At 40.2% G+C, this 134,013-nt stretch overlaps 2 protein-coding genes across 20 annotated transcripts; both read left to right on the top strand.

The window, feature by feature from the left end:
- RAB27A (RAB27A, member RAS oncogene family) lies at positions 7,205-80,866 on the top strand. 19 transcript variants are annotated; one of them, XM_013992965.2, is made up of 8 exons: positions 7,242-7,272; positions 25,853-25,970; positions 49,148-49,329; positions 53,420-53,594; positions 61,461-61,546; positions 63,490-63,593; positions 69,199-69,322; positions 78,015-80,866. In XM_013992965.2, the coding sequence occupies exons 4-8, from the start codon at positions 53,442-53,444 to the stop codon at positions 78,211-78,213; spliced, it is 666 nt and encodes a 221-aa protein (XP_013848419.1). In that variant the 5' UTR covers positions 7,242-7,272; positions 25,853-25,970; positions 49,148-49,329; positions 53,420-53,441; the 3' UTR covers positions 78,214-80,866. The 19 variants fall into 19 exon arrangements, with proteins under 19 accessions (XP_013848420.1, XP_013848419.1, XP_020939572.1 ...); XM_021083913.1 differs by having other exon boundaries at positions 49,186-49,329; XM_013992963.2 differs by lacking the exon at positions 7,242-7,272 and adding an exon at positions 7,361-7,501.
- Positions 86,724-103,550, top strand: RSL24D1 (ribosomal L24 domain containing 1). Its single transcript, XM_003480359.4, has 6 exons — positions 86,724-86,859; positions 92,864-92,977; positions 94,988-95,060; positions 98,182-98,245; positions 100,559-100,644; positions 101,868-103,550. Exons 1-6 carry the CDS (start codon positions 86,779-86,781, stop codon positions 101,939-101,941), a joined length of 492 nt encoding a protein of 163 aa, XP_003480407.1. The 5' UTR covers positions 86,724-86,778; the 3' UTR covers positions 101,942-103,550.

Raw genomic sequence — 134,013 nt, forward strand, 5'->3', positions numbered from 1 at the left:
GATGAGAAAGTCAGTCTCCTTGTCTCATGGGCCCACCTCTCCAGCCCACGGTAAGGGTAAATCCTCCAAGGGATTGCAGCTTCCATGCTGAATATTCTCTACTCCTTCTTGGTGGTGGCAGCTGGGTTGCACAGAATGTGCTGGGGTGCTAACCAACAGGGGCAGAGACACTGCCTTCTCGCCCACCTGTTGATGCCATGGGGCCTGTGCTCAACCCTGATGCCTCCTATACTCATGCCCAGGCTCCTGCCCAAGTAGAACGTGGGCCTCCCCCAGCCAAGGCGAACAAGGCACCTCCTCGGAGCCAGGTGGTGAATGCAAGGCCTGGCAGGGCTCAGGGGACCAGGGGGTTAGGAGTGGGTGGTGGCAGGAGTCAGAGCCATGTGTAAGTAGAGACTTTAAGCCTCCAGCGTGCTCCATTGTGCCATTGGATTTCACTTAAAAAACACAAATTTGAAGATAAAATTAAGAGTTTTAAGACGCGACCACAGAGCACAAAAATTCTGAGTGCAGGGCCCTGTATGCTATTCTAATTGCATGTTCAACAAGCCAACCCTAACAGTCACTGTTTTTATATACAGACTGTCCCAGATCTGGCCATTTGGAGCCCCTTCAAGATGGCTTCTGTATCCCTTTTTGAAAAATGTTTATGTCAAATATGAAAAGTAAGATTTAAGTATTTTCCAAAAATAATTCTCTAGTTTAACAAGTATAAAACAAGACTCCTAAGTTTACAACTGGATAGAAAATGCTTAAGAATATACTTTGACATCCACTGTGGACATTTTTGAGAGCTAAGTCCTGTTTTTTGTTGTTGTTATTTGTGTGTTTGTTTTAATACATTTTATTGGAGTATAGGTGACCCATGGTGCTGGGCTGGTTTCAGGTGTGCAGCAAAGTAGAAAGCTAAGTCTTGTTAATGTAACTTATAAACAAATAATATTTGCAGTCCCAGTTAAAATAAGCATGTTCTTAGCTGAGGAACTATCCTCCCCCAGATGGATCCTGTGCCCTTTTGACATGTCCCTGTCATTGTCTGAGCACTCCTTTACTTTCTGGCTCATCCTTTTCTGTCTTAGACCAAGCTTTGAATCCAGGAATTTTGGTTCTTTTTTAAAAATTTAAAAGAAAAAAATTCACACGGAGTTCTCTTCATAGCTCAGTGGTTAACGAATCCGACTAGAAACTGTGAGGTTTTGGGTTCGATTCCTGGCCTCTCTCAGTGGGTTGAGGATCCTGAGCTGCTGTGAGCTGTAGTGTAGGTCCAAGATGCAGCTTGGATCCCCGGTTGCTGTAGCTGTGGTGTAGGCCGGAGGCTACTGCTCCTATAAGACCCCTAGCCTGGGAACTTCCATATGCTGTAGGAGCGGCCTTAAAAAGACAAAAAGACCAAAAAAAGAAAAAAAAATCACGTAAAAAATTAGCCATTAACCATTTTAAATCATACAATTCTGTGGCATTTAGTACATTCACAGTGTTGTGTAACTATCACTTCTATTGAGTTCTAGAACATTTTCATCACCCCAAAAGGGTGATGATGTACAATAAACAGTCATTCTCTATTCTCTCTATTCTGCCTTCCCTCATCCCTGGCAACCAGTCTGCTTTCTGTCTCTATTTACCTTTTCTGGATGTTTGACATAAATTGATCATACAGTATGTGTCCTGTGACTGGCTTCTTTCACTGAATATAATTTCAGGGTTCATCCATGTTGTAGCATATATCAGTGCCTCACTCCTTTTTATGGCCAAATAATATTCCATTGTATGGATATACCACAATTTCTTTATCCATTCACCCACTGATGGATGTTTAGGTTGTTCCCACCATTTGGAACCTTTTGAAATAGTGCTATTATGAATATTTACAATACAAAGCAAGTATTTGTTTGAATACCTCTTTTCCATTCTTTTGGCATATTTCTAGGAATAAACTTGTTGGGACACATAGCAATTCTTTGTTTATCTTTTTGAAGAACTGCCAAACTGTTCTCCCAAGTGATTGCATCACTTTATATTCCCAGGAATAATGTGTAAGGATTCCATTTTCTCTACATTCCTGCTAACACTTGTTATTTGTCCTTTTTTCCTGTTTAAAAGAATAGCCTACCTAGTAGGTGTGAAGTGGTATCTCATGATTTTGTTTTCTTTCTTTCTTTCTTTTTTTTTTTTTGCCTTTTCTAGGGCTGTATCTGTGGCATATGGAACTTCCCAGGCTAGGGGTTTAATCAGAGCTGTAGCAGCTTGCCTACACACAGCCACAGCAACACCAGATCCTTAACCCATTGAGCAAGGCCAGGGATCAAACCTGCATCCTCATGGATGTTAGATTCATTTCTACTGAGCCACAATGGGAACTCCCTGATACTATATTCTTATCAGATATATGGTTTGCAAATATTTCCTCCCATTCTATGGATTGTGTTTTCACTCTCTTGATAGTATCCTTTGATGCACAAACATTTAAAATTTTGATTTAATCTAATAAACCATTGCCAAACCCCAAATCATGAAGATTTATGCCTGTGATTTCTTCTATAAGTTTTATTGTTTTAGTTCTTATGATTTACATCTTTGATCTATTTTTTTAAGGGCCACACCTGCAGCATATGGAAATTCCTGGGCTAGGGGTTCAGAGCTGCAGCTGCTGGCTTATGCCACAGCCACAGCGACCAGATCTGAGCTACATTTGTGACCTATGCTACAACTTGCAGCAATGCCAGATCCTTAACCCACTGAACAAGGCCAGAGATCTAACCCTCATCCTCATAGACACTATGTCGGGTTCTTAACCCACTGAGCCACAATGGGAACTCATCAGCACATTTTTTAGACTACTTCATTTCCTCTCACCCCTTTGAGTATCCTTCGTAATAGCTCCAGTTCATGTCTTCTGTTCTTCAGCACAACTTAGTCAATTGTATACTAAAGAGTTTCACTTGGGGAGTTCCCATAATGGCTCAGCAGGTTAAGAACCTGACTAGTATCTATGAGGATGTGGGTTCAATCCCTGGCCTCACTAAGTGGGTTAAGGATCCAGCGCTGCTGCAAGATCCCATCATGAGCAGGATCCTGCAAGTTGCAGGTGCGGCCGGCAGCTGCAGCTCCACTTCATTCCCTAGCCTGGAAACTTCCACATGCTGCAGGTGTGGCTGGGGGGGAAAAAGTTTCATTTGGATAATCTGCTACTGCTGGTACGTCAAACTTGAAATGTCTTAAACTTATTTATCATGGCCAATTTCACTCTCCCTCCCTGTTACTTTTTCCTTTGGCTCAGTGGCTCCTAGTTGCCCAAACCAGAAACCTGGGTGCCAGTGTGGATTCCTCCTGCTCCCTCACCCCCTACAACCAAGTTTTCTTGACTGATTTTCCTGAATATCTCAGATCTGTCCGTTCATCTTCATCCTTATGGCCACTGCCTCAAACCAGATCCCTATTATCCTCACTTGGATTTTGGCATGTTAATTGGCTTTCCCAACCTATTCTTAGCCTTATAGCCATTGGGAAAATGGGTTCTAAGTTCTAGTCCTGGCTGTGCCACTTATTAGCTGTATGCTCTTGGTCAGTTAGCTTAATCTCTTTAGGACTCAGTTTCCTCATCTATAATACAGGGACAGGAATAGTGCTTTTTTCCTAGGGCAATTGTGAGAAGTAGACAAGGTGACATATGTAAAGTTCTTAGCATATTGGCAGATTCATAGTAAATGGTTAATCAATGTTAGCTGTTATTTTAATAATCATTCCAGGGTTCTTCATAATCCAGCCTCTGCTTATTTCTCCAGTTTCTTTGATCGCTTCCTTCCACTCAGGTTTTCAGCTTTTCTGACCTTTCAGTTGCTCCAATATCTCTTTCTCTCTTTTGCCTCCAGGCCATTCCTCCGCTCTCTTTTCCTAGAATTCTCTTCTCTCTCTCACCCTCTGCCCTTATTCATCATTCTTTATTTCTATATCACTTTCTCTGAAAAATCCTGACTTGGTGTGGTTTGTCTGTGTTCCAATTACACTCTTTAACTTCCCTTTTCAAAGGTCTTGGCTTGCTGCGCTGGAGTTAACTTGGTCTCTCTGAGGGCAGGATCCTAGAAGCCAGGAGCCAGTTTTCCTTCTTCACTATTGGATCTTCAGTACTTGACACAGTGCTGGACTCATTGGATGAAATGAATGAACGGGTGATGAGTGGGCCACAGCACTGCAGTCTGTTTCCTGATCTCCTACCTGGTAAACACTGGGGCAGCCCCACCTGGCTGTTGGAGGGGGAGTTTTCTTTATATCCTATCAGTCATTAGCAGTTGCTGCATTGTTGGCCTCCCAGATCTTAGTTCATGAGAGACTCTGAAGACTTCTTCCACACATGAACATGGGGGCTACTTGTCCTATCTTAACCTCCAACAGTCTGATGGCCCTTTAACTTAATTTAATTTAATTTTATTTTATTTTTTGTCTTTTTAGGGCCACACCTGCGGCATACGGAGGTTCGTGGGCTAAGGGTCCTATCAGAGCTGTAGCTGCCGGCCTATGCCACAGCCACATCCTATATGTGAGTTTTTAAATAGTCTGATAAGCTAATTGTACTGTAATGCAAACTATGAGTAGTTAGAGGCTGAAAAGATAATGGAGTAAGGCAGGTAGGTCTGAAACAGCTGGAATTTGTGGTGCAAGTAGAGGTAGAATAAATGAGACAGAACAGATGGTAAGTGGAGCAGGACTAGGGCTTCCAATCATTGTGTTTTGCTCAGAAGTGGAATTATTGGAGTTCCCATTGTGGCTTAGCTGGTTAAGGGCCGGAATTGTCTCTGTGAGTTTGGATCCTTGTCGGGAGCCATAAGGCTGCTCCAGTAAAGAAAGCAAAGCCACAGTCGGCACCTGCATGAGGCTTGTCTGGTTAGCAGAGCTACAGACAAGCTGAAGAAAGAAGAAGGATTGCAGAGCAATCCCTTGAAAGACATCGGCTCCAGGAAAATAAAAATGATATCCCCTAAAATATATGTTAATCTATTTTTCTGTGTTTATCCTTCTTTTTCTATCTCCTATTCACAGCTTTCTTACAGTTAAAGATTTGCCCTGGGTATGTAAAACACTTGAACCAAAACAGAGTGAAGTTATTTAAACAATGTAATGGAAAAAGCCTTTGTTTTGGAGTAACAATTTATGGCACCTATTTTGTGAGAGTATACAGGGGAAACTTATGATTTCAGTCCCTTTACTTAAAAAGAAGTTCGGGGCTGGGAAAAATGTGGTTTTGCCTACAAATTGCTATTTTCTATAATAGATATATTTTTTATCAAATAACAGTGTCACCTGTAACTTATATCCCTTGTGGGGGCATTTGTTAATTTTTGGGTATAATACTCCTTTCTATTGAAATTGGTGGTTTGGAACTTACGAAAATCAGCACAATAGGTTAAATGCTTAGCTTGCTGGCGCCAAATAAATTGTGGTTTTAAGAATGTCATGAGCCCAAGGCTTTCATGCGTTTTGTTAACTACATACACCTTTAGTTAAAGAATGTTAGGTATCATAGTTTATTACTTATTAAAGCTTTGTTCTTAATATAGAATAGAATAGCTACTGTTGTTGACCTTTTAAGAAAAATACAGTGTGAAACTTTGTTTGTAATCTTGAAGGAAAATCTGAAGTTGAAAGGAACATGTTTTAACTAACCTTTTTTTTTGTATCTCAGGTGGAGGGAACAAAAAGGGCTTTAAATCAAATGTTAATGTCAAATCTTACACGAAACCTGATTGTGATAGGGTATAAAAACTGATGCTTTTCATTTAATAAATTGGGTCATCGGCAGCATGCAGCTGAGGAGTTGGCTCCAATTCTTTCCGTGCCGTTTGTAGCCCATCCTCTCCTTCGGCACTCCCTGGCTGCTGGGGCTGGACCTCGGCAGATCCTCACAGAGGTTTGACCCCTGATCCCTCCTTCAGGTGGGTTAAGAATCTGGCGTTGAATCTGGGGTTGCCCTGGCTGTGGCATAGGCCTCAATTGCAGCTGCCATTCAACCCCTAGCCTGGGAACTTCCATATGCGGCAGGTATGGCAGTTAAAACAAGAAAAAAAAAGTTTTTCTTTTTTTGTTGCTTTTTAGGGCTGTGCCTGCAGCATATGGAGACTCCCAGGCTAGGGGTCCAATCAGAGCTACAGCTGCGGACCTACACCACAGCCACAGCAACTCAGGATTCAAGCCGATCCTGCGACCTACACTACAGCTCATGGCAACACCAGATCCCTAACCCACTGAGCGAGGCCACGGATTGAACCACAACCTCATGGTTCCTAGTAGGATTCATTTCCGCTGAGGCCACGACAGGAACTCCATATATGTATAAATTTTTAAGAAGTGGAATTATTTGGTTCGGAAGTGCTTTGCTTGAGAGCCTGCAGGCGCAGGCCCAAAAGCTACTGTTCAGACCCCCGAGGTCACTGGAGGAGGAATTTGGCTATCTGTAAGTGGGAACCTGGCTTGAACCTGCTTCTCAGCCACAAGTCCAAGTGGCCCACAAAAAATCTTGGGCGCTGAGGGACAAAAGCCGCTGGGGGGCAGCAAAGACTCGCAGATTCACTCCTACCAGGGCTATTTCGAGCCTTGTATTATTGTTATTTCCTTTTTTTTTTTTTGAATTGCTTTAATCTTGGAAATTTAATTTAGAGCGATTTTATAATCTAAACGAGCATAGACCCCGTTTGTCACTTCCTCCCAGAAATATATTTTTTCCTGCCAAAGTTTTACTACCTACCTCTCATTCCCCCCCACCCCCTGGTCATTTTCAAGAAAACCAGACCTTTCCCTCACGCCGAGAAGGCCATACCCCGGCCACCAAGTGAGGAGCTGGGCTGAACATTGGCAGAGCCGGATGCCCAGCGCGAATCTGGCCGCCGGGAAGCCGGACCCAGGGTGCACCTCCAGCAGGAGCGCCCCTATCCCATCCCGGGCCGGCCTCTGGACTTCAGGAACCCCCAGCGAGGTCAACTTTGCTACAGGGTGGAGACGCCAATCTGATGCCCTGGAAAACACCTTTAGAAACTGGCTTTTAGGAGAGATTTGGGGAGAGACATGAAACTATGCCTTTTAGGAGAGATTTGGGGAGAGACATCAAACTATGCCTTGCAGTGCACCAATCCCCGAGCAGTTTGTAAATGTCACCCCTTGCGTCTCAAAACTGAAACAATCCCCTAAGGTTTTATACCTTCCAGGAAAGGGCAGTGGACACCCGGCTGGGGCCAAATCAGGCGACAGGGGCCTTTGCGCAGCTCACTCGAGGACTCTCGGCAGGTGCGGCGGGGCTGGGGTCGGCGCGCGGGGAGGACTCCCGCAAAGCGCCCTTGCCCAGTTGGGCGGGCCGGGTGCTCCCCGAGGTGACAGGAGGAAGTGGGAGGTGGAGGGTGGAGAGGAGGTCCCGCCCCCACCTCGCTCTCCTTTACGGGAAGTGATGTGGGGCCAGACGGAAAAAACCCGCCAAGGACCCAAAAAAGATCGGCAGCGGGTGGACACGGCGTGCAGGGTAAAGAGAGGCGTGGGGTCCGCGGGCGGAGCAGGTGAGGAGGTGGCTGCTGGTGGGGAAGGCGCGCTCAGGCCCTGGTGCCCCGCAGTTTACAGTCACTCCGCAGGGCTCGGCGAGGTAGCCGGCAAGCGAAGGGTCGGACCCTGGTATGGGAGTGGAGGCTGCGGCTTCTTCTCTCCGAGGCCCTGGGCTGCCGAGCCCACCGCAAAGACTGCTTTGCATTTCCCAGGTCCTCAGCACAGACCCCACGATGATAATCGCAGGGGGTGGGGGTCAGCTTGGGCGAGGTGCTGATTAGGTGGAGCCTCGGGTTGGGACAGGGCTGAGGTCACCCCTGGGCACTATCCAGGTGCGAGTGTCCCATGGAGGGTGGGTGGGAGTGGGAGGAAGGAAACTTCTCTGGCAGGAGAAGGTCCCAGCCTTCCTGCGCTACTGCCCGCATCCCTTCTTTCCTGTCTCCCGCCGTTGTCAATTTAATGATTTAACTCTTCACCTTTGTTGGTTAGGGTCTGGACAGCAAAGTGCCCAGGTGGGAAAGGGTTCTCCTTTTTCCCGTGAGTCAAATGGAAAACCCTACCTGGCAGCCCCGCCCTCGGGTCCTGACTTGTGGTAGGGCTGATGGGATGACAGGTTTCGGTAACTATTGCCAAGGCTTTGTCTCTGGCCCAATAGATCACCAATTAAGCAAAATCGGGCCTGAGGTGAAGGAAATCTTGTGAGCCCTTGACTTTGCCTTTCCAGCATTTTGGCTCCTGCTGGCCCACCAGGCCACGTGGCCTCAAAATCTTATGCCCACAGAAGTTGGGGGTGGTGGGGTGGTCTTCCTTCTTGCTTCTGTGGGCTAACAGATGTTTTTTCCTACTGGACGGATTCTCACTTTTTGATTAGCTCATCAGGCAGATGTTGAGAGGGGAGGAGTAGTGTTATGCCACAAAAAATTTCTGTAATTATTGCTGATCAATTTGTTGGTGCTCCACTGTTCTTCCTGATCCATTTATATTTATTTATTTATTTATGCCTTCTTAAAAACTTGCTTTAGGGGGAAAATACATTCTGGAAAACAATTTCTGCAGACACTTACAAATGAAGAAAGATTAATGTAATGCTGAAAAAATTTGACTGATGTCTTTCTTTGCTGTATTTTGCTAATTTTCATTCCAACTTTCTTCCTTTATTCTTTCTTCCTTTCTCTTTCCTTAATTTCTATGGTCTACCTTGATATTTAATTTTCACGAAGTATAATTGATGTTTTTTTCCTTTGCTTGCTGTGCTTTTGTGCCAAATCTAAGAAGTCTCTAAATCTAAAGTCACGAAGATTCATGCCTTACATTTTCTGGTTTTAGCTCTTACATTTCAATTTGACTCATTTTAAATTAACTTTTGTGCATGATGTGAAGTAAGGATCTAACTCAATACTTTTGAGTATTGGACATCCAGTTCTCCCAGCACCATTTGTTGAAAAGATTAATTTTTCCCCTTTGAAAGGTATTGATGATGATGATGATGGTGTTGAAAATAAATTGACTATAAATGTGAGGGTTTATTTCTAGACTCTCAATTATATTCGACTGATCTGTATTTCTTTCCTTATGCTAATATCGTAGTCTATTAGCTACGTACATAATAATTTTTGTGAGTCCTCCCACTTTGTTTTTCTTTTTCAAAATTTTTCTAACTATTCTGGGTCCCTTGAATTTCCATATGAAATTTAGGATCAGCTTCTCAATTCTGTTGCCTTTGTTTTAGAACAGATGTAAGGGTCTTGAAGTGACCAAAAGTCTTTAGGAATCAGCATGGAACTTAGGAACTTGATTTTTCTCTTACAACCCTCCTCTCCGTTAGTCTATCTTGTCTCAGTTAATGGGAGCTCCATTCTTCCAGATGCTCAGGCTAAACACCCAGAGGTCCCCCCGGTTCTCTTCTTTCTCTCATACCCCATGTCTAGTCCCTCAGCAAATCTCATTCGTTCTACTTTGAGACTATATCTAGGACAAGAACCACTTCTCACCATTGCTTCCATCGTGTTCCTATCATTTCTGTCATCTGGATGACTCAAAAAGCCACTCACAGGGCCACTTTGCTTCCACTCTCGCCACTTTACACTTTATCTCCATGCAGCAGCCAGAGTCAATTATGTCACTCCTCTGCTCAAAACTCTCCAGTGGCTTTTTATCTCAGAAAGAAACTGTAGTTCCTACTGTGGCCTGCAAACCTCTTATATGGTGTGTGGCTTCATTTTCTATCACTCTCCTCTTTTCTTACTTCTGTTTCAGCCATATCTCAGGACCTTTACACTTGCTGATTACTCTGCCTGGAGTGTTCTTCCTTCGAATGTCTGCACAGCTTACTCATTTCATTCAAATCAAAAGTCATTTCTTGGCGCTCCCACTGTGGCACAGTGGGTTAAGAACCTGACTGCAGCAACTTGAGTCACTGCAGAGGCATAGGTACGATTCCTGGCCTGGGAACTTCCGTATGCCATGGGTATGGCTGTAAAAAATCAAATTAGGGGAGAGAGTGGGAGGGATCGGGAGCTTGGGGTTATTGGATACAACTTGGAATGGATTTACAAGGAGATCCTGCTGAGTAGCATCGAGAACTATGTCTAGATACCTATATTGCAACAGAACAAAGTGTGGGAAAAAAAATGTATACATGTAAGAGTAACTTGATCCCCATGCTGTACAGCGGGAAAAAAATTAAATTTTTGAAAAAGTCTTTTTTTTGGGGGGTGGGGCTGCACCTGTGGCATAGGTTCCCAGGCTAAGGATTGAACCCACACCACAGTTTCAGCCTACACCACAGTGGCGACAACAACAGATCCTTAACCTACTGTGCCACACGGGAACTTTCAAAAGTCATTTCTTTAGAGATGCCTTCTTGTACCATCCCATAGCATCCCTCACCACACCCCCCACCATGAGTATCTATAGCCCTTACTGTCATCCCACACACCCACACCCACATGCACCCATATGTCTCCTACTGGTAGGATGCAAATTCCATGAAGGTCAGGAATTTGTCTTTTTAAAATTTTTTTCCCTTTATTTTTTTTAATTATAGTTGATTTACAGTGTTGTGCTAATTTCTGCTGTACAGCAAAGTGACCCAGATATATAAATATCTGTATTCCCTTTTTTATATTATCTTCTATCATGGTCTATCCCAAGAGTCTGGGTATAGTTACCTGTGCTATACAGTAGGACCTCATTGCTTAGCCATTCTAAACGTATCAGTTCACATCTACTAACCCTAAACTCCCTGTCTGTCCCTCTTCTCCCTCCTCCCCCTTGGCAACCACAAATCTGTTCTTCATGTCTGTGAGTCTTTTTCTGTTTTGTAATGCATTTGTGCCATGTATTAGATTCCAGATATAAGCGATATCATATGGTATTTGTGTTTCTCTTTTTGACTTACTTCACTTAGTATGAGAATCTCTAGTTGCATTGGAATTTGTCTTCTTTGCCATGGTGTGCATAGCACTCAGAATGGTTTCTGGGGAGTTCCCGTTGTGGTGCAGTGGTTAACGAATCCGACTAGGAACCATGAGGTTGTGGGTTCGATCCCTGGCCTTGCTCAGTGGGTTAATGATCCGGCGTTGCCATGAGCTGTGGCGAAGTTTGCAGACGCGGCTCGGATCCCGCGTTGCTGTGGCTCTGGCGTAGGCTGGAGGCTACAGCTCCGATTAGACCCCTAGCCTGGAACCTCCATGTGCCGAGGGAGCGGCCCAAGAAATGGCAAAAAGACGGAAAAAAAAAAAAAAAGAAAAAAAAAGAATGGTTTCTGGCACATATTAAGCCCAGAAAAAGCATGCTGAATGAATGGAAGGGGAATGAGAGTTGGAGAAATGGGGATCCCTCTGCTATTTCTTTCTCTTCTTCTCACTTTTTCTGAGAGGCAGTGTCCATAACTTCACTAGCAATACCTAAGGCTCTCCTCTGCTATCCTTCTACTTCCCTCAAGATAATGGCCTTCCTGTACTTGGAAAGGGAAGGGTCATACAAGCAGAAAGTTGAGGACTTTGGGTCGCTCCCACGGTGTTAGTGGGGAGCCCTCTCCTCCATGGCCTAAGCTGCCTAGGTGGGGCTTTCAGCACCGGTGTGCAGTGATTCAGTTTCTTTTGCTGATCTGGGGAGAGAGTGAAATCCCAGAAAATGGCATTACATTTCTTGATGAGTATTTTGCAGCAGAGTGAATTTCATCTTTCTCCAGCTTCTAACTGAAATTGCCAATTTTGAGACTCATTTTGTCCTCTCATTACAAAACTACTGTAGACTGTCAGCAGATTATGTGTATGTGGCATTATTTCCATGACTAGATTGCAATATCCTGGAGGCAGGGCATGGCTTCAGCTCCTTTGTGAGTTCTCTAATACAAGCTGTCACAGACGAAAGAAGTGTTCAATAAACTCTTGCTGAATGTACTCATAAGTTAATGAATATACTTGGATTTATTTTCATCATTGGAAACTTCTAGTCCATATTTAGTTTGTCTTCACCAGTAGTTGTATTTTGTTTTAGTCCACCTCATCCTGCTACTGCTGATAGAACAGTATTGGCTACAGTTGAAAGGGGTTTCCTGTGGCTCTTTCTCAGTGAGAATCAAATTAACTGGCTTAGAGAGAATGGTAATCAGTCTTCTGTGTTCTTTTAAAAACATGGAACTAGCCTTCCATGTTTATTTAAACTTATCTTGGAATGACCCCTACCTATATCTTCACTACACACTGTGAAAAAAGATTGTTTTACATGTATGTGGAATATATATGTATACAATATATGTATGTATTTCCCTCTAATAAATTTTGATAGGTTTTATAACCATCTGAAAAACAAACAGAGCTTTCATGCTTAAAATATGAACTTTTAGTTAACTAGGTGGCGGGCCAAGGGGGCAGGGTTGCGGGTTCAGGAATCCCTTTCACAATGTATTGTGTATCAAATCACCATGATGTACACTTTAAATATTTTACAATTTTGTATGTCAGTTATACTCAAGGCTGAAATTAAAGTAAATAAACTATGAGTTCCTTTGGGGCAAGATTGTCTTGCCATTGTTAGAACAATGTTGTCTTCTGAAGAGAGTTTTTCCCTTTCACTGCCTTCACTTTTTATGCCATGTGCTGGTTTTTCTTGGACCATATTTTTTTTTATATAGGCAAGAAATAGATTTATTAGGATAGGACACTTGTGAGAGATGCAAGTGGACAGGCAAGGAAGCTCTGCCCCAGTATCTTGTGGGCTACAGTTTTATCATCCAAGGGGAGTCTCTTGGACCATTTTTATTCCTCTGCCTCTTGGTCAGGAAGTTCCAGTTTATGGTCTGGTTTCCCCTAAGCTGATTACTTTGGGAGCAGACATGAGCGCTGAGCTGAAGGAAGAGATAAAGGGATTGTAATTAGCTTTAGGACTGTAGGGTGAGAGTTGTGGAGCCGGGAGCATCTAGTTTGTTTTGGCCTCTTGTCTGGCCGTGCAGTACATCTTATTCATTTTCTTGTATGATTAAAGCCTACTAACATTCATATTTTATTTACTGTTAAATAAAATTTGATGTCCCACTTAGTCAAATATCGAAAGTTATTCTTCCTTTCTTGTTTTTGCTTTGTTTTTTTTTCCTCCCCTCTGGCACGTTACCCATGAGAAGGGCTCCCATTTAGTGCCTTAGCCACACTTGAACCACCCACATGTATGAAATCAGACTTTTGATTCCTGAAACTGAAATTTTAATGTGGGGTCAGAGGTAGGGTGCTGGATTTAGCAAATTTTTAAAAAAAATTGCATTTTGGATGAACAACAGATAATATTTTACTGTATGTTCCATATAATATTGGAAACATACTTACACCAAAAAATTATTTGTTGTGTTTTGTGAAAGGCAAAATTAACTGGTGTCTTGCATTTAATCTGGTAACCCTGGTCTCGTAAACCCATGTTTGTGCATAGGCGATGATATCATGCATTGATCATGATATCAATGCAGTGTCCAAAGAAGTGCTGAACTATGGCTCATTTTGGTGACTGAGTGTGTGTCCATCTTCAGCAAGGAAAGGGCTTGTAAACTCAAGGAGTATTAGGACTAGAAGGACGTGGGAGAAGATTCAGTTTTACTCTAGTGTTTTATAAAAGAAAATTTTATCCAGAGATGTTAAGACATTTTCGAAGATCACACAATTAGTAGCAGAGCCAGAACCAGAACTCTGCTGCATGGTGTCTTCCATTAAGGGATTGTGTGTAAGTTGCTTATGTTTTCGTGCCGACTTCTCATCACTTCTGTTGCCACCCTCTCACGATCACTCCATTATCTTGCTGTGTGTCCTTCCAGTCCCCTCCATCCAGCATGTGGTAGGTAGAGCCATTCTCATGGACACCCTTGACTTTTGAAAAAAAACCCAGGATGGTTGAAAGCTGCTATTGGTTGGATTCCCTGTGGTGATGTCAGAAAGCTTATCTTTCAATGTGTCTCTTTTTTCAATGTGCTTTTATTCCTTTTAAGATCTGGTTAATATTTTTGTCACCTTTGGATTTTTATTGTGAGATCCTTTGATTAAGGTAGACTTATTGAGAGTAATTCCACAACCACCAATTATCATCTCATTGAAAGTCACTTGCTTTGTGTGGCTTAGTCCTTTGACACTCCTTATCCTGTTGTATTTTTTCAGAACAAATGCGGAAGATACATGGTAAGGATAATATAGGTATGGGTGACTTCCTCTTTAAAGATGTGTCCTTTTAAAACACTGGGTTATTTTTCTATTATTTTAAAGTGATTTGTACTTATTTAAGAAAGCAGCCTTGAAAACAAACATGTTCCCTCTGACTGCCACTGGAACACCATATTTCAGAGGCACTAATCCTGTTTTTTTCATAGCTTTGTTGATTAATTCATATAAAGCCTTACCAGCTGCCAGATCAAAGCATAATAATAGAATCGGTTGCCAAGAGACTGAAAAATCTGTTCGTTCTTATTAACTGCTGCTCCTCTATCCTGCCCTGAGCCCACCACATGGGCGGCTGGTCAAGTCTTATCTGGGTATGACTGGTTCCTCATCTCCTGTATACTTATATCATTTGAAACCAAGACAGGGTCTCAGTCAGCTAATGAAAGCTTTTAGTAAGGTATTTTTCTTCTTGCTATACTAGCTCTGATCTGGGAAGGAAAGGGATATAGAGAAATAGGTCTTGACTTAAATGTTCATTGGAGAGACCTGAGAATTTGAAAATATAATCCACAGTTGGATTATATTTTCAGGATATATCACAGTCAGGATTTCTGTGTTTCCTGCAATGTGCGATTTATTTTCATAATAAATCTCACTGATGCAAGGGAGCAGCCCCAAGTGTGAATAGAAAGGTCTAGCAGCCCTTGAAAAGATAAGGTGCTGTCCTTTGAGTCAGATACCAGAGACCAAATGTGGTCCAACAGACGGCTGGCTGTTCCAGGCTAGGCTTCCCTGGTCAGGGCCAAGGTCAGCTCTCCATCACCTCCCACCCCCTGCCTGGGCACAGAAGGCTGTGAAGTGAGTGGTGGACTTTCCTCAGGGGTGACTCATCGCTGTGTTCCAGAGCTCCTGCTTCTATGTGGGGGAACCAACACCACCAGGAATTAGTGGGTCAGTTTTTCATTTCTGACATTGCCGATAATTAACTAAGTGATGTTACACTAGTGGCTCTCACTTGGGCTAATTCCGACACCTTCCTCCCCAGGGGACCTTGGGCAATGTCTGCAGACATGTTTGCTTGTCACGATGGGGGAGTTACTACTGGCATTTAGGGGTGGAGACCAGGGACACTGCTGAACGTCCCACAGGGCACAGGAGAGCCCCACATGACAAAGGATTATCCTGCCCCAAATGTCAGTGGGGCCAGGGCTGGAAAACCCTGTGTCAGACAACTCGTTCAACCTCTCTGGCCTGCAGTGTCCTAGGTTCCACATCCTCTCCAGCATGTAAAGTTAAGGAAGCCGAACTCCACCACTGTGTCTTTCTAACCTCTCCCTCACCCCACGTCTCTGTCATTAAATGTGGAGTCAGGCCCAGGCATCTCTATGTGTATTATATTCTAATCCCTCGGGGATTCTGACGGCACCTGGGACGAGAGCCCCTGCCCTCAGGGATCACACATGGTGAGGTCCTCACCATGGTGCCAGGGGGGCCATTGGGGGGGAGCGGACCATGTGGGGACAGACTGCTAGGAGGACGCGAGAGGCAGGTGGCAGGGCCGGGCTGTTGTGTGATTCAGCACAGGAGGAAGGCTGCCAGGAAGGCCTCAGAGAGCGCTGTGACTGAAGGCTTGGCCACTGAATTCCTCAAAGACTGTGCCCTCAGGCCCTGGGTCCCTGAGAGCCTGTGAGCTCTCAGCAGACTAGGAGCGTCTACAGAGATGCCCAGCTGGCCACCACCTTGTGCCAGAGGTGCCCCAGCCCCCGAGTTTCCTGAGGAAATAGTAAGACTAGACAGTTTCTTCATTAACGCTCCATTTCCTGCTTAACTAAAGCCTCTCTGGGAGATTAAAAGTCAACAACAAAAACCCCCAACCCTGAGTCAGCAGCTCACTCTGCCACCCAGATAAGGAAACCTCACTTGCTACATTTAGAGCATCGTGTAAGTTAAGGGCTTGTAGGCACCTTCGAGCCCAGGAAGCCCCGCGTCCCTCCACCTCAGAGGTTCAGAGCTTTGCCCAAGGTCACATGGCAGGTTGATGGCAAAGAGGGTTCTAGAAGACAGGTCTGCCGGCTCCCAGTGGTCCTCTTTCTATGCCCTGGGCTAATGATTCTTCATTAGAATGAACAGTGTCTCCTTTTGAACTCTTCTGAAATCTGACAGGAGGTGAAACACGTATGTTATGATGTTCACTATGTGAAAGCAGTCCAGAATTATCTGGTGCATACCATGGCTGCTGCCAGCAGCCAGTTAAAGACTACCATCATTTCTCACCTAGACTGCTGCTTTTCTGGCCCCATTCTTGGACCCTCCCCCACAACATTCCTTACACAAAGCCAGTGATCTTTTAAAAATGTAAATCAGATCATTCTTTTGTTTCAAATTCCTCAGTCAGTGCAAGATCCAAATGTTCTCCCCATGGTCTGTAAGAGCCTCCATGATCCAAGCCATGTTGGCCTCCTTGAGCTCAGCCCTTCCCTGTGTCACCATCTTTCCCCCTCATTTCCTTCCTTTCTGTTCCTTAAAACTGCCCAGCTCTTTCCTTCCTCAGAGCCTTTGCACTTGCCTATCATTCTTTTCTCTAGATCTCACCTGGCTGCAGAGTGACCCCTGAGGGCTCTGCTGAAAGGAGTGTCTGTCACTCTCTACCCTATTATATCACATTATTGCCCTCACAGCATTTATTACTCTTAGAAATTATTTTATCTTTATGTTCATGTACTTGTTATCTGTCTCCTGCTAAATTATTCTCCCTTTGAGAGCAGGGACTTTGCTTTGTGCACTCTGTATGCATAGCACCTAGAATCATGCCTGGCATATGGTAGATGCTAAGGGAGGAAGTAACTGGAAGTTGGTGTTAGAGAAGATTACTTGAAAGATTCAGTCCTGTGTAATTCTTGTTTTTTGCCTACATTGGACTTGACCTATTTGTTTATTTACTTACTTACTTAATATTTACAGCTGCACCTGCAGCATATGGAAGATCCTGGGCTAAGGGTCAAATTAGAGCTGCAGCTGCAGGCCTACGTCACAGCCACAGCAACACTGGATCCGAGCCATATCTGTGATCTACACCACAGCTTGCAGAAACAACAGATCTTTAACCTACTGAGAGAAGCCAGGGCTCGAATCTGCATCCTCACAGGCACTGTATCAGGTTCTTAACCCACTGAGCCACAGTGGGAACTCTGTACTTTATTTTTTAAGCTGAAACTAGAATGCCAGTTTGATACGTAGAAATGTGTCTGCAATGAAAGTATTAAACAGATGAGATTATTGTCTTTGAAGATGAATGTACTTACTTCCTCTGGTAAAAACTCCATGGGAAGCAAATATAAAAGAACAAGGCTACTTGGTAAGCACAGATTCAGGCACAGGGACCTAGAAATCAAAAAGACCCAAGAGCTTTTGTTCTGGAAGAGACCTGAAAGATTGCTGAGGGAGTGGCTCCTCAAAACTGTTTACCCGTGAACATCATAGAAGGAGCTTTCTTTTTTCTTTTTCTTTTTGGCCATGGTCATAGCATGTCCAGGTTCCCTAGCCAGGGATTGAACCCAAGCCACAGCAGTGACAACACCAAATCCTTAATCACTAAGCCACCGGGGAACTCCAAGAAGGCTATTATTTAAAACAGTCACATAAAACCACATGATTTCTAGTTCCCTTTGGAGGCCATAGTTTGTTAGGTGTGGCGCCAGGGCTGGGGAACCCATGTTTTATCTAAAATGGTGCTGCAGTAAGTGATAGTACAGGGCTAGGTTTGGAAACCGGTGACAGAGCCCCTCTCTGTTCCCAGGTGAACACACTGAGCTCAAAGAGATCACTTGTGTCTCACTCAGAGATACCCACCTGGGGAGTAGGGAGATGGCGCTCAAGTCTCCCAGCCTTCTCTCTGTGCCAGTCAAAAATATGTAGTGAGAGGAGTTCCCATTGTGGCTCAGCAGGTTAGGGACCCAACACTGTCTCTGAGAGGACGAAGATTCGATCCCTGGCCTTGCTCAGTGGGTTAAGGATCCAGCATTTCCACAAGCTGCAGTGTAGGTCACAGACGGGGCTCGGATCCTGCGTTGCTGTGGCTGTGGTGTAGGCTCGGATCAGAGTTGCAGTTCTGATTTGACCCCTAGCCTGGAAACTTCCACATGCCGCAGGTGTGGCTCTAAAAAGAAAAAAAGTGTAGTGAGGAAGATTCTCAGGGACAGATGTGGAGCAGCCTTGGAAGCTGTGGGTTGATTACTTTTTTCTTTACTGACATGTAACTAACCAATCTGGTGTCAAACAGGAAATGCATTTAACATAGTTTTCGTTTTTTATTATAAAGTGTCAGATCAATTTGCTTTTAGTACCGGGCTGCAGAGTGATGATCCAGGTGTGGTTCTGGGACCCACGACACCACCCAGAAACTTGTTAGAAATGGATTCTGAGCCCCAGCCCAGAACTGCTGATTCTGGAACTCTGGCCGTGGTCCAACAATTTGTAGGTTAAAGCCACCGTGATAATTCTGACACATGATAAAGCTTGAGAATCACTGTGCACAGGTACTTTTTACAACTTGACCATGGGTTAAAGCTGCCAACCTCGGTTTTTTTAGCTAGTGACTCATTAGCATGAAGGCCTCAGCTTTAGCTTGCTATCTGCTTTCCTTGGTGACATTTATTCAAAATAGGGTTTTTTTTTTTTTTTTTTGCTATAAATTTTTATTATAATGCCACACAGGAAAGGGGTGGGGGTGGGGCTGGATTAATTCTTATTGAACACCTGCTGCATGTGAGGTTATTACCTATTATCTCATGTAATTCTCAAAACCTTCCTCCTAGGTAGTATTTTTTTATTCTAAATTTACAGATTTGGAATCTGAGGCTGATGGAGGTTAAAGTGGTCTTTCCTCGAGGTTATTTATCCAGCTGTGGTTGTGCATCTTGCTATCTCTTATCTCCCTAGAGCAGTGGTTCTCAAACCTTGTTATGCATAATCAGGAATCCTCTGGAAGCTTGTTATGAATGCACTTTCCCTGGCTGTCCTCTCAGAGATCCTCAGCCAGGGGTCTGCGTGGAAGCCAGGATGATGGATTTTCATCAGATGCTCCAGGTGATTCTGTGGCCAGTGGGCATCAGACCAGATTTGGAGAAGTTCTCTCATGCTTCAGGGGTTGGATCAGATGCCTCTCAAGGCTTCTCTGAGGTTCTGTGGTTCTCCAGTGTTTTATGCTCACAGGCCTCAGGCACTGGGTGGGGATGTTGGCAGAAGAAATGAGAGGAGGAGATTGGGAGACTGCACAGAGAGTCCTTGAGAGCCTGGCTCTCTCTGTTGCCTCTTAGTGTCCCCAGGCCATGTTTTGGCTTTGAGTAACTTGTGGGTTTTTGTTGTTGTTGTTGTTGTTTTTGTCTTTTTAAAGCCGAACCTGCAGCATATGGAGGATCCCGGGCCAGGGGTTGAATCGGAGCTACAGCTGCCGGTCTACACCACAGCCACAGCAACGCCAGATCCAAGCTGAGTCTGTCCCACACCTTAGCTCACGGCAATACCAGATCCTTTACCCAAGAGCAAGGCCAGGGATCGAAACTTGGTCCTTGTGGATACTAGTCAGATTCGTCTCTGCTGAGCCACAAAGGGAACTCCTGGCTTCGAGTGACTTGTTATCCTTCCAGTTATCTCCCTCAGATTGTATTCCTTTTCTTAGAGCAGGTGGACCCTTGTGTTGGTGGGCTGCCCCGGTGTGAGCAGTTTCCTCCAGGCTGTAATTAATATCTACTGAATGCTGAGTTGCTTCAGCATTTGAGATCAGAAATGGCGTTTCATCTGTTTGATGATAAGATCCCTTATTTTTCAGGCATAGCGTGGACATATTTAGTGAGTGAATTGTTAATCCATTAGATGATGATTTGGTGCCATTATGAGGGAAAGGAGTAAAATGTAAATTAGAAAAGAATTTCAGGAAGTCCCCATTGTGGTTTGGTGGAAACCCAACTAGCATCCATGAGGACTTGGTTTGATTCCTGGCCCTGCCAGTGGCTTAAAGGATCTGGTGTTGCCATGAGCTGTGGTGTGGGTCACACACGTGACTTGGGTCTGGCGTTGTTGTGGCTGTGGCATAGGTTGGCAATTGTAGTTCCAATTCAACCCCTGGCCTGGGAACTTCCACATGCAGTGGGTTTGGCCCTAAAAAGGAAAATAAATAAATAAATAGAATTTCAGGTATGATGCCTGATGTCCTTCGTGAGTTGGAATGTTGGTTTCTGTTCAGAAGTTTAGAAGCAGCTACTACTATAAGTACTGGGGTTCCTGTGGTAAAAAAGTCACATGTATGCAAAGACAGTGGAAACCTTTCAGGCCTTGGCCCAGTGGAGAAGCCAGCATTGCTGAAATATTGGAAATCTTTAATAAGTCTTAGTCCCTGAAATGGTCTGGGACAAAGGTGGAAGGAAATTCACAAAAGCAGACATTTCAGCTTCCTGGGATCCACTGTATCTAAGGCAAACTATTTTTTCCAATAAGAAAATAACCAAGGAACAGGTAAGGTTTCTGAGGACAATTTGTTTTGCCACTGAGGTTAGAGCTGGCAATGACAATAGATACCTGAGTACTGTAGTTAGAGCCACCACTTGTTGAGTGCTTATTAAATGCCAGGAATTATATGAACATTCTCTCGTTTAGTCCTCAATAGACTTTTTTTTTTTTTTTTTTTTTTTTGTCCTTTTGCCATTTCTTGGGCCGCTCCCGCGGCATATGGAGGTTCCCAAGCTAGGGGTCTAATCAGAGCTGTAGCCTCCAGCCTACGCCAGAGCCACAGCAACGCGGGATCCGAGCCGCGTCTGCAAACTTCGCCACAGCTCATGGCAACGCCGGATCATTAACCCACTGAGCAAGGCCAGGGATCGAACCCACAACCTCATGGTTCCTAGTCGGATTCGTTAACCACTGTGCCACGACGGGAACTCCAACTTTTAAAGTAAATATTATCTATTTTTCAGATGATGAAGCAGGCTCAGAAAGATTAAATGATTTGACCAGTGCCAGGACTGGGGTTTCCTGGAATGCAGGGTTTTCAGTGCTAAAACCCAGTCCTGGGTAAACTGGGATGGTTGGTTACCCTGAGTGTCACCCAGCTCACTGACGTACAGTCTATAGTTAGGAAGTAAACCCAAAGGGCTCTGAATTGTCAGATAGATGGTTCATATATGGAAACTTGCCAATTTGCCCCACAGAAAGACCCTCAGAACATTTCTTGGTGCTCATTTTTCTCCATTTTATACATAATTCTAATCTTGGTTATTGGTTTCCAGGTGCCTTGTCATAGCTGCACATTGACTCTAGAAGGGTGCACTGGGGAGTTCCCTGGTAGCCTGCTGGTTGAGGATCAAGCATTGTCACTGCTGTGGCTTGGGTTCCATCCCATCCCAGCCTGCGAACTTCCATATGCCATGAGTGTGGCCGAAATAAAAGCACACTGATTGCTGTAGTGAGGGATGGCTTGCTGACTGATAGGAGGTGAGGGCAGGGAGAATGAAATACAAACTAATATAAGACAAAATCAATGGTGTCAGAAGGCATTTATTACAGGGCATATGTACCTTAATAAGAATAGCTATTATCGAATATTTACCATGTGCCAAATACCGTTTTTTTTTTTTTTTCCTAGGGCTGCACCCGAGGCATATGGAGCTTCCCAGGCTAGGGGTCAAATCAGAGCTATAGCCGCAGGCCCACACCAGAGCCACAGCAACTCAGGATTTGAGCCATATCTGCAAGCTACACCGCAGCTCACAGCAACACCAGAACCTTAACCCACTAAGCAAGGCCAGGGATCGAAACTTCAACCTCATGGTCCCTAGTTGGATTCATTAACCACTGAGCCATGACGGGAATTCCACCAAATACTGTTTTAAGCGCTTTATAGGTATTACATGATTCAATTTCTACAAAATAATCCTATTTATCCCTGTTACTCAGATGAGGAAACTGAGGCACGGAGAGGTTAAGGAACTTGCTGAAGGTCACATTGCCAGTGAGTGCTAAAACTGAGATTCAGAGCTGGGCAGCTTGACTCCAGTCCCAGATCTTCAGCAGCTGTTTTCAGTGTATGTCCTGGATCCTGAGGATGTAACATAAGATAGTGCTTATTTTGTTTATTGTGATGGCCTAAATCATCCAAAAAAAAAAAAACAAAACAAAAAACAAAAAAAGAAAGAAACATTTTAAAGCATGGGCATTATGTTTCCCTTTGTATTAATTAGTTGTTAAAATTTTATCAGGTTCTACGTGGCCATCGATCTACAAGGACTGTTAGAGGTCACCAGAGTCCCCGCACCCCAGCTCATTTCCTGCTCCCCAGAGTCAACTGCTTTCAATTGTTGCAGTGAGCTGACTCTTGATGTGGTTATATCCTGTCTCTCAATGACGTACCTAGAGTTCTCTGGTCGATTTTTCAGTATTTTACTATGGAAAAAGAGAGTTTTAGCTTGCTTTTTCACCTACCCCTACCACACGTGTGTACTGTTTCCATTTCCTCCTTCTCCCAGCAGGTACATCATAGTGTTAGCTGGCTTAGCATGTCCTGGGCTCCTCTTTATCTTTTTAGCCTTCCCTCCTGAGTTGGGCAGATTCTCCAGAGAACCACCAACTGAGCCACCTTCTGTGGAGAATGCCCACCTTCTGGAAGCCCAGCGTATGGCTGGGGAGTGGAGGTGTCTTCATATCTACTGTGCAACTTCTTAGTATACCCACCACCACCACCTCCTTTGAAATTGGTGTGGCTCCGAGACCCTCTGAGAGTTTGATCCTCAGAGTTTTACTCTCTCTAGAGAATAAACCAGTGACTTCTGCTGGAGCTGGAGGAGTCCCAAGGCTGGCAAGGGGGAGGATTGGAGTGTAAACTGACTTCCCCCATTTTTAGCCCCACTTTACCCCCCCCCCCCCCCCCGCCCGCCGCAGAGGTGTTTGGGACTCCCACTGTCTGAGCCTTTCTGGAGATTCTGGGATAAGTTTTTCCTTGGCTTTCGCTACTGGCAGTTAAGGAGTCAGCTCTCCCAGTTCTGCTAATCAATTACCTCTCAGTCATCTACTTTCTAGCTTCCAACATTTTGTTGCTATTGTTTCCATTCATTTTCTCTTTGTTTTTGTAAGTTTAGGTCTATAAGAAATAAAATTCTTGGGAGTTCCCATTGTGGCTCAGTGGGTTATGAACCAGACTAGTATCCATGAGGACATGGGTTCAATCCCTGTCCTTACTCAGTGAGTTAAGGATCCAGTGTTGCCGTGAGCTGTGGTGTAGGTCGCAGATGTGGTTTGTGGATCCTGGGTCGCTGTGGCTCTGGCATAGGCCAGAAGCTCTAGCTCTGATTCAACCCCTAGCCTGGGAACTTCCATTAGCCTCAGTTGTGGCCCTAAAAAGCAAAAAGAAAAAAAAAAAAAAAAGGGAAATAAAATTCTTTTCATTTTATATTGGTGAGATTTGGGGAGGTAGTAAACTCCCACGTATTTAGGATGCCATCTTTCTCCTGAAGCCTGAAAGATATTTGAGAAAGCTTTCAATGCAAAGGGATCAAAAAAAGGTTGTGTTGCTCTGAGGGGAAAGCTGCTAGTTCTAGGGAAATTGGGGTTGTCTAAGTTTTACTGGGTTACTCTTAGTTTCAGGGCCAGGAGTATCATTGTTACCTGGCTCTCACCTGTGTGCTCATTAGAAATGCAGAATCCCGGGCCCCACCCCAGCCTCATGAATTAATTAGAATTAGCATTTTGACAGAATCCATGGGGGATTCCTTTGCACGTGGAAGGTTGAGAAGTGCTAATCTGAAACTTTCCTCAATTTATGTAATTTAGAATAAGATAACTATAGTGAATTTTAATCTGGAATTTAAATATTTTGGTACATTCCCTTGCTAAATTATTCTTCAGATTCTAGAAATTGCTGTGAGGTAATGAAGAGGAGCATATTTTTTAACTTTTTTGGGGGCCTTTTTAGGGTTGTACCTGTGGTGAATGGAAGTTCCCAGGATAGGGGTCGAATTGGAGCTGCAGCTGCTGCTACACCACAGCCACAGCAATGCCAGATCCAAGCCGCATCTGAGACCTTCACCACAACTCACGTCAATGCTGGATCCTTAACCCACTGAGCAAGGCCAGCGGTCGAACCTGAGTCCTCATGGATATTGGTCAGGTTCTTAACCCACTGAGCCACAAGGGGACTCCATGATGGGATTTTGTAGGTTGTAGGTGGTGTCTTCAGTCACCCTTGGAGCAGTCAAAGTGAGAGAGTGACTTCCCCTGGAGGTAAAGCATACAGTGGTATGTATTAGGCCCAGCCTGTATCCCAGTTGCAGGCAGGTGTTCAGCTAGTGATCTGTGGAATGCGTGAGTCCAATAAGACATGGTTCCTGTCTTCAAGATGTTTAGCAACCACCAAGAAGTAAATTGGATAATAATCACACAGGGTAGACCCATTGTAGAAAACAGCACAGAAGGGGTCCACTGCGGCATTACTGGCAGAAGAGGGAGCCGAGGGCTAAGTCTCTTGGTGAACAGAGCTTGGTGGTTGGAGAGCAGGGGCGCTCAGTTGAGGGTATCAGAATCACCTGGCAGCCTGATAAAACACAGACTGCTGCCCCCATCCTTAGTATTTCTGATTCTGTAAGCCTGGGGTGGGCCCAAGAACGTGCATTTTTAACAATTTCCCAGGTGATGCTGCTGCTGCTGCTTTCCCATCTTGAAAACCACTGGTTTAGAGAAATGCAAGTAGTTCTGGTGGCTGGAGGCGGGCGGGCAGGAGGCAGGCAAGAGTCAGTGATACTGAAGGCAGAGGCCTGAGGAGTGCGGATTTTATTGCGGAGGTTGTGGGGAGCCCTTGACTGGTTTTACAGAGCGTGATGACCACCCATGTACCTTTTGGAAAGATTGCTGTGGGTGTGGCGTGGAGGATGGCGGGGTCAGGTTGGGGACCAGAAAACGTAGCCGTCCAGATGAGAAATGATAGAAAACTCGGAATAAAGGCAAGAGGAGGCAGGATTGCCTGACTTTGGTGGCTAATGGAAGTGGGAGGGGAGGGTCGCTGACGTCAGCGGTCTGGCTGGGTGTGTCGGGGGACTGTGTGGCTCTAGCGGTAGGAAGAGGAGGAGTGGGTCTGAAGAGAAGAACGTGGGAGGTGAGTGGAGGACAGGACATGGTGAATTTAAGATGCCAGCAAGATACGTGAGTTTTGGTAGTGGGTCTGGAGGCCAGAGAGAGAGTTCTGGAAAATCATCAGGCCCCATGGCTTCTACCACTTCCACTGATCTCCTGTACTGTTGGTTTGGATCAGGTCTTATATTGGTAAAGAAACAACATTAGTATAACCTAAAGGATCTTGAGAATGCAGGACTTTTAAAGGTGTTTTTCTCCAGAGAACAAATGCTCTACTTTTTTGATTGGTGGGGAAAAGAAGTAGTTGAAGTATATGTCTTTTCACCCCAGAAGAGGTTAATACAGCCACCTTCGTCTGCGAGGCCAGGAGAATTGGGTTTTAGTAAGCTTGAAAAGGGCAAAATCACTTGACTGGTTTGCAGGCCATATGACCAACAGCTGAGGCTAATTAGCTGGATTGTGGCTTTTTACAGAGATGCCTGATTTTGAGAGTCGATGGAGGGAATTGCTTTTCAAAAGACGCTTTTGAAAAACTTTTGCAAGTCGGGGATTCTGACCTTAACTTTTCTCTTTGTATTAAGACAAAAATAACTTTGTAGAAGAGGACATGTGACTGCATGCTGTCTAATTGTTGAAGCATTGGGATCGCCAGTCTCTAAAGTTTCAGGAAAATCAATCAGCAATTTATACTTTGTCAAGGTATGATTTTGCTTTTTTGCAGGGGGAGGGGGGGGTAAGAGGTTTCGAGTCCTGCTGTGCCACTTCACAGGTACTTAAAATATGTGCAATTTCACATAAAATACCACTGAGCATATAAAATTCTTTTAAACCAAAGACTTCAAGACATCTGCTACATTTCTTGGGTTTAGTTTAAAAAGTGCATTTTCAGTTACCAGAGAGTGACTATGAATACTGCCTTTTCTTTCTTTTCTGTACTTGAACAGAGTAATAGAGGCTTTTATGCTCAGATAATATGTGAAATAAGAAAGCCGATTATAGTGGCATTGAATTGCTCTTAGAGTCTTGCTCATCCTCTGAGCATTTTATTCACAAACATTCAAGCTAATTGGGATTTTGTTTTTATTATTGTTAATAGTTCTAAAGGAGGTTTATGTACATATGGGTTTTAGGAGAAGGTGCATTTCTTCTGTCAATTAAATTTGCCTTCAAGTGACTGATTTTGTTAAGTTTGGAACTGGCATTGTGATTCTGTAAGGCAAGGTCCGTCTGTTTGAGAGATCCTTGGTGAGAGTTGCAGGAATGAAAGATCTGGGTGATGCGTATGATGGGGCATTTTATTATACAATTCTCTCTACGTTCAGATATGTAGTAGTTTGCTAGGACTGCCATAAAATACAGTCTCACAGATTGTGTAGCTTAAATAACAGACATTTCTTGTCTCACTTCTGGAGACTGACATCCAGGTGTTGGCAAGTTGCCTTCTTCTGGGGGCTATGCAAGAAGGATCAGGTCCCGGCCACTCTCCTTGGCCTCTCGATGGCTGTCTTCTTCCTGTGTCTCTTCTTGTTATCTTCCCTCTCTGTGGGTCTGTATTCAGATTTCTTTTTCTTTTTTTCTCCTTTTTTGCTTTTTAGGGCTGCACCTGCAGCATATGGAGGTTCCCAGACGAGGGGTCCAATCAGAGCTACAGCTGCTGGCCTACACCACAGCCACAGCCACACAGGATCTGAGCTGTGTCTGTAACCTGCATCTCAGCTCACGGCAACACCGGATCCTTAACCCACTGAGCGAGGCCAGGGATCAAACTTGCAACCTCATGGTTCCTAGTTGGATTTGTTTCCACTGCGCCACAACGGGAACTCCCCAAATTTCTTCTTTTAAGGATACCAGTCATGCTGGATTAGGGCCCACCCCAATGACATCTGTTTATTTGATTACCTCTCTAAAGGCCCTATCTCCACATCAGGTCAAATTCTGAAGCACTGGGAGTTAGAACTTTAGCTTATGAACTTGGGGGGGAACACAGTTCAACTCATAAGAGATAGATTTGAAAGATTTCATTACATCACATTTTAACGATTTGTCTCCAAGTGCAAGCAATAAATATTTGTTAAACCAAGTACCCGCTGTTTTGGGTATGGAGCATGTGAAGGTGAATAAGACACTGTCCCTGCCCACTAACATAGGTTTAATCATATATATGGATATGACATTGTGAGTGTTTATGTATTCATTTATCTCTGCCATTGAGTGGTGACCACTTTCATTGTTGGGTGTCCCTGGAGACACAACCAGCATCTTGGCTCTTGGGCAGCCTGATCTTTGAGAGGCACCTGGAAAAGCTTCATGGCTCCTGAACACCTTTAGTATTCCTGGCTAGGAGAGTGGAAGGACTGTAACATTCATCTAGACTGACCTCCTCATTTCACAGATGACGAAACTGAGGCTTTAAAGGGCTAAGCTCATTTGGTTGATTAGCGTCAGAGCTAAAGCAATGTCCTAACTTCCACGCCAGAGTGCTGCCCAGTACATCATTTTGTTTTCTTGGCCACAAGTCGATACTTTTACCTAAGAGTGAACCCAAAGTCTCATTATCAGAAAGCACTGTGGGAAAGAGCTCGATGAAAAGCTGACATTCTCTGTTGAGATTCTTGAATGGTTAGTACCAAAAAAAAAAAAAAAAAAAAAAAAAATTCCGGGGGGAATAGTGTTTATTCACGAGGGCCTGTCATCCACAGACTGTTGTCTTTAGTGCACCCCAGAGGAGTTTATTCCTACTCAGTTGTGCTCTCTGTCTCTCACCACTTTCTCTTTGTTCTTTCCAGACACACTGCTCAGTGACCTAGCAGCCATTAGAATACAAATGACATATTTTTCTTCTTTCTTGCTGCCGCAGCTGCCCACAAGACAGGAACTGTGGCAGAAAGAGACTGCTTGCTGATGAAACGTTGCCGCCAACAGGATGGCACCATGGCAACCAGGACCTGTGCACGTTAGCAGGGCTGGGAGGCCAGGGCTGCCTCTGCCACTGTTTAAGCTTCTGTCCTTTCCACTCCCTCCATACCTGGGTGCTCCTAGAGGGCATGCTCACTACTTGCCTCTGTTTCTCTTTTCACTTTTTAGGATTAAAGCTGCCTGAGAAATTTGCATACGTTATGCTCTTATTCCCTTCCTCTTCCCTCTGAACTTGGCTGATTTATAGCTTGAGCCAGGGTGCTGCATATGTGATAGTTAATAAGTCATGGAATGTGTCCATGAAAAACAAAAGCTGATTCTTTGCAGAAGCCATCCTTCTTTAGGGCTGTTTTTGCAAGAGGCCGCCTTTCTGCTTTCTTTACACAGTGTTGCTGTGGCGTGGCTGGGGCCCTGCCCTCTTGGCAGAGCAGAGGCTCAGTGCCTGTGGGTTGGAGGGTAGGGAGGTGATGAATGAGATGAAGATGCTGCTTGAGAGATGAGCTTGCATTGTTGCTGCTTCTCTGGAGGCAGGAGCCACTTTGTTCAAACACATGCAAATCATCCAAGAGCTGAGAGCGTTGGTTTTGTGTGTGTTTTCTTGTTTTCTAAGTTTCATCTCTTATTAGGCCTCTCTTCTCCCTCATGTAATCTGTAAAGGGATCCTTTAGCTCAAAGTGCTGGACTTATCACTCTGCAAATATTGAAAGTCAAGACAGCTTTAAGCTCACACCTGTGCTGTGACTGACCCAGGCTAAGGACTATCTTCTGAAAAATCTCCTTCCAAATTGTTCTTGAATCTTTCTTGCTGATTCTTAACATTTTGGCTCTCTCTTCACTCTAAGTGGCCATCTTATCTCTCCTGTGGTATCAGAAAACCAACTATGTTGATGATTCTAAAACCCATACTGTTAACCCTTATTTTTCTTTTGAGCCCTAATTCTGTTTCCCAAATGCCAGTTAATGTCTCCTAAATGCCTTTGGTTGTCCCTCAGACATGAGGGGCATTTAATTTATTCATGTCCCATAGAGTATAACATCGTAGTTGAAAGTGTGTCTGGGTTTACTTTTGACTTTGCCTTTTATTGGCCTGGAGATCTTAACCTTTCTGTGCATCAGTTTTCTCATCTATAAATGAGAGTGTTCATTAGGACGTTGTGAGGCTCTCCTGAGTTAATATTTTCAGGGGCTTAGAAAAGTACTCAGTGAGTGTTAGTTATAATCATCTCAAACCAGCTTTTGCTCTCTTACTGAATGAGAATACTTTCTATTCAGTTACCAAATTAAAAGTTTTGGTTATCTTTAACTCCTCTACCAGTCAGTTAAGAAGTTGAACTGATTTTTTTTTTTTTGTCTTTTGTCCTTTTAGGGCCACACCTGTGGCATATGGAGGTTCCCAGTTTAGGGGTCTCATCGGAGCTGTTGCTGCCTGCCTATGGGAGAGTCACAGCAACACCAGATCCGAGCTGCATTGGTGACCTACACCACAGCTCATGGCAACCCCGGATCCTTAACCTACTGAGTGAGGCCAGGGATTGAACCTGCAACCTCTTGGTTCCTAGTTGGATTCGTTTCCACTGTGCCACGATGGGGAACGCCTGAACTGATTTTTTGCCTCCTAGATAGATCTTGAATTAATCCCTTCCTCTCCATCCCCACTGTCATCAACACATCAATGTCACTCGCCATCTCCATGGGGCTGCTAGAAAGATCCTTCTAAGGCACAGACCTTGTGTTCCTCTCCTTTATAAAAGCTAGCCGTGGCTCTCCATTGCCTAGAGGGTAACACGCAGACTTCCTTGTGCCATGTAAGAGTCCTTTCAGGCTGAGGTCCACACTCTCGCCGACCTTTTCAGCCTGTCTGGACACTTCCTCTCGCATTTCCTTGCACCCCTTTAGTGGCATCTATCTGCTGAGGTCCTCTGAAAGCATCATAACCTTTTCCCCCTGCAACCTTGGCGAGTGCACATGCCCTTCCTGACTCCCACCTCCAAGTCAGTCATCCCAGCTCCTGCTCCCTCCTCGTGTCTCTAAGCCTGGTCTGTGTTTGGTACTTTGAATGTCAGACAGCCCTTACCTAATTCCATCAAAACTCGGTCACACCTTTTGGATGGGTGTCAATGATTTTTTTTTTTTTTCCTTTGTCTTTTTGCCTTTTCTAGGGCTGCACCCATGGCATATGGAGGTCCCAGGCTAGGGGCCTAATCGGAGCTGTAGCTGCCAGCCTACGCCAGAGCCATAGCAACTTGGGATCCGAGCCGCGTCTGCAACCTACACCCCAGCTCACGGCAATGCCTTAACCCTGGATCCTTAACCCACTGAGCAAGGCCAGGGATTGGACCCGCAACCTCATGGATCCTAGTTGGATTCGTTAACCATTGAGCCATGCCGGGAACTCTCGATGATCATTTTGTTGAGAGTTTTGTTATCTTTAAAGGTTAATGCTTATTTGACATGTGAGGCAAAGTCCTTTACCACACGGTCTGTAAACTGTACTGTTTTTGTTCATTCACATCTATCACTTGTCCCTCTCTATGCCTGTGGAAATCCTTGGCTCAGATGCCCCTCCGAGAGGTGGTCTAATGGGCTCCCAACACCTCTGGTCCTCTCTGTCCCAGGCCACCCAGCATTGTGTGCATTTTTCTTTCTTTCTTTTTTTTTTCTTTCCATTTTTGGCTGCCCCACAGCATGTGGAGCTCCTGAGCCAGGGATCAGATCTGAGCCGTAGTCTTGACTAAAGCTATAGCAATGCTGGATCCTTTACCCACTGTGCTGGGCTGGGGATTGAACCTGCATCCTAGTGCTCCCAAGATGCTGCCAATCCCATTGTGCCACAGTAGGAGCTCCTGTGTGCATATTTCTGTAACAGTTCTTATTCCACAGCATTTGTATTGTTTGTTTCCATGTAGAGCACTTCTATCAGACTATTGCTCTTCTGGAGCTGCATTCCAGGTGCTTAACACAGTGATGAAAGCATAAGGCCTGTTCTCAGTGCTGACTCGGGAGGTGCGTCATGTTTGAACTGATGTGCTTGCTCATCAGGTGCCATCTGAATCTCAGTCACTTCTGCAAGGCTCTCCCTCCTCAGTGTATTTGGGTGTTGCCGGTATATATTTGAATCACTGGTGTAGGACAGTCCACTGGTCAAATTTTGCTTCAATTATAAATGTCTTTTTGGAGTTACCTTATGGCTCAGCAACTTAAAGATCTGATGTTATAACTGCTGTGGCGTGGGTTCGATCCCAGGCCTGGGAACTTTTGCATGCTGTGGGCGCAGCCAAAAATGAATAAATTATAAATGCCTTTTGGATTGATATTTAGATATCATTTCACATTTAGTTTCAGTCATATCTAAGGACACTTGGTGCATGTAATTTCTTGGGAAGTACTTCTGTATCTCTCACAGGCATTCCCCACATCATTCTATGCTTTATAATTATTGTAATTTTACATTTGTCTCTTGAGCCAAGTTTTCCCTCTAAAGCAACTTAAAAGTGCTGTTAAAAAATAGATTTCCATCTAGTCTAGTTTTTCTAGTTCTGAAAAGTGTTTAATAACTAAGTGGTTAAGTGGATTTCTCATTTTGGCTCATCAGTAAAAACCTGACTAGTATCCATGACAACATGAGTTCTGTCCCTGGCCATGCTCAGTGGGTTATGGTTCTGGGTTGCGATGAGCTGTGATATAGGTTACAGTCTCGGCTCGAATCCTGAGTTGCTGTGGCTATGGCGTGGCTGGGATTGAACCCAAGTCCTCATGGATCCTAGTCAGGTTCGTTTCACTGAGCCACACCAGGAACTCCAGAATTTAATTTTTTATTCATTCAAATATTTATTAGTGACTCTGAGAACTATCGCCTCCTCTCCTGCAAGGATGGACATGAAAGAAACAGAATGATTTTGAAAGAGAGGTCTTAGATAGAGAGTATAAATGAAGAAGAGAAAAAAGTAGAAGAAGGGAAAAATAAAGATCAAAGGTAGAATAATTGTAAGACTTGTAAATGAATAGATTAAGGGAGATCATATAATTTTTCCAATATATTTAGAAATAAAATTTAATAAAATTGACAGGTATTCATAATACTCATTCTGAGTGGAGTAGGAAGAGATAGAGAACTTCCTTAACCTGGTAAAAATGTCTACCCAAAACCTATAGCAAATGTTATCCTTAATAGTGAAATGTTAGAATCAAGACAATACTGAAAGTTCCCTGTGGCTCAGTGGGTTAAGGATCCCTTGGCCCTGTTGTGGCTTGTGTTGCTGCTGTGGTGCAGGTTCAATCTCTGGCATGGGAACTTCCAGAAGTTCCTGATGCAGCCGGAAAAAAAAAAAAAAAAAAAAGACAGGACTGTTTATTTGATACTTCTGGAGGACCTAACAATACAGTAGGGCAAGGAATATAAATACAAGATATAAATGTTAGAAAGGGAAAAAAATGTAATTATTTTCAGCTGTGTATAACAAATCATTAAAATTAGTGTGGCTAATTTAATAGAATTTAATAATTTAATAGACTCTAATAATTAGATAAAATTAAATAATTTAAAAGAATTTAATAGAAGGCATATACAGTACATATATTTAAAATATATTGCTTAGAATAGTAATATAAATGTAAGTGTATAAACTATCAGTAAGTCTAAAAATATGCAAGGTCTTTATGAAGAGAATTAACTTCAACATTTTTAAAGGCATTAAAGACATAAATAATGCAGACATTATAGGTTTTTGAGGAACTTAGCTGGGAGTGTGAAAGGTCAAGAATTTCTACAGTGAGGACAGGACTTGTCCTCCCAGATATTCATAAATATAAAGATGTGTTATAAAGTCATAGTAATTAATGCCTTATGACACTGGCCTGGGGTAATGAAAATGAAGAAAGGAACAGAAGAGAGAGCCTAGAAACAGATGTGCCCATTCATGGGGAATCACTAGGGAAAGGATACTTTTTCTCAATATATGGTACTATGATAATTAGGTGCCCTTCAGGAAAAATTAATGAAAGCAGATCTCTACATACACCCTAAAAAACTCCCCTGGACTGAAGACTTAATGTGAAAGGTAGGATCTTTTGAAATATAATGTAAAAGAATATCTTCATCACTTTCTATAAATAAGGATTTCTTTGACATGATATAAAGATAACTAACCATAAAAGGAAAGTTTGATAGATTTGACTCGTTGAAGATTAAGCCATTAAAAAGTGAAAAGATGAGCCACAAACAGGAAGAAGACATTTCAACATCTGTAACTGACAAAGAATGCATATCCGGAGCACATGAAGCACTCCCGTGTGTCCATGAGGAAAAGACAAGCCAATAGGAAAGTAGGGAGAGGACACAACTGTGCTTTTCTACAAGAAAACATTAAATGGCCAACAAATTTAAATTAGGAAAAAGAAAAAAGAAACTGAATGGTTCAGTCAGAAAAATGTTCGTGTAGATTCCAAGATGTTACCACTTTGAGAAGTCTGACAACAGACACCAAATGTGGGTGAAGATTTGAATGTAACTGTGTTGGACAAGAGATTGGCATTGTCTTGTATTGCTGAACATGTGCATACCTATGCCACGAGTTTCACTCATTGGTATATACTCCAGAGCAGAGCTTCTCCAGTATGTTCTGAATTGGTTTAGATGTGTCGAGATATTGAACCCTTCTTTTCTCAGGGTGGCTGGACAGGGCCTGGCATTGCTGGAAGCCCCAGCTCTGTTGCCTTGGGTCATGAGCAGTTGACCCAGTGTGTCAGACAAGTAGCATGAAAAGTATGGTAAGACATTTCCTGGAGAAGCCCTGGAGATGCACATGTGCATATTTATAGAAGTATTATTTTATTTTAAATGAAGACAAACACAAAGGGGACATGGTTTAGTTAAGCTAGTTCTCTTCTGAAAACCCACAGGCATTAAGTAATGAGAGAAGGATTTTGGCTTATCGTTTCTTAAAAGTGGTGATTATGTCAAGCCAAGTGAGAGAGGCAGAGAGAGGCTGAAAGGAGATGATATATTCCTGGCCAGGATGTATTTTTATTAACATGTAGTCAGATGGGTGGTGTAAGATGATGTTTTGAATCTGAGGTCTAAGTTTTGAATCTGAGTTGGTGCCCTAATAAACAGTGTGGAGGCAGATAGAGATTCAGTTGTTTTGCCCGACATTTCTTTCACTTATTGCCAGATAAAGTGTCTTACAAAAGAGGAATAATGTCTTCAAATGAACTTTCATCAGAACAGCAGGGCTGCCCATCATGTCCCACGTAGTTGAGTTTGAGAACACCCTGCTGTGACCCTTCGTCTTGTGTACAAACCCTCTCCTGTGGTTTGTACAGTCATAGCCTTCTTTCAGGGCCTTTCACTGTTGACCTCTCAGCCTCTGGCCCAAGGACAGAGATAATCATGGGCACATAGGGAATGGGGGTAGTTTTTAAGCACTTCTCTGTGACGTGCCTGAGTTGATCCCTAACATTCAGCCTGTCCCAATCCAATCTCATCATCTTTCCCCTCCGAAACTCTGATACTCACCCCCCACAACTCTATGCCCTCTCCCAACTTTCTCCCTTTCCCTCCTCCAAACATCCTATTTCCAAAACCACCATTTTTCTATCTTTATACTCAGCTTCATTGTTTGGAGTATTTATTTTCTCTTTGCTGCTTCCACTCATGAACCACTGCATTCTAACTAATATCCCTTGGGTCTTTTCCATCTCATTCTCATGTCTAGGCTCTCATCTTTGAGGAGTGAGAAGTAAATACAAGGGACAGCTGCCACCATGATTCCATGTCAACCTCTCATGGCTAAACTCTGGACTTTGAACCTAGGAGCACAGAGCACCCAGTGCTTGTGTAGGGAAGAAACCAGAGGTCAACCTCTTATTTCTTATTTGAGAAAGCAAGGCCTGGAGAGGGTTGGTATCCATGCTGGATCCCACACAGATGGTAGCAGAGCTGGGAGTGGTACCTGGCATTCTGATGGCTTAGTCATCCAGCCCTCTTCAACTTGCCACTTTACCTTATGAGCACAGCTTGAATTTATTTAAATCCTTTCTGGCTGGGAAGGTGTTCAGCTTAGGCCCTGGTTCCCGTCAGAGGCCTTGGTCAAATAGTGCCCTATTTCTGACCTCTGAGGGTCTTTAATCCTCCCAACAGTCTTGCTGGATAAATACTCCCATATTGAGGAAACAGGCTAGGAGACGTTATGTGACTTGCCATAGATCATACAGCTAGGAAATAAATAGCAGAGTTCATGTTTTCTGACTTCAAGCCCATTTTCACTTTTGATGTTCTGTGCTGGGTGATGTTTTGCTTCCTGTTTCTCTTGTCTTATTTGCCCTTTGTTGAAAATGAGTTCATTTTGTTTCTTTATCCTGATGACCAGCTTCATGAGGGGGAGTGGCTGGATCACAGATTTCTTTTATTCCTTTTGCAGTTGCCAGTTCAGAGAACTGGGCACAAAGAAATTGCTTGTCAAACACCATTGAGTTGAACGCAAATGTGATTTACAAAACAACAACAACAAAAAAAACAAAACAGAGAGAGAGAGAGAGAGAGAGAGAGAGAGTGAACGAGCAGCTATCAGTGGAGCTCCAGGACAGTTTTTTGAGTCATTCCTGAATGAGATCAGCAGAGAATAGAGGGAAAGAGAGGAAGGAAGGGGCTGTGAGAGAAAGCCAGAGGGTAGACACAGTTAGCCATTGAATGACAGCTGGCTTATTGTCAGTCCAGTGATGAGGGCTGGTGGGGAAGTGGTACACAAGAAAACAGTCCAGAAATGAACACAGGTTGACTAGGGAAATGAGGAGTGGGAGGGGTCCTCAGAAGTGGCGTAATACCCGAACAACTTAACCAAAGAAAGTGCTCATACATACTGAGAAAATGCTGGTTAGAGGAATATCCATAGCATGATGTGGCTCATGAGGACTGGTTTCTAGGGTAGGTAGAGAAGCATTTGCCTTAGTTTGTGATCATTCTATTAACTACTGAGGCAGTGAGAAAAGGGACGTGAGTAGGTGAGGATGTTGCCGTTGGAACAACTTCCCTTCCCCTTTCTCTACTGCTGCCTTCATAGGGTCTCAGTCTGAGCCCTGATGGTCAGAACTGAAGGGAACTCAAGTGATTGCACACATCCTCCATGCACAGAGCTGTGTTGTGATGGCCCACCCTGTGGCTTTTCTGGCATTGTCTCGTTTCACATATTTTTGTGCATTTATCCCTATACATTAGTGAGGTGCTTTAGAAATTCCAGTACTGGAGTTCCCGTCGTGGCGCAGTGGTTAATGAATCCAACTAGGAACCACGAGGTTGTGGGTTCGATCCCTGGCCTTGCTCAGTGGGTTAAGGATCCAGCATTGCCGTGAGCTGTGGTGTAGGTCGCAGATGTGGTTTGGATCCCGCGTTGCTGTTGCTCTGGTGTAGGCCAGTGGCGACAGCTCCAATTAGACCTCTAGCCTTGGAACCTCCACATGCCACGGGAGCGGCCCAAGAAATAGCAAAAAGACAAAAGAGAAAAAAAAGAAAAAGAAATTCCAGTACTTTGATAACTACACTCTATGTCCAATTCTGCCTTTTTCTAAAAGGGTCAAAAAAAGCCACTGACAGATTACATGCCCTGGATTTTGGTTTGGAAATTCACACTGCATCTCCTGAGTTAATACACATTTTGCATCTGAACCAAATGTGAAACTTTTTGCACTAGAATTCATGTGGAAAATGTCCCATTTCCTAACAGAAGCATGTGCATGTTCTTTTGTGAGCTGTCTCCTACAGAGAGTATAACATCAAGAGGTTTTAGATTAGGAGTTATAGACCTTTAATTTGTTGCTTCTTAGGTCAGAAATACTCAGTTATGCTTTATAAGAGCTAAAGCTCTATGTATCTCAACTACTTGAAATACATATACCAGTAGTTAAGGGATATTATTTCAAGTTAAACATTGTAATTTCTGTAAAGAATTATTTTCTTTATTGTGTCCTATCTAAAATGTTCTCTACTGAAGTTCCCCTCATGGCTCAGTGGAAATGAATCTGACTAGCATTCAAGAGGACGACAATCCGAGGCCAGGGATTGAATCCAATCAGTTTGAATCCCTGGCCTCGCTCAGTGGGTTAAAGATCTGGCTTTTCTGTGAGCCGTGGTCACAGTTGCAACTTGGATCCTGTGTTGCTGTGGCTGTGGTGGAGGCTGGTGGCTACAGGTCTGATTCGACCCCTAGCCTGGGAACATCCATGTGCCGCAGTTGCAGCCCTAAAAAGACAATAAAATAAAATAAAATAAAATAAAAATAAAGCTTTAAAAAATGTTCTCTATCTAAAAATGTAAATATGGAAGAGCTTTTCTTGGACATATGAATTTTTAAGGTGATAGATATCCCCTTTCTAGGAAAATTTATTAATGTCATTGTCAGAAATTTAGGTTTGTTTTCAACATTTGATAGCTATATAGCAATCATTTTTATGTGATGTGCAAATAGATACAGGAAAGTTCTAAATTAAAAAGGATACCATTGGAGTCTCCACTCTGTTACAGCAAGTTAAGGATCCAGCATTTTCTTTGTGGCAGTGTGGGTTTGATCCACGGCCCAGCACAGTGGATTAAAGATCTGGTGTTGTAGCTGCAGCATATGTTGCAGCTGCAGCTCAGATTCTGTCCCTGGCCTGAGGGCTTCCATATGCTGTGGATGCATCCAAAAGATAAAATAAATAAAATAAAATAGAGATACCAGTGATAACATTTTTTTAATGAAAGATAACTCCTGAGGTCAAAACATTTAATTTAAAATAAAGTATAATATTACATGTTCCTTCATTTCCTCCAAACCCTCAAACAAAACTGGAAAGTTGTTATTTATCAATTTATTATTAATGCTTGAATACTTACATCTTCATAGTGTTCCTGTCATGTGTTTTATATGCCTCTTTTCTATAAATTTCTTTACCCTCTTATTTTGTTCTTTTGCTGATTCATAGTTTCCTTGCTAACGCAGGATATATTTGTGTGTGTGTGTGTTAGTAAATCTGTTTGAAGTTTCTTTTTCTTCTTCTTCTTCTTTTTTTTTTTTTTTCTTCATCTTTTTAGGGCTACATCTATGGCATATGGAGGTTCCCAGACTAGGGGTTGAACTGGAGCTGCAGCTGCTGGCCTACACCACAGCCACAGCAATGTGGGATCTGAGCTGTGTCTGCGACCTAAGCCATAGCTCATGGCAGTGCCAGATCCTTAACCACTAAGTGAGGCCAGGGATCGAACCCATGACCTCATGGATACTAGATGGGTTCATTTACTGCTGAGCCACGACCGGAACTCCTACGCTGAGGTTTCTTTATTCACTTCTTTTTTAACAAGGCCCTATAGATTTTTTCAGAGTGACTGTCTTTCTTACTGACTCTGGTCCCCATGTTCTTAGATCCCTGCCTTCAAATATCTTTCTCAGGGATACATTCAGAAAATAGAAGCTGTTCCCATTGATGTATTTTTCCCAGGCTTGACTGATGACAGAGACAGATATGGCTTTGGGATCTAAGTTCTAACCTGGATGCTTGACTTTTCCATCTGTCAAGGGCAGAAGGTGGAAACTTAGTGAAAGAACCTGGTTGGATCCTTTGGGAAATTGCATGGGCTAGGCAGGGGTGAGCAATTAGATGGAATAAAGTGCCCTGACTTAGAAGGTAAGAATCTCTCTGGTGTTTGAGAAAGTAACAGCTACCTGGGTCTTTTCTAGGTGTTCTTCCTGCTGGCTCTGATGACCTAAGTGGTCTTCCCAGTCTGTATGGCTAGGTGTCCTCCAAATGCCTCACATCCATAAGCCATCTCTCCCCTTTTTGATCTGCACCTTACTTTGTTGATGTTTGACTTTGATGTGACTTTGACTACCTGTCTGGGACCTCCATTTGTATTTAGCCTTTCTGGCCTGAATTTGGTTCTGTGCCACCTTCACATGAGGCTGTCTTGCTTTGGTGGGGAAAACTGAGAGTTCCTTTTTCATCTTCCCCATGCCTTTTCCTCCCTACTTGGAACTTTTTAATGGTTCTAAATAGCAGTGCTTTTTTTTTGGCTTCTGCAAAGCATATGGTGCTCCGAGGCCAGGGATCAGATCTGAGCCACAGTTGTGATCTGAACTGCAGTTGTAACCTAAGCCGCAGCTGCAGCAACTCTGGATGCTTAACCCACTGTGCTAGGCCAGGGATTGAACCTGCACCCAAGTGCTTCCAAGACGCTGCCGATCCTGTTGCGCCACAGTGGGAACTCTTATAGCAGTGCTTTTAATGTGAAATATTCCTCATGACATAGCCATTGTTGGAGCAAGTTCTATGAAAAAAATACCATCCTGGAAGTTTCTTCTGAATTTATAGAAGTCAAGTTAGTGGAGAGAATTTTAAGTTTTTATCCCATAAGTATTTAAAAAAAGTATGCCTCCATGCTATAATTTAGTACAAATTGACTTCTAATGTAGCTCAAAGTAATATATTCTCAATTATTTTAAGTTTGTTGTATCAACATTTCATTGTGTTCTTCAAAGTGTATTTTGACTTTTGAGGGTTCTACCCAAACGTAAGTTGTTGAGTCCATCAAGACTAATTTGGTTGTATTTTATGATGCCCTTTAGGGAAAGATCACCATTGTAGCTGGTACATCCTCCCAACTGTTCCCTTTTTCAAAAACACTGGTTTTCTGTCCCAAGGCAGATGGTTCACTTCTGGCCAGTTTGATTTAGTTTTTCCCAGGACTATTAAGCCTTAAATCCATAGTTCTTCTTTCCCTTTGATCTACCCAATAATCATTGTCTTCAAGTCTCTTTCCCATAGGCTTATTCTCTGAAGTTCCAGTTGGCCCTTATTGGAATTTTCACCAGAGTCATCCAATGCATTCCAGATTTTCACTCCCACGTAGGAAGAGTCCTAAGGTGATTGTAAGTGGAGGATATTTTAGAGATGGTATCTTTAGGAGATGCTGAGTAAAAAGCCTAGCAGACCTTATACATGAGTTGTCAGTCTGAGGTGTGTAGGCTGACAGGATGTGTTGAGTACAAAGCTGAAGGCAAATGAGATCATTCAGAGCCATTCGAGGTTGAGCTTTCCACACTGATTTTCTACATGCATACAATAGCGCTCTTGTTAGGTCCTTGCTGGGTCCACAGGCCTTGGAGGTGGAGTCTTTATTTCTTTTCCCAGACTCTACTTTCACCTGTTTGATATCTTAGCGCACCATGCAAGATTTTATTTGAAGAAACTTAATGAAGAAAATCTGCAACCAGCTGGATCAGAGCAGTTTTTTGAGGGAGTAAAAGATTTGCTGCAGAAATATCACATAGGTTTTCTGAGACCCTATGCAAGAGTGTCCAGCTGGCTATGAAGATGTGGATCTGCTGTGGAAAAGTAACCCAAATCTAGAATAGCTCTAAGTCTGATAAGAAGCTCCCCAAACATAAAATCATCTCTACTGTGATGTATAATAAAATGCTAGGATGCAACATTCTGTGTCCATTATTTATGGCTCAGTTGACTGTCCTAATAGGATGAAAGCCAACATGGGCTGAATAGATGTGCCTGAGCCTTGCTGTCATTTATTCAATATGGCTCACATATGCTTCCTTAAATATTTTCACATGAGTGGACACATGAATCCATTCCAAGTAAGAATTTATTTATTTATTTATCTAATTTATTTTTTTTTAAATTAAAAAAATTATTATTTTTTGCTTTTTAGAGCCGCACCCACAGCATGTGGAGGTTCCCAGGCTGGATGGCTGCAAGTACCTAGGTCCTTTTTTGCATAAGTAAACCCAAGGCTCAGCCTGGTCTATAAATAGCTGTTGATAGAAATGCAAACAGTCCATGCTAAGACTGCAACCACCTAGGTGGAACAAGGCAAACCTTCTTGGGAATCAGTAAGAAGTATATCTGATTAGACCTCGGCTTTTAGGTGAGTTTCTTTTCTTTCCTTTTGATTTAGCTATTAAAGAATATGATACTTAGGGAGCACTTAAGCATGTGTTGTAAATACATTAATGGAGAGAGTGGACGTGATCAGAAAGATCTATAGCTGGCTGTTTAGAGTTTAAGACACCAAACAAGAGAGGTTAAGAATCCCAGTATTGTTTCATGGTGCTAAGACATCAGGACATAGTTTGATTTTCTGAGCCTGTTTTACCATTTTTAAAAGAACCATTTGGTGGAATATTTATAGATACTAGTGTTTTTTAACTCATGAGCAACTTGTGTCAGTATGCTGCCTTTTCATCAATATGTGGTAAAACCCCAGACTGGCACAGCAGAGAAGTCCTTGGGTTTCTGAAATGGCTCTCCTCCCAGACTTAGCTGGGGAAACTTCTTTCCTTATTGGAAAAGCAGAAGTCCCATAGGATCTTATGGAGGAGGGTTCAATGCCCTGAAATTGATGAAGCAGCTCACTTTTCGAGGGAAAGCCCATCTTCATTGACTGGGGTTGTTAGTGTAAAGTCAGTTTTTGCACACACAAACTGGATTTTGGAGAGAGTGCCTGAGGGACAATAAGACCAGAAAAGGAAAAAAGAGTAGAGAGGCCGTGACTCAGGGTAATGGTTAGAAGTGGGGCTGCTAGAACTGTGATATTGTAGGGTGGATAGGAGAGTATGGAAAAGAAAACCAGCTGTGAAGAGGTGGAATCCTGTGTGCTTTAGCAAGCCAGCCTGTACCTGAGAAGCATATCCCTGGGGGCCAGGAGAACAGCTGTGCTCTGAGGTGGTCAGTGAGGGTGAGGCTGTGGGGTCGGCAGGACGAGGGAAGTGAAGCCGTGTCTGGTGCATCTTAGTTTCCTTTGTCAGTATCTGTGTGACTGATGCTTCATCTTAGCCTTTGGAGTGGGATGTGGTGTGGGATGGGAGCCCTCACCATTCACAGTACCTACGTGTGCAGGATACAGTGCCGTAAGATACAGTCACCTTTGTGACTGGGAAAGGGAAAGGGTTACAGCACACTGTGAAAATCACCCTTGCAAAGCAACAGTGAAAAGAATATCCTGGTATGCAAAAGTTTAGGTCTGGAAAGGCAGGGTGGTATTATATTCTGGACACAGTTTCTCTGTGGGGTGAGGAAATAGAGTACTCCTTCCAGTTTTTTAAAAAGGCAATGATAACAGAGGTCCTCTCTTCCCCAGTTATTGCCAGCTCAGGGATATTTTATCTAACTGTTTTTTATTATTTGGACAGTCATCCTCAACAGGTCTTTTTATTTTATTTTATTATTATTATTTTTTTTGCTTTTTAGGGCCTTACCTGTGGCATGTGGAGGTTCCCAGACTAGGGGTCTAATTGGAACTACAGCTGCCGGCCTACACTGCAACCACAGCAACACAAGATCCCAGGCACGTCTTCGACCTACACCATAGCTCACGGGGCAACGCTGGATCCTTAACCCACTGAGCGAGGCCAGGGATCGAACTGCATGGTTCCTAGTCAGATTCATTTCTGCTGTGCCATGACAGGAACTCCTAAAATTTTTTAAAGTAGAGTTGACCTACCATGCTGACAATGTTGGTCCAATTTCTGCTGTACGGTAAAGTGACACAGTCATGCATATACATACATTCCCTTTCTTATATTATCTCCCATCATGTTCTATCCCAAGAACATATAGTTCCCTGTGCTGTACAGTAGGACCTGATTGCTCATCCATTCTAAATATAATAGTTTGCAGATATCTACTAACCCCAAACTCCCCTTCCATCCCATTCCTTCCCCCTTGGCAACCACAGATCTGTTCTCTATGTCTGTGAGTCTGTTTCTGTTTTGTAGATAGGTACATTTGTGCCATATTTTAGATTCCACATATAAGTGATACCATTTGTCTTTCTCCTTCTGACTTAACTGCACTTAGTATGAGAATCTCTAGTTGTATCCAGCAGGTCTTAATTCTTTTAATTCATAATTTTTTTTTCTCCATCCTAAAGATTTTCTTGGAATGAAAGAAGCATGATCGCTCCTTCACAAAATGAAGTGGTTCCTTTCTTGATTTGGTGTGTTTCCTCTGGCAGATCAACATCTATCCTGTGTCTCAGCACATGTAAAACTTTGAGGCTGGTGAGATGCAAGCGGGAAGCCAGGCTGAGTTGGTCACAAGCCTTAACAACCCTCTCATGTTCTTGGAGCACCAGCCTGGGCAGAACCCCTGACTCCATTTCTAGGTCATAAGTGGAAATGTATTATGTGACTTGCAACCTTGGAAATGCACTTGTCAATATCGAGTACTTTGAGTGCTGATTAGTTATCCTTCTGGTCCTGGCTGCAGTAGCAGCATGATCACTTCTGATATTTCCACCTTTGAGTCTTTGGGCCCCAGAGTTTGACATTGCAATGACATAGCTCATAGCGCTTCTTCTATCTCTTCAGAACTTAATAGCAGGATTCTTTCTATTAATCAGTTGGCCTTGCAGATACATTACCTTCTGGGTAGCCTAGGTCAATCCTTCTTTTCCATTTTCAAAGATTATTTGTCTCCATTCTCTGAGAGTTTTATATCTCTTAAGGTATAGTGGAAAAAGCACAGTCTTAAAGTCATAAGATCAGTGTTCAAGCCTTAATCTGTGGTATTCATAAAAACAGATTATGACTCTTCATTGACCTCCTGCATGTATTGTGCTACTCACTACATAGGTACATGGGGAGGGGGTCCAATAGCTATGTTTCACTGTCATCCATGTGCTCACTAAAGGCAACCACTGCGTGGAGTAGACTTCACAGGTTTTGGACTTCTGTTGACTTCTTAGAACTTCCCCTGCTTTGTGGTGTCATAAGAAGGACATTTAACCATGGGGTGGACATTCCATGGCAGGGACATATGGTTCTGGCCATTATGGGGCACTTTCAGATTATTGGAGATATCGCTCAGCTAACCAAACAGCCACTCCTATCGCCACTGTATTGCCTATATTTTACAAATGACATATTCTGTAGTATGCCTTTATGCCTGTTACCCTATGTCTATAAAGCAAGATGAACTTGTCATAAACTGTAATATGGCACTCAATGTTTACTTTCCATAAATTTCTGTAAACATCAATATTCTTTTTAAAATTTTATTGGAATATGGTTGACTTAAAAAGTTGTGTTAATTTCAGGTGAATAGCAGAGTAAATCAGTTATACATATACATATACATATATCCATTCCTTTTTGGATTATTTTCCCATATAGGTTATTACACAGTACTGAGTAAATTTTCCTTATATAAACATTCATATTCTGATCCTAAAAGGGGTGTGGGCAACAAATAATGTCTTTTGAGTCAATGATCTCCCCAACTTAAAAAAAAAAAAAAGCCAATATCTCATTTGAGTCATTGACAATGGTCTTCCGGAAGGACATTTTCTACTTTTAAGACTCTTTCCAGTGGCCCCTTCTTCCTTAATGTGGGTTGCTTGTCTTATTTGTTTACTGGCTTCTGTTAGTTACCTACGGAGGCGATGGCAACATTTTAGAAATAGTAGGTCAACTCCTGGATTGAGACTGCTTCTTTTTCCTTTATTCTGGGCTTTCTCTTTGATACCACAAAGAAATGGCAAATGTCTGAAGGGTGTTTTTAAAATGATCTATTTGGGTGTCTTGGCAGTATTTGGAAATATACATTTCATTCAACAATTTTCATAGATCATTTTATTTTTTTTCCTGTGAATATCACCTATGCTGGAATATCACCATCTACTAGAAGTTAGTCTTGGTGCTTTGTTTAAATGGGGAAAATGGAGATTCCTATGTAACAGGCACATTTATAAATATTAAGCCAAATGATCTATAAATTTAGATTCTCTCATGCACCTCTCTTCTCACTGTTAAGCATGGATCTATGACATTACTATGGAACACTGTATTGATCAGAACACATTTATGAACCATAAATTATAGGTGAATATTTAATGCAGTTGTAATCTAGTATTCTGAATTTGGATAGAATCAAGCCCATCTTTCAAGAAGACAAAGAAGAAGTAGATTCCATTTTCCCAAATCTGACTAGGAACCCTGAGGTTGCGGGTTCAATCCCTGGCCTCACTCAGCAGGTTAAGGATCCGGCATTGCTGTGATCTATGGTGTAGATTGCAGACTTGGCTTGGATCCTGTGCTGCTGTGATTGTGGTGTAGGTCGGCAGCTACAGCTTGGATTTGACCCCTAGCCCGGGAACCTCCATATGCTGCAGTTGTAGCCCTAAAAAGAGAAAAAAACAAAAAACAAAAAAACCCAAAAAAACAAAAAACAAAAAAACCAAAAAAAAGATTCCAATTTCCTTTATTTTTCAAAGCCATTGGATTTCTACTTATGTCTTTTTCTCTGCCTAAAGTCTTTGAACAAAGAAGATAAGCTTTGTTTATTCATCTGTTCCACTCTCAACCCATTCAGAAGGGCAGAAACCTATCTATTCACACTAGACCAGAAATTTAGAAGAGGAAGCTCACATCTACAGAGGGCAGAGGCTGTTTCATCTTGTCTGTGGAAATGGGGAGCTCCACTACTGCACAGTACACATTGTGCTTTTGCAGTGAAAGTAAATATGTTTCGTTTCAGAATATTGGTATCACAGTGCTCTAAGACAGTTGTAGCCAGGGCTCAGTTGGGAAACACAAGTTACCCCTACTCATATCTTGTTACTTTAAAAAATGCTGTGATGATGAATACTCTTAAGCTGCCAAAAATCACCCAGTTAATTGGAATACCAAGGTAGCTTTTGTGATAGAGACCTGATAGGTGATTATACTGAAATTGAATTTCTTTCCCTATTTTTTCTAAAGGTTCAGGTACTGGTTCCAATAAGAATAGGTTATTAAATTACATGCCTTACCTAGTAAGAACTGAAGAGGTTATACTTCAGTTGCTAGAGAAAAGTTTCAGTTATTGGACACTTAACACAAACCAAGCAATGTGCTAAAACTTTCTGTGGATTATGTCACTTAATCCTTAAAGTAACCCAATGAGGTTAAGAATGTTATCTCTGCTCTGTAGTTGAAAGAATGGAAGCTTAAGGTTGAAGAACTTGGACCATGTTACACCAGGAAGAGTCCAGAATTTGAGTCCAAGCCTACTTGCCATCATATTGAGAAAATATCACTTTCTTTACAGCATGTCTTGTACCAATATTAAATTCCCCTTAACAATGATAAAATAAAATCATGCATATCTATTACCATTTGTGGCACATGGTGCTTGTACAGGTAATATTACCCCTCCCCCTTTTTTTTACTCTCTGTACTAAATATGATTGATAGAGGGAAAACCTGGCTTTTAAGAACTGGCTGGGAGTTCCCATTGTGGCTCAATGGAAACAAATCCCACTAGGAACCATGACATTGTGGGTTCAATCCCTGGCCTCACTCAGTGGGTTAAGGATTCTGAGTTGCCATGAGCTGTGGTGTAGGTTGCAGATGCGGCCCGGATCTGGTGTTGCTGTGGCTGTGGCGTAGGCTGGCAGCTACAGCTCCAATTCAAACCCTAGCCTGGGAACCTCTATGTGCCTTGGGTGCACCCCCCAAAAAACTGGCTGGCTTATCTGGAGTACTTCATTTATTTATATATTTATTTATTTTAATTTTTTTGTCTTTTAGGGCTGCACCCGTGGCATATGGAGGTTCCCAGGCTAGGGGTTGAATTGGAGCTGTAGCCGCCGGCCTACGCCAGAGCCACAGCAACTCTGGATCTGAGCTGCGTCTGTGACCTACACCACAGCTCATGGCAATGCCAGATCCTTAAGCCACTGAGTGAGGCCAGGGATTGAACCCGCAACCCCATGGTTCCTAGTCGGATTTGTTAACCACTGAGCCACGAAGGGAACTCCCCTATCCGGCCGGAGTACTTTTAGAATGATTCTGCCTAGTAACAGGGAATCCCAAGTTTAGCATCTAGGACTGACTTTAATAGGAAGCTTCATGGAGAATTTGGGCTATGGTCTGTGTGTGGGGGTGGGGAAGTAGATTCCTTTCTTTACCCTTTGCTCTTAATCAAAAACTACTTTCTTCTATCTTATTCCCTGGAAAGCAATTAAAATATATTTTATTTTTTAAATAAGGAAGAAGACCATTGACTTTCACCAGGCAGTTATCACCACATAGTACATGTTGAGGAAATGGGTGTTCCTTGCTTTCTATTGTTAATCTGATGAGAGTGAGGGTGGAGAGCACTTTGAAAAAATATTTGTGTAAGGAGGAGAGGAGTGAGCTGAATAAGAAGGTCTTTTGCCTGTCCCAAATTGAGGGCATTCTTGACTTTTTAGAGGGCTTTTCCTGGAGATATTCAGATGCTACTTCCTCCAGGAGGCATGGTATTTAAAGAAGTGACCTTAGGTTTAAGTGCTTTCCATGATTCTTATATTTATCTTATTTTTAGTTTAGGGATTCAGTTCTTTCTTATATTTCTAGGAAAAAAAGGAATATTACCTGGGTATTAACCCTTCAGAGCTAGACTATTGGGTGATGATGATAATAGCAGTTAATATTACATAGGACTTATTGTGTGCCGTGCACCGTTCTAAATTTTATATGTATATACTCAGTCCTCACAATGGCCCTCAGAGATAGGTCTATTCTTGTGCTGCATCCAATCTGAAATGTATTCATGGTGCATTCTTGATTTTTCTAGAAGATGCTAATGAAAAGGTTTCACAAAACTATATTTCCAGTGCCACTTTATTTAATAACAATTATAAAAAATGTCATGGGTTGTAAGACTGTGAAATATAAGATGTGCTCCTCTTACAAAGAAGTTAAGAAAGCACATACACAATAGTATTAATAAAATAAGATATCCTTCCCATTGTTAAGATGGGGAACCCATGGGGTTCCCATCATGGCTCAGTGGTTAATGAACCCAACTCTCATCCATGAAGACAGGGTTCAATTCCTGACCTCACTCAGTGGGTTAAGGATCCGGTGATGCCATGAGCTGTGGTGTAGGTTGCAGACATGGCTCGGATCCTGTGTTGCTGTGGCTGTGGTGTAAGCCTGCAGCTTTGGCTGTGATTGGACCCCTAGCCTGGGAACCTCCATGTACTGAGGGTACAGCCCTAAAAAGACCAAAAAAAAATAGGGGGGGGTGGTAATGTGAGGCAAAAGATTTACATTTCTAAAGCAACAAGACTGAATTCACATCCTAGTGATTTGGTTCTAGAGTCCCTGCTCTTAACCTCCACTTTTTTTTCTGTCTCTCAAAAATATGTTGGAATTGACCCATGTTAACATGTGGATAGACTGCCCAGGACCTGCTACTCATCCTCTCACTGTAGCATCCACGATAGAAGTGTACTGAGAGTCTTCTGTGGGAGGGGTGTGTGTGATGTATGCACCACCTGCCTTTAGGGCTGCGATGAGGATTGCTGCCCTCATGCATGTAGAGTGCTTGACATATGGGCATCTGGCCTATTTTTAGCAAAAAACAATGCAATTGGCTTGCTTCCCCAATGAACTGGCTTCCCAAGCACCAATAGATTGGAGTCCTTGCTGGAAATTGTGTGCACAGAATGTAGTATGAGTGCCCCACATTCTGCAGTGTGTATTTTCACTGTTTCTCTTTCTACTCTAAAATCTCAACATAAATATAATTTATGTTACTTCCATAATTTGGGAATGGAGTATTTTTTCCCCATAAAGAACAGGCCCCAGAAACACCATTCAGGACTAGGGTAACTAAAATAAGAAAGAAAAATAATTTCTAATAGGAAGATGTTCTATATTAAGACTTAGCAGCAGCTGAAACTTAACATTATGTTGTCTTTACCTCATGGTGGTAAATGGCATCGAGACAACCACATAGGGGACTACAGGATTGGAATTGTTGTTTGCTATGGACTTAGAATTATCCCCTTTGAAAGATGAAGTGATTTCATTAAATCTAGATTTTGACTAACTGACATCAGGCTCAGATAAGAAGTGTCACAATCAATACCCTGCCTAAACCCTGAAAAAAATCTCTATTAATAATTTGGAGACCTGCCCCACTCCCTGAATCCTTTTACTTTGCAGATTCTTTGCTCTTGAGAATTCTGATCTCTGTTAACCAGGACCAGCCTGGGCATTGTGACCAATTTAGGACAAACTCTCCATCGCCCCTCATTTTGCTGAAGGTTTTCTCCAACTGAAATCTCTATTTTATTGCTGGATCGTGGATTAATGTTTTGCTGCCAGTCCCAGAGATAAGACAGGAGGTGAGTTCTCAATCAATGAAGCCTGTGTCACTCCCCATATCTTTTCCTATTGCTTATCATATTCTCCTTGCCAGTATCCTTTTTCCCAACCTGCTTACCGTACTCCATGTACAAGCTGCTCAAGTGTAGAAAGAAACTAGACTGTGGTGAAATAAATTCTTGAGTACAGACTGTCTACAGTTGATGTAATTATAAGTAAAACTTTAGACTTGTTGATTTGGCCTAAGTTTAAAGCCCCAAACCATTGCTTTTTCTGCTTCTGATTATCATTTTACATTTTTAGTCTTGAAGTATTTGAACAGCTTATCAGTCAACTTGGACTGATAAAAACTTGGAACCAGTTTTTTCCTTGAGCTAGTTACAAGCAGTTTGATAAAATTAGAGCAAGTATGACCTAGCTGGAGATCTAATTGGTTAGCACTAGCTCAATTCAGTAAAATATACTTTGAACCAATCAAGCTTGTGAGCCAGTCAGAACCTGCTTGTCCAGGTCAGAGCTTATTTGAGCTAGCTAAAACCAGTCTGAAACAATTTGAGCTCTTAAAACCAGACTCAAGTGATTTTGGTTAGATACATGTGGTTTTAGCCAGAGTGGCTTTAGATCAATAAAAAGTGGTTTTGTAGGTAGAATGTCTTTTAACATCACTCTGACTCTGAACCAATATGAACCACTGAAATTCTTTTGAACAGGTATGAATTTGTTAGAATGAATTGGAGTATTTTATACAGTCTAAACCTGTTTTTATGTTTGTTTTTGCTGGGATTTTTTGGCCACACCTGTAGCATCTGGGGCCAGAGATCAGACCTGCACCCCAGTAGCAACCCAAGCTGCTGCAGTGACAATGCTGGATCCTTAACCTGCTGTGCCACAGGAAAACTCCCCTAAATCTGTTTTAAAGCTGGTCATAACTCTTTTGAAATTGACATACCTATTTAAAATTAATTAAATATGGTTTGAACTAGCCAAAAAAAGGTCAGAATTAGCTTGAAGGTGATCTTTTTGACTCAGAAAACCCTTCTTAGCCAGTCTGCAATCTTTTGTGCCAAAAATACAAGTGTTGAACTGCCCAGAGGCAATTTCAGAAATCTTTTTAGGTCTTCAGAGCCAGTCTGATCTGTCCAGAATGGGGAGAAGAGAGTGAGCCACAATTTACTGAGTATCCAGTATACGCTAAGCATTGTGCTGGGCACTGTGCAAAGTGTTATTTCATTCAATCCTTAGAACAGTGATGTCGTGTATATTATCTTCTTTTTCATGGAATGGAAACCTGAAAGTCCAAGACCCAAGGACTTCTGAGTAGCTGCTATGTGGAACACTAGATCATTCTGGCTCTGTGTGACTTCAGAGGTCACATGTTTCCCGTTAGATAACCTTGTATGATATCATACCTGGTCACTTTTAAGTCCAAAATGCCTTTGCAAAAATTTTAGTAACATTCACAAAGCTTGGGGTAGTCTAGACATTGGAGTTGAAGTTAGGAGACCTATGTTCTAAGCTGTGCAAGTGAGTTAAACTCATTGGTTCTGTTCAGTGCTTTAGCAAACTTAACACAGACAGTGAAAGGTCTGAGCCTATATTTTTGGATCAACAAGTCAGATAACTGTCTAAAGTTACAGTCTGAAGAGTGCAAACTATGATTAATATTGATGGTGGTATCTGTACCTTCAGTTGTGGTATTTCATTTGTTAACACTTCTTTTTGGTGGTTTGCTTTGGGAACAAACTGTTAAATGTTGCTGTCACCATGAATAGAAAACAAAACTCATGAAGATCATTTGATCATTTGTAGACTTACATATATGATTCTTCCCCCCGATCACTAAATACGTTAAATTTTGGTGCAGTAGAAGTAGGTTCATCTGTCTTTGAATTCCATTCAAGTGGGTTTAGAGAATTCTAGAAGAGTGATGTCATTGGTGACAGTATTTTCTCCTGTACCTGAAATGATACAAAAGCATAGTTATAGAAATGACTAACTTTTTTGAAATTAAAGTAAAGAGGAAATAAGGTAGCACAATGTCTTCTTGCATCATTCTCCTTGCAGAATTCGGAGTTGCTTTCTGCTTCCTCATTTATTTGGAGGGGGACCTCCCAAATGGTTAAGTATTATCTGGACCTGGTTTTCAATTCTTAGCTCTTATTTATGAATAACTTGGAGCCAAGTGAGATGCTCTGATAAGACGTGCTCAAGCTTTTAGTTGTACCCAAACGGACATTTTCTTGAGAGGCATTCTGTTACATATCCTTAATACTGGCAACCTGCACCTGTGAAGGTAGAAGGTATAACATAGGAAGGCCATCATCTGTAAAGTGTCATGCTTTATAGTGTGCAAATAGAATTCTGAATGTTTGTAGAGGCTCTGCCCTTATCAACAAAATAGCCATATTTGCATGGGAGCTCACAGATCTGCACTAAGGCACTCTGAGGAAATACACTGTAGCAGCTCTTGGGGACTAGAATTCAGGATTTTTGAGCACAAAGTGAGTCACCAAATTGAGGATGGGGTGGGGGAGGCAACCTTGAAAATCAGAGAACATCCTTGCCTGAATTTTTATTAATTTTATGGATCTATAGAAATACTCCTATAGGAAGCACTGAGAATTGTGGTAAAGTTTGTGTCTAGGGGCTGGCTGTGTGAAAAGGGGACCATGTGAGGAAAGTCAGCAGCATCTAATGTAGGGCGTATGGCATGTGTCTTGATGGGTGAATATGTAGGTTTTCATGGGCAGTAGAGTTCAGAGATAATGAAGTAGCTGATGTTTTTCCGATTTTCAGGCTTTATTGGGATTAGAGGATTAAAAAGAAGTAAACCTTCCTGGAGACAGACTCTGATAGATGAAAGAGCCCTTTATTGTGGATCTCAGTCCTCGAGTGAGCAGTGATATTCCAGAAAAATATGATTAAAAAATAATGTATAAGGAAGCTGCAGACAGCTTACTTGTGAATTTAACTTTTTTTTTTTTTTTTTTTTTTTTTTGTCTTTTTGCCTTTTCTAGGGTTGCTCCCGTGGCATATGGAGGTTCCCAGGCTAGGGGTCCAATCGGAGCTGTAGCCACCAGCCTACACCAGAGCCATAGCAATGCTGTATCCGAGCCTCGTCTGCAACCTACACCACAGCTCATGGCAACACTGGATCATCGACCCACTGAGCAAGGCCAGGGATCGAACCTGCAACCTCATGGTTCCTAGTCGGATTCGTTAACCACTGCGCCACGACGGGAACGCCAACATTTTCTTTTTTTAAATTTTATTTTTATTAGAGTATAGCTGAGTTAAAGAGTTGTGTCAACTTCTGCTATACAGCATAGTGACCCAGTCATACACACACACACACACACACACACACACACACACATTTTTTCCTTCATATTATTTTCCATCATGTTCTATCCCATATTATTTCCATCATGTTCTATTTTCCCCATGTTCTATCTATATCTTGTATATAGTCCCATGTGCTGTAGAGTAGGACCTCATTGCTTATCCATTCTAAATGTAATAGTTTGCATCTACCAACCCCAAACTTCCCATCCATCCCACTTCCCCTTCCCCCCAGCATTATCTTTGAAGAAACTGTAATGACATTTGAAAATGCGTAGGATAAATGAAACTTCATCGTGTCCTAGTAAAAAGAGAAAAACGAAGGATGCAGCACGAGGAGGCTTTGAAAAAGGAGGGGCAGTTAGAACCACTTGCACACTAAAAATTATTATTACTCCTGTACATTCTCCTCCACCTTTCTTTCTTTGCTTTGTTAATTTTTATTCTACATGATCTGTCTGTAAGACTTAGTGACCATTGTGTTCTTGATTTTCATTCTCACTTGGAATTTTTGTCTTAAGGGTACCATAATGTGCACGTTAAATTTAAACTGAACTCTTATTATTGCAGCATCATCTCATCTAGCAAATGAGTCTTTCCTTGGAGCAGTGAATTGTGTCTAATCCTCTCTTCACAGAACACTTAGGCATATAAGTGTTATGCAGTAGTACTTGTTGAACTGGATATTACAGGAAGTCAGTTTATTCATGGGGATTCTCATATATTCTGATGAGTTTGGGAAAATTTGCATTTGTTTGTATTTTTCAGGTGAACCACTCAGTTCTTCATTATGTCTGATGGAGACTATGATTACCTCATCAAGTTTTTAGCTTTGGGAGACTCTGGAGTAGGGAAGACCAGTGTACTTTACCAGTACACAGATGGTAAATTTAACTCCAAATTTATCACGACAGTTGGCATTGATTTCAGGGAAAAGAGAGTGGTAAGTTCTTTACCCTTCTATATAGAAATACAGTCTCTGAGTCAACATTTGTTTGTCTGTTTAGTTTACTTTGTAGGAATTAGGAGGACAAAGGTTGGAATTTAAAATTAAAGGGTGCATATGAAAGTGTTTTGTGTTCAGTTTGGGCAATGTGATCAGAGCCTGTGCTGAAGGACCCTTCATATAAAACTTAGCAGATAAAATAAAAATGAAGATTCTTTAAAAGTTTCCCCTGATACCCTTTTGACTTGGATCTTCCTTCCACAAAGTTGTTTGTCTACTTTTGTTATGAAGTTAGAATCTACTCTGCTGCTCATACTCCTGCTTTCTGTGCTGTTTCTTCCCTTTTTGATATATATATATATATATATATATATATATATATATGTGTATATATATATATATATATATTTTTTTTTTTTTTTGGCTGTGTCAGAGGCATGTGGAAATTCCCAGGTTAGGGATCAAACCGGCACCATAGCAGGGATTTAAGCTGCTGCAGTGACAACATCGGGTCTTTAACCTGCTGCACCATAAGGAAAATAATTTGATATCATTTTTAATGGCTTTCTCTTAATTAAGGCCTTAGCAATTCCATGGGATACACTAACTGGCAGAACTCATTGCTTATGCCAGGAGTGTGAGTTTGGAGTAGGAGTGGAGACGTCAGTAATGCCTGTGATCTTGGAGGTAACCAAGGGAACAGAAAGGCTCTGCAGGATAAGAAAATGTTCTGCAGGACTTTTTAAATTAAAAAATTTAAAAAAAATTTTTTTATTTTTTAGGGCTGTACCTGTGGCATAGTGAAGTTCCCAGGCTAGGGGTCGAATCAGAGCTGTAGCTGCCACCATCACCACAGCCAGAGCAACTCGGAATCTGAGCCACATCTGCGACCTGCATCATAGCAACAATGGATCCTTAACCCACTGAGCAAATCCAGGGATTGAACTTGCATCCTCCTGGATACTAGTTGGGTGCCTAACCAGCTACATCATAATGGGAACTTCTGCCTTTTATTTTTTATTTTTTATTTGAGGATTGCAAGACAAGTTATTCTGGTGGTAGGTAGAAGGCAAAAGGTCATTGGGTCCAGGAACTAATTTTCTTGCTGAAAAAAATCAGCTGTTGTAATGAAGCAGGTCAACAGCTAGTCAGGCGATGAAGACCTTCATAGAAGCATATTCTCTCTAGGAAAGACGCAGTGTCTCTGACTTCTAGGACAGAGTAATTCATTCCCTCCTATCCACCCTAGGCCTTTTCATTCACTACCAGAGAGTCTTTTTTTCCCATTTTTATTAATTTTTAATTGAGGTATTAGTTGATGTACAATATTGTATAACCTTCAGGTATGCAATATAGTAATTCACAATTTTAAAGGTTATAGTCCATTTATAGTTATTATAAAATACTGGCTACAATCCTTTGTTGTACAGTATATCCTTGTATCTTATTTATTTATACATAGTAGTTTGTGCCTCTTAATTCCCTATTCCTATCTTGCACCCCCTTCCCTCTCTCCACCTGTAACGGCTTGTTTGTTCTCTATATCTATGAGTCTGTTTCTTGTTATATTCATTGTTTCTTTTTGTTATATTATTTGTTATATGTTTCTATTTTGTTATATGTTTTGTTTTATTTTTTAGATTCTACACAGAGAATCTTGTACAGACTCAGACCCACTGAGTAGGAATAGAAACAATGAAATTTTATTTTATTTTATTTTGCTTTTTTAGGGCCACACCCATGGCATATGGAAGTTGCTAGGCTAGGAGTCGAATCAGAGCTACAGCTGCCAGCCTACACCACGGCCATGCAGGATCTGTGCCATGTTTGCAACCTACACCACAGCTCACAGCAACGCCAGATCCTTAACCCACTGAGCAAGGGCAGGGACCGAACCCACAACCTCATGGTTCCTAGTCGGATTCGTTAACCACTGCACCACGACGGGAACTCCAGGGTCAGTTAATTTTTGCAGAGAAGCCAGCTGAAATTCTGGATTATTACAAATTACATTAAATCTGCTGATCAATTTGGGTATTGATACTGATCTGTGGAAACTTAATGATATTGAGTCTTCCGATTTGTGAACATGGGTTTTTTCCATTTATTTAGGGCTTTGATTTCTTTCAACCACATTTTGTAGCTTTTAGAATGTAAGTTTTATACTTTTTTGTTAAATTTATTCTTAACTATCTTAATCTTTTTATGCTATTGTAAATTGTTTTCTTAATTTTATTTTTGAGTTGTTCCTTTCCAGTGTCTAGAAATACGATTCATTTAGTAAATTGAGCTTGTATACTAGAACTTTGCTGAACTTGTTTATTCTAATAATCTGTGTGTGTGTGTGTGTGTGTGTGTGTGTGTGTGTGTGTGTGTGTGTGTGTCTATAGGGGTGTATGAATGTGTGTGTCTCTGTGTGTATTTACTCCTTATGATTTTCTGTATACAAGATCCTGGGATCTTTTGTTTTATTTCTTCCTTTCTAACTTGGATAAGTTTTGTTTTTTGCTTTTGTTGTTGTTGTTGTTTTCTTGCCTAATTGCCCTGATGAGAACCTCCAGTGAAGTGTTGAACAGAAGTGATGAGAGAGGGCATCCTTGTCTTGCCTTTGATTTTAGGGAGAAAGCATTCAGTCATCATTAAGTATAATATAAACTGTGTATTTTTCATAGATGCTATTTTCAGGTCGAGGATGTTCCCTTCTGTGCCTAATATGTTGAGCATTTTCATCAGAAGAGTGTTGAACTTTTTCAAATGCTTTTTGTGCCATCTATTGAGATGGCCATATTGGTTAAATGTCTATTTAGATTTCCTGTTTCTTCCTGAGTTAGTTTCAATTGTTTGGAATTTCTCCATTTCTTCTAGGCTGTGTAATTTTTTGGCATATACTTATTCATACTATATCTTTATAATCATTTTATGTATGTAAGATTGCTAGTGTTATTCTTCCTCTCATTTCTGATTTTAAGAATTTGAGTCTTCTATGTTTAACGTTAGTCAGTCTAACTAAAGGTTTATCAATTTTGTTGATCTTTTATTTCCACTCTAATCTTTTTATTTCTTTCTGCTTGCTTTGATTTAGTTTACTCTTGTTTTTCCAGTTTTTTAATTTTGGAAGTTAAATTATTGATTCGAGATATTTTGTGTATATGTGTTCTTTTTTTTTTTTTTTTTTTGTCTTTTGTCTTTATAGGGCTGCACCCATAGCATATGCGTGTTCCTAGGCTAGAGGTCTAATTGGAGGTGTTGCTGACAGCCTATGCCACAGCTGCAGCAATGCCAGATCCAAGCTGCATCTGAAACCTACACCACAGTTCACAGCAATGCAAGATCCTTAATCCACTGAGCGAGGCCAGGGATAGAACCCACAGCCTCACTGTTCCTGGTCAAATTCATTTCCATTGCCCCACACAGGAACTCCTGTTTTTTTTTTTTTTTTTTTTTAATATAGTTGTTTATTGCTATAAATTTTCCTCTGAGAACTGCTTTAGCTTCAGTTGATTATTATTATTTTTTTATATGTTGTGTTTTTCATTCACCTAAAAGTATTTTCTAGTTTCCCTTGTGTTTCTTTGACCCATTGGTTATTTAAGATTGTATTGTTTAATTTCCACATATTCATGAATTTTCCAAATTTCTTTCTGTTAATGATTTGTAATTTTACCCCATTATGGTTAGAGAACATACTTTGTATGATTTCAGTCTTTTAAATTTATTGAGGCTTGTCTGATGACTTAACATATAGTCTTTGAGATTGTTTCATGTGGACCTAAGACAAATGTACATTCTGAAGTTGTTGGGTGAACTCTTCTATAGATGTCTATTAGGTCTAGTTGGTAGATGTCTGTTAGGTCTAATTGGCTTACAGAGTTCTGCAGATCATCTGTTTCCTTGTTTTCCTTCCTGCTTGTTTTATCAATTTTAAAAGGTAGAGTATTGAAGTCTTTAATATTACTATCAATTGTTTATTTCTCTCTTTTTATTCCTATGTATTCTTAACAGATTGGCCCCTCTTATCATTATAAAATATCCTTCTTTGTCTCTAATAACACTTTTTGTCTTCAAATCTATTTTGTCTTATATTAGGAGAGCTACTCTAGCTGTCTTTTGCTTACTGTTTGCATGGTATATATATTTTTTTCATCCTTTTCCTTACAAACTTTTTGTGTCTTTGAATCTAAAGTGTGCCTTTGGTTGTAGATGTGGCTCAGATCCCAAGTTGCTGTGGCTGTGGTATAGTCCAGCAGCTGCAGCTCCGATTTGACCCCTAGCCTGGGAACTAACATATGCTGTGGATGTGGCCCTAAAAAAAAAAATAATGTGTGCCTTTTTAGATAGCATATAGTTGAATCGTATTGCTATTTATTTATTTATTTATTTTTGTGTTTTATCTTTTTAGGGCTGCTCCCATGGCATATGGAGGTTCCCAGGTTAGGGGTCCAGTCAGAGTTGTAGCTGCTGGCCTATAGCACAGCCACAGCAACATGGAATCTGTGCCAAGTCTGCAGACTATCCTACCACTCACGGCAATGCTGTATCCTAACCCACTGAGCAAAGCCAGGGATCAAACCCACTTCCTCATGGATGCTAGTCAGGTTCATTAACCACTGAGCCACAATGGGAACTCCTGAATCATATTTTTAAATATATCCTGCCAATCGCTACCTTTCACTTGGAGTCTTTAATCTATCTGCATTCAATAGAATTACCAATAATTTAAGATTTATGTCTACCATTTTTCTACTTGTTTTATGCATGTCTTTTCTCTTTTTTGTTCCTCTATTTCTTTGTGATTTTTTGTGTTATTTAATATTTTCTAGTATATCATTTAAATTCCCTTGTCATTTTTTTTACTATGTCTTTAAAAATTAGTTTCTTAGTCATCCCCTGGGAATTATAATTGTCATTTTAATTTTTAACAATTTGTTTGGATTAACACCAACTTAATTTCAGTGCTGTACTCTGTTCTTACGTGGCTCCATTTCCTACCCTTCACTTTGCACTGTTACTGTCATACATGGCAGAATGCCATACATGGTATCTTTATATGTTATGTGCCCATCAACACAGGCTTATAATTATTACTTTATGCAGTTATATCTTAATAAGATGGAATAAAAGTGTTACAAAAAAGCATTTATACTTTTATATTGACCTATGTAATTACCTTTATTGGTGCTCTTTATTTCCTTGTGTGGATTTGAATTACTGCCTTCTGTCCTTTCATCTCACTCTGAACACTGTCTTTATTATTTCTTGCAGGGCAGTTCTGCTAGCAATGAATTTTCTGTTTTTGCTTATCTGAGGATGTTTTCATTTATCTTTTAATATTAAAGGATATCTTTGCTGGCTATTGGATCCTTGGTTGGTAATCCTTTTTCTTTTCAGCTCTTTGATTGTGTCATCCCATTGCCTTTTTGACTATTTTTTTGATGATAAATCATCTCTTAGTCTTATTGGTATCCCTTGAATGTGATGAATCACTTTTCTCTTGCTGTTTTTAAATCCTATCTTTTGATTTAATGGTGATATGTCTATTAATATTTATAAGTTTATTCTTCTTAGGATTCATTGAGTTTCTTGAATGTATAGGTGATTTTTTAAAATCAGATTTGGAAAGTTTTTGGTTATTATTTCTTCAAATATTTTTTCTCCCTCTTTCTATTTCTCTCTCTTTATTTTTTCCATGTGATTGCCAGAATGCATATGTTGGTATGTTTAATGGTGTTCTGTAGGTCTCTGTGACTCTCTTCCTTTTTATTCATTCTTCTTTTTCTTCTCTGCCTTAGATTAGATGATCTCAATTGACCTTTTCAAATTCAGTGATTTTTTTTCTTCTGCTAGTTCAAGTCTGCTTTTAAGCCCTTCTAGTGAATATTGTGAATATTATAATTTTCAACTCCCAAATTTCTATTATAATATCTCTTTTTTAACATTCTGTTTTCAGTGAGGCAATAGTCTCATACTTTCCTTTAATTATGTAGACATAATTTCCTTTAGTTCTTTAAACATATATAATAGATAATTTAAAGTCTTTGTCTAGTAAGTTCAACATAGGGCATCCTTAGCAATGGTTTTTTTTTGGTTGTTTTTCCCTCTGTTTGTGGGCCATAATTTCTGTTTCTTTGTGTGTTTTATAAATTTTGTTGAAAACTGGACCCTTCAAATGATACAAGGTAGTAACTATGAAAATCAGATTTCTTCCTCCACTTAAGGGTTTTTATTGTTTTTGCTGTTCATTTTTGTTATTGCTATTTGTTTAGTGACATTCTTGGGTTAATTTTGTAAAGTCTTTTTTTTATGTGTAAAGTAATAAAGTTTCTTCAATGGTCACCTAATAAGAGGACAGAGAGTTTCCTTTTTCATTTTTTAAAGTTTTATTTAAATATAGTTGATTTACAATATTGTGATAATTTCTACTGCACAACAAAGTGATTCAGTTATATGTGTACACAAATTCATTCTTTTTCAGATTCTTTTCCCATAAAGATTATCACAGAATATTGAATAGAGTTCCCTGTGTTATACAGAAGTTCCCCATTGGCTAGTCATTCCATATACTACAATATCCATATGCCAATCCCAAATCCCAGTCCATCTCTCACCATGACTACCTGTTCCTTTTGGTAACCCTAAGTTTGTTTTCAAGGGGGGTTCTTAAATTCATGAGCCAGTTAAGTGTCTCAGCTTTTTCTGAGTCTGTGTGTGTGTGTGTGTGTGTGTGTGTGTGTGTGTATGTGTGTTGGTATTTGCTTAATGTTTCTGCAGGTAGTTAACATGTCTGCCTTAGCCTTTAATTCCTTCTTGAGAAAAGCCTCAAGGTTAGTCAGAGATGAGAGATTAGGGGATTTTAAGTTCTGTCCTTAGCATCTGTACAGCCTTGTACATGAGCTTGGTCTAGTAGATTCCAAAGAATATTTTGGAACTTTTCAACCCTCTCTATGGACATCTCCTATTTCCTATTTTTTTCTTCTTTTTTTGGTTAGACTTTGTTAGGTCCAACTGGTATTGCTGCCTTTGATAACTCTGATGTTAAATAATTGATGCTGATTGTTTTCAACAAATGGCCTAAAAATAGGGCTATTTTCTTAGAGCACACTCTGAGTCAGATGAAGTAAAGACAAGATTTGGAGATGGAGCTTTACAGGCAAATTTTAGACAGTTCTCTTGGGGTGAGACTTTTGGGGAACTCCAAATATGTTACACCTCTACTACCTACAGTGATTGCTACATTAATGGTTTCCATAGTTACTACAGTTGTGCATCTGTTGGTTTTCAAGGCTGCTGTTGAGCTGAGTAAGGGATAGGAGAATCAGACTATTTAAGATAGCACAAAGCTTACTGTTTTTACTGGTTTTCAGTTGGTTTTCTTAAATAGATGCTCCTTGGAATTTTGCAGACCTTTGTTAATTTTAAGAGTTTGGAAAAAGTGGATTTTGACAATTTTTGCCAGTTTTTTAATCGCTTTGATGGAGAGAGATTTTTAGAGGTCCTTCCTATAAAATAGCTGTAAGAGTGCTTTTTAAAGGTGGTGTGGGGAGAAGTCATAGAAAGCTAATATTTCCTGAAACTGGTGACACGAGGGAAACTTGAGGAAAGGTGAGCTGATTATTATTTTTAAATATAAATTATGTCTTATTTATATATTTTGTATTTATAAAGATATCCAATGTGAATACATCTTTTAATAAATATTGTTGTGTTGCCTAAAGATAACTATTTGAAATGAAATATAAATAAGGTTGTGTTCCAGGTGGGATTTTCTTTAGAAGTTTAGATGATTAGGGGAGTTGTATTGAATAGGAAAGTGAGAAGAACTTACTGATCTCAGTTCTCTTTTTATTTTTCATTTTGCCATTTTAGGTGTACAGAGCCAACGGGCCAGATGGGGCCATTGGCAGAGGCCAGAGAATCCACCTGCAGTTATGGGACACAGCAGGTCAGGAGAGGTATGAGACCTTCAGTTATGTGCTCCTTACTGGAGGAAAGGGGAAAAACAGCTTTGCTCTTCACATAGTATCCTGAGCCAGATAAGGCCAGGTGATCTGTTGGTATGCACCTGGATAAGAAATGCTGCCAAATTAGCAGGAAACTTATCAGTCTCAGATGATAATGGTGGCTTCATTTCATACGAGGTCAAAGGAAAAATTAATCCTTTTCAAAATGGACCGTTTTGCTTATGAAGTTTTTTTTTTTCCTCCCCTTTTTCAGACTGGTATACTTTTCTCCATTTACTTTTGCTGTTTACTTAGCCACAAAGAAATCTGTAGCGTTGCATACATTATTCCCACCTGCTTGTTGACACTTAGTAGAAAATATAGTTGAAATTAATTTATATGATCAGAGGTTGCCTGATAAAAATGTCACATGAAATTTCATATCAAGTTGCTTTTCATTTAGCTACAGCCCTGTTACTTCTCATAGTTTCCTTGAAAGATTTTTTTTTAAACTGTTTATAATGGAAAATCTACGTATATAGAAAAAGTAGAGAGAATAGTACAATGAACTAACATGCTTGTTTCCCAATTTCAACAGTGACCAAATTCTGGCCCATCTTATTTCATGTATATCTCTCAATTTTTCTGACCCTCACTCAATTATTTTGAAAAAAATTCCAAATATCAAATTATTTTATTCATAACTGTTTTGGTATGTATGTCTGAGAACTTTTTGTAAAAACATGGATGAGAAATATTATAGAAAACTTAAACTAGTGAATCAGATGACAAATTCTTATCAGTCTTTCTTCCCTGGAGCCCATGCCTGTCAGTTGCAGGCTTTGTATAGAGGAAAAAATAGAAAACCAACTACTGAGAGATAGAGGGGCGGCAGTAGGATAAAGTCTTGGTGCAGGGAGTACCAGGAAAGGGCAGAGACTGTGGCAATACTGCCCCCACTCTAAAGCCAAAGAAATGGTTCTCAGAGATAAGAGCTTTCTGTAGAGACTGAAATTAAAAAAGGTCATGAAACACATTGTGATGTCAGGTCAAGTCAAGCTTTCATAGGACGAGGAAAACATACACAGCAAACACCGTTGCTTTTGGCCTATTTAACTCATAATTGTACATTAAATTCTTGGCTGAAAGTAAGGGGTCATGAGCTAGTACTTGGCATCCCTGTCCACCAGACTGGATTTTCAAATCACATGGCCTCTTAACATACACTTTTTCTTTTTTTTAGGGCCATACACATGGCATATGGAAGTTCCCAGAGCTGGAGGTTGAATAGAACTGGAGCTGCTGGGCTATGCCACAGCAATGCCATATCCAAGCTGCATCTGCAATCTACACCACAGCTGTTGCAATGCCAGATCCTTAACCCCCTGAGTGAGGCCAGGGATCAAACCCATATCCTCACTGATACTAATTGGGTTCTTAACCCTTTGAGCCATAGCGGGAACTCTAGCACATATACTTTTATCCGTGATAAATAACTGTCTTATTCACATGTGGCCTATACCACCATCCAATTTGCTGAAAAATTAAAAAAAAAATTTACCCAGATTGATTTTAGTTTAAAAGAAATTCCAAGTAAAACTTTTGGTAATTGTTGATATTTTATAGTCTAAATATTTTCAAATATTCTTTCTTGCTCTAGATACCTACCTACTAGCTTTTGTAAGATATCTAGTATCATCGATTATGTACATAATTTTACACTGTTGGAAGTAGCTATTCATATAATAGCATGATTCAGTAAATCTTGTATAGCAAAGATTTATGTATATATAATGCTCATGTAGAGTGTGAAGTTACTAGTAATAGTGGCATGTTATTAAACATCTAATTTGTTAATAATGAACTACTGTGAGGGGCTGAGGGCACTGCTGGTAGCTTTGTATTTCAAGAGTGGGGCAATAGTTTAGGTGACCAATCTACTTTAATATTTCTAGGTTTCGCAGCTTGACAACCGCATTCTTCAGAGATGCTATGGGGTTTCTTCTGCTTTTTGATCTGACCAATGAGCAAAGCTTCCTCAATGTCAGAAACTGGATAAGTAAGTTTTATTGTTTTCCTGCTTCTTGCTTCCCACTCCCTGCAATAAAATTCATCTTATATTCTACCTCTGTTGTAAGGCGTTTTGGAGAATCTCCTAGTGCTGTTTAAAATGCTGTTTAAAGGAGTAATACTTTTAGTTTAGAGGCAAAGACAATTGAAATATTCTACTCTCCCTAGTAATGCTTTCATTTGCTGAGTGTATCCTGTGCTGTAGATACAAGGAATACTTTCTGTGTAATTTCTTCATCAGTCTTTTCTACAGAGGGGACTCTTATCCCCACTTTATTTTATTTTATGGCCGCACCCTGGGCTAGGGATTGCATCTGAGTCGCAGCTCTGACATACACAACAGCTGCGTCAACGCTGGATCTTTAACCCACTCCATTGGGCCAGGGACCGAACCCACGCCACCACAGAGACAACACCAGATCCTTCACCCGATGCCCCACAAAGGGAACTCCATCCCCATTTTAGAGATAAGAAGATAGAAGTCTAGAAAAGTGCTATCAAGTCTTGCACCATCCCAGGCTTTAAAACATATATGCATTGATCCTTGTGAAAGCTTCAGGGATCTTAACCCCTGGCTCCATGGCTCTTTTGTTTTTAGAAGCCCTTATTCTACTTGCAGGGCCAGAGCATTTTCCAGGAGGATCCCATCATAGAAACCTCTAGAAGTTCATTGGCTAAAGTGGTTCCCAACACAGCATATATGAACCTTCATTCTGCCTCTTTGGAGACAGCCTAGACTCTTAACATAACTGGTTAATAGCCATTTAAAATCCTGCTACTTGACCAAATGTGGCATTTTCCTCTGTTGTAAACATACATTTTCCTCTGTTGGGTGTATTAGTGTAGCCTTAGAGAATCTATTGGGGAGGGCTGTGATACTAAATTCTTAAAATCCCAACCTTTAAAACAAAAACATTTATTTCAAAACATAAAAAAAAATTTCTTGGAATTTTGGTATTATGAAAGGGTAATGGGCTGTGGCTTTGATAATAGAAAACCTTATTTTTAAAAATGAGTTTTTAGGAGTTCCCATTGTGGTGCAGCGGAAATGAATCTGACTAGGAACCATGAGGTTGCGGGTTCGATCCCTTGTAAAGTTCGATCCCTCAATGGGTTAAGGATCTGGCACTTCAATGAGCTGTGGTGTAGGTTGCAGACGTGGCTCAGATCCTGCGTTGCTGTGGCTGTGGTGTAGGCTAGCAGCTGTAGCTCTGATTCAACCCCTAGACTGGGAACCTCCATATGCTGCAGGTGTGGCCCCAAAAAGCAAATAAATAAATAAATAAATAAATCATGAGTTTTTAGGGAGTTCCTGTTGTGGCCCAGCGAGTTACAAACCCATTTAGTATCCATGAGGATGCCAGTTCAATCCCTGGCCTAGCTCAGTGGGATCTGGCATTGCTCTGAGTTGTGGTGTAGGTTGCAGATGCAGCTTGGATCCCATGTTGCTATGGCTGTGGTGTAGGCTGGCAGCTTCAGCTCCAGTTCAACTCCTAGCCTGGGAACTTCCGCATGCTGCAGCTGTGATCCTAAAAAGCAAAAAAAAAAAAAAAAAAAAAAAAAAAGTTTTAAAATAACTAATTTCTTAGTGCATTGTGGTTTTCAAAGCATTTTTCACATAGTTTGTGATCCTCTTGACCACCCTATGAGGAGGAGCTGGTATGTCCTTATTTTAGGATGAATATGCTGAGCCTTACGGAATAATAGACTTCTCCAAGGACATGGAGCTATTGGCTTTCAATTCAGTGGCCTTTTATGTTCTTTCTCAACTAAGTTGATCACTTGGAGTTGAAGACCTATTTAACCCTTTAAATATAGGTTCCCCAGTGCAATCATGTTTACTGGGCTTCACTTTGTTAAATGCCTAGCTGAGGTGCACATCTCATTATTTCCCTTACAGTGGCTATTTCAAGTCTCTCGCCCTTATTTCTGGCTCATCATTTCCTTTGCATCATTGGAACAGATTCTGTGGCTTTCTTAAGTTAATCACTTTATAAGGACTATTGTTAGAGATGGGATCATAGAATCTTAGCACTGAAAAATCATCAACCCACCTATTTTTCAGTGGTAGAAACTGAAACTCTGAGTCATTAGGTAAATCTTGTCTATCTATGCTTCATAGCTAGTTAAATAAAGAAGGACGTCATGTGAAATTATGCACACGTATGTATTTTAACAAGTTTTCCTGGAGTTCCTATCATGGCACAGCAGAAAAGAATGTGAGTAGCATCCATGAGGTTGTGGCTTCGATCCCTGGCCTCGCTCAGTGGGTTAAGGATCCGGTGTTGCCATGAACTGTGGTGTAGGTCGCAGATGTGGCTCGGATCTGATGTTGCTGTAGCTGTGGCATAGGCTGGCAACTGTAGCTCCGATTCGTCTCCTAGCCTGCGAACCTCCATATGCCACAGATGTGGCCCTAAAAAGGAACCCCCCCCCAAACAAGTTTTCCTTACAGTGTAAAAAAAAATCCTTATTGCCTAGTTAGGTAAAGAAAATTCATGGATATTGAAGATTTCATGTCTGTAATAGAGAGTATTCTCCTCCCCTGATTCCTGATATTTTTGGGGTAATTTTTTTAAAAGATATAAAATTCAGGATCAGAGGTGGTAATATCAAATCTTAATTAAGAATAAAAATTTGTTAATTATCTATGTGTTTTATTTTTCCTCTACCTGTTAGTATTTTGAGTATTACAGGGATCATTTCTTCCCTTTTATGGCTAAATAAAATAAGTAAATCTCTCTCACTCTCTCCATATGCGCACGCACACACACACACACGCATGCACGCACTCATGCATCAATGGTGCATAGCAGAGAACAGAGGCAGTGTTGCACTGAACAGATAGCTGCCTCGGGCACTGGGCTGAGGAGAGTAGAACAAGTCTATACCTTCCCTTTGCTTCTCCAGGGCTGTATCCCAGTCCCTTTTCCTTTGACCCCAAATCTCTCCATGACCTCTGGGGAAGGGGATAAGTGTCCCAAGGTGAGCCCTGCTGAGTTTAGGAGATGGAACAGAGAGCCATGTCCTCTGGGCCTGAATTTGACATCTGAGAAGAATCGGGCCATGTCGTATCCCTCACCTGTCTTCCCGGAGCTCAGAGGATGAGCAAGTTGTGATCACAGCCCTTCCTCAGTGGCAATATGTTTTGTTACTGCTGTGGCATGGGTTCAATCCCTGGCCCAGGAAATTCCACATGCCTCAGGTGCAGTTAAAAAAAATAGCCTAAATTTCTAAACTTTGCTCCCATAGCCTCACATAAATGAGACCAGAGCCCAAGTGGTACACTTTTATAAACTTTGGCTTTTATATTTTTATTCCTGTTATTCCTTCTGTCTGAAAAGCCCTCCCTACACCCACTCCCATTTGCTTAAAAAAATTAGAGTTCTACTTATTCTTTAAAATATGTCCCCTGTGAAATTTGCTGTGAGATTTTGTTGGATTAAATTTTTTTTCTCCTCTTAATTCCTATTACATTTTGTAATACTTCTAGTATCTTTATCACCTACCACCTCGAGTCGTAGTTATTTACTTATGAGCTTTTTTCCTTAGTGAGTTTGTTTCTAAGGATTAATTTACTTTTTTGTCTTTTTAGGGGCACACCATGGCATATGGAGGTTCCCAAGCTAGGGGTCTAATCAGAGCTGTAGCTGCTGGCCTACACCACAGCCATAGCAACGCCAGATCTGAGCCTCGTCTGCAACCTACACCACAGCTCACGGCGATGCTTGATCCTTAACCCAGTGAGCGAGGCCAGGGATTGAACCCGCAACCTCATGGTTCCTAGTCAGATCCGTTTCCACTGTGCCATGATGGGAACTCCAAGGATTACTTTGCTTTTTATATAAATAACTCACAGTCTTTGTAGAAAAATTAGGAAAACATGAAAAGTCACCAATTATTGTACTTCCCAGACTTCTCAAAATAAATACTATTAACCATTATTACTGGTAATACAAAGCACTTGTAAATGCCTTATTTTATTAACTTAATGGCTCTCAAGGGTGAGCATGTATCTAGATCGCCCTGAGGGCTCATTAAAACACAGATTCCAGGCTCCAAACCCAGCATTCTGGATTCATTAGGTATTGGGTGGTACCTGGGAATTTGTATTTCTAACAAGTTCCCAGGTGATGGTTAGGTTGTTGGTCCATGGACCTTACCCTCACCTTAACCCTAGGAAGTGAGAACCATCACAATCACCATTTACAGTGGGGGAACTGAGGCACAAGGCAGCCAAATAATTTCCTTGAGGCCACACAGCTGGTAAACGGCAGATCTAGGAGTCAATTTTAGACACCCTGGGTCCTGAGTTCATGTCATAACCATGACCCTGGACTTAGAAGGTCTTAACAGAGCACGGAACCTCTCTGAAGACCAGAAAGATTTCGCAGTTGAGGTAACTGAGAGGCCGGTGTTAAAGAAAGGGTGAGGAGTCCCTGGGGGAAGGTTGTGTTTGGGTATTCAAGGGTGTTGGGACAGCACAGCCTGAGAAAAGAAAGGATGTGGCTCTTGATGGAAATGGTACACAGTTTGGTCTTGCCTGTGCTGGTCTTGTTTCCCCCCCTCTGCCCCTTGAGAGCATAGGTCAGCACCTTGAAATTCCACACCAAGTATCAGACTGTGTTATTGCTCAGGAGATATTTGCTGACTTATCTTTCTCATAATCAGACATAATGACTTTATAGTGAGGAATTAACAATGTCAACACTTTCCTGGTTAACTGTGATAAAAAATAAATCAGGCCACAATTTTTGGCATATGTCTTACTGTGAAAGTTGGGGTCGCTTTAATTTCATTAGGTGATGAGGAAGAAGTAAGGCTTTGTTTTCCTTCTTCAGGAGATTAAGCTCTTTGGCCTAGTTGAAGTTCTCTTGATTTAATTGCTTTTAAAAATTATGCCTACTTATAGGTTTTCAGGTGAAAAGAAATAAAAGCTAGGGAGTAAGAATTGCAGTCTCCTGCTTCCCGGTTCTGATGACAGAATCGTTTACTATTTATTCTAGGTTTTGTCTATATTTTGTTTGTTTTGGATAAATTGATTCTGCCTCAGGGTAATAGAAAAACGTGAAAAACATTTCAGATAAAAATAGGTTAGTTTATAGAAAGACAATTCATTTAGAAATGCCATTGCTGTGGAGAGAAAATATATGAAAATCAGAGCTTTAAGATTGGCTTTGAACACTAGGCAATTCTTCAAATCCTTTTATTCCCCCCAGTGGCCTTCATAAAGAAGACAGCTATGTAGTGTGTGTGTGTGTGTGTGTGTGTGTATACATACTTTTGGAGGGAAAGCAAATTCTCTCATTCCTCTCAGATGTAAATAACTGGGCTATGTGCAGAAGGATGGGATTACTTTTACATCTCTGCCCTATCCATTTAGTTCTTTTTTTTTTTTTCTTTCTATAAGTTGAAGTATCATTGATCATTTAGTTTTACAGATTAGGTTATTGGTGCTTTGAAAGCATTATATCAGTTTCTTATGTCTGAATATGAATTTACAGCTTCACAGCACTTTTGCATATATTCTCCACTGATCATAGGCTTAACATTACTTACCTGTAATAAATTTTCTTATCTTCTGATGTTAATAGGCCAGCTACAAATGCATGCATATTGTGAAAACCCAGACATAGTGTTATGTGGAAATAAGAGTGATCTGGAAGACCAGAGAGTAGTAAAAGAGGAAGAAGCCAGAGGACTTGCAGAGAAATATGGGTGAGTATTTTGGTGGAGGAGTCTACAGAACATGTTTCCAGTATAATCATTGGCACAGGAGTGGGTAACCAAAAAGGCAAAAGCAAAACATGAGAACCCTCAGATGTGGGGCTTGGGAGGGAGGTGTCAAATACCTGCTTTGCATATTAATATTATATGATTTGGGAATCATAGAAAAAGCAGTGGGTGAGGATCTGCATTCAGTGTTCGGTACTATTTTCTCAGTCTTTTGGTGATTGAAGGAAGATAACTTCGAGGGCAAATGCCCTAACTGTGTAAGGCTTCCTTTCTAAGATATAGGTAGGAGATGCCCAGGAAAAGAACATTCTCTATATCCAGTGAGGAAATTTCAAAGCCACTGCATAGGCTGCTAAAGAGAGCTCCAGATTCTAAGAAGGGCTTATTGGCTTGGATATATCTATGCTGGGAGAGGTGTGTGAAGATCCCCTTTGGTTTAAACTGTGCTTTTGTGGTAGAAGGTCAACTACTGTCTTCCTTCTCCCTTGAGCCCTGAGATGAAGATCATAATAGCAGCAGTACTAACTGGACATGAAAGGAGGGGTCCGTCGCTGCTGATTCAAGTGTCCAGGGTACCTTTAGAAAGCAATTTATGGAGTTACTTTCATGGCTCAGTGGTTAACAAACCTGCCTAGGATCCACGAGGATGTGGGTTCTATCCCTGGCCTTGCTCGATGGGTTGGGGATCCGGTGTTGCCATGAGCTGTGGTGCAGGTTGCAGACGTGGCTCAGATCCTGCATTGCTGTGGTGTGGGCCACCAGCTGTAGCTCTGATTCAACCCCTAGCCTGGGAACCTCCCTATGCTTCAGGTGTGGCCCTAAAAACCAAAAAAAAAAAAAAAAAAAAAAAGCAAGCAATTTGTGCCTTCTTACTTTCTACCTCTTACCTAAGGAGAACACAATGTAAATGTATTAACTACCCTTAGTATAGTGGACAACAGCCAGTAGGGTAGAGAAGGAAGCAGAGTGAGAGAAAAATGGTGGGTGTGCTGTGTGCAGAAGCTGCTACCCTGCTAGTGGTCTCGGTAGTTAGGCAGATCCATGGAGGCCAGAGGAGGCCCTTTCCTGTTTCATTGTGTGACCACTGCTTTGTTCTTCCTTGGGCTGATGGAGGTATGGAAAGCACTCGAGGATGGGGTTCTCTTTGGGAAGGGAGAGGAAAAAGAGTTTGTTTGGGGGCAAAGGAGCCAGAGTCTGGGGAGTTTTAAATACCTGGTAAGAAGAATGAACTTGATCTTCCAAAGGGACAGGAAGTTGCTGAAAGTCTTTGAACCTGGAGGGAATGTTATGATTACTCTCCCAGGTCAGTCTGGGGTTGACGGGTGGGGTGAAAGGGAAGAGGGAAGACTTGAGATTCCAGTGGTCAGGTGGGTAGAGGCTGTATTGTGTGTGTGTATGGGGCGGGGGTTGCGGGCAGGAGGGGGGTAGAGGAGTAAGTTAGAAAATATGTAGGATGGGGCAGAACAGGATTTAAAATCTTTATTCTAGCCAGTGGGCAGGGTGGGGTAGGAGGAGGGCTGGAGGTATGCATTCCCATAATTTACACAGATTTGCAATAGGATGTGGAGGTTTACATTCTCTGGTAGGTACTGTTTAACCATGTTAGGAGCATCTGGGGAGCTTCTGACCACTACTCCTGTCTGGGCCTCCCCTGTGAACTTCCGACATAATTGGTCTGAAGTGGTTTATCAGGAAAGATTTAAATAAAGAGACCTATTTACATATGAAGAGATTTCTTACAGGGATTGAGCTTCTGCACTTGTGGGAGCCAGTTAGGCAGTCTCTGAAAAGTGTCACTCTGAACCTGCTGCTGAAGATTGAAGTCCACAGCATGGGCAGTCAGACGAGAAGATGGATTTAAAGTGGGGAGAGCAGGAACCAGCTAGTAACTGTAATGATGGACTAAGGCTTGTGTTAGTTCTTGCTGCTTCTGACCCAGATGGTGTGGGCATCCTACAGACGCCAGGACCCTTTGCCACAGAGCTAAACACAGATACCTGGCCCAGGGTCAGAGAAGCTGAAGGAGGATCTAGGGGAAGGTGGAAAGGGGGTGGGTCTGGTTGCTTGTTGGTACCAAGGAGATGAGCCAGCAGATAACGGATGTCCCACAAGGGCTCCAGAATGGCTGCTGCCTCACTTCGGCCCTCCACATCTCCCCTGCATCTCTCTGTGGTCCACTCTAACCTGAAAGAGAATTCAGGGAAATGTTCAATCTAGGCAAGCCGTCAGATTTCAAAGCTACCATAGGTGGGGGGGGGATGTGGGGGAGGGCTGGGCACTGATATCTTATAAGAGCTCTCCAAGTGATTTTTGTGGAGGCAGGTTGAGAACCTCTGACTGAGGTGATTCTGAAGTGGAGGCTGACCAAGCCCTGCAGGCAATTCTGGATGCCTGATAAGTCCCCTCCTCTCTTGAGAGGCACTTGTAAAAAGTAGTGGAAGGAAAAAGGGAGGGCTCAAATACTGTGGAGGCTTCTGAAGTGTTGATGCTGGAGGCTGTGTTGCAAGGGGGTGAGGAGGAAGTATGTGATGAAGCAACGGAAACTGTGGACCTAGACCCTGCTTTGGAGAAGTGTGTTAACAAAGGCAGCTTGGGGAGTTAGCTAGATCAAACAAAAATATTCTCAAGTATTATGGGGGTGGGGGATCTGGATTGACTTTTCGCCCTCTGGGCTTCTTAACTCTTTGCTTGTTTCTTCTGTGCTGGTTCTCAGGATTCTACATCCTGCCTGGTATCCAAGAGCCTGACATTTGCCTTCTGTCCCTGTGGTGAATCTGGGACTGTCTTTCATCTGTGCCCAGTTTGTAAGATCTGGGGAGTATTTCCTAAGAGGGGCTCTATGTAAAGTTTCTGAATTGAGGAGTTCCTGTCATGGCTTAGTAGAAACAAATCAGACTAGCATCCATGAGGACGCAGGTTCAATCCCTGGCCTTGCTCAGTGGGTTAAGGATCTGGTGTTGCCATGAGCTGTGGTGTAGGTTGAAGACATGGCTTGGATCCTGCGTGGCTGTGGCTGTGGTATAAGCTGGCAGCTGTGGCTCCGATTCTACCCCTAGCCTGGGAACTTCCATATGCTGTGAATGCAACCCTAAAAACCAAAAAAAAAAAAAAAAAAAAAAAAAAAAGTTTCCAATTTGAGTTAAAATGAGGAGAGAAGAGATTGATAGATAAGATAATGGAAATTACTGAAGAATGTTCAGGGATGGAAACCAATTTCTCTTAGGATTTAGGAATTGTAAAATAGAAATCTGTAGGCTGTTTGGCAGTTTGAGAGGAAGGTAAAAAGAGGCAGTTTGGTACACATGGAGTTCACAAATTTGACATGTAAACTTGACTATTTTCATAGAAGCCCTTTTTTCTTTTTAATAATCTTAGCATTTTCATTGGTTGCACATGTGCTAAAGGACTGTGTTGGTTAGTTCATCTGTATGCTAATAGTCAGAAAACAGTAGTTTATGGCATACTTATCATTTGTATGTTGTCTGATGAATTTGCTTTTTTTGTAACAGTTGTGTTACCATTTATCCTCAATTCACAAAAATGGATCGTTGGTTCACAAGCTGGTTCTTTGAAATACATATGGAGAATAAAAGCCTATGTCTCGGGAGTTCCCAATGTGGCTCAGCAGTAATGAACTTGGCTAGTATCCACAAGGATGCCAGTTTGATCCCTGGCCTCACTCAGCGGGTTAAGGATCTGGTGTTGTCATGAGCTGTGGTGCAGGTTGCAGATGGGGCTCAGATCTGATATTGCTGTGGCTGTGGTGTAGGCTGGTAGCTACAGCTCCAGTTCAGCCCCTACCTTGGGAATTTCCATTTGCCCTGGGTGTGGCCCTAAAAAGACAAAGAGAAAAAGAAGGAAAAAAAAAAAAAAAAGACTTTGTTTCAGAAAAACTTTGCAAACCTAATAAAAACATGTTACAGTAAAATTTTGGAATGTAAATCTGTGTCTGCTGGGATATGTAAGTCTGAAAATGAGGACTTTATGCAGCAGCCAAAAATAGAAAGGGTGAATTGGATGCATGATAATGAATATTAGACTTTTTATTTTTAGTAGATTAAGAATCCTTTCACCCCAATCTCTCCACCTCCTTTTTATTGCTATGGAACTTGGTTAAATTGTAACATGCAGCTCTTAGTTTACTTCACAATACAACAAAATGATGTATCTCCTAAACCAATCAAGGTTTTAGAACAACCGCAGAATAATGCTTTCCATATACGTTATGTTGGATAATATTGACAATGAAATCAGAGAAGAGAACAAAGCAGAGGTTTGTTCTCATCTGTACTTCTGCCAGTCAAAACTACTATAGTTCTCACTGTTGCTGAAACACTTTTATGGCACAAATGAACATTATACAGCTTGAATGAACCTTTCCACAGAAAAGAAACTCATGGACTTAGAGAACAGACTTGTGATTGTCAAGGTGAGGAGAGGGAGTGGGGTGGACTGGGAATCTGGGGTTAATGGATGCAAACTATTGCCTTTGGAATGGATAAGCAATGAGATCCTGCTGGATAGCGCTGGGAACTGTGTCTAGTCACTTGTGATGGAGCGTGATGGAGGAAAGTGTGAGAAAAAGAATGTATGTATATATGTATGTGTACTGGGTCACTTTGCTGTATAGTAGAAAATTGACGGAACACTGTAAACCAGCTATAACGGAAAAAATAAAAATAAAAAAAAAAAGAGCCGCCGTCAGTGACAAACAGAAAACAGAATGTAACACTGGCAACATTCCTCTTTTATTCTATTTTTTATTTTCTTTTTTTGCTTTTTTTAGGGCTGCAACCATGGCATATGGAGGTTCCCAGGCTAGGGGTCAAATCAGAGCTATAGCTGCTGGCCTACACCACAATTCACAGCAACACTGGATCCTTAACCCACTGAGCAAGGCCAGGGATCTAACCTGCATCCTCATGGATACTAGTCAGATTCATTAACCTCTGTGCCATGACGTGAACTCCCGTTCCTCTTTTAGATGATACTGTTGGATTTTAAACTTTAGTGTGATTCTGTATCACCCAAATGCTGGGAGCCCCGAGTTTCTGATTTAGTAGGTGTGGGATGGAGCCCCCAGTTTTACATTTCTACCTGATTCCTAGATGCCGCTGACATGAGTGATTGAGGAGAGCACTTTGATAACTGCTGGCATAGCTGTCAAGTTAGTATGAGGTGTGCTTACTGGCAGATCTTTTCCTTGACAGCACAGCTGGACAAAATTGTTATGCACAGAATGTGAAGCAGGTGGCTACTTGTGCTGTGCTTGGGTGAGAGAAATGTGCTCAAGGACTTATCATTGGAAAATCCGTGCTAAATCCAGGAAGATCCCCTCTACCCCTTTACCCTGAGTTAATCACATCAGCTGTGATATATAGACTGTGTGGAGATGCTGTGATTAGTACCGAGAGAGCACCAGTCACAAGTGGGTAGACAAGGACTAAATAGTTGCATCTAAATGTCCTCCTACACTCTTCTTTATTCACAGAAGATAGTTGAAAAATTGAGATATAATTGACTTAAAACATTGTTTTAGGTGTACAACATAAGGATTTGATATATGTATATATTGAGAAATGATTACTACAATAAGATTAGTTAACATCCATCACCACATATAGTTAGAATTTTTTAATAATAATTAAAAAGATCTTTTTTTTTTTTTTAAAGATCTATTCTTGGGGGTAGCAGATTTAAGACAACTTTTTTCCCCACTAGAGTCTGCTGGCTGTTGATGAGAAGGGTGCTCAAGAGTTTCTGGAATGAAGGATCTGTGTAAAAAGCATTTATTTACAACATCAACAAACTGAACACAGACCATTTCTGGGATTTCAGGTGGCTTAGCTCAGTAGACTGCTCTCAGTCTGAACTAGCTAATCTCTAGTAGCCTGACTGTTGGAAAACTTGATGACCTCCTTTATTAAAGAAATAAACGAATGATGTATTTATTATTGGGCATATTCTAAAACCACACATATAAGTTGCAACTAAACTTAAAAATCTGATCTCCAGAGCTCCACAGAACTCAATAGAGGATCTACATTTCATTTGGCATCATCTCCCTGGTTGAAACAATCTATACTTGTACCCTTTTCTGTAAATGCTTGTTCATCTAGCATCCTACAGACTGTGAAAAGTAGCAAGGCTTGCTTCTTCCTTTAGTCTAAAATTTCCCCATGATTTCTGGCTCTACATGTGAGCCAAATATGGAGAACCATTGGACAGAATCACCAAGTACACTTGCTTCCACTCCTGCTAACCTCAAACTGGGATCTAGGATCTTCTAATTTTGTAGAAATATGTAATAGAAAAGAAAACATCTGAATGTGAATCCTGACCTATAGCATTAGCTGGATAGAGATATCTTGGCGAAAAGCTATAAGTGATAATGTCTCCCTCATTGTCATTTTGCTTTTTTTTTGAATTTAAAAATTTCTAATTTATCTTTTTGTTTGTTTTGTTTTGTTTTGTTTTTGCCATGCCCTGGGCATTTGGAAGTTCTGGGGCTGGGGATGGCCAAATCAGTGACAACGCTGGATCCTTAACTGCTTAGGCCACGAAGGAACTCCTGGTTTACCTATTTTTTAAAAGTGAGCCCAAACTGGTGTTCTGCATGTGTTCCAAAAGGCCATTGGTGGTCATTTATGAATTGCTATCACAATTACCCGCACAGGATTTTTTCAAAGGTTTGGCAATACTCTCCCTAGTCCTGCTGCACTAGCACCACCGTGTGGTAACAAGGAACAACTTAAAAAAGGGGATGATTGATTTGATCCTCTTGTAGCTAAGATTACTAAATTTCTGTCTAGAAAATATTAGGAAAAGCAGAATATTATTTTTTAGAGAAGAAGTTAACTCAATTAGGTGAACATTTATTGAACACTTTCTGGATGCTAGGCTTGTGCTAAGCCCTTTACATGTATTATTTCACCGTCTTCTTATTGAGACCCCAAGAAGCACAGTTACACCTGTTTCAAGATACAGAGAAGTGCCCAGGTAAGCAGCCCAAATACCTTCTAAAGGTGAACATCAGGAAGATATTGACATGGCACAACACTGTAAATCAACTCTAAAGGAAAAAGGAAGATGTGGTTGTAAAAATATTACTGACTGCACCCACTGGACTTCCTATGCCCTTGGGACAAGCTGAGTAGTTCACTGACACAATATCACAAGGCACATTTCCTTGAAGGGGGGCATTATTTATGATGGAAGGAAAAGTCTTAATTCAGGGTCTTCTCTGTGCATCTTATCCTGTTCACTTTTCCTCTGGCAGCTCAAAGAGCTGAGAGTGGAGAGGAGTGAGTTTTAGCATTCATTAATTCCTGTAGTAACAAAACCTTACCTTGCTCCAGTTGCCCAGAAGACTAATCATTAGTCTAAAGATTTTCAGGTTGTTAACCTAACTCTTGGTTCCATTCACAAATGGCAAAAATAGATAAATAAATAAATAACTTTTTCTTTCTTTCTTTCTTTCTTTCTTTCTTTCTTTCTTTCTTTCTTTCTTTCTTTCTTTTTTCTTTCCTTCCTTCCTTCCTTCCTTCCTTCCTTCCTTCCTTCCTATTTCTAGGGCTGCACCATGGCATATGGAAGTTCCCAGGCTAGAGTCAAATTGGAGCTGCAGTTGCTGGCCTATGCCACAGTCAGCACAGATCCGAGCCAATCTGTGACCTGTGCTACTGCTTGAGGTAATTCTGGATCCTTAACTCACTGAGCGAGGCTAGGAATCAAACCCACATCCTCATGGACGCTGTCTGGTTCTTAACCAGCTGAGCCACAGTGGGAACTTCCATATGTGTCCTGAATTTTAAATAATAAATTACAAACTCTTGTAACCTAACCCATTATTGTGTTGGAAATAAGTGTTTATCAAGGCCACATCTGTCAAAAATGGCACATTTCTTATGTGTCAGATTCTAAGCACTTGAAATGTAAACTCATTTCATCCTTATAGGAAGATACTATTATCTAGTTTTACGGATAAGACAACTGAGGCACAGATGTTAATAGTTTTCCAAGGTTACACAGCTGGAAAGAGGTTATATTAGGATTTGAATCCAGGCAGCCAGCTCCAGAGGGTATATAGTTTTTCACCATTGTTCAAAGTGTCTGTAATTTCCATGCACAGGTTTTTTTTTTTGTTTTTTTTTAAGGACCGCACCTTGGCACATGGAAGTTCCCAGGCTAGGGGTCCAATCAAAGTTGAAGGTACCAGCCTACATCAGAGCCACAGCAATGCCAGATCCAAGCCTCGTCTGTGACCTACACCACAGCTCACGGCAATGCCGGATCCTCAACCCACTGAGTGTGGCCAGGGATCGAACCCGCAACCTCATGGTTCCTAGTTGGATTTGTTTCCGCTGCACCACGATAGGAACTCCAGCCCTGTTACTTTCTAGCATTACAAAATTAGGGACGTTTCTTCGTCTTTCGGAGTTGCAATTTAATAATCTATGAAATGGGAATAAAAACTTCCAGAAGTTTTACATCTCTGTTAGGAATACAGTGTCAACTATTTTATTTTTCACTTTTTAAGGTGCCCTGTGTGGTAAAATGTCTTTGTGGGATTGTGTATTTGTTTTCTTCTGATTTTCTAAGTTGAATTATCAAGGGCAAAGGTCATCATCCTTTCCCTCTGCATACTGTTATTTGAATTGTCACTGTCTTTCAGAATCCCCTACTTTGAAACTAGTGCAGCTAATGGGACCAACGTAAGCCTAGCAATTGAGACGCTCCTGGACCTGATAATGAAGCGAATGGAACGGTGTGTGGACAAGTCCTGGATTCCTGAAGGTGTGGTGCGTTCCAACGGCCATACCTCTGCAGATCCTTTGAATGAAGAAAAGGAGAAGGGGTCATGTGGTTGTTGAAGAGTCCAGTGAGCTACACAGTAATTCCAGTGGCCCAGGTCTGTGACTTCCTCTATGGCGATACATGACACAGAGAAAGATAAATGGGCATTGTGTACAAACTGTTTCTCACCCCTCAATTAGGCCTATCAGTCAAGCATCCAGTTTTAAAATTACTTTGCTGCAACCTTGTAAATATTGCTTTAAGATTCAGCCTGAGAGTTAGGAGAACTATTCCCCATAGCCAAAAGTGCCTTATCAAGTCTTAGCCCAGGGCAGTAGATCCTTCAAGGGTTCAGGATTCTGTAGGCACAGAACAGTGCATTTACTTTGTAGAGTGACAGAAGATACCATCGCCTGCCTTAATGTAAGTAAGCCCAGAGTCTCACATTCAGGATCTTGATACATTGATAAAACTCTCAGTCTTTAATCAAATTTTGAAAACCTGACTTGCACCATAGGTGACTTTCTGAAATGCCATGTAAACCATTTGAATGTTAAATATGAATATATGCAAACGATGGTTCAGTGTTTGTGAGTGTTAATTTATGTAAGCATTCTCTTTAAAATGACTATAGGACAAATTATTGGCCTTATCTATAGACCCTGGAGAAACTGGACTGACCAGTTATGTACTCACTGTGACTATTGTTTGTGGGAAAGGGATTGGGAGTGAGGGCTAGGGTGGCTTAATATTGTATGAGCAATGGAAATGGGACTTCTGGCTCCCTGCTGGATTCTCTTTGCTCCGACAGGTTGATTGAAGGGCCAGGGAACTAGATTTTTATGGCTTTAGTTCATTGTGATCTGTGCATTTATACTTGGCTTATATGCTGGCCACATCTGAATGTAGCTGGTGCTTATGCTAAAGTTATTTGTGATAAGTAAACACATAGCTTCGTTTTCTTCATATTTATAATGTTGTTCTGGCACCCTCAGATTGTAGTTTCAATTAGCTTGAGAACTACTAATCTTCTATTTTCACCATCAGGCTCTCTGTTGTTCATCTTTGCAACTTTTTTTTTTAAATTGGGGGAATTAGTTTTTAATTACATAAAATGGCTGTTTACTACTTGGAGTCTGGATGTTTGTACCTAAGCAGTTACATCTGTATTCTAGCTCGATATAAGAAAAATGAAATGTTCCATAGCCATGGGCCTTTACTGTACCTGCTGGATCTTACCAAGGTCATGTATTCTTCTGCTTTGCCAAAGTGTCTTTTTACCAAATTAAAGGTGGTTTCAAAATTGGCTTCATGGCAATTGTTTATAAAAATCAAAGGGGAAAATTCTTATTTATTAAAGTAGTTTAAGTAAAGTAGATTAAAATTTCCAAAGAGTGGAGTTCCTGTCGTGGCGCAGTGGTTGACGAATCCGACTAGGAACCATGAGGTTGCAGGTTTGGTCCCTGCCCTTGCTCAGTGGGTTGATGATCTGGCGTTGCCATGAGCTGTGGTGTAGGTTGCAGACGCGGATCCCGAGTTGCTGTGGCTCTGGCGTAGGCCGGTAGCTACAGCTCCGATTCAACCCCTAGCCTGGGAACCTCCATATGCAGCGGGAGCGGCCCAAGAAATAGCAACAACAACAACAACAAAAGACAAAAGACAAAAAAAAAAAAAAAAAAAAAAAAAATTTCCAAAGAGCTTAATGGCTATTTAGGAAGAAATACCACCCATTATAATTTAAATAAAGAATAAAAATAAACATCTTGTGGTGACAAATGTTTGGCAAAACTGTAATTAGAAAAAGGCAACTCTGATGGAAATTAATTACTTTTACATGATAATTTTCTTTTTTTTCTTCTTTTTTTTTTGTGTGTGTGTCTTTTTGTCTTTTTAGGGCTGCACCCTCAGCATATGGAGGTTCCACGGCTAGGGGTCTAATTGGAGCTGCAGCTGCCGGCCTACACGGCAATGGGCAATGCCGGATCTCCAATCCACTGAACTAGGCCAGGGATCAAACCTGCATCCTCGCAGATCCTAGTTGGGTTTGTTAACTCCTGAGCCATGAAGAGAACTCCTCAAATAGCTGTTTAATTGAGGATTTGTCCTATTTTTTTTTTTTTTTTTTGCCACTGTCCTCCCACCATCCCCGTAAAGAAACTACCTGTTAAAAAAAAATTAACTTATTAAGATCTTATATATTTCTATCCTTGAAATGCGAACTTTTAAAAATACTAAGAAGTCTTGAGTCCTGTGTATTCGAATTGTGTATTATAGTGAGGAAAATATCCAGACATTTGAAGGACAGAGTCATAATCACAAGCAGTGCCTTCTAAAGTTGCCATAAGACTTAAGTGGAGTCAATCATACTTTTGTAGCTACATATCAGGGAATATTTTATATAGTTTATTTGTATAGTTAAAAAGAAGACAGTATCTATATGTCTGAGCCTATCAACCAAATGAGCAGTTAGCTACAGAGTCCATTGGCCTTAATCATAGTATGCAACTAAGCATACACATGCTATACTGCACACAAAAGAGTCATCTTTAATTATTGAATAAATAACTTGTAGTCTCTTTGGAAATTCATTCATTTAAATTTATATTGAAATACCATCTTTTTGGGTGTCAATGCATTTTTCTATTTACAAGCTTGTATAAAAGTGAAGTGTATCTTCAGGGAACTTTGTGCCAATTAAGCTTATAATAAAAAAGTGGTTTAATCTGTCAAGTTTGTGTGTGAACATAACTTCATTTTCCATCCCAGTAAAGTTTCCAGCCAGAGATTCTCATGCTAAATGAAACTGCATTCAGGGACACAAATTCCATTAGATGCTCGATGAGGGAGCAGCCAAGACATATTCTGAAGAAGGTAATTCAAATATGTTGTCCTCAAACACCTTATGGAGCAACTACAGTGTGGGAAGTGTTATATGAGTTGTTTGTGGGTGAACACAGCAAGGATGATAAAGGCATGAACTAGGACTGGGGCTGAGAGATGGATGCAAGAGTCACTGGGAAAGGTGTTTTCATTGACTAGATGGGGAAGGGAGATGTGGGGAGATGGATTCTGTCCTTATTTCCTACCACACTGGCCACCTCACTCACACCTCTGCAGGCATACTGGCCTTCCTGGAGTAGTCCATTGGGTTCTTGCCTTAGGATTACTTGCTGTTCCCTCTGTTTGGAATGCTGGTCTTACAGATATCTGCATGCTCCCTCTCCCATCCTTTAAGACAGTTCAAGTGTCATTTTGTCAACAAGGACTTTACTGATCACTTTATAGAAAATAGCAGTCACACCCCCCCCCCATGGCCCCAACCAGATTGTCACCAACTGCCTTCTTATACTGCCTTGTTTTTGTACTTGTCACTTATCCACTCAATATACTTACATGTTTATCTCCATCCACTAAGATAAAAGCTCCATGAGGACTGGAACTTGGGAAGTTTTCTTCAAAATTGTGTTGCCTGATACACCGTAGCTACTCAAATGATTGTTGGTGGACTGAATAAACGACTTAAGATGCAGCCAGGTCAAGTGAAAGAGCTTTTGAAGACAAGAATAGAATTTGAAAATAACTTCAAAAATGTTTAGAAAGGCTTGCATATAATAAATCCATATTGGCTTGTTATGAGAAATTAGGAAATCTGAGACATGCACTCTGACCTTTTGAAGTTGATATTAAGATAGCTAACAATGTATTGAAGAAATTTTCAATAAGGGATTTTTAAAAATTAAACTAGGTTTATAATATTGTGTTAGCAAGTGATTCAATTAAACATATATGTATACATACACATATATACACATACATATATTTTTTAGATTCTTTCCATTATAGGTCATTATAAGATATTAAATATAGTTCCCTAGGCTGTACAGTAGGTCCTTGTTTATTTTATATATAGCAGTGTGTATATGTTAATCCCATACTCCTAATTTATCCCTCCTCCCTCCTTTTCCTTTTGGTAGCCATAGTTTGTTTTTAAAATCTGTGAGTCTGTTTCTGTTTTATAAATCACTTAATCTGTATTATTTTTTAGATTCCACATATAAGTGATATGTGGTATTTGTCTTTCTCTGTCTGACTTAACTTCACTTAATATTATAATCTCTAGGTCCATCCATGTTGCTGAAAATGGCATTATTTCATTCTTTTTATGGATGAGTAGTATTCTATTGTGTATATTTTCTTTCTTTTTTTTTTTTTTTTTTTTTTTTTTTTTTTTTGTCTTTTTACCTTTTCTAGGGCCACTCCTCTCCTGCGGCATATGGAGGTTCCCAGGCTAGGGGTCTAATCGGAGCTGGAGCCACCAGCCTACGCCAGAGCCACAGCAACGCGGGATCCGAGCCGAGTCTGCAACCTACACCACAGCTCACGGCAACGCCAGATCGTTAACTCACTGAGCAAGGGCAGGGACCGAACCCGCAACCTCATGGTTCCTAGTCGGATTCGTTAACCACTGCGCCACGACGGGAACTCCCCACATATTTTTAAAATGAATCATTGATCTCAAAAAAGTAAGGGAAATACCCTGAGACCATCCTTCTCCCTCCACAAAAGCAGACAATAACAATGGCAGCAATAAAGGGAACTTACAACAATCCAATATTGAGTATGGTTTGCTTTTGATTTGTTTTTTGCCAGTATCCTAGTAATCAAAGTGCTTGGTTTTAATGGCTACATGCCATTACAAGAGAAAGCCTTAGATCTGTTGGAGGTAGGGCACTGCAATGGAGGATCCCCTACCCATAAACACATACAAAGCCAGGTGTGGTCTATGTTGTTTCCCCAGAAAACATATAGCCATAAGTACGCTTTTACACAGATTTGCCGTTCAAGTTTATGTTACCTTTTTTCCCTGTGAATGCCTAAGCCAAGAAATTAACAAACATAAAGTGATTTGTGGTTGGTAATAGCACTGGATTACTCGGGAAACAAAGCAAACTCTTTGCAGATGGAACACCTTCACTCAGAAGTTACAGGATTCTTGCAGAAAACACCCTACCAAGGATGAACTCACAATTTAAAATGAAAGCCTATCCTTCCAGTCCCAACCCAGCAATATGGCGCTTAATAACTTCAAATAATACACTTATCAGATAGAGAAAACAAAGATGTGTAAGATATTTACAAGCATAAAAGGAATAGAAATATCTAGGAAAAGCAGAAGACTTTATTAAAGATACAAGACTGGTTTGAATTTCAAAAAAAAAAAGACTTCAACAAATGGAAAATATAGACACTGATATTCAAAATATAATGGTCAGAAGTCAAAAGGCAAGTTTTACAGCTGAAGAGAGAATTGGTAAATTAGAAGGTAGATTGGAGGAATTTACACAGAATTCAGCAGAGAGAGATAAAGTATGAAAAAGGTTAAGAGGAAAAATTAAGGTTCCAACTATGGCTAATAGGAATTCTAGAAGGAGAAATAAGAGAAAATGGTGGAAGAGGAAATGTATGAAAATAAAATAGCTGAAAAATTTTTTAGTAAATTTAGGATTCATAGGTCTCAAGCAAGCTAAATGAAAAATAGTATTTCCAAGATTTCATATCAATTTGTTGGATATGAAATGTGTTTTTCTCCTCCTTCCTCTTATATTCTGTAATAGCAATTGGGAAGAAAAAAAAATTCTAAAACTGGCTACTTACTTATTCAACCTAGAGCAAAACACTGAGTGTGCTCATAGGCTGAAGGGAACAGAGTATCAAATGAAGCTGTAAGGTATGGGAATTGGATTATGATGATCATTGTACAACTATAAATGTAAGAAATTCACTGAGTAATAAAAAGAAAAAAAAAACAGAAGCAAAAAAAAAAAGAACACAGGTAAGGGATGTGGCCTCTGACATTGAAGGTAAGAGGCAAAGCTGGGTTCTCATTGGTGAGAGGGTAGGAAATTTCTTGTTGAAGCAGTGGGATAAAACTGAGAGCATTGCAAATGAACAGCTTGGGAAGACTGATGAGGCTTTTCTATAATTGTTGAGAGGGATGAAAGAGGGAGAAGATCAAACAAGAGTAAAATAATTTTCAGTCACTTGGTTGACAGTGAAGTGTTGGGCAAATGTTTATTGCTATAACTTCTGATATGTTGTTATTAACATTGTTCTGGAACTGCATGTCAAATGATTAGCAAAGAAAAAATAAACATAAGTATCCCATAAAAGGAAAATATATATAGTCACAGATTATAACTAGACAAACTGATTCTAAAAGTAAACAACAACAACAACAAAAATCCAGAACTTTGAGAAATAGCTAGAGAAACAAGGAATAAGGCCAAGGAAGGAAGAGTAGACTGCAGGTAAACCCAATTATTTTAAATACTACCATAATTTAAGTATTTTGGAACTGGCGCATATATAGTTAAAACAATTGAACAAGTCAGCCATACAATGAGACACCAACATCAAATACTTTCACTGATATGAGGAATTTGAAAAAAGGACAGACTGAACTTCTTTGCAGAACAGATGCTGACTCACAGACATTGAAAAACTTAACATCTCCGGAGGAGACAGTTTGGGGGGTGGGGGGATATGCTTGGGTTATGGGATGGAAATCCTGTGAAACTGGATTGTTATGATCATTACATAACTACAAATGTGATAAATTCATTTGAGTAATAATAATAATAATAATAATAAACAGTTGAGCAAAGCAGAATCCGGAGGTAGACCTGTAGATAAGTGATATTTTGAATTAGTTGGGGAAGTGATGTCTTAGTCAAACCATGGTATTGGAAAAAAATCCCCCATTGGAATCCTATGTTATTATTTATACGTAAGCAGATTTCAGGTTAGCTGAGAATTCAAATGTGGAAAATGATACTATAAAAATAATAGAGAAGAATCTTTGGAAAGCAGTTTTCAAGAGGAAAATGCAGTTTCAAGCAAAATACCAAATGCAAAACCATAGAAGAAAAGATTAGTTAAGTTCGGACACATATAAATAAAACATTTATGCATGGAAAAACACAGTAAGCAATATAGTATTGATAAATTGGAAAAATAATGTATAAATGTCGGCAATGCTCTAAATTTACTATGAAAAACGCTGTTAAAAATCAACAACACAGGAGTTTCCGCTGTGGAAAGTCAGTGGGTTAAGAACCTGACTTCAGTGGCTCTGGTGGCTGTGGAGGCATGGGTTTCACCCCAGCCCAGTGCAGTGGGTTAAAGGATTCAGCATTGCTGCAGTTTCAGTTTGGATTCAATCCTTGGTCTGGGAAATTCCATATGCAGAGGGTGCAGTCATTAAAGAAGTCAGCAACATAGTAGAAAACTGTAAAGGACACAAACAGGCAATTTGTGGAGGAAAAATTTTCACACATTTGTGAAGACTCCTAGGCCCATTCATAAATAAATGCAAGTTAGTAATGAAAAAATATTTAACATCAGATTGGCGAAGATCACCTTTGACAAAAACTTGATTAATTATCGTTCTTATTCATTGTTGTTAAGTGTTAATTGGTATAATGTTTTGGAAGGCATTTAATCTTATTTACCAAATTTTAAAAGTGCACAGAGGCCCAGCAGCTGTATACAGATAAACTCTTGAAAATAAGGATGCTTATTAGGTCAAAAAATAGGAAACAAATATCCTTCCATAGGTAACCATTTAAAATTACACTCTCCTGCAGTTGCATATATGTAACTATGGAAAACAATGTTTAGTATTCATTGATAACAAAACGTGTACTGAATGCTTAATTATATGCCAGGAACTGTTAATAGGATTGGGAAGAATAGTGATAAACAAAAGGACAAAAGTCCCTGGGGTCATCGAGCTCACACTCCATTGAAGGGAGGCAGATTACAGCAAGATGAAGAAGACAGTGAACATGATGCTCATTAAAGTTATAAAGAAGAGGGAGTGGAGATACGCACACACAAAAGAACATGTTTGTCTATGCACATAAAACCTCTGCTAGGTGATAAAAGGAAGTGATTGCTACTGGAAAAGACTAGAGGTCTGGGGAGAGAACCTTCGTTTCCTGTGGAATTTTTTTTTTTTTTAATATCTGTATCTATCTCTCTCTATATCTATATATATATTAAAAGGCGGTGGGGAGTTAGGGTGGTGAACACAGCTATGAGTCTTTAAAACATTGCTGGTGAGGTCCTTTGAGCCTGGTCAATTGCTTCGGTTGCAGCGGCGGCTGCAAGTGCCCGCCGCGGACACTAGGCAAGTCCGCTTGGGACCGGAATAAGGGTCGGGGCTCGCGCCGGCCGTGGACAAAGGGATTTCTAGACAAGTGTGGAGAGCCGTCTGGCGAAAGCACGAACCGGAGACAAAATTACATGAGTAAAAGGTGACATTATACGACCCGGTAAGTCCAAAAACTAAACACTAAACGAGCCAGTTCAGACGTCTGCACAGAACTACGCCACACCTTCCCAGAGAGGTCAGCCGCTCAGACTCTGTCTCCTGCGCCTGCGCCAAAAGGCAGCGCTTTTGCGGGCGCAGCCGCGAGGAGGCGCAGTCACATTCGGATCACTTTCCGGGGGCCGGCAAGAGCGAAGGACCATTGCCACTTCCGGGTGGAGACCTGAAAAGGGAGTCACTTCCTGTGACGGGGCTACGTCACTTCCTTCAACCTCGGCGTTTGCCGGGCGGGTTCCCACGCGCGTTCAGCATGAGGATTGAGAAGTGTTATTTCTGTTCGGGGCCTATCTACCCAGGCCATGGCATGATGTTCGTCCGTAACGATTGCAAGGTGAGGCGGCCAGGAGCCTCGCGCGCCGCACTGCGCTCCCGCGGGCCTCTCGGCTTGGGGTTTCTCTGCGCTTGCGGGCTTTGGCCCGGGGTTTCCGCGCGTGAGGGTGGTTTCGCTAGGGGCTCAGACCTTGATCTCCCACTTGGGGAGTTTCTTGTCTGCGTCCCGACCACAGCTGGTTACTAGGCCGTCCTTGAATGAAGCGGGCCGCGATGAGGCTCAGGAGCGATCCCAGCAAGCCCCGACTGGGAAGCCGGCGGTCTTTTTGCCCACTCTTGTACAGGGGCCAAGGTCTTAACTTTGTTGAAAGCATGCCCTGTCAAGCGTCATTGTCGAGGCCCCTTTATATATAAATAAATAAGACCCGGGTCGGCCATAGGGTCTTATGATAGAAATGTTGCATATGGCTTAATAGTAATGTGTTATGAAGCTACTGGAGGTGAGTTGGGGAGTAGTTGGTATGTGAAAAGGTATAGAAAGGAGGTAACATTTATCCTGAATCTTGAATTTTGCTTAAGAACGTGAAAAGAAGGCATTCTAGGTGGGAGGAAAACGGACCGTTTGACCAAGGGTACAGAGTGCAGCAGTTACGTCTCTGTTTAAGCCGGTGACGGATTGCAGGTGGTGATAGAGGCTAGGGATAGGGCTTTAAATACAAATATAAATCTATAAAAAAGGTACCTGTGTAAACATAAAATATAAACATATAGACGTTTCTTGACTTTCGATGGGGTTGCTTCTCAGTACCCATTTTAGGTTGCAAACGTGAAAACCTAACCTACTGAATATCATGTTTAACCTGGCCTTCCTTAAACGTGCTCAGAACACGTACGTTAGCCTACAGTAGGGCAAAATCATCTAACACAAAACCTGTTTTATAATAAAGTGTTGAATATCTCATGTAACTTATTAAATACTGTACTGAAATTGAAAAACAGAATGATTGTGTGTATTCACCCTCGTAGTCTTGTGGCTGACTGGGAGCTTTGACTAGCTGTTGGGCATCTGGAGAGAGTTGTACTGGGTTTTGCTAGTGGGGAAAGATCAAAATTTGAAGTCTGGTTTCCACTGAATGTGTATGGCGTTTGTACCATGGGAAAGATGAACCCTTGTTAAGTTGAGGCCTGTTTGTATGAGGCTACATTGTGAAAGACTTCGGGAGTGATACCTGACTGCCTTTTCTTAACAGAATGAGTCTCATTCCTCTGTTTCTTAAATTTGATTCTGAATCACTGGAGAGTTGTAGAATGTTGATTTCTACCATAACTATTGAATTGGAATCTTTGTGGGGAGGGGAAGAGGATCTAGGAATCTGTATTTAATGAGAAGATTTTGACATGCTAAAGAATTACACTTCCTGCTTCATCACCTTGTATCTATTCTTTTCTTTTCTTTTTTGTCTTTTTTAGGGCTGCACCCATGTACCTATGCATATGGAAGTTCCTAGGCTACTAGGGTTTAATTGGCGCTACAGCTGCTGGCCTACGCCACAGCAATAGCAGTGTGGGATCGCAGTGTGGGATCCGAGCCCGTCTGCCACGTACACCATAGCTAATGGCAGTGCAGGCTCCTTAACCCACTGAGTGAGGCCAGGGATCAAACCTGAATCTTCATGGATACTAGTGCCGTTCATTACCACTGAGCCATGAATGACAGGAACTACACCTTGTATCTATTCTTTTTTTTTTTTTTTTTTTTTTTTTTTTTTAAGGGCCGCACCTACAGCTCATGTAGGTTCCCAGGCTAGGGGTCAAATCGGAGCTGTAGCTGCCTGCCTACACCACAGCCACAGCAATGCCAGCCTCATCTGCAACCGACACCACAGCTCATAGCAATGCCGGATCCCCAACCCACTGAGCAAGGCCAGGGATTGAACCCACAACCTCATGGTTCCTAGTCGGATTTGTTTCTGCTGCACCATTACGGGAACTCCGACCTTGTATCTATTCCTGATGGAAGATGTTGACCTACTAAATTACGAACAAGTGTTCTTGTAAAAGTGAGTGACCAAAGCTATGTTTGGGAACTGCGAAAAACATGTAGATTTTGAAATCCTGGTCTTAGGAACAGGACAAAGAATTTATAGACATGAATTAAGTGATTGCCAGGTTGGGGTCTAATTCAGGTGAGCTTTATGGCTTTGTAAAACATCTGGTCATCATGATTTTATTATTTTTATCTATCAGTGTTCATCATTTGGGTATTGGAATTAGAAAAAATTGTGGAAACTGTCCAGAGTTGGATTGCTCTGGCAGATACATTGGAAGTTCACGCTGATGAGGAAGTCTTTATTGCTAGAAAGGACAGTGTTAAATTAGCTAGCTTGTTCTAGGGAAGAATAGTGGATCCAGAAAAGAGTTGATTGGGGGAATAAGAAGTAGAGGCCCTGAAGCACTAATGAAGTACATCATTTTTTTTTTTTCCCCCCTCTCTGTTTTGGCTGCCCTGCAGCATATGGAGTTCCTGGGCCAGGGATCAGATCTAAGCTGCAGCTGTGACACAAGCCTCGGCTTGTGGCAGTGCTGGATCCTTAACGCACTGTGCCAGGCCAGGGATCGAACTTGCATCCCAGTGCTCCCAGGACACCACCGAGGGAACTCCATTTTTTTTTTTCCTTTGTTGATGATTCCCAAATTTTTATCACCTTAGTTCCAGGTCCTGTTTTCCACTTGACAGGGAAATCCTGTTTGTATCTGACTGAGCTTACTGGAAGAGAGTTCCTTATTACCTCAAATCTTTTTGCTCTCTAGGTGAATACTGTCCTGCACCTAGACTGTTTTGTTAGAAACATGAGAGTCATCTTTGAATCTTTTACCTTTTGTACAAGTTATTAAGTCCTATTCAATTTGCCTTTGCAAAGGATAATGGTATCTTTACTTTCTGCCCTCCTTCCTTGGTTCCAGATTAGGTACTTGTCATTTGTATAACCTCCTATCTAGTCTTTCTGCATTTATGTTTTTAGCTTTTTTTTTTTTTTCTTCTTTTTTCTTTTTAGGGCCACACCTGAGGCATATGGAAGTTCCTAGGCTAGGGGTTGAATCAGAGCTGCAGCTGCAGGCCTATGACACAGTGACACCAGATCCTTAACACATTGGGTGAGACCAGTGATTGAACCCGAATCCTTGTGGATACTAGTTGGATTCTTAACCTGCTGAGTCACAGTGGGAACTCCAATGCTTTTAGCTTTTGTGACTATGTTTCATAGAAACCTCCTCTCTAATGATTCTCAGGTACTTAAGAGTAGAAGTAGGGTGTTAATGCCCGTATTTTCATAGTTTTTTAAAAAAGGAAAACTATATACTCTTAATGTGTGCACAATAAGTGTTTGTTGAATTAGTGGTGTAAGAGTTACAGAACTTTGAAGCTCAGATGGATTGTTTATTTGCGTATTGTTAATGCTAAAATATTAGTTAAAAAGGATAATTTGAGACAATGAAGCTTCGTCTCACTTATACCCCACCTTCTACCCCACAGTAGGTTTATCCACTTCTTTATTGTGTTTCCTTATTTCTTTATCCATGATTATCATGTGTAGCTTTATCCCATTGTTTATATCCTAGTCTGATCTTAACTTTTCTTGTTTGCAAAGTAAGACTCTATCACATTGCTAGACTAAGCTTTTCAAGGTAAGGTGTCATGTTTTAATTATACTTGTATTTCTAGCACCTAGCACAACATAAGCTGCTGCTTATTTGCGGATTGAATCTCTTTCTCATCTTGGTGACTCTAGTCTCTTCAGATAAGTCATTGTGCTTTTCAGATGACATCTATTAGGTATGGAGTTAAGTAGACTTCCCTGTAACTTCTTGTTGGCTCTCTGGGACTGAGGAGACCAGGACAAGTTCAAACCTATCATTAGATGTCTCAGAAATGGGAATTTGTCTGGGAGTTATTTAGCAGGCATTAAACATAGGAGGCTTTTACTTAAAAACATAGTGGTACTTTGGGCTGAATATACTCAAAAGCAACTTCACTAATAATGATTTTATAGTGAGTTACTCCAGGAGACTCCAGTAGTTCTTATATTTTCTAGTTGCTTTTAAATTAATTCAGGGATGTAGACATGCTTTTGTTTAAGTTTTCCAGGAGAGGACTTTTATAGGATGAATGGGCCTAAATCAGATTAATCTAGTATTGACCATTTCTAAGATCTAGTATTGACCATTTCTAAGTGTGTCCTAGTATGTTTAGTGACCTGTTTCAAAGTCCCCATAGAACAAGGTGTATATAAAATGAAAAGTATTTTGGGAGTTCCCGTCGTGGCTCAGTCGTTAAGGAATCCAACTAGGAACCATGAGGTTGTGGGTTCGATCCCTGGCTTTGCTCAGTGGGTTAAGGGTCTGGCGGTGCCGTGAGCTTTGGTGTAGGTCGCAGATGAGGCTCGGATCTAGTGTTGCTGTGGCTCTGGCATAGGCAGCAATAGCTCCAATTAGACCCCTAGCCTGGGAACCTCCATATGCTGTGAGTGCTGCCCTAGAAAAGGCAAAAAGACAGAAACAAAAAAAAAAAAAGTATTTTTGTTTGTGAAATATATAGGCTTTCTTAGCTTGAAATGTTTTTGCCTCATTTTGGCCTTTTTTTAAATGGGCTATGATGAGTCAACTTAATTTTCTTTTCTTTCTTGCTTGCTTTTTTTTTTTTTTTTTTTTTTTTTGCTTTTTAGGGCTTTACCTGTGGCGTATGGAAGTTCCCTGGCTAGGGGTGGAATCAGAGCTGTAGCAGCCATCTTGCGCCATAGCTATAGTAACACAGGATCCTCAACCCACTGAGCGAGGCCAGGGATCGAACCCACATCCTCATGGATACTAGTGGGCCTCGTTACGGCTGAGCCACAGTGGAAGCTTCCTCAGCTTAATTTTCTTTGTCAAAATCCACAAACTCAATTACTTTTTTTCCTCAGATTTCCCCTAGTAATAAACACAAATTGGAATGTATTCTAAGACATTACAAAGTAACAAAATAATGCAACTTACACATCCTGATAAACCATTCCAGGAGCACATCAAATCATCATTAAAGGATCACATCTTTTGGTATGAAAGTGAAGAATTGAAGCAGGGAAGAATCTTGCTAATAGATCTCTGAATAAATACTTTAGAAAACAAATCTGTAACCAGTTTTAATTTTTTTTATTGAGATTATTTTGTACAAGGATGGAAAGGCTCAAAGGAGATTTCAGAATGGTTGTTTGAAACTTTTATTGCTCTATTGAGATAGAAAATGAATCTTGAGAGTTTTTCTGAATCAGGAAGCAATTTAAATAAATGACTTTCCTTAAAACTATTCCCTTTATTCAAGATCATTGTAAGATTTTACTGTTACTCTATAAAAATAGTAGTTTTTAACCATGTTTTTAGGGCCCTCAGCCTTTAGTTATGATGTTTGATAGTCAAAAAATAGTTCCAGGAGTTTTCTTGTGGTGCAGTGAGTTAAGTATCCAGTGTTGTCACTTCAGCGGCTCAGGTTGCTGCTGTGATGCAGATCCCATCCCTGGCCTGGGAACTTTCTCAGGCCTTGAGCACGCCCCCTCCCCACCAAAAAAAAGTTCACTTTCTATTTTATGTGATATGTTTCACACATTTCTGAATGGTGTTTTAAGTAGAAACATTTGTGAATGCGAACCATTTTATTTCTCAGACTTCATAGTATATTTTGTCTGATAGGGTAATAGCTCATGATGTACAGATTTTTAATACTAACTTTTCATTTTTTTTTTTTTTTTCCTTTTGCCATTTCTTGGGCCGCTCTCTTGGCATATGGAGGTTCCCAGGCTAGGGGTCCAATCGGAGCTGTAGCTGCCAGCCTACGCCAGAGCCACAGCAACACGGCATCCGAGCCGCGTCTGCAACCTACACCACAGCTCACAGCAACGCGTGATCGTTAACCCACTGAGCAAGGCCAGGGATCGAACCTGCAACCTCATGGTTCCTAGTCAGATTTGTTAACCACTGCACCACGACAGGAACTCCTGACTTTTCACTATTTTAACTTACTTTTCTTACAGGTGTTCAGATTCTGTAAATCCAAATGTCATAAAAACTTCAAGAAGAAGCGCAATCCTCGCAAGGTCAGATGGACTAAAGCGTTCAGGAAAGCAGCTGGTAAAGAGCTCACGGTGGTGCGTACAGTTGACTCCCAGTATTGTGTTTACAGTTTTTCACATTTTAATTGGGGGGTATGATTAAGTTACTAAAGCAAGGCTTCCTGTAGAATGATTAATGAGTGGTATTTGTATTTAGCTATAGTAATAACCTCCTTCTCACGTGATCCCGGAAGCCATAAATCTGTAGAGTTCTGAAAAGGAAAAAAATTTCTAATCCAGTTTGTATCAAAGAAGTATTTCTAGCTCTTCCAACAAAGGGGGGGAGGTGCTATTTAAGTAGATTGAGTTAAGGTTGTAATTGTCACTTAAGGCTTTGAAAGGTTAAGAGATTAAAGGAGTTTTGAATAGCTGTGAGGGCTCGGATGAGATTTGTTGTGGACTCTTCACTTTCTTGATTTCCTTAGCAGGACTTTCTGAGAGCTTAGAGCTCAGTTAATAGTGTTGACGTAAGGAGGACTAGTGAAGTCAGAGGTGAGGGAGTTTCATGGACTGAGCCTCCATCGTCATTTTGCTGTATTGAATTGATATGAAGACCTGGTGAGGCTTGTCCACATTCTACCCTTGTAAAAGGAGGAGGTGAAATCTGCTGCAGTGGCTGCCTTTGAGGGGAAGATTCTTTTTTTTTGGTCTTTTTGCTTTTTATAGGGCTGCTTCCTGTGGCATATGGAGGTTCCCAGGCTAGGGGGTCCAATCGGAGCTGTAGCCACTGGCGTATACCACAGCCACAGCAACGTGGGATCCGAGCTGTGTCTGTGACCTATACCACAGCTCACAGCAACGCCACATCCTTGACCCGCCAAGCGAGGCCAGGGATTGAATCTGCAACCTCATGGTTCCTAGTCAGATTTGTTAACTACTGAGCCACGACGGGAACTCCTGAGGAAAGAAGATCTTTAGACTGTCCCCTCCCTCCATTCTTCCTCTTTCCCCAAACCCATGACTTTTCCACCTCTCTACTTCTTAAAGGCAGTATCAAAGCACTTGCCATGAAGCCCTTTCCTGGCTTTCTTAACACAAGAGGTTTTTCAACGAATGTAAAGAATATTTTTTGACAAGGTATAAGGCCAAACATAATTATTGTCACAAAAAACAACTTTCAGTATTACTGAGTAGATATGTAGCGTCTTAAATACAGGTGGCAAGTGTATGAGTGAAGAAAGGATGCCAGATCATAGTCATTTGCTGGTGACCAGTTACCTTGTCACAGCTGAGGTTACTATGATCTGAACAGAGGTGTGTGTATGTAAATGAAATAGCCAGATACAGAGTTTGTGCTGGTCCATATGCCAGAGTCTAATAAATTTGAAAACCACAAAATAGTTCTAGTTTTTCCAAAATCGTTTGCACATTTTGAGGTAAATGGGAGCGTTAACTGTCAAAATACCAACTATATTTGGAGGGGACTTAAAAGAATTTCAGAGCGAATCTTATGTCATGCAGAGTAGCAACACATTTATTTGAAAATGTGTGGTTTCATTTTATGCTGTAACATAAAGGTCTATAAGTTTTGAAATGTAAAAATATACTAGATATTTTGGTTGAACTGTATTTTATGAAATTCTCAATGTTTGACTCTTTTTGATCTATGGGAAATGGCAATTTCATGTGGTTCAGTCCTATACAAAGTTTTCTGGCTGTGAGTCTCATCTAGGAATGGGAAATTTGGGAAAGTTTTTAGTGTGTTTTAATCCCCATGATTATTATATACCCTCTGATGTGGGGAGGGATGCCCCCCCTTTTGAGAATCTCTCATATATAGATAGATGTTTTCAGTAGGGCTGTTTTGTACATCATGGGTTTTTTTTTTTTTTTTGTTATTAGAGTATAATTTAATTGCTTTACAATGTTCTGCCATAATTGTGTTTAAGGGAGAAAAAGTATGAAAATTTGAATTCTCCAGTAGTACTCTGGGGCAAATCAAGTCTATGGCTTGAATCACTTGGAACTTTTGTGAAAAGAGAAAAAAGTTTTAAGAAATGCTTCCTTTTTACCTTCTCTAAAACCATATTTTTTTTACCCTTACAGGATAATTCATTTGAATTTGAAAAACGTAGAAATGAACCTGTCAAATACCAGCGAGAGCTATGGAATAAAACTAGTAAGTCACAAGGGAATACTGGACTTTTTAGGAAACATTGATTTATGATATTATCATAGCTTTAATATTAATTGGTTTAAATATTAAATTTCTTAGAGTTCCTGTCGTGGCTCAGCAGAAACAATTCTGACTAGTATCCATTACGATGCAGGTTCGATCCTTGGCCTCGCTTAGTTGGTTAAGGATCTGGCATTGCTGTGAGCTGGGGTGTAGGTTGCAGATGTGGCTCAGATCTGATGTTGCTTTGGCTATAGTGTAGGCTGGCAGCTACAGCTCTGATTCAACCCCTAGCCTGGAAACCTCCATATGCCAAGGGTACAGCCCTAAAAAAAGACAAGAAAAAATTAAATTTCTTCTTCTTATCAGTTAGATTTTATTCTTTTATCCTCATTTTAATGGTTCTGTTGTATTGTGTTTTTTTACTATAAGGTACCCCAAATCCTTTTCAGAATTGGCTGATGTATTCATTATAAAATAACAATTATTAAATCTGATATTATTTGAAGTGCCTACAGAGAGATATAAAAACATTCAAATATCTGAAAAAAAAATAAAGATGTAGGATATTTTTGGGGGTGAGTGTGATATAGTTAAAATATACAGAAAATCTTACACACTTTATTAGTTTAGGTAGTTTGGTTTAGGGATGCACATATACTGTTTATACCTTATAAAATTCAATGTTTCTGTAAAGTTAAAAAGTATAGCTTGTACGGTGATAGTAATCTATTTTCTAAGAGAACTTCTGAGTGCTCGATTTTGGTAGAAATGAAGCTGTAGGCTACTGAAATTAAAAGCAGTAATATCTAGTTCTTTATGTATCTACCTACCTATCTATCCACCTACCTACCTAGTTACTTTTTTTAAGTAGGCAGGGCTTTAATGAAGAAAAATCTCATATGTAGTAAAACTTAGTTCCTTAAGCTAGCTTGTAGATGTCACTACATCTGCCTGTTATGTTTGAGGCCCTTGGCTCTGCCTTTTCTTCTAGCCCCATTCCTACTTATGCAGCTTTTAGCCATTTCTAGTCTTGGGTGTGAAGGTGATACAGTTTGTTAAGTAAAAGTCCCTAAGGCTTAGAATTCCACAAACTTTATCAGTCTCTATAATGGATCAGAGGCAGGGTGTCCTTTTCAACACCTTTTCATCAGTTACTTTCAGTTATTTCCAATTCAAGGGTCTTTGTAGTGGTATCTGACACCCTATCAAGCTTCTTTATCTTCCTGAACTGTGTGGAGAAATCAGAGTCCAGATCTAGAATTGCCTTGTTGCCTATTCCACATAGCCCTAAATATCCTGCCCTTTAGCATGCTCATTTTTTTTTTCTCTTTTTAAAATAAGGTCTTTCTCTTCTGTTTTGTATTTAGAGAAAGAGTTAATTTCTGATAGCAGTTGATTTTATTTGGTTTATTTAGTATGGAAATAACACTGATTCAAAATCAAGTATTTCTAAACAGATTAATACCTTCGTAGGATTCATTTTTTAAATAATTGAGATATAATTGACATATGCCATACTTGTTTCAAGTTCACAACACTGTGATGTGATGTTTGTTTATATTTCAAAATGATCACAATAAGTCTCATTAACATCCATCACCATTCATAGCTGTAAATTTTTCATAGAATTATTAAATTGATTCCCAAAGGCGCTCTTGACATTATTGGAAGGTCCTACAGCATTTCTGAACCTCACTGAATTTTATTTCATTTTGGCCTTTGTTTTCTTTTTTTGTTATTGCTTGAAAATAGTAGCACCAGATCATTTTTATATATTTTATAACTACTTGGTGGATATTCATCTTGATGTTGAAATTGAGATATATATCTTATTTTAGTTGTATGTAGATAGTCATTTACGAAGACCTTCTGTGCAGGTATCATGTTAATTTAATTTGCTCCTGAGAAATACTGTGCACTCACTTAGGTGTCATCTCCTTTACCAATAACCACTGACTCCAGCATACAAAGATGAACAGGGCATGCACCCCAGACATCTTGGTGCATTTCACTGAGTACTTCTATTTGATTGATTCTGTTAGACAGTAATTGATTCTGGTATTATAATAGAGTCTCATTCATTTGCCCCACTCAGATCCACTGACTCTGCTTAAAGAAGCTGGATTGGCAGTTTTGATAGCCAGTATGGTGGCCATGAGCCACAACTACTGAACACTTAAAATGTGGCTAATCTGAATAGAGATGAGCCGTAAATGTAAAATACATGCTGGATTTTGTACACTTAGTGTGAAAACCAGCATAAAAATATCTCAGTAATTTTTAGAGAAAGAGTTAATTTCTCTTTGTTGAAATGGTAATATTTTAGACACATTGGGTTTAAAAAAATGTATCATTAAATTTATTTTTGAACTTTTTTAAATGTGGCTACTAGAAAATTTAAAATTACATATGTGGTTATCTTATATTAGACAGGGCTGATATAGATTCTGTAGTTGGATGTAACTCCCTTAGAGCCAAGGCTGTTGTACACATTTTTCAAAACAGTTGGATTTTAGTGGTTAAGAACGTGTGAACTGGTTGGTTCATTTTACCGTCATTCATCATGTATAGATCATATCCCAGGCCCTTGAGGAAAAGCGGCCTTTATGACCAGAAACATGCAGTCTTTGTGGAGGTGACAAGCTAAGAATGGGAATAGTTGTCATTAGTTCACTTTCTCTGTGGAATAAAATTTGAAAAGTGTTGGACTGGTTTAAAGTACAAAGAAATGTCTAGATACTTACAACGGAGCATGACAATGGGAGAAAAAATTATGTATACGTGTATGTGTAACTGGGTCCCCATACTGTACAGTGGGAAAAAAAAAGTGTGTTGGGGGAAATAAAAAAATAAAGTATAAGGAAGATTTAGTAGCAGTAAAGGCTTTGGCAAAATAAAAATTAGACAAATGATACTTGTGAAAGAGTTAACAGTGGTCAGCCAAGGTATATACCATCTTTAGTTATTTTAGTAGGACTTTTTTTTTGCAATGGGTTTTCTGCTTAATTTAATCTACTTCTAAATCAGAATAAGGAATAAAGTGATTGTTAAAGTTCCTGTTGATTATAATCATTTTGTATTCAAGTACACAGATTTGTTAACATTTATCATTTTTTTGTAGTTGATGCAATGAAGAGAGTTGAAGAGATCAAACAGAAACGTCAAGCTAAATTTATAATGAACAGGTATGAATTTTTAAAAAATACGTTTTCACAAAACTTTTAGGCTTTTCAAAAACTAGCAAGATAGTGTAAAGACCTTAGATATATTCTGTTAGCATTTTGCCAAATTTACTTTAACTCTGTGTATAGTAATGCCTTTCCTCCTAAGTATATTTCAGTGTATATCCTAAAAGTAACATGCCCTTTTTCTGTGTGGGCTTTTTAAATTGAGGTATAATTGACACATTGTATTAGTTTTAGGTGTACAACATAAGAATGTATATTCTTACAGTATATGTACAACATATAACCATAGTATAGTTATCTAAACAGAAAATATAACACTGATAAAATACTATTATTTAATCTATAAACTTTATTAGATTTTACTAGTTGTTCCAATAATGTACTTCATAGGAGCAGAAAATCCTGGATCATGATTACATTTAGTAGTCATATCTCTTTAAGCTCCTTTAACCCAGACATTTTCTCACCTTTTTCTTAAATGACATTGACATTTTTGAAGGGTACAGTTATTTTAGAGAATGTTCCTCAGTTTGTGTTTGTTTGATGTTTTCCTCATGATTAGATTCAGCTTAAGTACCTCTGGTCACACCATCATAGAAATATATCCTTTTCATGTAGCCTATCAGGAGGTACAAGTTATGTCTTACTGGTGATGCTAACTTTCCATTGCTTGGTTAAGGTGGTGTCTGCCAGTTTTCTCCACTGTAGAGTTACTGTATTTTCCCCTTTTTAATCAATACTTATCTTAGGGGAGACACATTGAGACACTGCAAAGAGCCTGTTACTCCTGAAACTGGTACCTACTTGTTTTAACATTCATTAGAATGCTGCCTGAATCTGTTACTATTGTGATTGTTGCCAAATGGTGATTTTTTTTCTGATTTCATCATTTCTTCTCCATTTACTACTTGGCTTTTTTATGTAACAGCATTTTTCTTTCCTCCTAGCTCCAGTCCAGTATTTATTTGTTTATTCATATCATGTCTCTGTATTTATTCTTTCTTTTTTGTCTTTTGTCCTTTTAGGGGTGCACCTGCGGCATGTGGAGGTTCCCAGGTTAGGGGTCTAATTGGAGCTGTTGCTGCCTACGCCACAGCAACCAACGCCAGATCCAAGCTGCATCTGCGACCTACACCACAGCTCACGACAATGCCCGATTCTTAACCCACTGAGTAAGGCTAGGGATCGAATCCGCAACCTCATGGTTCCTAGTCAGACTCATTTCTGCTGCGCCACGACGGGAACTCCCCACTTATTGATTCTTAATGAGTTCAGTGGGTTGTAAGTCTTTGTCATTATTTATTTTGATGTTCTAAATACCCTGAGTTGGCCAGTGGGAATTCCCTCAGGCAGGTTCTGTCATATTGATAGTTCTTCATTATTCTTTGCACTCTATTGCTTTATGGCTAACAAGATGTTCTAGTGTTATCTTGCACTTTCCCTGCCCCAGCTTGGAATTTGCTCTTTCTTTAGAAGGGGCATCAGTTTTGATCTAGTCACTGTAATAGATCTGTTATAGAAAAACCATATGTCAGCAGCTTTCTGGCTTTTAAAAAAAAATTTTTTTTTTTGTCTTTCTGCCTTTTCGAGGACCGCTCCTGCAGCATATGGAAGTTCCCAGGCTAGGGGTCTAATTGGAGCTGTAGCCGACAGTCTACACCAGAGCCACAGCAATGCCAGATCCGAGCCGTGTCTGTGACCTATACCACAGCTCACGGCAACACTGGATCCTTACCCACTGAGCGAGGCCAGGGATCGAACCCACAACCTCATGGTTCCTAGTCGGATTCGTTAACCACTGAGCCATGACGAGAACTCCCAAAAAAATTTTTTTTTAAAGCATTGTAATAACAGGCCCAAATGCTTGAAAAGTGGTTAATTAGCTTTTTCTGTTGAATGTCTTACGTGTTTTGTGCTCTTGTAATTACTGAATGATTTACAAAATTAGGTAACACGAAGACTTGATCTTTCTCTTCAAATAGAGAACACAGACACTTTAACAATTAACAATTTGTACTGTGTATGTAATCTGAGACTTGTTAATTCTTTGTTTCAATCACAGTCCTCATTCACTGAGCAAATATATAATCAGCCCCCAGTTTATTCTTGACTGGGCAGTAGGAGTACAATGAATGAACAAGTTGGGAGTGTAGAAATCATATTTAATCTAATTAGGAACAAGAAAAGAATTGTTTTCCCCCATTCCTCATCAGTGGTGCTAACTTAGTAACATTTTTATGTACTATGAGTTAATGTCTTTTAAAGAGGTTTTAATAACTGAAATTTTGGGCTTGATGTGTTTTATCCTAGGTTGAAGAAAAATAAAGAACTTCAGAAAGTTCAGGATATTAAAGAAGTCAAGCAAAACATCCATCTTATCCGGGCCCCTCTTGCAGGTAAGTATTGCATTACACAGGAGTTCTCTACCTTCAGTAGAGAAATGAAAAGTCTAGATTGTTGTGGTCCATGTAACTGAGTATCAGCCAACTTTTTTTTCATGTAAACATTCTCCTTCATTTTTGATATGACTTGGTTATTTATAAAAATAATTTACTCAGTGGGTTTTTCCCAGTTCCAGTCAATTTATTGCATATAGTATTTCTTTTCTCCCTTCATAAAATCCTAGTTTCCTTAAAATCTCTTTGTTAATAAAAATTATTTCAGTAATAATTTAATAGGTGATTTTTGCCTCATACTTGTTTTGATTAAAGGACAGTGTTTTTTATTAGTAGTTCTCCAACTTCACTTTGCTAGGAATTGCTTGGGAAACTTAGTGTATAAACACAGAGGTCCAGGCTCCTTGAGGGTGGGCCTCTGTTCTTTGGCAGCTCTCTCGGTGCTTCTGCTATGCAGTTTGAGAACTACAGTTTTGTATTAAAACCTCTCCTTGTGCTTATGTAACTTCCAGGTAGGCTCTCATTTGGGCAGTTGCTCGTGTGCCTCATTTCTTTTGTGAAGTGCTAGAAAACCAATCTTTTACTCTGCTGGCACCCAAGTACAATCTGTTATATAATTTACTTACTTATGCAGATTACTTAAATGGAGAGAAATTTTGGTGAGATTTATCTATACCTAAACCTTAGTAAAGTCAATTCTCTAACCACATGTTGAGTAGATTTATGCAAAAGTCCTGGCTAGGTTGTTTTTGCACTAAATTTTTAAAAAACAGACAAAAATTCTGAAGCATTTGTTTCACATATAGATTGTATGGACTGACACTCAAAAAACAATAGGAAAGAATCATTGTTATTTAAGTTTTTAGGTAACCCTCTGTGAGGTAGATAGTACAATCTTAAGAGTTATGGCCATGGTTCACGTCCCAGATCTTTGTCTTAATCAGACTTAGTAGCCCAGTGACCAGTGTCACTGATTTCATCTGTCTCTATGCCTCAGTTTTCTCATTTTTAAAATGTAGGTTGTCATGAGAGTAAATGAGCAAATATATAGAGAATGTTTGGCAAAGCATAAAACTTGTGTAAGTTTAGTTACTATTCTTAAATTATTTAGTAAAATTTAATGTTATCTTAAAAATATCCAAGATTATTTATAAAGTGTTGATGTGACTTCTGCAAGATGACCCTGAATTGAGAGAGTTTAATTTCTTTTTCTGTTTTTAAAGGGAAAGGAAAGCAGCTGGAAGACAAAATGGTACAGCAATTACAACAGGATGTGGACATGGAAGATGTTTCTTAAAACCCTTACCGTCTGTAACCATTTCTTTAAGTGCATTTGAAAAGCTCCTTTGGAAACTTAGAACTTCTAAATTATTGATTTATTTTTTACAGTCAAATGAAAGGGGATTAAAGTACTTCTCTTCTACATTGCTATCTGCAGAACACCAGATATTATGGATGCTAGATTGCATCTCAGCATTAAACCTTCCCTGAGAGAGACATCTTTTATAAATCATCAAAGTTCTGTTTGTAAATACCAAAGTGAATTGTGGATATAAAATGGTCATGTCATTGGTTAATGACTAGGCAGCATTTATGTAATAACTAAAGACATTCATGGCTAGTGATATATAAAAATTTTCTTTGCAGTAAAATATTCTCTTTATTGATGTTCTAGAAGAGATACAGCAAGGAACTAACAATCTGTATGATACTTAGCCTCAAGTATTTTCTTTTGATTTCACTTTTTCCAGTTTTGGTTTATTAGATTCTTAGAAGAACATAATGATCTAATATTTTGAAGCCTAATTATGTTGGACTGTTTTGACCTGGTTTAACTGTTATGATAGGCATTTGTTAAGGGTGAGAACTGAATAATCTGTTCTCAAAATATCACTATAATTTCCACTTTGGAGGATGCTCAATTCTAACTTGAGATTTCTGGCAGAATAAACCTTATTTTTTCAGCTTTGCAGTAATTGAGAAGCAGAGGAATCTTTTACCTACTAAAATTTCTTGTGTGGTTTTCTTTTAAAAAAATTCTTAATTGTTTTTGGGAAATTGGACATTTGGGTAGCTTAGTAATTTTTTGTTTGCACATAAAATCATTTTTAATGTGCATGCCTATGTATTTAAAAATACAAAACAAAAGGTATGAAGTATTGATTACTTGGAAGAAAATTACTTTGCTCACATACTCTTGAAGTAGGAGATAATTTTTAAAGAATAATGTGTATTTCAGAGTTCCTGTTGTGGTGCAGCAGAAATGAATCCAACTAGGAACCACAAGGTTTCGGGTTTGATCCCTGGCCTTGCTCAGCGGGTTAAGGATCTGGTGTTGCCATGATCTGTGGTGTAGGTTGCAGATGCGGCTTGGATGTGGCGTGGCTGTGGCGTAGGCCAGCAGCTGTAGCTCCAGTTCGACCCTAAGCCTGGGAACCTCCATGTGCCGTGGGTGCGGCCCTAAAAAAAAAAAAAAAAAAAAAGAATAATGTGTATTTTATACTTACTTTTTGCATTATGCGTAAGTATGTTAAGAGTTTTAGGTAACTCAGTTTTTTGTTTTTTTGGGTTTTTTAAGGACAGAACTTAGAATAAATTACAAATTGTTAGGGTTATGTAAATATATAGTAATGGCTAAATTTTTATTTCTGTGTTAGATAGTAAAAAAGTAGACCATCAGTGGACCAAGTGTTAGAAGACCTGAATTCCAGCCTTGTGTTCTTAAATATGGCTCATTTGTAAACAATATTATTGATGCAACAATTAGAAGAAATGTGTGCAAAGACATTTGTAAAATTACTTGAAGTTTTCATTCTACTATATTCATGTTTGTCTTAAAATAAGCATGTTTGTTAAATACTATTAGCAAATAAATTTCCTACTGTGCTAGTTAGGGAGCAACTTGGCTATTGCTTTGAGATCATTAATTTGGGGAAATTGGGCTGCAACAAAGAGCTGGCATTGCGCTCTGGTTTAACATCCAGATATTCTCTTAGGTGTCGGGATTTCATAGTATTGTAAGACACCAGATCTCATTGTAAAGTTCTGGGATGTGATGCCATGGTTTTATCTACCCATAGCTTTTTAAACTGGGTTGGATCACTGAGGGTGAGTTGTCCATTTCAAGTTTGCCTGAGAGTGGTGTGGTACAATGGTTTTAGGCCACTATTATTTCAGCTTGTCTGGTTGAGACCTCTGCTGGACAGTTAGTGTAACACAAAATCAAAATTGCCTAGTCACTCACTGCACAGAATATATTCCTCTAATTGTTTAAGAGCATTATGGAAAATCATAGAATTTTAAAAAACAGGTTTATCCTTAAAAACCTTGTAAGATTGCAGCATAAAATTCTCCCATTTAAAAAAAAATTCTTAAAAATAGAAACTAGGGAGATGTTTACTCTCTTGAAGAGAATTTGAGAAGGACTGGCCTATTATCTCATGAAGTAGACAGCATTATTCTGATTTTATAAATGGAAAAATCTTAGCTGTAGGTAGCTTACCCTTTATTGCTTGGAACAGAGATGGAGGCAGTGGGGATTTGTGTCCTTACCAGTCTGTCTCCAGTGTTGCACTGCATTATGTAGAAGGGATTTGTCTAGAACCTCTCAGATCCAGTCTTCACAAGTCCAGGAGATTGCCGAAATTCTCACCTGACTATGCTTTGGTTTCTTCATCTGAAAAAAGAAAAAATGGAGATGTTAATATGACCAACCTCAGGGTTTTTATGAAGATCTAACTAGCTAATACATGTAAAATACCATTTCAAAGCCACCACTCTAGTAAGCCAGTGTTAAAATGTTAGCTATTAGGATTAGCCGTATAACCACACAGAACTCACTAACAGCAAAGGGTTGGGAGAAAGTCAGAGGCTCTTAAGGTTTGGGGCTAGCTATGCTAAATTGAGTGCAGTGTACTTAGTCTACAAAGGGGTAGGTATGGTTTGAAATGTTAATTTTAGCCTTTACGTCAGCTGCAAAGCTCGGACCATTTCTGTCGCCAAACTTCTCTATTGTTAAGATTGGGAAGAGGAAATATATTTCTGGTTCATCAGCATTAGTTTAAATGAATCATCACTCAAAATTTTAAGGGCTAATTTATATGATACAAGGGGAGTTATTTTTTCCCTTTGTTCTTTAGGTTACATTTTAAATGGAGATCTGAAAAAAGACATCAGACTTTAATCACAATGTGTATTCCAATTATCAAATGAAGACTACACCTTGTAAAAATTAACATAGCACCCTGATGAATTAAAAGTGTTAAAATAAGGGGAAAATATAAAACAAGAACAATTTCAAAGACTACCAGAAGAATTTTCCAATGTCTATATTCTTTTATTGATATATAGCATAATTGAAAAGGTAACCCGCAAATATTACCCTGCATGTGTTTATACTGAGTGTATCAATCACCCTCATGTTGATTTGGGCCATTTGTGTGTCTAATTTCTTTTTAAAGGAGAAATTTTTCCTGAGTCTTTTTTACATTCTGAATGTAGCAGTCTAGCTTCTGGTGTCATGGTGGTGAGCCTCTGACTTAAGCTTTCCTGCTTGAACACTGTTGCCTAGGTGTTGTATCTTAATTCAAGCTGTCATGTCAGGGGTGATGTCTCTACCACGTAACTTTCCCTGAGATACTTCTTCCCTGAACTGATTATCTAGGCTTCCCTATGCTCCTGCCAATAAAATGCCTTTTGCCAATGTTTGCAGCCAAACATCTTAACTGATAGGCATCCCCATCCTTTCCACCAAATCCAGGCAACCCATTTCTATCATAATCTCTTAAGAGTGCAGGGACTATTTCTTATCACAGCCATATATTAGGCACTTTGTGCATGGAAGGTGCTTAATAAATGTGTGAGTAAGTGGAAAGTGAGTGTTTAGCTATTTGCTAGGTTTACTTTATTTTTCAGATCACCTGTAACTTGAAAGATAAAGAATTAGCAGGAGATACATTAGGAAAGGAAGCAGACTGTGACTTTCATTCCATCTGTACCATCAGGAAGAAATGCTGAAAAGCAAGTGCTTGCTTTGGGTTGCAAAACTGACTTTGCTGCTTTGGTCTAATTGTCTCTTGGTGATACACCAACCTGCGTTTCTGGGTGTGATTGGAGAAATGTCAAGAAATCCAGGAAGGACTGAGCATGAGCCATTTTGAAAGGTTTCTTTAAGTTTTGCCTGGAACTTGCTTTGCTGATTAAAGTAGTACTTTACTCCCAGAGCCAGAGAGTCTGAAACAGAAATAAGGATAAGCTGGGGAGAATCTGTTAAATCGAAGTACTGCTTCTCTAAAGGAATGTTATTAACCAAAAAATAAAGGAGACTGGTCTCTTAGCATTTTGAGGAATTCTTTGCTTTCAGAAGGCCAGCTTTTAAATACTTCATTTGTTTAGTATGTTCAAATAAAGTGTATATGTGTTTGGTTTGACACCAAGCCAATGAAAAATGTGCTATTCTAGTCAGTGAGTTACCCTACACTGCCTTCCAGTGTACATTTAATGGTACAGTTATGTATTAATTGTTCTGATATCAGATAATGCACAGTGAGCAGGTAATTAAAAGGATCTGCCATTGAAAAGTAAAAGCAATGATAAAACATAACTGTGGTAAATCACACTGTTTCTCTCCATACTCCCAATACCGAAGAGCTAGTAGCTTTTTAACTTTGTATACTCAGTTTCCCCATTTCTAGAAGATGACACAAAAACAATGACCAGAAGATTCATTAGGAGAATGTAAATGGAGATAAAGGTTACTTGGGGAAAAATAACTCAGAAGAGGGAATATCCAGGTGTTAACCTCTCAGTTCCTTTGATCATATGTGTGCCAACAGTAGTAGCATCTTGTCCCAGAGTTCTGAGAATCCAGTGATAGAGTAGTTATTACAGCCAGGTCCACTGTATATTATCTCTTAATATTCACAACCATTTAAACTAGTCCTCATTTTGGAAATGAGGAACATGAGAATATTCCACTAATAAGAAGTAGAACTTAGGAGTTCCTTGTGGCCCAGTGAGCTAAGGATCTAGTATTGTCACTGCAGTGGCTTGGGTCACTGCTGTGGTGTGGGTACATCCCTGGTCTGGGAGTTTCTGCATACTTTGAGTCCGGGGCGGGGGCAGAGGGAAGCAGAGCTTAGATTCAAGTTCTGACTCAATTATTAGCTGACAGCTTAAATAGCATCTAGTATATTGGTGCTTAATACATGTGGGTTTATTCATTCAAGGAAAAAAATCTAGCAGTAAAACAAAGTGTCCTGGAGAAAAGGATATGTTTCATAGAGCAGTTTTAGTTTGTGACTTTTTTAAAAAAAATCTTTTATGGCCCTACCTGTGGCATGTGGACGTTCCTGGGTCAGGGATTGAATCTAAGCTGTAGCTGCCATTTAGTCCAGATCCTTTAACCCACTGCACCGGGCTGGGGATCAAACCCTCCCTTCGACAGCAACCCAAACCACTGCAGTTGGATTCTTAACCCATGGCACCACAGCAGAAAGTCCTCATGACTCTTAAAATACACTCCCCAGTTCTTCCAGGACTGACAGATTATCACATGCACAGGTTGAGTATAATTCAGATAGCAAGTGTAATGAAATGAAGGTTTTTGTTTGTTTTGGCTGTACCTGTGCCATGCGTAAGTTCCCAGGCCAGGGATTGAACCTGAGCCACAGCACTGACAACACTGGATCCTTAACAACTAGGCCACCAGGGAACTCTGAAATGAAAGTTTTAACAATTTACTTTCACCAGCTTCCCTTTCTCTGAAAGGGGTATATCTGCATACTTTGAAAGCTGCCTTAGGGTCAGGCTTCTACTTTACCACACATCTAGGCACTAGCAATGTTCCTTGGAGACAGGAAACTGGTGGACAGCTTACCTGCTATCTCCCTACAGACCCTCAAAGTTGCTACTGTCTCCATGGAAGGAGTCTGTACACATATCTATGCCCAGCTTTTGTGCTGCGGCCCAAGGGATGGGCCTCTAGATTGCCTGACTCCAATAGCTAATAGTTCTTGCATTCATGAGTCCCACAGGACAGTATCAAAAAAAAAAAAAGCAGGGTTTTTTTGTTTGTTTGTTTGTTTTGCTTTTTTATATGCCACAACTGTGGTATATGGAAGTTCCCAGGCTAGGGGTTGAATTGGAGCGGCAGCTGAGAGGCTTATGCCACAGTCACAGCAACACTGGATCTGAGGCGCATCTGTGACCTACACTGCAGCTTGCAGTAATGCCAGGTCCTTAACCCACTGAGCGAGGCAAGGGAATGAACCTGCATCCTCATAGAGGATCCTCAATGTCAGGTCCTTAACCTACAGACCCACAACAGGAACTCCTGAAAGCAGTATTTAATGAGCACAGAGCTACCCCCTGATCCGTGCAAATATATATGTGGATCTAAAGTAGAGGGAGCAGACAAAAATTCTTATTTTCCTAGTTTTTTTCCCATAGAAGGGCTTAACTACATACTTTCTTAGCTGCTGCCTAAAAGGTCTGCCTTCTAATCAGTTTAGATTCTGGTTAAGATCCTCCACTTTAGGACACTGACAGATCTTGGCATACCTTCAGCTACTGGTAGCCATTCAGAACAAAGAAAGCAGCTTAGACAATCACAAAGATTTTAGAGAACAAAGAGCTTGGGGCCAGGCTGATAGGTGAGATTTATCTCCTACACAAAACTATTCTGTCAAGACTGGAAGAAGTGACTGTTTTATCTAGTTCTAAGAAATCAACAGAGTCAAATAAAATGAACAAACAGCAGAATATGTTCCAAGCAGAACAAAATAATCTGTAGAAAAATATCTTAATGGAGAAAATTAATGCACATGATGGAATTCAAAACAGCAGTCATAAAGATGCTAACTGAGGTCAGAGAACAATGCATGAACAAAATTAGAATTTCAATAATGGGAGACAAAATACAGAAAGGCATCAAACAAATTGTAGAGCTAAAAAATAATAATTGAACTAAAATATTCAATGGAGGGATTCAAGAGCAGATTAGAGCAACTGGAAGAAGGATAAGCAAATCTGAAGACAGGGCAATGGAATTCATCCAAAAAAGCAAAAACTTGCAACAATGAAGATGAAAAATCTTCAGGGACTTATGGAATACCATCAGAGGCCAAATATATGCATTAAAATCATCCTAGAAGGAGAAGGGGGCCCCACAAAGCTTATTTTTTAAAATATTGGCTAATAACTTCCTTAACCTGGGGAAAAGAACAGCCTTACAAATCCATGAATGACAGAGTGTTCCAAATAAAGAGGATTAATAGAGACAAAACTAAGACACTTAATAATTAAATAGCCAAAGGATTAAGAAAAGGAGAGAATTTTAAAAGCAGCAAGAGAAAAGCAACTTGTAACATATTACAAGTTGTATATGTACCCCCTTAAGGCCATCAACAGATTTTTTCAGAGGCTTTGCAGAACAGAAGGGAGTGGAAAAATATTTTCAAAGTGGCTGAAAGGAAAAAAACAAAACAAAACAACAACAACAAAAAGTCCAACTAAGGATAATCTCTCTGGCAAAGCTCTCTTTCAGAATTGGAGAGAGAGTTTTCCAGACAAAAGCTAAAGGAATTTATCACTGTTACATATATATTATATAAGACATATTGAAGAGTTCTTCAAGTGGAATTAAATGATCCTAATTAGTAACATGAAAACATAAGAAGGCATTAAAAATCACTGGTAAAAGTATATATACAGTTAATTTCAGAATGTTGTAAAATTGTAATGTTGATAGGTAAATCACAATTTTATAATGGTTAAAAGACAACAGTATTAATAATAACAGCAATAACTTGTTAATAGTCACAAAATATAGAAAGGAAAATTATGTCCAAAAATGGGAATAGGAAGTATAAAATGCAGAGCTTCAAAGTTATGTTGTCATCAACTTAAAATAGATTTATATTTTATGTAAGCATCATGGTAACCACAAAGCAAAAACCTATAGAAGATACACAAAAGATAAATGACTTTAAAAATACCGCTACAAAAAACAATTAAATCTTACAGGAAGAAATCAAGAGAGGACCAAAAGATAAGCAGTTACAAAACAACCAGAAAACATAAAAATAGAAATATCCAGTCAATTTCTATCAGTTATTACATATAGATAGGCTAAATTCTCAAATCAAAAGACAAAGTGGCTGAATGAATTAAAAAAGACTCATTTATTTGCTGTCTACAAAAACCTCACTTCAGGGAGTTTCCATTGTGGCTTAGTGGAAATGAATCTGACCAGTATCCATGAAGTTGCAGGTTCTGCCCCTGGCTTTACTCAGTGGGTTAATGATCCAGCATTGCCATGAGCTGTGGTGTAGGTCACAGATGTGGCTCAGTTCTGGTGGTGGTGTGGCTATGGCATAGGCCAGTGGCTGCAACTCTGATTTGACCCCTAGCCTGGGAACCTCCACACACTGTGGCTGTGGCACTAAAATGACAGGAAAAAAACTTCCATCTCACTTCAGCTTTAAGGATACACATAGACAGAAAGTGAAAGTTAAGGGAAATTATATTTCATACAAATCTAAACCAAAAGAGAACAAGGTAGCTAAATTTCTATCAGACAAAACAGACTCAGTTAAAGATTAAGAGGAAACAAAGAAGGTCATCATGTAGTGATAAAGGGTTCAATTCATCAATAGAATATAGTATTAGTAAGTATTTATGCAGCTAACATTAGGGGCTCCTAAATATATAAAGCCAGTATTAACATATAGGAAGGGAGAAATAGACAATCAATATAACAATAACAAGGAAGTTCAATATCCCAGTTTCATAAAAGGATACATCATCCAGACAGAAAAAATATAATATTGGACTATAAACCATACACTGGTCAGATATATCTAATAGACATTATAGAGCATTCCATCAAATACTAGCAGAATATACATTCTTTTCAAGTGCACACAAAATATTCTCTAGAATAGATTATATTAGGCCACAAAGCAAGCCTTAATAAATTTAAGATTGAAATCATATTTATCTCCCTTTTCCATCCACAATGGTATGAAATTAGGAATCAATTTCATTAAGAGAACTAGAAAAAAATTGCAAAGAGATTTAAACAACATGCTCCAGAACAACCAGTGGGTCAAAGATGAAATCAAAAGAGAAATAAAAAAATGAAAATGGAAACGCAACATACCAAAACGTGTGAGATGCAGCAGAAGTAGTTCAAAGAGGGAAGTTTATACAATTTGCCTTTGAACAACTCAGGTTTGAACTGCTGGGTCCACTTAATTACCTGGAATTTTTTCCCCACAAAAGTTGGCTCTTTTTATCTATGTGGTCCACATCACACAGACTCAACAAACTGTGAATTTCATACGATGTTTAAACCCATTTCTGGTTGAATCAATGGATGCACAATCTGCAGACAGAGGAGGCCAACCATGGAACTTGGGCATCTGATGATTCTGGTATCCATAGCAGGTCTTGGAACCAATCTTCCATGAATACTGAGGGATGATTATAGTGATAAGTGCCTACACTAAGAAGAATGAAGATCTCAAACAACCCAATATTAAAAGTTAAGGAACTAGGAAAAGGAATTTAGCCAAAAGTTAGAAGGAAATAGCAAAAATCAGAGTGGAAATAAATGAATTAAAAACTAAAAAGACAATAGAAAACATCAGTGAAACTAAGAGCCGGTTTATAAAGAATGTAAAAAAGACAAACTTTTAACTAGACTGACCAAGAAAAAATGGTATTTAAAATTCAAAGTGAAAGAGGAGACAACTGATACAACAAACACAGAAAAATAAAAAAAATACTGTTGTGAACAATTATCTGCTAACAAATTGAATGACCTAGAAGTCATGGATAAGTTCCTAGAAACATACAATAGACAAAGACTGAAGCATGAATAGAAAATCTGAATAGACCAGTTACTAGTAAGAAGACTAGGTCAGTAATCAAAAACTTTCAAAGAAAAGTTTATTACTAGATATCTTCACTGGTAAATTCTACCAAACATTCCAAGAAGAATTAATACCAAAGCTTCTCAAATTCTTCCAAAAAGTAGGAGAGAACACTTCCAAACTTATTACACAAGGCCACCATTACAAGGACATCAAAACTAGACAAAGACATCACATGAAATGAAAAAATTACAAGTCAATATCACTGGTGAACACAGATGAAAAAATTTCAATAAAATATTAGCCAATCAACTCGACAATAGGTCAAAAGAAAAATATATCATGATTAAGTGGGATTTATTTGAGGAATGCAAGATGGTTCAACACCTGCAAATCAATCAATGATATGCCACTATAACAAAATGAAGAATAAGGAGTTACCTGATGGCCTAGTGGGTTAAGGATCCAGCATTGTCGCTGCTGTAATTTAGGTTCAATCCCTGTGGCATGGGTTCAATCCCTGGCCCAGAAACTTCCACATTCTGTGGGCACAGCCAAAAAATGAGAATAAAATCATATGATCAAGTCAATAGATGTAGAAAACACCTTTAACAGAATTCAACATCAATTTATGCTTAAGACTCTTAGCAAAGTAGCTATAGAGGAACGTACCTCAACATGTTAAAAACCCCGTATGACAACTCACAGCTAACATCATGCTCAAAGGTGAAAAGCTGAGAAATTTTTCTTTAATATCAGGGACAAGACAAGGATGTTCACTATTACCACATTCAACATATTTCTGGAAATACCAGCCAGAGCAACTAGGCAAGAAAAAGATGTAAAAGGCAACCAGATTGGAAAGGAAGAAGTAAAACTGTCTTTTGCAGATAACATATTACATATAGAACACCCTAAAGACTGCCAAAAATGGTTAGATTAATGCATGAATTCAGTAAATTTGTGGGAAACAAAAATCAAACACAAATATTGGCCGCATTTTTATATACTAACAATGAACTATAAAAGAAATTAAAAAGAAGAACGATCCTGTCTAAAGCACCTAAAAGTAAATTTAACCAAGGTGGTGTAAGACTTGCACACTGAAATCTAAGACAGTGATGAAATAAACTGAAGATAAATGGAAATATATGGAAAGTTATTCCATGGTCATGGAAGAATTAATGTTAAAATGTCCATACGACTCCAAGTAATCTACAGATTCAAAGCAATCTCTATAAAAATTCCAATGGCACTATTTGTTCACAGAAATAGAACAAATAATCCTAAAATTTGTATGGAACCACAAAGACCAAGGCATTCTGGAGAGAGAAGAACAATGCTGGAGGTATCAAGATTCTGGATTTCAAATACTATTACACAGCTGGAGTAATCAAACAGTATGATATTACCTTAAAAAAAAAACAGCCACATATTTGAATGTAACAGAGAGCTCAAATAAATTCATGCATATATGGTTGATTATTTTTATTTTTTATTTTTTAGTCTTTCTAGGGCCACACCCATGCCATATGGAGGTTCATAGGCTAGGGGCTGAATAGGAGATGTAGATGCTAGCCACAGCCACAGCAATACCAGATCTGAGCTGCATCTGTGACCTACACCACAGCTAATGGCAACACTAGATCCTTAACCCACTGAGCAAGACCAGGGATCAAACCTGCGTCCTCATGGATACTAGTCAGATTTGTTTCTGCTGAGCCACAATGGAAACTCCCAGTGGATTAATTTATGACAAAGGAATCAAGAACTCTCAGTGGAGAAAGGACACAAACAAAATTGTGTTGGGAAATTGGACAATCCTATGCAAAAGAATTAAAGTGCACTACAGTCTTACACCTTATGAAAAAATTAATGCAAATGGATTAGAGATTTAATGTAAAACCTCAAACCATAGAACTCCTAAAAGAGAATATAAGCAGTAAGCCCTTGACATTGATCTTGGTGATGATTTTCTGAATTTGATATCAAAAGCAAAGGCAGCAAAAGCCAAAATCAATAAGTAGGATTACATCAAACTGAAAAGCTTCTGCACAGCAAAGAAAACTACCAACAAAATGAAAAGGCAATCTCTTGAATAGCAGAAAATATTTTCACATCATATATCCAGTAAGTGGTTAATATCCAAAGTATATAAAGAATTCATACAACTTAACTGAAAAAAACCTAAACAATCCAATTTAAAAATGGGCAAAGATCTGAATAGACATTTCTAAGATAATATACAAATGGCCAGCAGGTACATGAAAAGGTACTCAAGGAATTCCCATTATGGCCTAGCAGCAACGTATCCAACTAGTATCTTTGAGGATGTAGGTTCTATACCTGGCCTCCATCAGGGTTTTAAGGATCCAGTGATGCTGTGAGCAGTAGTGTAGGGCACAGATGTGGCTTGGATCCTGCATTGCTGAGGCTGTGGTGTAGGCCAGCAGTTGAAGTTCTGATTCTGCCCCTAACCTGGTAACTTCCATATGCTGTGGGTACAGCTCTAAAAAAGTAAAAAGCAAACAAACAAACAAACAAAAAAATGGTGCTCAATATTACTACTTATCCTAGAAATGCAAATCAAAACCACAACAGGATATCACTTCACACCACTTAAATTGTCTACTGTCAAAAAGACAAGAGATAGGGAAGACCAAGATGAGGGAATAGGAGAATGCTGGGCTCACTTTCCCTCACAAACACATCAAAACTCTAATTACAGGAGTTCCTGTTGTGGCACAGTGGTTAACGAATCCGACTAGGAACCATGAGGTTGTGGGTTGGATCCCTGGCCTTGCTCAGTGGGTTAAGGATCCGGGGTTGCCGTGAGCTGTGGTGTAGTTTGCAGACGTGGCTTGGATCCTGCATTGCTGTGGCTCTGGTATAGGCTGGCAGCTACAGCTCCTGTTCGACCCCTAGCCTGGGAACTTCCATATGCCGCAGGAGTGGCCCTAGAAAAGGCAAAAAGACCAAAAAAAAAAAAAAAAAAAGAAAAAACCCACAAAAAAACAAAAACAAAAAAAACCCAAAAAACAAAAAAAGCAAAAACAAAAAACTGTAACTACATATAGAGCAACTCTCACCTGGGGGTTCGCAGAACAGTTCTACAAGCAAGATTGTAAAGAAAGATCCACATGAACTAGGTTAAAAAGGGAAGAAACATGACCTAGGTGGGACCTACATCCCTAGTGAGGAGCAAAGAAGAGTAGGAATTTATCACAGGCTCAGGGATTCACCCTATGAAGTGAGGTGTTTGAGCCACCTGTTAGGCACCTCAGCACTGGGGTATAATAATTTAGCTGGTTTGAAAACCAGTGGGGCTTACTGGAGAGCTATAAGAAACTGAGGCTCTGATCTTGAAGACAACTGGCATCAATTTGCTTCCTCCTGGTCATGGCATGAAGGAACCAGATTGACTGAAAATTGTGTGGGGCTCTGGTAGGCTTGTCAAGACTGCTCCGGCGTATCTCCTCCCAGCCCATACCAGGTGCCTGTGCCAGCCCCTCTTGCCATGGTGCCATTCTCCACTAGAAAAGAGTAGTGTCCTATTGTTGACAAGAGTAAGCACACTTAGAAGGAATGGCAAAGAGGGACCTGAACCCCCATGCTCATTGTGAATTATATATGATAGCCAAGGTATGGAAGCGATTCAAATGTCTGTTGTCCATAAACGTGTGAATAAAATGTGAATACACAAAGAGGAAAGTTATTCAGCCATGAAAAGTAGGCACTCTTTCCTTTTGCGACAAAGTGCATGGAACTTAGGAGCAGGTTGCTAAATGAAATCAGCCAAATAGACAAATACTACATGATGTCACTTATATGCGGAATTAAAAAAGGAGGTGAGTTTCATAGAAACAGCATGAAAGTGATTGTTGGGTGCAGGAGGAGGGAGGAAATAGGGAGAGGTTGGTAGAAATGGACAAACTTAAGAGGATCGAACATAAAACATGGTGACTATAGTTGATACTATTGTATAATTAAAATTTTGCTAAGAGTAAAACGTAAGTGTCTTACACACAAAAAGTTAAATATGTGAGGCAATGGATGTGTTGATCAACTTGATGGGGAATCCCTTCATAATGTAAGTTTACATATATTAAATCATCAGGTTGTACACTGTAAATATCTGACAATTTTGTCAGTTTTAACTAAAGAAAGCTGAAAAATACTACCAGGTAATTCTAATGTGTTTTCAAGGTTGAGGACTAACATCTGTAATATCCAGCCTTTCTTTTTTGTTTTTTGTCTTTTTAGGGCTGCACCCACAGCATATGGAAGTTCCCAGGCTAGGGGTCCAATCAGAGCTGTAGCTACTGGCCTACACCCACAGCAGTGCAGGATCTGAGCTGCTTCTGTGACCTACACCAGAGCTTGTGGCAACACTGGATCCTTAACCCACTGAGCGAGGCCAGGGATAGAACCTGCATCGTCACGGATGCTAGTTGGGTTCCTTACTGCTGAGCCATGATGGGAACTGCTAACAACTAGAATTCTTAGTTTAGGAAATTAATACAAAATTGTTTTCCAACAGTGCCTTTTCAAGGGGAATTTTACCAAGCATTCTTCATTTGTTTCTTTGTGTTATCAAGTGGTTTTCCAAAATAATGGAAACATTTTTAGGATGACATGTTTACAACTTCAGCAACAGTAACACTAGGTGTCCAAGTACCTCATGACTCCACTCTGATACTTAATTAGGTATTTCTTGAGTTTTAAAACAAACTGGGGCACAAAGATAATCATTTCAGTTTTTTTATTGGAGTTAGATTAATATTCTGTCAGAACCAAAGTGACCTTGGAATTAAGCACTGAGAATGGCATGGTCCATTTGCCAGGATCGACATGTTTTATCTTAATTCTCACAATTATGAGTGGCCTGGCTAGGACTCCTTAAATCCTAAATGAGGCACTCACCATATTCTTTACTTTCCATTTGTACACCTTTCACGGTGTTGCTTATGAAAAAGAAAAAAATAAAAAGAAAACCTACCTACCTTTACACAGCAATTAAGAAGGTGAACTTGGAGGAACAAGTTGGGTATTTTGTTTTAGATGTATTGTACAAGCTGTAGGTGGACAGAGCTAAATGATAGAACATTACTTAAAGGAGTTTTTCATACCCTTGTTATAATCCAATTTGTATTTTCCTCATCACTTTGGTGTTTGAGGTCCACTAATTAAATATAAATAGGCACAGCATGTTAATGCTAATGATCTATTCAAACTTATTTTGAAATGTGTGGAAGTTTTAAATTTTAATTGCTCTTCTTTCCCTCATCCATTTATCTATTCAATGGATATTGAGCTAACCCTATATTCCGGGCACTGCTCTAGAAAATCCACATGCAAGGACCTACTGTAGAGCACAGGGAAATCTACTCCATATTCTATAATAACCTATAAGGGAAGAAATATTATATATATCACTTTGCTGTAACCTGAAAGGAATACAACATTGTAAGTCAGCTATACTCCAATAAAATAAAAAAATTAAGAAAAGAAAATATGAAAGTAAATTAAATCCCTGAATTCATGGAGTAGTGTGGGAGAGAATGTCTCAGGTAAAGGCTGATGACAATCTCAAACATGCATGAAAATAGTGCAAGGAAAAAACTCCACATTTTTTTTTGGCCAAGTGTGAAAATAAGTGGATATTAAAAAATAAAACAAAAACCCCAACTTGACCCAGAACTCTTAGGAAATATGGTCTAAGAAATAATTTTGTGCCAGATTAGGTGTGTAGAAAGATCTTCATATTTTAGCACACCATTAAAAATCATGACTGGTTAACTAAATTAAGAAATGATTAAATAAATTACAGTGCATCATGTAGTAGACTCTTCTTCTTTTTTTTTGTCTTTTTAGCTATTTCTTGGGCCGCTCCTGCAGCATATGGAGGTTCCCAGGCTAGGGGTCTAATCGGAGCTGTAGCCGCCAGCCTACGCCAAAGCCGCAGCAACGCGGGATCCGAGCCACGTCTGCGACCTACACCACAGCTCACGGCAACGCTGGATCCTTAACCCACTGAGCAAGGCCAGGGATCGAACCTGCAACCTCATGGTTCCTAGTCAGATTCGTTAACCACTGCGCCACGATGGGAACTCCAAGACTCTTCTGAAATCATTAAAAAAGATGCTGCTGGAGTTATCCTCGTGGTGCAGTGGTTAACGACTCTGACTAGGAACCATGAAGTTGCAGGTTTGGTTCCCAGCCTTGCTCAGAGGGTTAAGGATCTGGCATTGCCGTGAGCTGTGGTGTAGGTCGCAGACGCAGCTCGGATCCCGCGTTGCTGCGGCTCTGGCGTAGGCCAGCGGCTACAGGTCCGATTAGACCCCTAGCCTGGGAACCTCCATATGCCATAAGGGCGGCACTAGAAAAGGCAAAAAGACAAAAAAAGACCAAAGAAAAAGAAAAAAAGATGCTGCAGAAACATTTATAATTACTTAGTAAGATCCTTATATTGTTAAGAGAAAGTTGGGGTTTTCACAAACAGACTCAGATATTAAGGATACACTAGCAGTTATCAGTGGGGAGAGGAAAGGGAGGAGGTACAAGACAGGGGTAAGGGTTTACGAAATGCAATCTACTATGAACAAAATAAATAACCATATATTGTACAGCAAAGGGAAATATAACCATAATTTTATAATAACTTTAAATGGAGTATAATCTATAAAAATATTGAATCACCATGTTTTATGTCTGAAACCAATATAAGATTGTAAATCAACTATACTTCCATAAAAACATTGGGGGTTTTGACAAAGGGTGGGGAAAAAATGTAATTGTAATGTATACATGTAAGGATAACTTGATCCCCTTGCTGTACAGTGGGAAAATAAAAAAAAAAAAATTGGGGGTTTTGAAATGTATCTCATGACTTCACTTAAATGGTGATTCTCAACTGAATGCTATTTTGCCTTTCAGGGGACATTTGTCAATATTTGGAGAAATTTTTGGCGGCTCACTGAGGTGGTGCCTCTGGTGAAGAGAAGTCAGGGATCCTGCCAAACACCCTACAATGCACAGGATAATTCCTACCACAATGAATTATTTGGTCCAACAGGTCAGTAGTGCTGAAGTTGACAAACCAAAAAGTAAAATTAAAAAAAATTGCTTATGGTATTAAAAGCACACATAGGTTGGAACAATAGGGTCATGGGTTTTTTTAAAATGTTATTTTTCTTTATGTTTATTTGGATTCTTTTAAAGCGAGGAAATACTGATTTTGTAATTAGAAACAAAAAGGAACTATTAAAATGTGGTGCTAAATTTTGGACTCATTATCTCAGCCTGGACATGTTTTTTTTTCTTACAAAAGTCTTGAAGCATTTCTCCTTTCCTACTGCTCTCCTGGCCCATGCACATTTGTTTGCCTCCATTATTCTGATGGACCTAGTTTACTCCTATGACAAGGGTTGATGGACTTGCCTGCTTAGTAATGGGCAATATCCATCCAGGAAAGTCATCTGTTTCATGCTTTGAATAGAGTGTTTGTAAACACCCATGGGTTCTGTTCTAAGGAAGTCAGAGGACTGTTTCATTCATCAGCACACGTCTTAGAAAGACAAAAGTACTCAGTGAATGCTTCAGCTGTTGAGAACTTTACTCTAGCCAAGCCCACTCCAAGCTCATCTCTAGAAAAGCTAGGGTGTAGTAAATTGTTTTTTTTGATTGAAAATTTGTAGCTACTTCTTTTTAAGCCCATAATAGTTAAAAAGATTAGACATAACGATACCTTTAATGAGCCCTGCCTCTGCCCCCAATTTTATTTGCAGGGAACCTAGGGCCGGGGGGTTTATGCTGGTTTGGGAAAGTCTATTGTGGTCTCTGCACCAACTTTCTCAGGTGACTACCTGGGATTTTTATTACTTTAATTTGTTAACTTTTTTTTTGTTTGTTTTTTAGGGCTGCACCCCCGACACATGGAGGTTCCCAGGCTAAGGGTCCAATTGGAGCTGTAGCTGCCGGCCTACACCACAGCCATAGCAATGCCAGATTGGAGCTGCATCTGTGACCTACACCACAGCTCACAGCAATGCCAGATCCTTAACCCACTGAGGCCAGGGATTGAACCCGCAACCTCATGGTTCGTAGTCGGATTCATTTCCACTGTGCCACGACAGGAACTCCGGATTTTTATTACTTTAAATGTGCATGTTTTATTCAGATAATTGTCTCCACTCTTTGATTAAAAGTCACATTACTTTGGTAGGAAAATACTGTCAAGTGGGCAAGGCAGGTCGTGCTTTCTCTTTCACGAAACTCCTCATTCTTTTTGGCCATGCCCACAGTATGTGGAAGTTCTCTGGCCAGGGACTAAACCTGCATCATTGCAGTGACCTGAGCCTCAGCAGTGACAATGCTGGATACTTAACCTGCTGAGCCACCAGGGAACTCCTGGACTCCTTATTTCTCTAACTAGAGCCTGAAAATCCTGTGCAGGAGGAGCTTTTTCAAATTGTGTACTGCCATTCTTTAGCATACCCATTTATGGGGGTTCGTGGATGTGTGTGCATGCCATTCAGTCACATCATATGTTTTCCCCCAAATAGAGTCCAATTATCTCATTAGTGGTGGTTTATTTCCATGGGTAAGCACCATTTTATGATGACTCCATCCACAGTTGTACCACATTCATTTATTTCCCATTTAATCAGTGTTTAAATTGAACTGGGATCAAGCAGAACAAAACATGCCATTTTGCATCATTATAGTAGAGCAAATGGAAACAATCATAGTAGGATTTTAGCATTAGAAACCTTACTGCAGAAGCACAGATGGGTCAGGAGATGTTGATAAAAAGTATGTCCAGGAGTAAATCCTCTGTAAGCACTATTTTAAATTCCCAATACCTGCATGATAATTAACTTTGCATTAATTACTTCGAATTTTCTTCTGCTGTATACAGCTCTTAAGGAGAAATCCTACAGATTGAGCAAACTGTGGAGGCATGTCTCATCATGCTTTATTAACTTAAGCCATAGATTGTTTGGAAAGGCATTTCTTTCCAGACTTGTCTAGATGGTAAAGTTCAATGTTTAGAGCTGTCCCTCTGTGCTTCTCTGAGTCAGTGTTGTTAAAGTATAGATTTGCTTTGTTGGGAAATGGGCTACCTTAGGAAATGGATTTTGGATTGAAGCTTGTCTAGAAACTCTCTAGATTAAGAAATCACTTGCTGGCTTTATTTGCTCAAAACTACTAAGAAGCAGAACAAAGTGTTCTTTAGGCAAAAGGGATATCCTGAGCTACAGTCATTTTTTAACTGCCTAAGTTTTTGTCTTAAAATTTTTCCTCTCTTCCTCAACAAATCATTGCAAATACCATTGAAGTCTCACTTTGCACACTGTCAACCTATTTCCCTCATTCTATCCCCAGAGAACCACTGTTTCTAAGTGGACATACATCTTTCCAGGTATAGTTTTATAATTGCACATCATTAGTGTATATCCACAAAAAATATATTACAGTATTTCAAAATATTTTTTCATTATATTTTTAAAGTTATATCTGTTGTGCACAGATCTAGATCTAGTTTGTTCATTTAAATGATATGTAATATTCCATCACAGGAGTATACCATAATTTTTATCCCATTACCCTAGTGAGGGAAATTTAAACAAATGTTTAATTTTTCAGTATTGCAAACAATTAGTAAGATAATTTTTCTACTGTTTTGCTGAGCTTTTAATTTGAGAATGTCTGACTGTAAAGCCTATGCTCTCCCCACTCTATCAAATTTACTCTCAAGTGATGTATTTCTATTATAATTCACTTAGATTTGGTAGAATCCATTGATTGAGCATTAATACTTGATAGTGCCATTTTCTCTCCAATTGGGAACCAGTTTAATAATTTAATCAGACATGAAGAGTGGGTTTAACATCTAAGGCTAAGATGTAGAATACCATAGCCACTAGCCACATGTGGTTACTGAGCATTCAAAATGTGGCTAGTGCAAATTAGGATGTACTCTCAAGCTAAAATATATTCCAGATTTTGAAAAAAGCAGGAGATAAAATCTCATTAACACATTTTTGATATTGCAATGGTAATTTTTAGATATACTGGTTTAACTAAAACATATCACTAAAATTGATTTTTCTTTTAAAAATTTATACTTTTTACTTTATAAATGTGGCTTCTAGAAATTTTAGTTACATGCATGGTGATTGGATAGTGCAGGTAGGAGATGAATTAAACTGGAGTCTGCACTTCTGGGTGCTACGAGGGGTCAGCAGAGAGTTGAGTTGCTAGAATCAGGATTCCATGTAGGGTAGCACCACACAAGGGTGCTATGCTAACCAGCTGAGAGGCTCAGAAAGGCAGGATGTCAGCCAAGGGGTTAAATGGGGCTGCAGTCAGTATGATCCAGGGATTAGACCTGGATCCTGGTTGGGAGGGATTGAATCCATCAGAAGAGTGTGCCTCTTAAGAAAATAAAAGCTCTGATATAACACAGCTTTGAAGTCACAATGATGTTTGAATCCTGACTCTGAACTCAGGCAAGTTATTTGAGGTCTGTAAGACTCAGTTTTTGCATGTGTAAATTAGGGGATTATAGTACTTATTTTTGAGTTGATGCATATAAAGAACTTGTCACATATATCGAACGTTTGCTATTATTCTATTTTAATGAGTCATTGGGAAAGCCTCAGAAGTGCTTTTCTTTCCTATTAAAGTAGTAGACACAGGCTACAGGTCTTACCATGTACAAGTTTAAAGTGACTTATACAAAGCTTAACATGAAATTCTCTCAGCAGAGAAATGACACATTGCATTTCTTACTGTCTCATCTCTTGCCAAGCTAAAGTCTCAAAGTGATTTTTTTTCCCCTGGTTCTAATTTGGGGAAATACATGCTTTTGTTCATCTCAGAAGTTTCCAAGTCCTATGTTAAGCAAGCACTAGGGATGCAAAGCTGAGTGAAATGTGGTTGAAAGGCTCACAGCTAAGTAAAAGAGAGAGATGTGTTATCTCTTACCTATGATGCAATGTCATGAGAGTCAAAGTTATGAGAACATTGCTAAATCCATGGGGAACATGCAGAGGGCTTCAGTGATGGTGTTGAAAATTAGAGGACATTTTTGAGCTACTTGTCATTCTGTCCTGTAATTTTTCCCAATCTCCTGAAGTCCAATGTCCTTCATCTCTACCAATGATCTCCATCACCTACCTGCAGTCTCACCCCAGAGTGCACCACCAATAGAAACTGATCCATTTTTTTTATTTTCTTCTTAGTACTGCCCAACCTCCTCTCTTACACTCCAAACTCCATTCATATAGTGGTCTCTAAATTGGAATGTAACCATTTAGGGCTTTGCAAGATAATTCAAAGAAGTTTGGAGAGAAAATATTAAACACTTTATATTAAACTTTTATTCGTCTTTTTAAAATGTACTTTTGTTTATTTTTAAATTACATAGTGAGTACAGCAACTCAAGTAGGTAATATACACATTCATATATATATGTATTTTGAAAGTGAGTGTAATTTTTTAGTGATAGGGTTCATGTAATCAAAGTAATCAGCAGACAACTGCTTTAATGCATTATTCAGAATATGTGGTTTCTAGTGAAAGAAGCCCAACTCATATTAATTTAGGGAGAGAAAGCACTCACTGGCACCCTGAACTGAAAAAGTCAGCTATGTGGCTAGCCTCAAGTGTGAGAGGTCTGTGTCACAATGGTATCATCAGGGTGCCTCACTCTCTCTTTCAGCTCTTTGTGTCAAGCAAGATAGTGAATGAATGGAAGCCTGAACTTTTATTCTTCCAACCTAACATGCAGTGGCCAAAGGCTCTTCAATGGTAACAGAGGAGTCTCGGGGGGACCAATTAGTCTGGTTCGGTCCCATGTCCATATCCAAACCAATCCCTTGACTATAGGAATGGAATATTCTGTCTACCAGGATTAAATCACATTCTTGGGGAAAGGGGGTGATCTGGATCAATCCTATGGGAACTGTATTATAAAGGTGTCCCCTAGGAAAGAGGAAGGGGACACTGAGAAGGAGGCATATAGGACATATAGCAGCCTAGGTGAGAGTGGGACTTACTACTCTGGGGCAGGTCAGTATGGGAAGGGTCCCATCCAAAGACGCTATGATCCATAATCTAATGAGTCATTTTTCCTAAATTTTAAGTGGGCATGAAAAACAGAAGTAAGCTGCTGGGCTTATTCTTAGGATGAGCAAAGTTTTATGTTCAATGTGTGTAAAGGAACACCCCCAAGTCTAGGTGAACGTGGTTTCTATTCTGCCCAGATGTAAAAAAGGCTGTGATGTAATTTCTCTTTAGAACTTCCAGTGTACTTTCTCTGAGTGTATCTTATGGTGTACATCAAGTTAGTCTTTGGGGTCAAAGTGATACTGCTTTTCATCCTGACTCTGCCACCTGCTAGTTGTGTATATGCTGACCTATTTACCTGAAACTCTGAATCTCATTTCTATCATTTGTACCTCCCTGGCAAGGTGGTGGAAAAGAAGGAATGAGAATACCTAGCATAGTTCCCAGTGCTTAATAAAGAGGAACTGTTATGGTGATGCTTCTGACACTTTTGTTTCCCTTTTCAACCAGCTTGGCTGAATTTCTGTAGTGAAGGTCACAGGCCTCATTAATCTTTACAAACTCCTCTGAGTCCCCAGAGAGCCTGGCACATAGTAAATGTTCAATAAATACTTGTTGAATGATGAATGAGGGAATGGCTATAGCTTATTCTGTTTTAAATAATCTCCAAGGGGCTCTATTGTGAAATGCTACTCAGACTTTCAGCTCAACCAAAGGAAATATTACTCTTTTACCAAGAAAATTATTTCTTAGTATTTTTCCATAGGCCTTCTGAAACGTGGATGAAGATTACAGCAGGGGAGCTTTTCAGTATACCGAGATTTCAGCACTTGTTTTGTGAGGAAGTATTAGAATTTTTCACAGTTTATTCTACTCCTTTGTAAACTGTTTTGTTCTTTTTTCCCAAACTGACCACAGAAGACCTGAACAAGTTATTCTCACTGACCTTCCAAAGGCCCTTCACCACCATGGAAGGGATGAAAAGCCTGGCATGGCCTAGGATTGTCTGGGCTGCTTGGAAGTGTAAATTGAGAATAAAGGTTATGAGTTTTCTTGGGCCAGCTTTGGAATGCTGTGACTCTTGGTATGGAGAAAGCTGCCATAGATGTAAACTATTGCCTTTGGAATGGATTAGAAATGAGATCCTGGGAGTTCCCGTCGTGGCGCAGTGGTTAACGAATCCGACTAGGAACCATGAGGTTGCGGGTTCGGTCCCTGCCCTTGCTCAGTGGGTTAAGGATCCGGCGTTGCCGTGAGCTGTGGTGTAGGTTGCAGACGCGGCTCGGATCCCGTGTTGCTGTGGCTCTGGCGTAGGCCGGTGGCTACAGCTCCGATTCAACCCCTAGCCCGGGAACCTCCATATGCCGCGGGAGCGGCCCAAGAAATAGCAACAGCAACAAAAGACAAAAGACAAAAAGACAAAAAAAAAAAAAGAAATGAGATCCTGCTGTGTAGCCCTGGGAACTATGTCTAGTCACTTATGATGGAGCATGATAATGTGAGAAAACAGAATGTATACATGTACGTGTAACTGGTTCACTATGCTGTACAGTAGAAAAAAATTGTGTTGGGGAAATAATAATTAAAATAAAAAAAAGATGACAGGCTATTCTTTGGGGAAGCATGATCAAGACAAAGTGGTATACATTTGTCCATATGCTGCTGCAAGACTCATCTGTGACAGCTTTTATTTGCCCAATAATCTGGTAGGAGAGAGCTTTGGCCCATGGGAGGAAAAAGTGGTAACCTTTCCCAAATGCTATCAGAACTTTCAGCCTTGGAAAGTCATTATGGAGTCACCCAGGCTCTCATCTCAAAGCCCAAATTGCATGCTTTACAAAGACAGAGCAATGATGCTGGAAGGGCTGGCTAAGTGCCCACTCCTGTCACCTTGGTTTGGAGAGTAAAACAGACAAATGAAGTTGGTGATTTCAGGGCTAATTACTGACTTCAACCAAAGTCACTTTGGTTTTTTTTTTTTTTTAAGAGAGCAGAAATATTCTCCTTGGGACAAGGAACCTCCTTGATCCAGTCCCCAGAGAGGGAGTCTCTCAGTCTAGGTACCCAGCAAGATGGAAAAGATGAAATTGAAACCATGAACCTGATGGACAGTATTCAAAAGTACTTTTCAGGAGTGATGTCATCGAAACGGTGATGACCCGTTTAGGAGACCCCAGCCTCTATTCCCTGACAAAGATCAACAGCTAGGCAGCTATCCATGAACAAACACAGCTCTGAGAAAGCTTTGGAATCCACTTAAACTTTTGCAAAGGAGTAGAACAAAAATATGGAGGCTAACTACATACAAAGGGAAGGAAGACAGTCCATCATCTGCATGAATTGTCTCATTGCCAAGCTGACATTGCTCAACACCAACAGTGAACTTCCCATGTGGGAAGGAAGAGTTGGAGTATGGGGAGCAACCAGTTTCCCCGGCCTTTCAGGGCAGTGCTTAAAAGTCCTCTACCAGTGTCACACTACTCCCATCAGTAAAGCTGAGATAGATATGGCTAGGAACAAGGAGGAAAACAAGGGATGCCAGGAGCAGCCACATAGCAGGACTGGCTGTGGCTCCCAGTGACCTGCTCTGCAGAAAAACCTGGAAGCTTTCCCCATTAAAGAAACCAGTGGCCAGCATGGCTACCTGGAAGACCCCGCATATTTCACCAGTTTTTGCCTCACTGGTTCACATTTGAGGATGCCAGCTGCTAGAATCCTTCTCAATCTCTCCCCCAGCCCCTGCTAGAGCCCAAGATCTGTACTGGCAGCCAGCCCAGACCTAGGAGGCTACACAAGTGCAAAACATCAGCCTGGATTCCTGCAGCTGACTGCCACTGCAGTGTGTGCACTCAGGGTGAGCCCCTTCATCTGTGCATTCACCCTACACTCATCACTTGCCTCCATTGCAGTGCACATGCCCAAGGGGACACTGTGTAGCCATGGAGGAGCACATCAACAGCCAACCCCCATCCCCAGCCCTCAACACACACATACACTTGTGGGCCTGGAGAAGGCCCTGTCTTCTGTCACTTGCTTGCACTGTATTCACCTGCAGCTAGCTCTTTCAGCTGTTCATCTGTATAGCCCTTACCTGATCCTCCTAACTGACCACCAGTACTGTGCACCAGTGCTTAGATGCAGCACCCAGAGTAGTTCCTAATAATAGCCAGAGCTCTTGCAGCTGTCAGCATGCCTGTAGCTGGCTCCAGCATTTTGTGACTTCTGGAACCCACCACTCTGTGCATGTGTCTGTGACCAGCCCCTGCCACTACACTGGTGCAAGTGTGTGCATCCAACCAGCTCCAGCCACCATTGCTGCCTTCCCTGGTCCCTAGGTGCTGCACTTGGAGATACTTCTGGGGACTCCAATAGCCCTTACAGCTACTGTGGATACACACAGTGCTCACCAAACTATGCAGTATTGATGCTGTGGAACCCAAGAGCCTGAATAGAAGATTCATCACAATCTCCTAGACTCAGTACTTCCAACTCCTTCCACCAATTCTTGCTGCCTTATACAGTGGACCTGGGGTCACAACATACTCCAACATACCCCTACACACAGAGAAAAGTCTTCCCTTACCAAAGCTAGTCCATAAAATCTGTAAGAGGTGACTGCTTCTTCAAATGTATAGATACCTATAAAAGGCTAGATGTGTACGTATAAATCACAAAAAACCAGGGAAACAGGACTCCACCAAAAGATTACAGTAAGCCTCTAGTAACTGCCCCTACCCCCCAGGGGGATTCAGGAATCTCCTAATAAAGGATCCAAAATAATTATTCTCAATGGAGTTCCCATTTTGGTGCAATGGGAATGAATCTGACTAGGAACCATGAGGTTGTGGGTTCAATCCCTGGCCTCGCTCAGTGGGTCAAAGATCTGGCATTACCGTGAGCTGTGGTGTAGGTTACAGATGTGGCTTGGATCTGGCATTGCTGTGGCCTGAAGCTACAGCTCCTATTAGACCCCTAGCCTGGGGGACTCCATATGCTGTGGATGTGGCCTTAAAAAAGACAAAAAGACAAAATGAACAAACACACAAACAAAAAACCAAAATAATTGTTCCTAAGATGCTCAGAAAGCTTAAGGAGAACACAAATAATTTTAAGGATATCAAGAAAACCATAAAAGAACAAAGAGAGAAGTTCAATAAAGGGAAAATGTAAAAAAAGCGCTAAACAGAGATTTTGGAGCTAAAGAATATAATGACTGAACTGAAAAAAAAATACAAACTTCAACATTAGATGTGACAAAGCAGGAAAGAATCAATGAGCTAGAAGATAAATCAATTGACAATATTCAATCAAAAGAACAAAAGGGAAAATAACAAAAAGGAAAGGAGTTCTAGACCAAGATGGCATTGTAGAAAGATCCTGAACTTGCCTGCTGCCTTGGACACACCAAATCTAAAGCTGCATAGAGAACAGTTTCCTCTGAAAGAAATCCAAAATCTAACTGAACAACCCATACGCATCAGGTGAGTAAGAAAATACCTGCATCCAAATGGGTAGGAGAAACCGACACAATCTTGCCATAAATCCCACCCCTAGCAAGGTGACTCACAGGCAGAGGGAACCCACAACTCCGAGAGACTGAGTGAAGGGCTTGAAATTGCCACCCCAATTTATAAGATTGAGAGATTTAATCTAAAAAGCTCTCAAACCTCAACTGAGTGACTGGACCTCAGAATATCTAGCTTTGAAAGTCAACAGGGCTCGCATGCATGAAAACCACCAAATGAGAACCAATCTTAAGCACTTGGGCATCGCATTCCCAAGTGCCAAGCCTATATGTTCCCCAACTTTGCTGGAGGCTTCTGAATGCCTCAGTGAGAGCATACTCCAGTAGATAGGGAGTATGCTTAGGAAGGAGGCCATACATGGTGAGCAAAGGAGAAACCACAAATAACCTATAGCACCACCTTCTGGAATACAAAAGCCAGGTTTCATATAGCCAGCCTGTGAATATTTAGAACCAAAGAAAATATAAAAACTTAGTTAAGGTGTCTGCTACTTCAAAGGCAAAAGTAGAAGTGAATAACTGTAAAAAAAAAATTGAAAAATCAAGGAAATGGAGTATCATAAAAAGAAAATAGAAATTCTGCAAGCAAACTCAAAGCATAGAATATTGTGGTCTAAATGAAAGAATTCAGAATAGCTATTAGGAAGAAATACAACAAGTTACAAGAAAACTCAGAATAGCAATTCAGTGAAGTAACAAATTAATGAGCAGGAGTTCTTTACCAAAGAGAATGAAAATATAATAAAGAACCAGATGAATTCTGGAGATGAAAAATACAATAAATGAGATTAAGAATATAATAGAGAGTATCTGTAGCAGGGTAGAGTTGTTGAAAGGGAAAAGTAGTAACTTGGAGGATATAAATTTTAAAGTAATTCAATTAGAAGGTGAGAAGGAACTAAGATTTAAAGGGAGTGAAGAGGAGTTCAGTCGTGGCTCAGTGGTTAACTAATCCAACTAGGAACCATGAGGTTTCAAGTTTGATCCCTGGCATTGCTCAGTGAGTTAAGGATCTGGCGTTGCTGTGAGCTGTGGTGTAGGTTGCAGATGCGGCTTGGATCCTGCATTGCTGTGGCTCTGGCATAGGCAGGTGGCTACAGCTCCGATTCGACCCCTAGCCTGTGTACTTCCATATGCCACGGGAGTGGCCCCAGAAATGGTAAAAAATAAAAAATAAATAAAAAGAGTGAAGATAGTATATAAAAGCTATCAATTTCCATCAGCAGGGCAAACATCTGAATAACTTGGGTTCTGGAAGAGAAAAGGAGAAGGGAGCATAGAGTTTAAAGAAATAATAGTGAGAATTTCTCAACCATGGGGAAGGACATGAATATACAAGTCATTAAAAATAAAGAAAACTATCCCCTTCATATTATCATCAAAACCAATAAAATACCTAAAAATAAACTTACCCAGGGGAATTGGAAAATCTTACAATGAAAATTACAAGACTTTTTTGAAAGAAATCAAAGAAGATACAAACACATGGAGGTACATTCCATGTTCATGGATTGTAAGAATTAATATTGTTAAAATGTTCATGCTGCCCCAAACCATCTGCAGATTTAACATAATTTCTATCAAAAATATAATGGCATTTTTCACAGAAATAGTAAAAATTATAAAATTTTTATGAAACTACAAGAGACCCAAAATTTCCAAAGCAATCCTAATAAAGAACTAAAGAGATCACACTTTCTGATTTCAAAGTACTCTTCAAAGCTGCAGGAATTAAAGCATGGGGTTGGCATAATAATAGACATGTAGACCAATGGAACAGAATGGAGCACCCAAGATTAACTTCACTACCTGTACATATGATCAACTGGTATTTGATAAGAGAATAAGGAACATCCAGTACAGGGAGGATAGTCTTTAACAGGTGGTATTGGAAAACTAGATAATCAAAGGCACAAGAATGGAATTTGACCATATCTTACATCACTCAAAATTTACATGAAATAAATGGGCAAAGGGGATCAAAAGAACACTCCCCCCTCTCAGAACCACTCCCTACATGAGTCATCTGTGGGTTGCTTATTTGGAAGCCCAGAGCCTAAATTCAAAAGCTGCATTTCTCCCTCTTTCTCTTTTCCTCCTTCCCTTACAATATAAATAATTTAAAAACTACTTGGAAACACATTGGATAAGGAAGGAAACAAAGGTGGGGGAGTGATATTCTATCATCAGGAAAGCTGCAAAAAAAATTACTATGGTCAAAGAAGAGGATAAGAAGTATAAGGATAGACACATATTTTGTTCCAGTTATATTTTATTTCCTTACCCCTAAGATTATCCTAACCCTCCATTAAAAAAAGATGATTGGGCTCTTTTACTGTCTCAACTTATATCTTGGCAAACAGTGCAAGATTATTTTGTTGGTGCAGCTCCCGAGGTTAGGTAAAGTTTCCACTAAAAGCAATAAGAATCTAGCATTCCATTTTTGACCTTACTCTTGATGCAGAACTACCTGCTTCATGTGTATGCTATTTGGTCATTGTGAGGTTTGTTATGGCTTGGAAAGAGGAAAAAAAAAGTAATTTGAAATGGATCAAAGAATTAAACATAAGACCTGAAACCATAAACCTCCTAAAGAAAACAGGGAAGGAGGTCCTAAACAACAGTCTAGGTAAAGACTGTTTGGATATGACACCAAAAGTGAAAACAGCAAGAAAAAGTAAAAATATGATCAAACTTGAATACTTCTGCACAACAAAATAATTATCAAAATGAGGTATCAACCTAAAAAACTGGAGAAGAAAATTTGCAAACCATGTATTGAATAAAGGGATTAATATCTAAAATTTATAATGGACTTATGCAACTGAATAGCAAAAGTCCAAAAGATCTGGTTAAAGAATGGGCAGAGAAACTGAATAGTCATTTTCCCAAAGACATTATATAGATGGCCATCTGGTGCATGAAAAGATGCTCAACATCACTAATTATCAGAGAAATGCAAATCAAAACCACAATCAGTTACCACCTTATACCTGCCAGAATGATTATTATCCAAAGACAACAAATAAGTTTTGGCAAGGATATGGAGAAAAGGAACTCTCCTACACTGGTGATAGGAATGAAAATTGCACCCATTGGTGCAGCCACTGCAGAAAGCAGTGTGGAAGTTCTTCAAAAAATTAATAGAACTATGATATGAACAAGACAAGGATGAGCATTCTTATCTCTTCTATTCAACATAGTGTTGGAAGTCCTAGCCAGAGCAATCAGACAAGAAAAACAAATGAAAGGAATACAAATTGGAAGGGAAGAGGCAAAATTATCATTACATGCAGATGATATGATAAATAGAAAATGCTGAAAACTCCACACAAAAACTACTAGAATAAATGAATTCAACAAGGTAGGAGGATAAAACATTACAGAAATTGGTTGCATTTATTTACACTAACAATGAAATATCAGAAAAAGAATGTAAAAAAAAACTAGTAATTTTTAAAATCACACCCACAAAATAAAGTACTTAGCAATAAACATGACCAAGGAGGTGAAAGGCGTATGCTGAGAACTATAAAACATTAATAAAGGAAATTGAAGAAGATACAAAGAAATGGAAACATATTCTATGCTCTTGGATTAGAAGACTATTGTTAAAAAAGCCATACTACCCAAAGCAATCTAGATTTAAGGTGATCCCTATCAAATTAGCCATGATGTTTCTAGAACAAATAATTCAAAAATTTATGGGAACTATAAAAGACCTAGAACTACCAAAGTAATCCTGAGGAAAAAGAACAAGCAGGAGGCATAACCCTTCCAGACTTCAGACAATACTACAAAGCTACAGTCATCAAAACAACATGTTATTGGCACAAAAACAGACATGGATGAATGGAACAGAATAGGTAGCCCATAAATAAACCCACATGTCTCTGGTCAATTTATCTCTGACAAAAGAGGCAAGAATATACAATGGGAAAAAGACAGTCTCTTTAGCAAGGGGTATTGGGAAATTTGGACAGCCACATATAAGTCAATGAAGTTAGAATATAGCCTAATACCATACACTAAAATAATCTCAAAATGGATTAAAGACAAATATAGGCCATGACATTACAACAATAGAAGAGAACATAGGAAAACATTCTTTGACATAAATTGTACCAGTGTTTTCTTAAGTCAGTCTCCAAGGCAATAGAAATAAAAGCAAAAATAAATGAATGGGACCTAATCAAACGTACAAGTTTTTGCATGTTAAAGGAAGCCATAAACAGAACAATGCACTGACAAAGGCTTAATTTCCAAAATATACAAACAACACATACAAATCAATGGCAATAAAACCAAACATCTCATACATTTCAACAGCAAAAACAAACAAACAACCCAATTGAAAAAAGAGCACAAGACTTAAATAGACATTTCTCCAAAGAGGACATATGCTTGGCCAATAGGAACATGAAAAGATGATCAACATTGCTAATTATTAGAGAAATGCAAATCAAAACTACAGTGAGGTACCACCTCACCAGAGAATCATCATAACAAAGTCTTCAAATAATAAATGCTAAAGAGGATGTAGAGGAAAGGAAACTCTTCTACACTGTTAGTGGGAATGTAAATTGATGCAGACATTATGGAAAGCAGTGCAGACATTCCTCAGAAAACTAAAAGCTGAATTACCATATGATCCAACAATGCCCCTCCTGAGCATATATCCAGACAAAACTACAATTCTAAAAGATGCATGCATTCCTATGTTCACAGTAGCACTATTCACAAGACATGGAAACAACCTAAATATTCATTGACAGATGAATGGGTTAAGATGATGTGGTATATACATACAAAGGAATACTACTCAGTCATAAAAAGAATGAAATAGGGAGAAGGATCAAGATGGCAGAGGAGTAAGACATGGCACTCTCCTTCTCCCACAAACCCATCCAAAAAAAAAATCTGGATATAGAAATATTCACACAGACCATCTACTGAATGCTGGCAGAAGACATTAAACCTCCAAAAAGGGCAAGAAACCCTCCACATAACTGGGTAGAACAGAAGGCAAAAAAAGAGAGAGAGAGTGTGTGTAAAGGAATCAGGATTGGATGAGCCCTCCTGAGAGGGAGCTGTTAAAGAGGAAAGGAACTCACACTCTGGGAAGCCATTTGATGGGGAGATCAGCTGAGATGGAAGGACTTCAAAGTTGTGGAGAAAAGCACAGCAGCTGGACTGGGGAGGGCAAAGCAGAGTGAAAGCCACACAGACCATCTCTACAGTTGTCCCCAAACACCATGGCCTGAGATTCTTGGATAGGGGCTGGGTACTGAGACTCAGGGTCTAGAAGTCAGTTCTGGGGAGAGGACTGGGGTTTGCCATGTGGAGACAGCCAGAGGGGCTTGGAAGTGGTGCGACCTGGGGTGGGGAGCCGAGTGTGACAGCCAAGGGAACCCAGGAGGAAGTCTGGGCCTGAAGGAGAAGCAAGGCACCATTGTGGAGGAAGGCAAGAGGAGGAAGGTGGACTGCCCTAGAAATATCTTTCCCTGTGCATGTATAGACTCTTAGAGGGTGGGGTACCTCTGGTGCAGGCTATGGGCAACAGGGCTACTTTTGCATAGGCTATGCATGGCCAGGCACCTCTTGTTTGGGCTAAGGGCAGTGGGGGCTAAGCTCCATGTGGCACCTCTTGCATGGAACTACAGGTTGCAGGGGCAAACCACAGCAGTCGTCTCAGACACCATAGGTGGGCATGGCCTACCACCACTAGGGGTGTGTGAACAGGCACTACCAGTGGCCCCAGGCATCTCAGAGATCATCAAAGAAAAGGGTACTACAACCAAGCACCACCTGTTGTTCTCACTCCCCTGGGAATTCACCCGCCCTGCTGCTGCCACTGCCAAATGCTCTGGGCACCTGCCACCTACACCTGCC

Source organism: Sus scrofa, chromosome 1, assembly GCF_000003025.6.
Source record: "Sus scrofa isolate TJ Tabasco breed Duroc chromosome 1, Sscrofa11.1, whole genome shotgun sequence".
Taxonomy (NCBI): Eukaryota; Metazoa; Chordata; class Mammalia; order Artiodactyla; family Suidae; genus Sus; species Sus scrofa.

Coding starts and splice junctions, on each gene's coding strand:
- RAB27A (XM_013992966.2), top strand. CDS start 53,442: ATGTCTGATGGAGACTATGATTACCTCATCAAGTTTTTAGCTTTGGGA. Junction 61,547..63,489: donor GACACAGCAGGTCAGGAGAG/GTATGAGACCTT, acceptor TAATATTTCTAG/GTTTCGCAGCTTGACAACCG. Junction 69,323..78,014: donor GGACTTGCAGAGAAATATGG/GTGAGTATTTTG, acceptor ACTGTCTTTCAG/AATCCCCTACTTTGAAACTA.
- RSL24D1 (XM_003480359.4), top strand. CDS start 86,779: ATGAGGATTGAGAAGTGTTATTTCTGTTCGGGGCCTATCTACCCAGGC. Junction 92,978..94,987: donor CTGGTAAAGAGCTCACGGTG/GTGCGTACAGTT, acceptor TTACCCTTACAG/GATAATTCATTTGAATTTGA. Junction 98,246..100,558: donor GCTAAATTTATAATGAACAG/GTATGAATTTTT, acceptor GTTTTATCCTAG/GTTGAAGAAAAATAAAGAAC.